This window comes from Ruditapes philippinarum, unplaced genomic scaffold, assembly GCF_026571515.1.
Source record: "Ruditapes philippinarum isolate M1 unplaced genomic scaffold, ASM2657151v2 ctg1766_1_1_1_1, whole genome shotgun sequence".
Taxonomy (NCBI): domain Eukaryota; kingdom Metazoa; phylum Mollusca; class Bivalvia; order Venerida; family Veneridae; genus Ruditapes; species Ruditapes philippinarum.
The window spans coordinates 2,992-123,767 of record NW_026863198.1 but is presented as its reverse complement, the minus strand read 5'-3'; the positions used below and the strand labels follow the sequence as shown (position 1 = coordinate 123,767).

Sequence of the window (120,776 nt, the reverse complement as noted above, 5' to 3'; positions counted from 1 at the left end):
ATTTAAGTTATAAGTGTGTTTTAGGTTTACTCAAGTTCATTTTTGGTCACTCGGGCAATACACAACATATCACATATTTTAAACAACATCTAACACATAAAAACAGAAACAAACCAAAACAAATGACGAAACTTGGATTTGAACACTGTGCATATTATTTGGGAATATAACCCCTATAGTTCACAGTTTCATGAATATATGAATTTGTTAACATTTGCTTGTTTAACTCTGATATATGGTGTCCAGAAAAAAGTTGAGACCTTGAAGGATAAGTAATTTTGCATGTATTTAACGAGTCATTTTCTTTTGTTTAATTCTTTTAAATGTTTTATTTGTTTTTGCATTTGCTATTTTTTGTCCTTTTTTTCTTGGTTGTTTTTGCAGTTACCGAATGAATATTTTGTCATCACAACGGTGAAATAGAGGTTAACATATAGTAGACTATTCGTACCGAAATGAAGAATGTCCTAACTACATGTATTTCTCTAAATTTCTTTTTAAAAATTTGGCCTATCTATATAAATTATCGAAAGATGCACTGTGTCAAAAATGTTCTGCTCAATCCCTAGGAAGACATGTAATAGCCGAGGACGTTCCGAAAAATGTTCTGTTTTGACCATGTTGATAACCTATCCAAAGTTTAAATTTGGTATACATTGTATTTGTTTATCCTGTTGAAATATATCCGCACCAGTCTTTTCAGACAAATTGGTTCAAATGTCAGCTTCGAGGCCCAGGGATCGTGCTACGTAGACCCGAGAGTAACTGGAGTCGTGACCACTTTCCCTCATATAATGACAACAGCAGTAGTTTGGGCCAGGGAGCAGACTGTAGTGAAGTTCAAAATCGCAACTTTTCCGCCCTTTCGGTAATTAAGTCTTTTTATGGACACTAACAGGGATGTTCTAATTGTTCTCGCGTCTTTGCAAAAAAAAAAAAAAAAACAACAAAAAAACACGGAATTAAATCGACGACATCAGACGGCAAGAATCGACATAATCTTCCAATAGGCTTCGCTGGTTTAAATAAAAGAATTTTTCGTCAAAAATGAGTTGTCATGCCAACCAAAGAAACATAAGCGTGTGTGGATAATTCGTTATAATTCGCCTGACATATTTCATTATAGATCTAACAAAGGAATATTATTAATAAATATTTCTTTCAACTATGATAATTAAATGAAGGTGAATGAGAGGGCATGTACGTAGGAATTTAAATCTCTGGAATAGATGCTATCTGAAACAAAAATAAAAGAACAAACAACATCATTAGCTAGAGTACTTTAGCATTGTATTGACGTCAAAGTTTTATTTTTATGGACAGTTTGATGAGTTTTTGACCTTCGCAAGATCCTCAACATAAACTTAGTAATTCAATCGGAACATATCCTCGGCTATTATCTATAATAACCTTAGGGCCGAAAAGCTGCGACTGCTTCATAATTATGTATGCATCATTCTCGTCAACAAGTCTACTTTTATCACTAAAGTTTCTATATGTTATTTCATGATTCTTTAAATTTTATGTACTTATGTAGGAACATATTTTGGTAATTTCAATCTATTTGTAGGCTATCATGTAATTATACACACATTTCAATAACAATAAAAAGGCTGGACAGGGAAGGTTCAGCATATACATGTATATTAATAGTATAATGAAACACATAAAGTATATGTTTCTTGTTAAAAAAGAAAAAGATCATCTTCAGGTGATATCGAATGTTTTATTAAAGTAATCTAAATTATTAAACGCCCATGATCGTTTTTTTTTAATTTATTTAATTTTTTGTGTGCGAGTTTTTTTTTTTTTTTTGTTGGGTTTAATTAACATAACTGTCAAATGGCAACTTTCATGCTTAACTGGTGCAGGAAGACCTCAGCTGCCCCTCGGTACATTATTTCAGGCACGGGTACCCGAGTAGAATAACCAACGTTCTGTAAGCTTGCATGGTATTTAACTCTCAAAAAATGATCAAAAACTCACAGCGATAAGAGACAAGTGGTTTTTGAAATCAAAGTTCTAAACCATTCGGTCACAGACGTAATTTCAAGAAATAATATACGACGTGAAGGGTATGTGATCATGAGGCATTTGTTTAAGGTAACACGGGTCACCGATACTGATTAAATGTTATTGATTTTTTTACATCTTTCAATTTGAAAAAAAATAAAAATATAGAATCTACCGACTTTATGTAAAATATTTGCCGATTCCTATGGTACATAACTTTCCATTAATAGTAACCCTTTTACTTCTCCCGTTATGATCGCAGAATTTTTTCTAAGCGGCAATATTTTGATGAAAATATTCGGCAAAATTGTCACAATGCCTGCAACCTTTAACCTCATGGCCCCGTGTTCACTAAGAAAAGACCAGGGTCAGGATCAAATGATCTTGATTCTATTTTCTTTGTTTTATAAAACTTAAATTGATCATATTTGCTAGAATAAGAATAAGAATAAAATAAGGTTCAATTTTAGGATCAATTTAAAGGGATACTCAGGCAAAATAATGGCAAAAATATAAAAATGATTTTCTGTACTCAAATCACCCTAAAATGACATTTCCTAAAGTCCCAGCATGAATTTCTGTATAAATTCTATATATTTTGGGTTTGAAGTTTAAATATATCTATATATGTTGAACGAAATTTTGACGCGAACAGAATCACCGAATAGTTTAAAAACAAGTCATGCGATTTGAACAAACCCTGGAAGTTACAATAACAAATATTGTGGATAATGTATGATTGAAACAAGTCTAAGTAATTGATTTGACATGTTTTTTAACGTTTCCAGAGAACAGAGTGACAACTATTGTGAAATTTTAGCGCTCTAACCTGACCCACGCGGGTCAAGTTAGGAAAACACCATTTTATTCTTTATATGGAGAAAAGTTTTGTTTCTTTGACTGTTTAGTGTATTCATTTTGAGGACATTTACAGAATAATGAATGAAAATTTCAAAACTAAGAAATGAAAATTTTGCCTGTGTCTCCCTTTTTTTAAGATCAATATTTGGATCAACTTTAAAATGCTCATTTATTACTTCTAAAATTTCATAATTATGCTACTTCAAGTCCAATTTTATTAAGTTAATACTAAATATTTCAACTGTGAGGATCATTAATGGAAAATTATTGAGTTTTTTTTTTCAATTTGACCCTGATCATGATCCTGAAATCTTTGTGAACACGGGGCATGCATTAAAACGTCGCTAATCAAATTAAGATTTGAAGAAAACTATACTGTAGCATTGTTAAATTACAAATTGAATTGCAACAATTCAAGATGTGTATTGTCTTGCAGATGGCGATACGTTAAAAGAATTGAAGACATGTTTTAATTAGTTTGTGATGCATGAGGAAAATGTCATAGATCGAGTGGAAACTAGACGCATGAAAAACCGGAAGCATAACGCTTTTGCTGTTTTAGTATAACAGCATATTTCCGACCTTAGGGTTCGATTATATTGGTGGATTAATTAGCTTGGTTATTTAAGGAATGTACTATTTTGATATTAGGTCAGGTATTGCATTGTAACATTGCCAGCGATTGGCTGAAAAAAGTGTAGGGAAAACCGTATGATTCAATTTATACATGAGGTGATTGGATGAAAATGGGGTATTTTTAAGTATAAAAACTAATTTAGAAAGTAACACTACATTGTTTCTGAAGATAATCAAATATTTCATGAGTCTCTCTATATATGATAGTTTTGACTTAGATATTTGCATTTATAAAAAGTGTGTGTCAGTCCTGTCCTCAGCAGAAAATTCAATGAAATAGGGGGTCATTTTGCAAAAAAATTGGTTGGCTACCCCTATATAACAGGAACATTTTTATGTGTCAGGCATTTCATTCTGCTAGGGAAATCACCTCTTTAGCATGAAAACTTAATTTTAAGGTAGGATTAGGGACCATTTCTTATAATATAAGTCTATGGAAATATCAATGTGAGTGCCTGACCTATTAATATACTAAGACTTAAATTCTAATATGATTCGTGATATTTCTTCTGTACCTTTGTGCGACAAAATTAACAACTACAGGCTAAATAGGAAATTCCTATACGTAACAAGACTCAAAATCGGTGGCCGATAAACACCGCTCAGATCAATAAACAAACATTGCTGACGCCAGCATTTTACGTTACCTTCATGTGTGTATGGAAGTTAGAAAACTTTAAGATGGTTATGCTAATCTGGATGTCCTGTATCTGTGTATACATATTTAGAAATAAGAAAATTCTACAAGTCTTAAATTGTTTAAATCACATTTCAAACATTTAATATTACGAAAAAATTAATTGTAGACAATATACATATACTACACTATAATGTTATGTCTGTCTTCTTTGTTGGTTAAGATGTACTGAATGTTGTAATCTTTATGATTGTTTGTAATATGTCTATTTTTATGTTTATTGAAGGTCTTGTTGAAAAAACAACAACGAAAAACAACATTTTACAGTATAAATGTTATCTTTAATTAATAAGCTACCTTCGTTGTATTATTATTTTTATTATTATTATTATTAATATTATTATTAATATTATTATTATTATTATTTTTATTATTATTATTATTGTGATTATTATCATTATTATTATTATTATTATTATTATTATTATTATTATTATGATTATTATACAAAAGATCAATTTAGCAATATCCTGACATGCTTATAATAAACTTTTGACGTTTCCCGTAATTTCATTGGCGAATTGATTTTCACTTAAACCACGCCCTTATATAGTATGTACTATATACCACTAACTAAGCAGATTGCATTTCGCGCACAAATATGAAATTTTACATATAGATCATTCGCTAAAGATTTACATTTGTATATAGAACGTAGAAGATAATACTACAAATATGTTTCGCATCAATTGAATTTTGCTTTTGAGACGAAAAATATCAAAATCACAATATACTGACAAGGGATGCATAATCGGTGATATGATAAAAGAAATACGGTGATAAAGGACCTACTTTCATTGGATTATTTATTGTTTTATATTTGTTTTCTTCAGATAACTACATCATAGAGACGATTTTTGTCACAGAATTTTGCTTTTTACTTGACCGATATGCAGGCATACAGGGCAAAACTATTGTGTGCGATTGTTATCTTTGTAAGCGTTCGTCGCCAAGAAGCAGACGACATCAATCCGCTTGTTAAACTATGGGATCTACACGCAGAACACTGCCACACTGAATCTCTCTGCTCATTTAGACTCCAGACTCGACATTCACCATCTCAAAATACAACGTGTTGTCGCGAGTGCACGTGTGAAGCGGAATGCACGGAATTAGGCACGTGCTGTCCAGACTACCACCTACTCAATAAAATAGGCAGGTACGTTTCTTACAATGTTTCAGAATTTTCCGAGCGTTTAAAAAATATAGACCTGACACAAGACACAAATGAACATGTAAAGTGTATAGAAACTAACGGACAAAATTACATCAAAACAGACTGGAAGTCCACAGCATACAAAATGATCGCAAGATGTCCTCTACAATTCCGTGATGTGGAAATACATAGAAAATGTGCGGAGCCTAGTAATATCAGCACTTTTGAACCTGATCTTTTCATTCCAGTAACATCTAAGAAAACTTTGAGAACATACAGAAATTATTACTGTTTCCGTTGTTATGAGGAAGTGCATTTTGCAAAAGATTTCATAGAATGGCATGCGATAATGTATTGTCGGCATTCACATCAAGTTAACCTAATTGCTGTATCTCCGCACGACTTTGTGAAAACATTTATACACACAGAAGCAAAAACTAAAGACTGCCGCATGGAAATTGTTCCAGAAGAAACAGGATATCAACTATCTGACAAATGTGACGTAGTGGACTTCAAAACGTGTCCTACAGATTCGGACAAATCTTTACAAGAAATTTGTAAATCTTTTCTCCTCCCTGTAAAGCATTTTTCAAGTGTAACAATGTTTCAAACTTACAAAAATATCGCATGTTACCTTTGTCGCTCGGACAAACCGTTCGTCTCTGATTGTAATATTAACATTCCGCAACCATTAGAGTATGGATTACAGATGTACTTTAGAGAGAATCGGGACTTAACTGTTAAGCTTTTTGAAGAAGCTGAAGGAGAAACCGTGCTGAGTGTGACTGGTTTAACAGACAGAGATGACACTTGTGGTCCTAGCTACATTCAAATCATTTCAAGCCATGGCGAGGTTAGTTTTTATATCTAACCCTATAAAATTATGTATTATAAAATTCTTATTTCTTGTTTCTCTCTACTTCCAGTCTACTGCTGCTGACCAGCCTAATAATGTGCCAATAAAACACCCTCTTTCTTTTTCAGCCTAAATGTGCCCGTGTGTTATGTCCGTTGAACTACTACCCTCACCAAGGTTCCTGCTTTCCCGCATTCTCTGTCATATACGGTGCCTACTATACAGCAATGTTAGATGTCAGACGACCACAGATATATGATCAGCAAACTCTAGATACTATTAGAAACAATTACATGAAAAGAATTTTTGAAACTGCTGCGACATTATTTGTAAAATTATCATGGGGAATTTGGGAAATAGATAACACCTACGATATCCTTGCAGTGTCCTTTAATGTGGTACTTGGTTCAAATAATTACAATGACATAATGGGCATTTTCGGGCAGTTTTTGAATGCTATTTGCACAGTCGACATTGTCACGGAATCGGAGGCTTTTAGAATATCGATTTCTCAGACGAGAAATCCAAAGTTTTCTTCTCTAAATGGAATGTATTCTTTAAAGCCAATGCCAGAGTCAATCCATGGATACACGGAGCTAGATTCATCTTTGATGATGATACAACTATTTAATACCCACTTGTGCTACAGGGTTACTGTACCAATATCCGAGAAAAAATACTATATCGAAAACAGGCTACACGAAGAGTCCATACAGTATACAGAATCTGGCGATATGAAAGTGTGTATTGATGACGTCAACAATAACATCACTGACAGAAAATCGGTTTATAAGTTTGCTCATACCTGTGTCCAAACTACTGATGATTTTATGAAAGAGTACAAAATCAACAACAGGAACAATGACCAGCAAACATGGGATAAATCGGATGGTGCCACCGTTTCCGGTTCCGGTTATAATTTATTTGATAGCAGTATGAGTTTAGCTGTAGTAGTGGTTGCTGTAGCACCAATATTTATCTGATGGAAGACATTGATTGAGGAAGAAATGGATGATTCTGAGTCTCCATAGAATGACTTGGTAAACTTTCGAGTTGCAGTTAGATGAACCAAACTATTTTTTGTTGTCCATTTTGTATGTATCACTTACATGGCGAAATGTGTATACTGTATGTACCCTTTGCTGTTTAACCATTCCGACATTGAATTTGACGCTACAAACTAGAATGTTTTAAATAAGGGATGAAGCAAGAGTCAGTTATTATCAACAGTAAATGTGCACATTTTGCGTTTGTTAGTACTTTTCATTGTTTATTTTTGCATGTAACTTGATTTTGTTGGTGTTGTTGTGTGTATGCAGGTGTAATTACTGTTGTTTGGATGCTGGTTAGCAGTGTGCAGCTTACAGGGGTTTAATTTAATTTTGTTGGCCATTATGTTGATTATTATCGTCCTCGTGTTTGACGTTACAATTGGTTAGTGTCTGCTTTTAGTTTTCATGTAAACAACGGTTATCTAGCTGTTTGCTGATTTCATATTTTATGTTGGCTCTTACTAGTGTGTTATTATTTTGTCTTCGTGGTCAAAGTCAAGGTCCATTGCATTAAATTAGTATGTTTGAAGTTATTTTTAGCATTGACCAAATTTGTAGGAAAGGCAGCAACGTTATCCATCTCGCTGATAATTCTGATGACTTCACCAATTTATCTTTGAACGGTGAGTTAAACTCCATATGAACCTGTGAAATGTTTTCAATTACAAATATAATGAAAATTATAATATTTCTTAAAATAACATGAAGTTCATGAATCATATCATCAAAAGAATGTCCTCTCCTCTTTGATGAAATGACTATACGTTAAAATCAAGTCTTCCAAGTTGTTTTTAAAGCACACCAACTGAGAGAGACATAAACAAAGTACATGTATTTCTAATTTAACAATTCTACATTTTCAAAGGCGTTCCTAAAGCATTTATTTGTTACTTTTCAGCTTATTATTTAATGTAAAATCAGTTAACTTTGTAGGAAAATATAGAGACAATAGAGATTGTAATTACTACTCGTATATCATATGAGCCGCGTCACGACAAAACCAGCATAATGGGTTTGCGACCAGCATGGATCCAGACCAGCCTGCGCATCTGCGCAGTCTGATCAAACCCTATACAAACCCTATAACAAGTAGAGAAACTGATAGCGAACAGCATAGATCCTGATCAGACTGCACGGATGCGCAGGCTGGTCTGGATCCATGCTGGTCGCAAACCCACTATGTTGGTTTTGTCGTGACGCGGCTCATATATATTTTGCATCAAAGATGGGGGTTGGCCGTGCGGGGTAAGAGAAAAAACGTAAACAAACTGTCTAATGCATTTTTTAGTAAATGTTGCAAAATAATACAAAAATAGCAAACCAACTGCATCTTCATTGATACATGTTTCAGTAGGCGTGAACAATACCAATATAATAACAATGTATAATGTGATGATCATTTCCTTTCGCAATATAACACACATATATGTAAAATATTGAGCTTACGCCCACTTTATCTATAATTTAAAGAGCTATGTCTTGACTAAACATTTGATATGTCTGACATTGAATATCGTGACAAAAAATTACTCATTTAAAAAAAAACAAAAACAAAAAAAAAAACTCAGCAAAATAATCTGACCTCATACATGTAATAACAATTGCGTTTCGTCCTCTTAGATGCATAAGCCTGGAGGCAGCACGTCAACGGCCGGTGGTTGTCCTTTAATGTTTAAGCTAGACATAATTGGTGATTTTATTTTCATTTAAATGTTGTTCTTTCACAACAACACGTTTAATTTGGCAAGTGCTGTTTATTGTCTATCTAATTTTATCACACACCCGTGCTGCTTTTGCAACTCCGTAAAAAAAAACGGCAATGCACGGCCGTGCATATATTTTACGTGACATCATTTGCGCTTAAAGATGCGCTAAATGTTAGCGATATTGTATGCGCGTCAATGAAAAAGTCATTCTTTGTCACTGTAAACAGTTCTTATTCTGGGTATGTGATAAATAGAACATTATATTTGTGTAGATTCAATACTGAATTTATTGAACTTGACAGAGGCTCTCATAATATGTTTTTATCCAACCCGCTCAATAAATTTAGTTTTGAACCCGAATTTATTCAATATCATCTACATGTATGTCATTACTAAGGTCAGATAAATGAAGGAATCAAGTACATATTGAGCAGAACATGCATTTTTGTCTACACAAAAAAACATTTAAACTAACTAAGGTTTATCTCCACATAGACTTTTTGCTCATTGTTGATATAAATAGCGCGTTTGGCTGTGGCTCTAAGCTGTTATATGTACTTTAACACAAACATTATTCAAATATAGAAGTACAAGTTACAGTTTTGTATTAAGTTTTGGATTATTAGGATCATGACGCCTATTGGCGATTTCAACGACGCCATACAGCAACATGCCGACGCACAAAAAGCCAATGCAAATGTATATTTTGACATCGGTGCACAGAAAGTTTTGACAAGCAAATGCAATGATAAATCCGAGAGATTCCCAAAGCCGGTAATTTGCAAACGCCGCCTCAGAGTCCTTCGTCCACAACATCCCGTACAGTGCTGAAAAGGTAGAGTGAAAAACGCTTGTATTTGAATATTTTTGAGTCTTAAAGGCACAATTAGTCTCAGAAAATATATTTTTGCTCTTTTTTCATCGTCGGAAACCACTTTTTCTTTCTATTTTTATTCAGAAATGTTTTTGGAAATTTTGTTTTTCAATATTATTTTTGACCGAAATTTTTTTTTGGAAAGAAGTTTAAAAAAGACAACATTATACCGTTTATCTGCGTTTGTATAACTGCATCTCCCATGCCCCATAATGCAGCAAAAATATAGAACAGATAGACCTTCTCGTTGTCCGGTGTCCAAAGAAGAAACGTTATCTGAAGTCCACCGTGAAGCAAAAACGCTGAAACAATTCAACAAATGATTTAAATCATGCATGTTGTATCCAAAAAAGTAAATAAAGTTTTCAAAAATTATTTATTTTAAGAAATGAAACTTCACCACGCTTAATATTTAAACTGGGTTTGGACTTGTCCGTCTTTCATATCTGGACAAAACCAGTCATCATTTAGAAGGGAAAAAAGTGAATTTTGTGATCGGACTGAATAGCAAACAGTGCAGGCCATGCTCATACGATAATAATTTGTCGGCTGATCGGTCTGTGCTGGACACATGGGTGAAATCTGTTGCCGCCAGAAGGTTTAGAGTAAATACCATAAGTTGCTCCCATTAAATGTGACTATGCATGACAATCGCAACTTTTCGGCCCTTTCCGCAAGTGATTATAGATAATAGCCGAGAATGTTCCGATTATATACATCGAGTAAGTCTGGTTACCGTAAGGGGAAAGAACTCCAGACTTATGCACGAGTATGCATTTTGCAATTACAATTTAGAATAAGGACTTTTAAAAAATGTACGTTTTCATAGATATTTGTTACCGCTCTTTGTTTATATTTCAAAATGAAATAAAATACGAACAAAAGTAAGAATTGAGTGCAGCATCGTTATTACAAGTCCTTTAAAACTGAACTAAATATTCAATAATCTCGAAAAGAAAAAAGAAATATGTTTAATAATGTTTTTATCACCTAATATGAAGAATGGTGTATGCCCAACAAATTGCACTAGTCTTCCAAATGAGAAAGAACAAAGGGCATCAACAACACCGTAACATATCATCACAAAGCCTATGTCCTCTATACCTAATGCACAGGCTACAAAAGACTACAAAAAACATACAAATTAACAGGGTAATAGTTCAAACATTATATTTTTTTCTTTATACATAAATTCACAAATGAGTTTGAACAAAGCATATGTATAAAATTTGTATTTCACTTTTGAAATTGTACAACTCGATCATTTATTTGTTTAATGACCAATATGCAATGATATTTTTACATTTTTAATTCAATCCTTATCATATTTTATTTTAAGTAACTTGTTTTAAGGAGACGTTAATAGAGATATAAGTAGTTGACATACTTTTGTATAGTCCCCGGTGACAAACGCTTGCTCGATGCCGCTGTACATGGTAAGAATCACGAGAAGCTTCTGGTAGTTTGACCTCCATAGATGTTTGGCCGTCCCCAATACTAGTTTGAACGAGAACTGTCGTTGTCTTCCGTCTTCCCTGTCTAGAGTGATCGGGTCCAAGCCTACAGCTATCACAATGACGGCAAGAACAGCACAACCGATGTAAATACCACATACTTTATACACCTGGAGAAAAATAAAGCATAATTAACATTTAAAAGATTAATATGTTCAGCAATGCTTTGATCAACTGGATTAAGTTATAAATAATTATGGTTTAAATTGGCTCCTTTTTCATATACTGTATATGCCCGGCCAAAAAAGACAAATGTTAACAGAAATATTACTATACCAAAACACTTTCTGCAAGAATTTAATGGAAAATGTGCTTTCAAACAAAGTTACTTTATGTGTGTCTAGCAGTTTGTGTATTTTGGTACACGGATTAAACTTGGTTGCTCTCAAGCTTTTAATTGTATACACTAGTCAATTGTTTCCTCAGCCCTCATTCCTGCCACCATCCATGAGGCATAGCCTTAGATAGCCTTAGAAATACGTATGTCGATTTTTTACCAATCGGCTGTCGCCGCGCGGAGTTTTTGTTTTGGCGCCAAAATAGCCATAAATATTCCCTAATCTCCGCTAGTACATATGGTGTTTGTGGAGATACAATTGACTGATGCTTTAAAGACTGATCTTAGAAATACCTTCTCGATAGGTGGTTTGTCAAGGTTAGTGTTGTTCTCGTCCGACGATGGACAAAAGTTAGCTCCACATTGTTTAAGGTCTTCCGAAGTGATGTTTCCTTTATCGGCCTCATGGAACACTAGTGACGATATTAAGTTGCCCCATATCTGACCTGGATAGCAATGATAAACAATTATAACAATTTATTTACTAAGATAAAAAAAAGTTTGGTTTGTGTAGCCAATAGAATGATAAGATATTCTTAGGATAAACCGGAATTAAGATTGCATTTGTCTTGGACAATAAACAAGGGGACATACATGTATATAAGAACAATCAGGCGATTTGGCATCAGACGACTTGGCAACTCCTTGTTATGTTTTTTTTTTTACAAATCTCCAGTCCTTATAGAGATACTTGGTGTCGGAATAGAAACCTTTTCATAACAACCGCAAAAAAAGAATAAAATAAATAAAATGAAATAAATAAATAAAATAAAATAATAAGAAAAAAATCCACATATCGATAACTAAAAAGCGAGGTTCGTGACCCCTATTCTATTAGCCTAAAATGTTACTGTTTTAATATCATGCACAAGTTAAATAAATTTTATGAAACGGGGTTTCATTTTAGAACAAAAACTGTAGCAAACGTTTTTAAGCGGACGAGTTTACTTTGCCGTTGAAACAATACTTCACAAAGAGTAAATGAAACCAAAGAAATTTATTAAAATTGACTTGACCAAATTCTTTCAAACCTCTTTCATTCCAAAAACGTTAAATTAGAATTAAGAATTATAGCGAGTCTTTATCGGTTTTTGTACATTCATTTATCTAAAAAATATTTACGATGTTAAAACAAGTTTTTTTTTTTATCTCCTTTTGCCGTATCGAAAAGTTCTAGATCTCTTATCGCTACACCACCGTGAAGAGGAATTTACGACTTGTGTTGACTTGTGTACTAAAGTACGTGTCAAACAAAAAGTTTATACATGTACATGTACTTCTATTTTAATATTATACAATTATACTTATTCGCTTTGATGAAAAGAACGCAGTAAATACGATAAAAGGAACACAATTAATAGGAAAGTAGTTATAATACGTTAAAATGAACACAATTAATAATACGTAAGGAATGCAGTCAATACGTTAAAAGGTACGCAGGTAATACGTTAAAAGGAACGCAGTCAATACTTTGAATGGAACACAGTTAATACTTTTTATCACACACCCGTGCCGATTTTGCGACTCCGTAAATATGGTATTACACGGCCGTGCATATATTTTGACGTGACGTCATTAGCGTTATTCAAACAGTGTAAAGACGCGCTAAAATGCTAGCGTTATACTATAGAAGCGTCAATGAAAAATGACTCTTATTTTACCTTAAACGGTCTTTATTTTGGGTATGTGATAAATAGAATATTAAATTCGTGTAACTTCATTACTGAATTTATTGCACTCGTTGAATAAAATAATATTTTGCTCGCCAGAGGCTAGCATAAAATAATTTTATTCAACTCGTGCAATAAATTCAGTATTGAACTTATACTCATTTAATATCCTCTATGAATGGAACGCGGTCAAAACGTTAAAAGGAGCACAGTTAGCAGTGTTCCAATCCTGTAAAAACTGAAAACGAACATAATGTAGTCTAACTGCAAATCACTCGAAACAATGAATTTCACAATAAGAATTATAAAAGAACCTAAATCTGCTAAAGTTCTTTAATGGACTTGCCCAGCTTCCATTTTGAGACTGTCTATTATATATACCAGGGATATCAAGGTGAAATTTAAATGTCATGCAGCGACAGTAAAGATTCTGGTCAGACTGTACGGAAAAGCAGACGACTAACAGTGTCTAATGGCGGCAAAGGCTTATCACTTCCGCTTTCAGCACGTTATTACAATTAATCACTAGCTCAAATGACCTTATTTCCATTATGATATTTTATTTTGTAAGTTAAGTCATTGTTTAAAATCTTAAATATGTAAAATTATTTCCTCTTCTACATATTGAACCTACTTGTGTCTCTTCAATACAAAATACATGTTATCAAAATTAGGTGTATGAGTTACTCGACTTTATATGTGTACATAATTATGCAAAATAAAACAATTTTCAAACATCGAACAATATGTAAAATATGTACTGCAAATTTATGTGCATATTATATGTAATCAGTATAATATGTGCATTCATTTCTTATTGTAAAATTTGACTTAAACTTTACAGAAAATATTTTATTACCTCCCTTTATTCACATGAAATGTTAAATTCGGTAATATCTTTATAACTAATGCTTTTTTGAACCTAAAATATTGATAACTCTAAATTTGAACATCATATTTATGATTTAAAACCATAAAAAATGTGTTACAGGATCTTTAACTGTTGAGATTCTATCTTATTTAAAATCAGTGTCTATATTGGGCGTTAAATGTCAAAATAAGATTCTTACCAGACTGGAAAAGCATAAAGAAAACACCGAAGAATCTATTGATGATGTCGTCAACAGTTGCACCAGTCTGTTGAGCGTACCACGTGGCGGTTTCCGTGAGGTACGTGCACTTAGCCGACCAAAGTGGCGCGGCGCCGAAACCAAGAATTATGGCTGATGGCACGATAGTGCCCCATATGGCATAAAAATTTGCTCCCATATAAAGAATATAGCAAAGCATGGAACCAAACACTGTCCACTTGCAACCAAGTCTGCCGATGATAAACGGTGGCGTGAACATGCAACTTACAACAAGGGCTCCGTAGATGACAGAAAGCCCTCCTACACCCAGACCATCGTCTTTGTTCAAACTACTCTGGAGGTTAGCCAGTGAGTTAAAAGATGTGAAAAGACACAAAAATCCGAAACTGACTACCAATAGGTTCTTTATAATTCGCGCTTTTGACATTTTGACTTCTGCAGGTTGTTTTATAGTGGGGGTCAAGGTCACCCCGGAACTGCCAAACTGAGCTTGAGCTTCCTTCTCCTTTTCGCTGATTACATTTGAAAACTCCATGGTTACACACCGATCTTCAACCTAGAAAAAATATAGAAAATTTCATCACAATCACAAAAGTTTTTGCAAACTGTTTGGTACCAGGCCAGTTGACGAGAACAAAAGCGTCTTGACAGTTACCAAATCCTTTGACAGTTACACCACTTTATTGCGTTTTTTTCCCCGAAAAAATTGGTTAAAGTTCAAAAACGAAAGCAGACGACATTTCAGCGGACGCCATTTTCTCAATATGCAAAGGGTAAATGAATATGTAAGTAATATTTTGTTGTCTTATCTGAATGTATTTGAATCACCGATAACTTATCTACTAGCATGTAACAACAAAAATAATTTATCTAATGATATCGACCTTACCGGCTGATTTAAAGTAAATCATGCTTGGTGAATTTATAGCTACAAGATCTTGTGATTTATAGTGAATAATGCAACGTGACCTTATGATTTATAGTTACAAGATCTCGTGATTTACAGTAAAAAATGCTACGTGACCTTATGATTTGTAGCAACAAATCTCGTGATTTAAATTAAATCATGTTACGTGACATTATGGTTTATAGCTACAATATCTCGTGATTAATAGTAAATCATGCTACGTAACCTTATGATTGTTTACTGCAAGATCTTGTGATTTATAGTAAATCTTATGATATATAGCTACAAATTCTCGTGATTTATAGTAAATCATGCTACGTAACCTAATCATTTATAGCAACAAGATCTCGTGATTTATATCAAATCATACAAATTGACCTTAAAATTTACAGCTACAGGATCTCGTGATTTACAGAATATCATGCTACGTGATCTTATGATTTACAGCTAAAGGATCTCGTGATTTATATTACAGGCAGTATATCATGCTACGTGACCTTATGATTTACACCTACAAGATCTCGTGATTTATAGTAAATCATACGAATTGATCTTAAAATTTACAGCTATAGGATCTCGTGATTTATAGTAAATCATGCTACGTGACTTCAAGATTTACAACTACAAGATGACGTGTTTTATAGTTAATTATGCTACGTGACTTCATGATTAACAGCTACAAGATTTCGTGTTTTATAGTAAATCATATTACGTGACCTTATTATTTACAGCTACAAAATATGGTGATTTATAGTAAATCATACAAATTGACCTTAAAATTTACAGCTACAGGATCTCGTGATTTAAAGTATATCAAGCTAAGAGACTTTATGATTAACAGCTACAAGATTTCGTGCTTTATAGTAAATCATATTACGTGATCTTATTATTTACAGCTACAAAATATGGTGATTTACAGTAAATCATACGAATTGACCTTAAAATTAACAGCTACAGGATCTCGTGATTTATAGTTTATCATGCTACGTGACCTTATGGTTTAAAGCTACAAGATATCGCGATTTATAGTTAATCATGCTACGTAGCCTTATGATTTAGAACTACAGATCTCGCGATTTATTTTAAAGCTACAGGATTTCGTGATTTATAGTATGTTATGCTACGTGGCCTTATGATTTACAGCTACAGGATCTCGTGATTTATAGTAAATCATACAAATTGACCTTAAAATTTGCAGCTACAAGATCTCGTGATTGATAGTATATGCTACGTGCATTTATGATTTATAGCTAGAAAATCTCGCGATTTATATTTAATCATGTTACGTGGCCTTATGATTTAGAACTACAAGATATCGTGATTTATTTTACAGCTATAGGTCTCGTGATTTATAGTATATTATGCTACGTGACCTTATGTTTTATAGGTACAATATATCGTGATTTACAGTTAATAATGCTGCGTGGCCTTAGGTTTTACAGCTACAAGATCTCGTGATTTATAGTTAATCATGCTACGTGACCTTATGATTTACAGCTACAAAATCTCGCGATTTATAGAAAACCATGCTTTAAGTGAAGATGTGTCTTATAGTGAACCATGCTTCATTAATATGCATGATCTTGTGATATAAAGTAAAATGATGTGATTTATAGTAAATCATGTTATATTATCTTTTGGTGTAAAGAATACCATGCTGATTAGTTTGTGATTTATAGTAAACCATACTTAAAGGGAGTCCACTGAGGTTTTTTGACATGACGGGACTGGACATATTTTTTTGAGATTATTACTCTACTTGGTGTAGATCTATACTAATAACTTATGTGCAAAAGTTCAGATCATTAGCTCGTTCCGTTTTTCCAAAATAATAATTATAATAGTGAAAAATGACTCAAAATTGAAAAGCGTTTAAACGCTTTCACTCGAATCGGACAGAGAATAGCACAAACATAGTTACGATTTTCAATGTATTTACTGTATTTTTCTTAGTTTTATTTTATTTATATTTCTGTTTTAATAGCTCGTAATGATCTATGTGAAAAATTAAAATTTAATGTTTTTAGGCTTATTAACCTCAGTGGAGTTCCTTTAATTTTTATGCCAGTATTCATGGTCTTCACTGTTCACTGTTCACAGTGCGTATTTTGAAATTTTCACTTAAATAGTGTATGGTTTTATCCAGATTGAAAGACGGACACGTACATGTGTGATATTAATAAAGCTAATCATAGTTTTGTTATGTTTTATCTTAAAGGCCAAATATGTCTCAGAAATGGTTTTATTTTTATTTATCAAATGCCTTTTGCCTTTGGTGTTCTGTCGATTGTTTTTCAATATGTAACTCATTGGCCAATCACCTGAGCCATCTTTTTCTGGCAATAGTACAATTATAATAATTTAGTGATTAGTATAGATATCGGAATACTACTTTGTTCACAATTGGCTACTTTATCATATCTTATTTCACATTCAGTGCTACTTTCTTGTGGTGATAAGCATTCAACACGCCCTTAAACTATTATACTAACGTTATAAAACGTGTATTTACCATTTCTACGGCAAGAAATGTATTCTTTTCTCAGGGGTAATGTGCCTTTAATCATAATAAAGTTGATATTTACCTACGGTCTTATCAGCTTTATTAAAACGAGGAAGTGAAGTTTGAGGTTCTTTCGTACAGATATTTCGTCAGCACATTGTTTTGAATAATCTCTGCACATATTTATTATCTACACACTCGTAAATATTGATCAGTTCGATTTAATTGATCATTCTACATGATTTACTACACTTTTACTGCCCACATTGTTCAATTTAGAGACATTCGAATCGTACTTTGATGTGGCAAATATAAACACTTGAACAAGGCGGCTGATAAAACAAACAAAATTGATTCTTCTTTCTCGGAAAACAGTGTTTGAACTAAATATGTCTGATGTCGTTTGAAATTATCTAGTTTTTAAATTTATAATAAGGTATTGTAAATATTTACTTGTGCTAAATATATAGACATTTTTCGATTTATTTGATTCTTTCTTTGGTTTCCTTAAAAAATGAACGATTCGTTAAATCGTACAAATATAATATTTCAATCAATTCGAGTACAGCAATACAACGCAATATCAAATATTCAAACAGCTCGGTAACGCCGTAGTAATTTGTTGCTCTATATGATCCTGCCTAGACGAAAACGTGATAACTTTTTATCAACATCTTTGACATCTAATAATAACATGAGCAATATACGGTGATATGCACCATTTATACGATAAAGTACGTATACAGTTCACGGAAAACTGTATTCATGATGGCACAGTCACCGTATACAGCTCACGTGCAAGTTGTATAAACACCGTTAGCTGTATACGGTGCACCGCAACGCTAAATGTTTTAGCTGATAAAGTTTGTATACTTTAAGTCTTTAACTGTTAGCACGCTGAATTTCCCATATGGACTTGTCAAGCTTCCATTTCAAGAACTGAACATTATCAAGTTTGAGAGTATCTAGATGAAGTTTTTAAATAGTTCACCCAACAGTATATAGCCTGGACAGACTGCACGGGCATGCAAGCTGGCCTGGCTCTGTTCTGGTGGCAAAGTCTAGTCGCTTTCGGCTCGGTAATCTAACCACAATATATACCGCGTTAATTAACTCACCGTGGTATATTTCAACTATCGTTGCAGGTCAAGGGTTTATACTTTATAGTAACTGAGCCATAAAATGAAATTTGCTAATGTTATGTAGATTTTAATGTAGATAAATTTGCCATTTGTATTTGATCTACTAGTACATCAAGAAATATCAAAAGGATTTCAACATAATTGTAATTGTCAGGAAAATCATTATTTTATTATAGAGTCGTAAATGTTTCTGCAAACGTTTTTCCTTTAAATTTCAATGCGAGTTTACTAGATATAAAGTTTAAGAAACAATCATGTAAATGTACCAATGAAGAAAAATAGTCACATGGTACATTTTTGTATATATGATATCTGAAACGTAACTTATATATACTCGATATCATTAGATAGAAAAAAAAATTAATTTGCACATCATGTAGTCCTGACATATGGTTTCATATTATTGCATGGTCAATGGAATATTTTTTATAATAACAGACAAAATAGTATCACCTGTGAAGTAGTCACTCTTATGAATGAAACGTATTAAAATAATAGATACATACAATTATATGGTGTCATACTTTTGTATTACAAGATGTTATGTGTTTGATGACAAAACAACAACAACAACAATTAAAAAATATCATGAAAAGGGCGAACTCATTACCGTAAGAAATAAGTCCCAAAAAATGATCGTTTATGCCAACTGTTCAACTCGCAGTATCCAGAAAAAAGTTTTGTGGGAAGGGAAAAGTACTTAAATATATTCATATAGATAGGTATATAAAGCAATGATCCTTATATATTTAAAGCTCATCAAACAATGCATGTATGTGTAATAAATTTACCTGCTTTATTTGTTTGTAAATTGGATTAGCCTGATTTTGAATTTGGAACGGTCCATTTGAAGTTTTAGGGATTTCAATATAAAAAATACAGAAAGAGTTTTGGCTGCCAACAATATGGAGCCTAGTCAGGGTGCGCGGAGCTGCAGGCTGTGCTGGCTAACGGTGGTTAAAGCTAATAACATTCGGTTCCAGCAGGGGTAAGGGTTAAAAGTTCAGCAAAAAGTCTGCGCAAACAATTTGAATCACATAAACGAAAGGCGTTCAATGAATACAGATTTAACTTAGACATGTAAATCATTTATCAATATTTTGATAACAAACGTGACATTTATAAATTGATATTTGAACATTTTTGGAGATATTCATAGTAAAGTTTCGGGTATGTTTCTATATACAGCTCATGTAACAAATGCGTTTGCCAAATTAGATTGGCAACTGGTCTTTATCTTAAGTTTCATAATTGTATATCTCCTGATATTCACCGAGATATGTTCAAAGCACTGACCATGAATTTATTGCCTCATGTTCAAACATTGATCATGAATAAATTGCCTCATGTTCAAACATTGATCATGAATAAATTGCCTCATGTTCAAACATTGATCATGAATAAATTGCCTCATGTTCAAACATTGATCATGAATAAATTGCCTCATGTTCAAACATTGATCATGAATAAATTGCCTCATGTTCAAATCACTGACCATGAATAATTTGGCTTGTGTTCAAAGCACTATCCATGAATATATTGCCTTATGTTCAAAGCATTGACCATTTGCTTTATGTTCAAAGCACTGACCAGGATTACATTCCCTTATGTTCAAAGCACTGGTTATGAATAAAAGCCTAAAGTTCAAAGCATTAAGCAAATTTGAAATTCTTACATGGTTTTATCTTTATCATATTTCTAATGCGTATTTGAACATTTTCTTTCACGTTGTTAAGCTGCATATAAATGTATAATATGTTCGTATCCACATCCTTATACATGTAATCGTTTTTATGCTTATGAATTTATTCAGGACGCTTTGACATGATCTGTTTTTACTCTTCAAACTTGAACACATCAAACTTGAACACATCAAGCTTGTTGATGGTGTTCAATAGCCAATGCATGGCCACCGCTGAGAGCGATAAAACCTGCCATCCTTCACCACACAAAATATGAACTTATCAGTTTTTCAATCTGGACAAAACTTCTATCGATTATAGAAAGACAAATAGAAACAACAAAAAAAACAAAAAACAAAAAAACCAACAAAAAAACAATAATATTTACTAAATGATACTAGTAATTGAACACTGCAGACCTAAACCAGACGGCAGGTGTGTGCCGGAAGATCTTGGTCTTCACTGGTCGCATGGGTAGAATTGTTTTACCTCCAGCACATGCTAAGGGTTTGGTATTATACTTAAAGGCACATTATGCCTCAGAAACGAAAATGTGTTTACTTTTCTGGAAAGGGCAAATATGTTTTTTAAAATATTCAAATAATGGTTTTAGAGCATGTAAGATGCTTGTTACCTGAAGAAAATAGAGATAAATGTGAAATAAATTGTCGTAAATGTAGCAAAATGTAAACAACGTGTAGCATTTTGACTTCAATACAAAATACTTCATCACTATTACTGTACTTATTGCCAAAAAGCAACAGATTTTTTAAAAATGGTTCATATAATTGGTTAATGAGTAAGTTTTTGGAAACCATGAATGTACTCAAAAAAATGAAAAGCTTTTGAAGAATAAGAATAGAAGCATTTCTGAGGCATACTGGGCCTTTAAGAAAACATGAAAGACTTTTAAATTCTATAAGAGTTTTAACTTTTTTTGGCGTAAAACTGCGCATACGGAGAATAATCAAACGTTCTGAATAAATTGTGAGAAATATTTAATACGATGTTTGTCAATGAAACACCGTACTATCATTAATTATGATTATTATATATAGCTATTATTATATATTTTCATCATCATTATTATTATTATATTATCATTATTATTATTATTAGTAGTAGTAGTATTAGTATAAGTATTAGTACATGTATTATTATTAATATTTAATATCATAAATCACCTGCACTATGTCTGAAATACAGTGCAAAAGTATATGATAAAAGTATTATATGTAATAAAATTTTTTGAAAATAAATTGAATTAAAATAACACCAAAGAAACGCAACTCAAAGACTATCTATTTAAAAGAAATATATACTTACAGTGAAATATGCCGCTTTAAAGGCTTAGAAAATATTTTTCCCTGTCTTTTTTTTTCTAAAATATTTTTTGACACAAAGAAAGCTTAACTTTGACAAGAATATTTTTAATTACTGCAATTCACGCGACACTGATGATGACATCTCCAAAGTTGTCCCCGGTACTCTTACTTGTAAGTCTTGAGCGAGATAACGCTCGGCGAAATGCACGTCACTGTATAAACATTCTATAAGATAAGTAGCATGTAGGTTTAGAACAGGATTATTTAACTTTATTTGGGCAGAAATTCCTTTCTCAGGTGCGGTTGTTATATTCACATTAGCGATCGTAAAATGACAGGAAACCAACCCTGATTCAAGGCTGAAGATTTACATTTTGTCTAATACCGTTTGTATGAGAACGGTTTTTGTTTATTGCAATAAAATTAAATCGTGACGACCCTTTATAAATAAAAAGGTCCATCCTAAAGAATTAGAAATAATAAACAATACCAATCGACAAAGCAATGGACTAGCTTTATTAGAACTAGTGAGTATTACCGAACGCAATGTTTAAATGGTACGCAAATGTTACTCCTACACCACACCTCACTGGACCAATAGCCGCAAATGACATAAACTGTTAAAGAAGGAATAAGTTGAAGAAATCTAGAATCCACAGACTGGTAATGAACAACATCCTGCAGTTTCGTAGATGGACTGTCAAAACTGTTCCTGCGAACCAAATAATTACATCAGCTAGAGAAAATAGATAATGAACTAGAAATATGTCCATATGATACAGATGTTCCTACATTCTAATATTTTGTCAGTGTACGGACGACCAGCGGGACAGCGGGACTGTGTGACAAACCAACAAATGGCAAATTTATATCTATCCGCTCACTTAGTAGTGGGACTTAAAATATGGTAAAGGGCAAAGCAACATAATAATGCAATTGGAAGAACGGCTTCTGAGATTGCATGCGGATAGCCGGGGGTAATGGTGTAAACGTGAGGCAACAGCCTCTGATGTAAACTATGGCGGACCCTTTACAACACGACCCTCTGTTGACCAACTACCTCTTCACAAAGACAGTATCAAATCTTCTCAGAGTAAGACACAATTATATTAACCTCCCTAGAGTGATACCTCTCAACAACCATCTTAAATCTCCCAAATAATGTTGCTCTGCAAAGATTGAAAAGTATGTCTTGCACCACCAACACATCAAAATCATATCTTTACACATAAGATTCAAGATTTCAAGATTTTATTTCATAATATTTTACAATGTCCGTCTCCACAAACAAAATGCCGGTTACAAATAGAAAATGAACAATCAATTTTCAATTATTCGTTTGATCTCGTTATATACATATAATAATCGATATCAAATCGATATGAGTGTGAAAACTTTAAAGGAGCTACATTGAGGTCCAAAAACCTGAAATAATAAAATTTGAAATCATTATCAACAGAGAACTATGCAAAATGATATCGAAATATACAAAGAAATATATTGAAAATCGTATATATATGCGAGACTAAGCCCGATTTGAGTCAAAAACGCTTTTCATTCTTGGATGACTTTACACCCTAGAACAACGGCAGGTGAATGAGCTGCAATTTTGTACACACTTTATTAAACTGAACAGACTTAATTTAGGTACCCCAATTACGGGTGTCCTAGTCCTATGTCCCGAGTGATGTTATGACATATATGTAAGTAATTAGTACAATGAATTATAATCTCTACCAGTAATACAAAACAAAGTCCTTTCGCAGAAATATGTGTCAGGCAGTGCATAACCCACAGGTACCTTACCTTGAATGTATGTAGATAATATGTAGGTTGACAGCGTTAAAGTTATTTTCATTTCTCAATATCCTTCACACCAAGGGAATTCGAGCTGTTTATTTTCTTAAGATAAGCGTGAGTACTTTACGGCGGCCAATAAAATTGAAGCACCCCCATAGGTAGGACAAGGAAGTGAAATTTATCTACTTAATCGTGTCAACAGACAAAACTCGAACTTGTAAACAAATATGAGCCGCGCCACGACAAAACCAACATAATGCGTTTGCGAAGAGCATGGATCCAGACCAGCCTGCGCATCCGCGCAGTCTGATCAGGATCCATGCTGTTCGCTTACAAACCCTATTACAATTAGAGAAACCGATAACGAACAGCATGGATCCTGATCAGACTGCGCGAAACGCATTATGTTGGTTTTGTCATGACGCGGCTCATATATCTGTCGTTGTGCCACTTTCAATACCTCTGTCTTTAAAAACAGCATTTTTAGTCATATAGATCAATGTCTCCTATATGGTAACATTCTATGGTAGAATCCCTACGTAAGACCACCTCGGAATTAAGACCATCCCGCTATTAAGACCAATTCTAAAATCAAAGCACAGAAGGCGCTGAATTTGTTTGGGTCTCATAATGTCAGAAAGGTGAAGGTTGTGAGATTATAAAACAATTTGTTTTTGTATAGTGCCACCAATGCTTTCCAGCGTTTTAATTTTAGTAGATTGGCTATAAGACTAATTGCAACACTGATATTCGATCCAATGTTTATTTGACTTAAACAATTTGAAAAAAAAATGAGTTGCCTTAACTGGGATTTGAACTCCAGACCTCTCACTTCCTAAGCGAGCGTGCAAACCCCTCGGCCGCGTTGAATTTAATGAAGATAAACATATTATTCTAGTTAGGGTTTGTAACGACGCTAACTGTTGTTTAACACTTGTGTAAATAACCATGGCGCTTACTATAAGCATGTATATCTATAAATAATAAAGCAATATTAGAAATCTTCGACCATTCGGGAATTATTTTGCTTGAAAATTAATCCGCCTGTCATGTGACCATATTTACGCAGTGATCTCCCCTAAATTGTTCGGCCTAAGTCTTACATATAAAGGGAAGTAACCGCTTCAAAAAGCGGACTACTTTCGGCACTTGCAATTAACAGCATTAGAGTCTGAAATTTCGCTACCATTATTTGTTTGGGGCGTCAGACCAAACAAATAAAAACGGAATTTTCTGTTCTTTATGTCAATAGTTACATGAACCAGAATTAAGACCACCCCGATTATCCATTTTAAGACCACCAGTTTCATTCCCAATTCTTTGTTATATTCTTTATTTGACCCCACTATTGAGACCACCCCGCCATTTAGACCAGTTTGGTCCAGTCCCGATGTATGTTAAAAGATCTGTGTGATAAACTGCCCTTGTTAATCAAGGCCAAACCTAGATTTTATGTTTATTCTTTTAATTTATTTGAAATAAACTATATTGCAATTATTTTCTACTGTCTATGCTCTTTTCGTGCTTTGTCCTTCAACCTAATGGAACATTAAGTGATTATATATCCTTTGACCCCAGTATATAGGGTCAGGTCAGCCTGCACATCCGGGCTGTCTGACAAAGTGCTATAACGTTGACTCAGTATACTAATCTGATGATTTTAATGGACGATCCAAAATAAATAAAAAAAAAATAAATAAATAAATAAATAAATAAATAAATAAATAAATAAATAAATAAATAAATAAATAAATAAATAAATAAAATAAATAAATAAATAAATAAATAATAAATTAATTAATTAATTAATAAACCCAAACAAATAAAACAACAACAACACACAAATTTCAAAGTGGGCAAGTCCATTAATCAGGTCCATCAGAGAAATTCAGTTTATTTGCATATATAGTCAATAATGTTATCAATTATACCTCGACCAATAAATTTTACCAGGGTCCTTCCGTTTAAAATTTTGGGGAAAAAAGACCCACTATCATTATAGGTTATCTTGTCTGTATGCCTAGATCAATATTTACTCATACCTGTTAAGAAATATTCATATCAGCATGGACATTATATTAGCTATGGTCATTCAAATAGACTTTTAAATGACCCCGACTGAACATTCACCTTTACAATAGATGCATGAAGAGGACTAAAAGAAGCAAAAGGTTTATCAATTAAATGGCCTTGTTATCGATAGTGCTTAATATATCGATATGTTTCACGTAAACGCATTCCAATGGTTTAACCCTTAAAACTGCATGCATGCCTCCAGATGAGCCAAACTATTTCAAGACAACCAACCTTGAAAAAAAAATGTGTTAAGATATTAATTAAAGTAACAATATTAAAATTCAAGACATAATTTACATGTTATTTAATTTTTTGTCAAATATACTCAATACAGTGGAAAAGAGTGTTTCTTGTATTATACAAATATGGCACCGGATATGTAGCCATAACTGTTGGCACAGGCGGGGTCTTTCAAATATTTGAAAGCCCCTGGAAAAGGGCAAGCAAATATTTTTCTCTTTATAGAAATTGAACTAATAAACGTTTCTTACTGTGGGTTGATGGCAAACACTAAATTATGGTAATCTAGCTATTCAAAATATACACTGCATTCGTTCTATATACAAAAATGCATTGATTGAATGTCATAAGCTGATGACCCAAGTTTTATATTCAATATGTATGTCAAAAAGTAATCAAGTGTCTCATGTTACATTGAGGCAGTTCATTTTATGAAATGTCAACGTAATGAGGTTATTTGCTCTGACCATACAATACTTCTACCAAACTCTATAATCAGGATTAAAAAAAAATATTTCTCCAAAGTTATATTATGTTATTAAAACCAATCTTTTTGCAGCTGTTTTTACCATCGTCGATTTTATACACTATAAGGTTATTATACATTGTTGAGTACAATACTGAATTCTATTGGACGAGCACACAGTTGTCAAAACTATATTAGACGAGGCGCTAGACAAGTCCGATATAAGTTTTGTAGCTGTGCACAAGTTCAATGGAATTTATATTGTTTTCAATCATGTTCGATGACCACTTTATTTCACACCTCCATTTTTTATATTTTGACAGACCTTTGTTTCTTCAGGTACAAAAAGGATGCAATATAGATTTTGCATGGACTTTCAAAACTGAACATGAGACAAGATGGGTGCGATATGGAGATGATACGGACCTTTTGGATTCTGGAAATGAAAACGAGGCTATATATATGGGGTGTGACATATCGATTTGATATAGAACTGAACTGGTGTGGGTTTTTTCAGTCGCCACATATACATGTATATATACTGGCGTGAAAGAAGTCGATAGCTGGTATATTTTTCTTTTCATCTTACAAACAAGTCTTTGTTGCGCCGTTATATGTCGCAATCCCGCTAAATATCAAACTTGCCGCTAAATGTCGCAAACACCGCTAAATATCACAAATCACAAATCTTCTGGCGATAAATGTCGAAATGGTAACGTTAAATGTTGAACAATTTTCCTACACTGCCGTTAAATATCGCAAGATGTATTTTAATGATAAAATTAAGTTAGCTAGCCTATGGTATCAAATTAAAAAAAAAAAACATTTTGATTATGCCCATTCATTAAAGGAATGATTATGTTATACTCGGTTACAAAAAAATAGGTTTCAAAATGCTAGCCCCTGATGTGACGGATATTATTGAAGATATAAACTGGTATTGTATCATAGTTTGGGGACCTTTCTGTTGAAAATGTGTCAGAGTTAAATTGTATACATATATACATTGTATCATAGTTTGGGGACCTTTCTGTTGAAAAAGTGTCAGAGTTAAATCGTATACATATCACGGGGGTGGAACCCCATATGAATCTCAAAGATGAGCATCGGTAAAAATTATATGTGAATTTCCGCTGCACCAGATGTGAAGCATAACACCAGATGTGACTGGAATAAAAGGTCGATCGCAGGGTAAGTTTTCATCTTTTTAAATATTTATATAAAATTCAATCCTTTTTTTAAGAAAATCGAAATGTGATTCTACCCTCCTGACTCTCCTCTATATTACCCATTGTTGTTTTGGATTTCTATGCAGTCTTCGTCGAGATTTTCATTCCGTCGTGGGTTCTGGTGTGTCCAAAACATGCAATGTGAATAAATAAAATGTCACTTAACGGACTAAAAAACAGAGATTTTACGAAATCTCACTACAGATCGATGCTAAACATTCAATCAAATCCTGGTTTAAACATTCACTGATATTTGGCTATATACGAAGGGAATCGCTGCTCAAAATTGCATTTGAGCTCCAGATGTGCTGAAGAGATCCATATGTGCATAACATAAAAAATTAGCAACAAAATTACGCATCACTTTCATAAAGCAATCTAGAATTTATTCTATTGTGTATCATTCTGTAATAAATACTATTATCAGAAATAGACACATTTTCACGAGACGAGCTTGAATAACATAGTATCCATATAGATAGAGATATAAGACATTCTGCATACGAAAGGTTTTGAAAATACGTAGATATGGTGGGAAGGACTTGCTTATTTTGACTTATTTACGTCGTGTGTACTGCAATCTTTCCCTTTTTATGCCGCCATGCATTAATTAATTAATTAATTATTCACTCGACTGCACTGTCTGCATCATAGGGGAGTAATGTGAAGCGTGTTTGAATTTGTTATGATGCTGTAAGAAAGTTAGTGATAAACTTTTAAAAAAAGATCAAAGAAACTTTGCATGTTTATTTTCCACACCAAGAAACGTCCCTGCATAATATTTACATGGTTCACTTCATGCCCACAGTCGCAATTATGGGTCAATGCCTATCTGAATTTTATGCCTGCTCTGTAATTCTTTGAGAAAAAAAACCACAACAACAACAGCAAAAAACAAATTTATTAATGGGATATGTAATGTGGAAATGGGTTTGTTTAAAGTTTTGTCTGGTGCATGGACGTACTTGTTTATAAACCTTTTAATTTTTGTTCATGTTATTTTGCGCTAGGAGGCAATGCCTCTATGAATCTTTCCATGAGTACATGTAGCATTACTTGCAATATTATCCATTTCAAGTCCCCGAGAAAATAACAATAATCGTTAATAATAGACTTATTGATATAAATTTAAAAATCCATCTTTTGGCATGCCATTAAAATGCTGATGAAACGGCGGTTAGTGTAGTACCGGCGCGTCCCAGTTATTTACAGCAATGTTTTTCTGCGTCTTTGGTCATCCAACCAATCAGGAACACCCAACACACTTCTGATTGGCTCATATGGTGTGGGGTTTACAATATCGGTCATTGACAAGATACATAAAAAGTAACCGAGGTTTCGAGTGGGGAATTTAATTTATGGAGAGAAGCCAATCATAAATTGAAATTTTATGTTTATTAAAATTCTCATTTCTGTTTATCATGCGATAAAACAGTTATAATATATCGAACTCGACTATTATGTAGAAATATCATGACCTGGGGCGGCATCTCGGGTTTTCCTTACAGACAATGTTCTCGACCCATATTCTGTAAAGAAAAACCTTCGATGTCGCACCAGGCCATGATATTTCCACATAACAGTCTGTCGCTATAACTATAACTTGTGGAATATTAAAGTGATAGATATTTTTATGAATGTAAACATTATTATAGAAACATATTATATGACATGATAGCTTTACAAAGTTCAATACTTTCAGTTTGGTTTGTCCAAGTTACATATCTTTTATTAGTGAATTGTTTATCATACGAGTACTATCCGCTCTGCGTCAACATTTTCATGTACTCGGGCCTTTTAGTATTTCTAATGCTAGCATAAGCTAGTGAGCCCTGTCATTGTGATGATCAAACACACTAATGTTACCATTGAACTTTCAGCCAAAGCTTCGAAATCTAAATTGTTTCTATACATTGGCTATTCAATGCTTATATGGAAGTGGTCCGTAGTTTTGTAGATGGTTTTCTACATCACTTATGAATCTCTTCAGCACATCTGGAGCTCAAATGGAATTTTGAGCAGCGATTACCATCGTATGCAGCCAAATCTCAATAAGTGTTTAAACCAGTGTTTGTTTGAATGTTTAGCATCGATCTGTAGCGAGATTTCGTAAAATCTCTGTTTTTTGAGTCCGTTTAGTGACATTTTCTTCATTCACATTGCATGTTTTGGAAACACCAGAACCCACGACGGAAAGAATATCTCGCTGAAGACTGCATAGAAATCCAAAACAACAATGGATAATATAGAGGAGAGTCAGGAGGGTAGAATCACATTCGATTTTCTTAAAAGAAGGATTGAATTTATATAAATATTTACAAAGATGAAAACTTACCCTGCGATCGACCTATTTTTCCATTCACATCTGATGTTATGCTTCACATCTGGTGCAGCGGAAATTCACATATAATTTTTACCGATGCTCATTTTTGAGATTCATATGGGGTTCCATCCCCGTGCATATACATGCACAGTGCGGTAACTGGAGTGCAGGTATCAGTTACCCGCACTCCAGACAATGCCCGTTGATTGGCTCATTTTTGCTGGGGTTTACATATTGTGACGGCAGAGAAAGGGAAAGCGGCAGAAATATCATATTCAGATGCTCGATCATTGGTTACTTTTTCCCGGGGTTTAAAATTGTGACAACAGGGAACGTGTTTTCATGTTTTGACTATGATACAAAAGAGAAAGAACATCAAAACACTCGGCAATCTGATTTATACCTCGGGGGCTACGTCCCCTCGTACAAATCAGATAGCCTCGTACGTGTTTCGATGTTCATTCTATTACATATGGACATATTTTGAAATTTTACAAATGATTACTGTATAGTAAAGATCTATTACGGTTCTTATAATATAGTAATCGTCAACTTGCAACCACTGGTAGCTCTACCAAAGATAATAAATTTTATTTCAGAATTCATGTATTATTAGGAAAAATCTGAACGCACCTTATATAACATTTTTAAATTGTGAAAATAAATACACATGCAGATTTTATTAAAGTGGCTTTGAATGTAGGCTACATTGTTTTTTGCATTAAATAAAATTTAAATCATCTCTCTACTTCTATGCAAAGCTTTATTGAAAACCCGTGTTTTATATCAGGGATGCTTGTATATGGTATACATCCCTGTTAACATAATGCAATACGCGAAATCAAATTACTTTGAATGAACCAAAGACCCTTAAATGAACCTAAATGAACAGCTAGAGATCTATTTAAAATACACACATTTTGGAAAACACAATTATCAATAGATAAATAAATACTAAGACGAGACAAAATTATGTGAAATATTCAATACAGTAACCATGGATTGATGTTCAAACATACAATTTTAATGAAGTGAATTTCATATATATCATAACGTTGCCTGAAGCTAATTCTGTGGTTGAAAATATGTGGTGACGAATACGAATGCATTTTTAAAGAGTTGTACCCCTTTGATGATTTGACAGCCGGAAGTCAGGTTTAGCACATTAATTTAGTGTCAAATATTTAATAAACTACTTATTGCTGAAAAACAGTGAGGAGACATTGCGAAAATCATGGCTTGTCCTGTAAAACTCTTTATATTGTTCATGTTGAATTTTGTCGTTTCACTTTATGGGACTGTTTCTGCGAACAAAACAAATCCTTATTATGTTGAAGTTGAACCGCACCAAGAATTTCCACTTCACATCAAGGATAATGAAGAGCAAACGCTGACATTCACATTCAGAAATTACCAAGGAACCGTATTTAGAATTAAGCCAGTCATATCGGAGCCGGATGTAGCAGATGTGTACATGAATGCATCGGAAAGCTTAGAACCAAAAGAGACAGCAAATTTTACCGCAAAGGTCAAAGGGTCTTTTTTAGGAAAAACTTTCCTTAGGATGTTTATCAACACGACACAGGTTAAGGAACCTGAAAAATATGACCAGGGTTATTCTTATGAAGGCGAAGAATGGTACGAATTACCAGAAAAGTATGAAATAACAGTGAGTCGTGTGGAAGGTGCCCTCAGTCATTCATTTACTGGAATGGTGATTATTTTAGTGTGCCTCGCAAATGTTGCTATGGGTTGTAAGACGGAGCTTTCAGTGGTGAAAGAAGTATTGAAGAGACCAATTGGACCATTGACTGGCATGTTTTCACAGTTTATCCTTATGCCGTTGGTATGTTTATGCTATAATGATAATCTCACACTATAAGAATCTTACACTGGCTGCCGGTACAGACCGGAATATCTAGCTCCAGGGTAACTATTTATGGCGGTAACGAGGCTCTGTCGAGTCTCCGCTTAACAGTTACCCAAAAGCTAGATATTTCTGTATGTACCGATAGCCGGTTTTCTTGCATATTGCATATCAATTATTTTCAGAACATTGAGGATTCTTATCACAACAGGGACTTTGAATACTTTCATGTGAGAGAGATATCCAACTAGCTTACAGAACATCAATGGTTCTACTCAGGTGCCTGTTCATGCCTGAAATAATGCACAGAAAGGCACCTGAGGTCTTCCTCCGCCATATGACCTAAAGGCTATTCTGTGTAGGTGCCACATAAAACCCAACAATTTTTTTTTCTAAATATGAAGGTATTCTTTGCTAAATACATGATTTTAAATTTCTGTTCTTAAACTTATTGCATTAAAATGATTCTTAATTTTATGTTTCAGATTGCTCTTGGTGTTATATTCATGTTGAAGTTTGACCCTGCTAACGCTCTAGGTTTCTTCGCTATGGCATGCTCTCCTGGTGGGTCAGCTAGCAATGCATATTCCTATCTGCTTGCTGGTGATGTCTCTCTCAGTGTCACTATGACATTGTGCAGTGTTCTTCTTTCTCTTGGTAAATATTCAAACTGAAATATGAGCTGTGTCATGACAAAACCAACATAGTGGGTTTGCGACCAGCAAAGATCCAGACCAGTCTGCGCATCCGCGCAGTCTGATCAGGATTAATATGCTGTTCGCTATCAGTTTCTCTACTTGTAATAGGGTTTGTAAGCGAACAGCATTGATCCTGATCAGACTGTGCAGGCTGGCCTGGATTCATGCTGGTCGCAAACGCACTATGTTGGTTTTGTCATGACACGGCTCATATATACTTTTTTTGCTCATTCCTTCTAAGTTCTTTTGGTAAATATTCGAACTGAAACAAATACTTTGCATGTTCATTTTTTCTCTTTAATAGTAAATATTGAGACTGAAATATTTATGTTCTTATTATAATATAAATTAGCTTGATAGCTTGTTTTTTTTATTCTTTTTCTTAGTAAAATATTCAAACTGAAATATGAATGTTTTGCACTCTTCTTGATTAACTTTCAGATTTTATTACACAATTTATACTTTATAAATGTAGCTCGTTTATCTTTACAGGGATGATTCCACTTTGGCTGTTTACTGTTGGAACAAAGGTGCTATATCAGACTGAGGTGCAAATTCCTTATGTAAACATCCTTACCTCCCTTGTTGGTCTAGTTATACCTGTTGGTATTGGTATGGTCATACAATGGAAGAAACCAAACTGGTCCAAGTTGATCATCAAAGGCCTCCGTCCACTTATGGTCATCTTTTTCATATTGGTCTTCACTGTTGGTGTCTATTCAAATCTGTACATCTTCACATTGATGCGTAACAAGCCAGAAATTTTACTGGCTGGGGCACTCGTTCCATACATCGGATTTCTGTTTGGCGGAATGATGGCTATCATTACTAGACAGAGTTGGAAGAGGGTGCGCACCATCGCCATTGAGACAGGGATTCAGAATACAGGTATAGCTATTGTTTTGCTGAAGGTGTCCCTACCACCGCCGGATAACGATATAAGTATCGTTGCCCCAATTGCTGCCGCGATCTTTACACCAATCCCCATGCTGGTTGCGATAATTTGGTATGAAATCTACAAGAGGTTTTACAAGAAGAAAACAAATGAAATGTACCTAGACGACCACGAGGGTGAGAGCGATATAGATGCCGGGAAAGAGGGTATAGACGGAACATATCACAAGAACGGAAACGGAGAAAGCAAGAAATATATGGAATTAAAAGTCAACAATAACATGAATGAAATTTGAAAATTTGTCAGGGTTTTTTGTTTTTCAAAATAGCCAATATATTTTTTTTACTAAAATTAAAGAGTATAAAACAATATCTAATAAGATATTTAATGAATGTTAAAATTTTGCTAAAATGAAATGTAAAGGAACAAAATGTTATGCTGCTTTTTTAAGAAGGATTTAACAATTTAGCAATTATTTCATGCATGTACTATTTGCTCTTGAAGAAAATACCATACATAATTTCTTTTGACATTTTTCTTAAATTATTCTTGTTCAAAATTCAAAACACTTAAAGAAGTTGATATATAGCTTGATACACTTTAAGACTTTGGCCTAAAATTTGAAACACTTAATTTTGGGTAGTTGTTTAACAATTATTTAAATTGTGTATAGATAGAGCAAAAAAAAGAATGGTTATATTTAAAACCAATCTCTGAATTTTAATGTAATTGAAGTACATTAAATGTAATGATTATCATGAGCTGTTTGGGAATACATGTAGTTTGCTTTAAAACTGTTTGCATTTTGTACATAAAACAATGTTTTTGTTAGTAAAACAACAAATATTTGTGTTAAGGATATGTTAGATAATTTGAAGATGGCAGTTTTAGGTTAATTTTGAATATTAACAATAAGAATGAAAAATTAATTTTGATCTCAAAGACACATGCCTTTATTATACAAATAATTTGAAAGCTATACTTGAATGTCCTTATGGTCAGTGATTTGAAAGCCATACTTAAAAGTTATTCAAAACTTACAAAATCAAATATTTAGTTGATAGAAGATACTTATGTTTGCTATATTTTTAGAGAAGGTACTTTTAAGTTTTCTATTTTTTATATTATTAGGTATATTTTTTGTTATAGATATTGTTAATCAGATTTATTTGTACAGGTTTTGTTGATTATATACGGAATATTATGTTGTAGTAGCTTTCTGAGGCATTGTATTTTGCTACGAGCAGCAGTGGAAAATTGATCTTGAGATATCAATTTCTAACATTGCGAGTGGAAAAATACATAGCCTCAGCATAATTTTCATTTTATTATATACCTTTTCATTTTATTCAGAAAATGAAATGTAGTTGTCAAGAAATAAATTCATGACTGACAGATGAATTCGTAATTCTTGCAAAATTGGCAACGCCTTTAATAATTTTGGTTCCCATTTCCAAATGCAATGTCATAACAAAGCCAAGATCGGAACCAACATCATAAATAATCCTACACTTCCATAAATGGTACCGTATTTGTCACTAACATAATACGGAAATTTCTATCTGTTGAAGCGTATTTGGGTCTTCAAGATTTGCGTGTATTTTAGGGAGAAAATGTATAGGTATATAATAAGATGACATTGTGTCTTACAAGAAGTTGATATTACATATAGAGTTGTATTTAAAGCCTAGAAAAGTGTTATTTTGGAACCTGTGGCAAAAAGGAACACTTTCAGTTTGAGTTGTATGTAACTAGGTATGAGTTAAATTTAACTTGGTACCAGTTTAATGTAACTTGGTATGAGTTTGATGTAACTTGGTACAAGTTTAATGTAACTTGGTACCAGTTTAATGTAACTTGGTATGAGTTTAATGTAACTTGGTATGAGTTTATAATAATGTAATTTGGTACAAGTTCAATATGTTACTTGGTATAAGATAAATGTTACAAAGTACAAGTTTTAACTTGGTATGAGTTAAATGTAATTTGGTACAAGTTTAATATGTAACTTGGTATGAGATAAATGTTACTTAGTACATCATTCTTAATATAACTTGGTACCAGTTTAATGTAACTTTATAATAGTTCAATGGAACATGGGTACAAAGTTCATGTACCTTGGTACAAGTTAAATGTAACTTGGTATCAGTTAGATGTTAATAAGTTTGAGTTAAATGTAACTTGGTATCAGGTTAATGTAACATGGTAACACATTTTAATGTTACTTGGTACATGTTAAAAGTAGCTTGGTACATGTTATATGTAGCTTGGTACCAGTTTCATGTAACAAAAGTTTATGTAACTTTGTACAGTCAAGTTAAATGTAGCTTAGTACAAGTTAAATTTAACTTCAAACGAGTTAAATGTTACCGTATATGAACGAGTTAAATGTTACCGTACATGAACGAGTTAAATGTTACCGTATATGAACGAGTTAAATGTTACCGTACATGAACGAGTTAAATGTTACCGTATATGAACGAGTTAAATGTTACCGTATATGAACGAGTTAAATGTTACCGTATATGAACGAGTTAAATGTTACCGTATATGAACGAGTTAAATGTTACCGTATATGAACGAGTTAAATGTTACCGTATATGAACGAGTTAAATGTTACCGTATATGAAATAATAACAAATGTAATAGAGCTAGTCTTTTCATCACATAATGTTATTAAGAAAATAAACCGACAAAAATGTCTGTTTTACAGGTCCTTTTAACACTTTCAGTGGTAAAGAAATACATGATAGTTATAAACGTACACAAATTCATACATGATGAAATCAAATGTCATGCTGTAAAAAACTTTGTACTCAACATTATGTAGCAGGGTGAGATTGGTATAGTTTTTGTTTATTCTTTTCTCAGTTCCATCCTAAGTTAAGTCAAAAGAATTTGCCTGTAAATTTGAAATAACTGGTAGTTACCAAGTATTAGAAATAAATATGAGCCGTGCCATGACAAAACAAACATAGTGCGTTTGCCACCAGCATGGATCCAGACCAGCCTGTGCATCCGCATCCCTGCTATTCGCTGTCAGTTTATCAGTATCAGTACTTGTAATAGAGTTGTAAGCGAACAACATGGATCCTGATCAGACTGCGCGGATGAGGAGGCTAGTCTGGATCCATGCTGGTCGCAAACACACTATGTGGGTTTTGTCATGGCGCGGCTTTATGTTGTTTGCTATTTAGAAATACTGGCATTATTGAGCTGTTCTTACGAGTATATAACAAGTTTTCAGGATAAAAGCAATAATGGTCCAATGAAAAACTTTGTTAATTGTTGTAATCTTATTTTGTTTAATTTTTTTCTTTGCTGCCACAAATCATTATTTTTTAGCTCACCTGTCACAAAGTGACAGGGTGAGCTTTTGTGATCGCTTTTCGTCCGGCGTCCGTCGTCCGTCCGTCGTCCGTCCGTCGTCCGTCGTCCGTAAACTTTTACTTTAAATGACATCTCCTCATAAACCACAAGGCCAATTTCATCCAAACTTCACAGGAATGTTCCTTTGGTGGTCACCTTTAAAAATTGTTCAAAGAATTTAATTCCATGCAGAACTCTGGTTGCCATGGCAACCGAAAGAAAAAACTTTAAATATCTTCTTTTAAAAAACCATAAGAGCTAGAGCTTAGATATTTGGCATGAAACATCTTCTAGTGAGTGTCTACCAAGTTTGTTCAAATAAAAGCCCTGGGGTCAAAATTGGCCCCGCCCCGGGGGGTCATTGATTTTCCCTATATGCATATAGTGAAAACTTAACAAATCTTCTTTTAAAGAACTCAAAGAGCTATGGCTAAGATATTGAGCATCAAACATGTTCTAATAGGTGTTTATCAAGTTTGTTCAAAGAAAAGCCCTGGGGTCAAAATTGGCCCCGCCCCAGGGGGTCATTGATTTTCCCTATATGCATATAGTAAAAACTTAAAAAATCTTCTTTTAAAGAACCAAAAGAGTTAGAGCTAAGATATTTAGCATGAAACATGTTCTAATAAGTGTCTACCAAGTTTGTTCAAATAAAAGCCCTGGGGTCAAAATTGACCCCGCCCGGGGGGGTCATTGATTTTTCCCTATATATGCATATAGTAAAAACTTAAAAATCTTCTTTAAAAGAACTCAAAGAGCTATGGTTAAGATATTTAGCAACAAACATGTTCTAATAGGTGTCTACCAAGTTTGTTCAAATAAAAGCCCTGGGGTTAAAATTGGCCCCGCCCCGGGGGTCATTGATTTTCCTTATATGTGTATAGCAAAAACTTAAAAACTCTTTTTTGAAAAAACCCAAATAGCTATGGTTAAGATATTAAGCATGAAACATCTTTTAGTGAGTGTCTACAAAGTTTGTTCAAATAAAAGACCTGGGGTCAAAATTGGCCCTGCCCCGGGGTCATTGATTTTCCTTATATGTGTATAGCAAAAACTTAAAATCTTCTTTGAAAAAACCCAAATAGCTAGAGTTTAGATATTAAGCATGAAACATATTCTAGTAAGTGTCTACAAAGTTTGTTCAAATAAAAACCCTGGGGTCATAACTGGCCCGGCCCCAGGCGTGTCATTGTTTTTAACTATATGTGTATAGTAAAAACTTTAAAAAAATCTTCTTTTAAATAGCCCAATGAGCTAGAGCTTAGATGTTTAGCATGAAACATTTTCTTATGGGTGTCTACCAAGTTTGTGCAAATAAAAGCCCTTTGGTTAAATTGGCCCTGCAATGTTGGGGGGGGGGGGGGGGGTTGGGGCGGCCTATATACAGGTGAGCGACCTCAGGGCCATCATGGCCCTCTTGTTGTGTTTAACTGTTGTTGTTTTTTTCTCAATTTCAAAGTGTATAAGCAGGTCAACTTAATTACTCTAAAATACTCCATGTTATTTATATCGTGATGAAATCAGAACTACAATGTACATATGTATTTAAACATTTCATGTTGAAATATCTGAAGAAGATTTTTTGTTTTTATCAAATCAAATGAAAAAAAAATTAAGGTTGTAAATTAAATTTTTTACAAATTCGTTAATTTTGTGCTTTTATTTTACAATTTCAAAGGAAAATACATGTAACATGAAAACTTAATAGTTTCATGAAAATTCATGTGTTGTCTTTCACAAATCAAAAAGGCCCGGGCCTCTTCACAGTTTTAGAGGAAGAATTGCCCAGATTAATGAAAGGAGTCTTTTAATTGTTGTCCCTTTTGATGATTGTTTTAAGTGATATACCTTTATACCTTGATACTTTTTTAACAAACGTTTCAAGTGACTGTAACTATGTTCAAACTGCCTGATAAAGATCTGAATTTACATACATAATGATGATAGTTAAACTGTTTTACATATATTTTGATATTTACACTACTTATTAAATCAGCATTTTATTTCATACATAGTTCTCATCCATTTTTTTGTTTTCACTCTTTAGTCATGATACCTTAAAAGCAGCTGAGATATCTCTGATTTACATTTTGTATTTCTAACTTTTTATAGTATTATTATTATTTTCCTATATTCAAAACAACCTTTTTCATGATGTTCTTTTTTGTTTTCCTTCTCCTATGTTTTCCTTCTCCTATTGATTTTTATAAACCAAAATGAGCCATGTCATGACAAAACCAACATAATGGGTTTGCGACCAGCATGGATCCAGACCAGCCTGCGCATCTGTGCAGTCTGATCAGGATCCATGCTGTTCGCTATCAGAATCTCTACTTGTAATAGGGTTTGTAAGCGAACAGCATGGATCCTGATCAGACTGCGCAGATGCGCAGGCTGGTCTTGATCCATGCTGGTCGCAAACGCATTACGTTGGTTTTGTCGTGACGCGGCTCAAATAAATGTTTGAATTTTAGTGTTCATAAAGAGATTGCATAGAGTTATGCTAAGATGGCATCTAGTTCACACAAAGATGGTAAAAAGTTCATGCAATTTTATGGCATCAAGGTTTTGCAAATGTGACAGTTTTATTTCAAAGATTGCTTAAAATTTGTGCAAAGATGGCAAAAAGTGGCTGCACATGGCAAAAAGTGGCTACACAATGTGCCTGTCTTTACCATGAGCTCTGCAATCAATTAGTTCATGGAAGATAAGTTGTTTTTCTCTTTTTCCTAAAATAATTAAGGCATGATACGGACGCCTTTGGCCCTATTCCACTAAAGAAAGTTTAAAAGATTGGATAACTGCATGGTATATACATGTATGTACATACAATTACGACACCGGGTCACGGAAGTATGATAGTTCTTACTGTTTGCATGTACTTCCAAATACCGCTACGGCAATTAAATTAGTAACGATTAAAGCATTTTTTTCACACATTTAAACGCATTCAAAGGTTGTTTGAACACTCGGCTGTGTTATTAACAAGGTGTCAAAATAATCGAAGGACTTCGACTTATTTGTGGGAAATTGTACTAGATTTATTCTATAAGGACCACGAAAAAACTTCGACACATCGAAAAATTCGACACATAAAATCTCGACTCATAAATAGGTTTTTATTTGAAATATATAAGAGAAAAAATCGGGACTTTCATTTTACTTCGACACATCGAAAAAATCGACTAATCGAAGTTCGACTCATAGAAGTTCTACTGTATATAAATATGTTCTACATGATTACATTGTTTTATAATACTGATTATGTCGTGTATAGAACATGATGTTAAAGGTTCTATATTTAAAAAAAAATTGTTTGAAGAGGTCATGTTTAAAAACATGTGTTAGTTATATTACTTTTTTACTTGTTAAAAATGTTTCACTTGTTAATTTGTTCAAATGTATATGGTTGTAATTGGGACTAATCCCGGTGGGTATTGCATCTTCTCGGACACCAGGGTTTGTCAGAACATGGTACTAAATTTGCATACATAGTGCGGGATTAGTGCCACCTACAAACATGGTATATTGTTCATAAATCATTGATTAAAAACTTGACTGTTATTTAACCACTAAAATAATGGTAATAAGTCTTTTTTTGCTGGTTATTACAATTTCTTAAATAAAATTAAATTTCTACAGTACCCATGGGGACAGTCTGACATCAGTTGTTGAAATGGTATATATACAAGACAAGGTTGTTACATACAGGGTATCATTTACAAATTGTGAGTAATATCTACAAGTTACACTGCCTATTTCCAACATTGATTTCTATGTTAAATGTAGGTATAGTTTTTTCATGCAGTTTTTGCATCCATTGAACTTTTCCAGAACTGAATTTTGAAGTGATCTTTATTGAAATGATTGCTTCGATAAAAGTATTAAAAAATAAGCAGCCAATTATGCTACGTGTCAGTTCAGGGATACTTAGCGTTAGACCAGGTAAGACCCTGGATATAGTTATTTTAGAAAATCAGCGAAAAAATGATTGTTTTAATGTGAATATTGAATTTAAATAAGTTAAATAATTAATACCGTGCTGTATTTGTGTCAAGAAGTAAAAAGTATCCGAGATTTGATAAGGAGCAAGTTGGGGATGGGCTGGGGGTGAAAGCTGTATGGTCTGCCACCCAACCCCAATTACTCCAATGTTAATGTGTAAGACTAGTCTAGAAGTGCTGGTTGATCATTGGTTAGTCCAGTATACAGTAATGTACAGGTTAATCTGTATGAGTTGTCATAGTTTTATGTTTTAAGATTATCCTAGTCATCTACAATACAGATAAACCTGTATCACTTTTATAAAGTGTTATACATACATGTATTTGAATAACATTTATGTACTGGTATATATTTTTATGTACAGTGCAACCCTGTGAAGAGCAACACCCCTGAGAAAGACTAATACTTTGGTTGTTGCCGAGAGGTGTTGCCATAGAGAGGTTGTACTGTACATGAAAATATATATAAATGTTATTTGGAGCAGGATCTTTCAAATAGTAATTTTGAAATTTGAAAGACCCTGTTTGGAGGCATGTTATTTGGACGTGTTACTTTTGGAAGACTTTGTACTGTTGTTGTATAGAAGTTATTGTTCTCCTGAGGGGCTGCTTTGCAGACTGAGTGTATTTTATTTTTACTGTTATTAAGCATTATTGTATATAGTTTATAACTATATGGTCTAGTTAAAACTGAATTCTTTTTATTTGTTTAACACAAAGTCAAGGGTGCCAATATTAATAAATTTCTGCACATTTACATAAACAGCCTTTATTTTTTGACTGATGTATTTTATATTTGATAGGATGATAACTTGCATCCTTTTGACTTTATTTTGTAAAACAAACACAATTTTCAAATACTCAGGCTGTGAATAATGGGACAGCATTTAAAGAAAATAATGACAACATTCACTTATTGTTAGGGCAGATATAAGCTCTGGGGTGTGCATTTGGCACTTTAATTCTTCTATACTACATTACAATGTATAATTATGTACAATTCGTAGATGGTCATGTATATCTTACAATAAAGATATAAATGTACATGTATTATTTAATTATAGAGATATATTAAACTTTGTTCTCTCATGGTATAATGCATACAGTTTAGGTGCCTCTTGGGTCTTTCACTGTTAGTATAGTCTTGAATGAGGCCATGCGGTCATAATAGTGCTTGTAAAATAGTTTAACCTTTTACCACCATATATGTAAAATGGTTTTACCCAGTTTTGAATTAGGAACAGTCCATTCAAAGTCAAAGGGATTTCAAAAGCAAAATACAAAAATCGAGGTAACAGCATTATAAAGCCTGGTCAGACTGCAGTAGGGCCTACAGGTTAGTTTGGCTCTTAAATGCAATTGCGGCATTCCATATCCGGAGATTGACGGAAAGGGCCGAGAATATGCGATTGCTCTTTAATGGCGGCAAATGCTACTCATTTCCGGTTCCAACCATACTTTATAATAATTATGTTAATTTAAGACAATTAACAGTTCCCACTACTGGTGATATTGATTATAATTAAGTCGTTTGTAGAATCATGTATTCTGTATTTTTTGCAGTGCCCGACGAATACGAGGTTACTTAAAGTTACTTACATTTGACTTTGTATATAATATTCTGAAAACCTGTTGTATCTGGAATTAAAAGTAATGATGAAAATTAGTGTTCTTTTATAGCCTTACTGGACAATTCAATATCTGAAAATAATGCTTTTTAGCTCACCAAAACATAAGGTTCAGGGTGAGCTATTAGTATCACAGCGGGATGCTCCGCCGTCCGTCATCATGCGTCAACAATCGTCTTCTTCTCTGAAACTGCTGGGCAGATTTACTCAAAGGGACCCGGCACAGTGTTGGGATAGTGTAAAAAAAGTAATTCTAGAAAAAAAATTATACTTTATATATAATATACAATGTATACAATATATATATATTTTTTAAAAATTGCTTTTTTACACTATCCCAACACTGTGCTGGGTCCCTGTGGATTTACTTTAAATTTGGCTTGTAGCATCCTTGTGAGTCACACTTGAATTTGCTCATGTCATTTCAATTGGCCCAAATTTTGTCTGTAGCATTCTTGGCATTCTTGGGTAGTCTTTTATCAAGTATGCTCATATAAAATTGATTGGCCCCCTTTAGGGGCCGCTAAAGGCAAAATAGAAATACCTTTAAATGTCTATTTCTACAGAACTAATTGATGGATGATCACCAAACTTTGTATGTAGCATTCTTAGGTAGTACTTTTATCAAATTTGCTCATATTAATTTGATCGGCCCCTTTTAGGGGTCTCTAGCGCTAAAAACAGAAAAAACCTTTAAACATCTACAGAACTAATTGATGGATGATCACCAAACTTTGTCTGTAGCATTCTTGGGTAGTCGTTTATCAAGTTTGCTCATATTAATTTGATTAGCCATTTTAAGGGGACACTAAAGCCAAAAATAGAAAAACTTTTCCTACTGAAATAATTGATAGATGATCACCAAACTTTGTCTGTAGCATTCTTGGGTAGTCTTTTATCAAGTTTGCTCATATTAATTTGATTGGCCCGTTTTAGGGGCCGCTAAAGCTAAAAATAGAAATACCTTTAAACGTTTATTTCTACAGAACTAATTGATAGATGATCACCAAACTTTGTAGCATTCTTAGGTACTCTTTTATCAAGTTTGCTCATATTAATTTGATTAGCCATTTTAAGGGGACACTAAAGCCAAAAATAGAAAAACTTTTCCTACTGAAATAATTAATAGATGATCACCAAACTTCGTAGCATTCTTAGGTAGTCTTTTATCAAGTTTGTTCATATTATTTTGATTGGCCCCGTTTAAGGAAAAGCTTAAATGCCCCAGGTCATGACATTTCTTCAAATTACTATTTAAACATATTCTATGCTCAAATTTAATATTAGAAAATATTGACAATGGATAATTTCCAACACTGATAAGCAGTTGTTTTTGGTGAGCGACTCAGTGCCACCATGACCCTCTTGTTACGTATTCAAACCTTTTCCCCCTCACCACTGTGGCAGAGACTTTGGATTCGTTCATGTTAGAAAGCTATATCCTGCCAAGCTCCTGACCTAGCTAGCTAACAGAACGTCGGTGGTTCTACCTGGTTTATATTTTATATACATATCTGGCTCGAATCAGGTGCCCGTTCGTGCCTGAAGTAATGCAAGGAAGGGCAACTGAGTTTCTTCCTCCATCAGTAAAGCTGGAACGTTGCCAAATGACCTATACTGTGTTGGTGTGACGTAAAACCTAATCAGCCAATAGTAAACTGTCTTGTTAGACTTACCGAATGGCCAACCTGGTATGGGTCTTTTCTGGCGACAAAGACTAATAAAGGTTTCAGTATGTATAGGGTAAAAAGATTATCTCACTCCTTGTGCACATTTTTCATTTGTACTATTATAAAGATATTATTGTGTATGAATACATGCAAATTATATGCGTCAATTTTTACTCTTCCAGAAATGGAAACCCAACCCTTTCGCCTGTGGGGAAAAGCAGGTACTTTAATTTAGGGAACGATGACTTCTGACGTCAGCGAAAAGACGCCACAAAAACGGTGTAGAAAATCAAACGGAAGTATTACTTGCTGATTTTGTACAAAATAAATATTGTCATAGCATTTAACTGTATCATATCTCTAAACGTGTTAGCTAAGATGCTATAATTCTGTAAGATGAATTTAAAAACTTCAAAGCATGTCTCCAGCATTTCTCTTTTTTTGAAATTTGAATGACCGATTCTGGCTGTTCAAAAAGAAAACTTTTGTCACAAATAATTTCTAAAATTCAAAGCCACTGAGACTATCAGCCACAGGTGCCGCTACCTCAGGTGAAAGGCTGTCGAAGTCCAGTGTTGAGATGCCCCTACACACCGGCCGTTCTAAATGATTTTTCGGCAACACTGCTCCTTTCATCTCCTTAAGAATAACCGAATGATACCCTTTCATATTATTTTTCTCGATATGTGAAAGAACCTCGCCTCGAGACGTCAGCGTGTGCGGTCTAGGCGGGGTTGTCCGCTTAGGAATGACAAACTCCTGAATGGATCCTGGCGTTGAAGGAACTCCGAGGCTGCTCAAGGAACTAATCGAACCGTGTCGACCGCTATGGGCCGACGACGTCGAAGAGAATCGGCTTCCGATCGTTTTCGGTGACTCGGCACTGTCTGTTTCCAGTAGTGAGAAAAGAGAAGAGTAGCTTGCTTTCTTTAATAGAGGGGAAATCCGATTTTCTGAGGAGCTTTGTTTTATCAAGCGCATGGCTCTTGTTGGCATAGTTGATACATACGTGTCGTCAAAGGCGTCGTCCTCCAGTGGATAATCGTCAATTTCCTCTTTAAACATGACGCCCCTAATAAATGAAAACAAAAAAGAGCTTGGTGGGTATATAGATCTACACAATGAATGGCTGGTGTGCATCCATATTTATTAAAAAGAATGTTTTGAGAGACCAATACAGAGGCTCTCGTTGTTTAAATGATATCAGGCTTTCTTGAAAAACCTGTTCCCAAAACAAACCAACGCCTGACATTTAACATTTATTTTTATAGAAAAAGCAACCTTTCAAATTGTTCGCTTACTGCTTATCTATTTCTTTAAGGAAAAGGAATGAAAGATTAGTTGGTGAGTAGTTTTGATCAGTTTGTAAAGGCAAGAAATACAGTGCAACCTTTTCAGAGCAAAAACCATTGAAGGCTTGTTGTTGATAAGAAATTTAAAGCACTTGAGATCCTAAATTTATCGTTAAGTCTTATTTTGGGAAGGAATGAAACTGGTTTCTGTAAAGGGGTTAATACTCTGTAGAGGGTCACTCTACAGCGGTTGTACTGAACTGTCATATACGTTTCACATGGGTGCAAGTTAAAAAATATTTTGAAAACCTGAAAATCATTGATTTAATATCATTTCAATTGATTTTATATAGAAAAGGAGAGCTTTCAACGGTGAACTTGAAAATGCATGAAAAGTTGTACCCATGAGTTTCAAAGCTGTTAAAGACACACATTCTAATTCAGACTAAAGCTTGTTATTTGGGAAAGAAGTAAATTAGTTTCGCTCATTGGTTATGAAGGCGAAAATAAGAATGAGCGAGTGAACAGTTTTCTTTCAAAAAAGCGCTGTTTATATATTTACCAATGTTTAAAGGCACTCCACTGAGTTTTTTTGACATGACGAAACTGGAAATAATTTTTCGAGATTAATCCTCAGTTTGATGTAGGTGTAGATAAGTAACTTGTGTGCAAAATTTTAGATTATTCGCTCTTGTGGTTTATCCAGGATAATTATTCAAATTGTGAAAAATGACCCAAAATTGAAAAGCGTTAAAACGCTTTTCTTTCAAATCGTATCAAAAATAGCACAAAATTACTATTTTTAATTCATTTTTGAGTATATTTCTGAATTATTTTTTTGCATGTCTTCCTGTTTTACGTGCCCCAGCTGATCTGTTTATTTTTTTTTATGATTTTAGGTTTTTGAACCTCAGTGGAGTTCCTTTAAGATAAATTAAAAAATGTAACATACCTTCAAGTATTGACATGAACTTAAGCCTTGTCCAGAAATATCGTGAATTTATTGACTCCAGACTTTTATAGTCGTAGCTCATTCCTGTGACTTTCTGTCGAAGAATGTGCTAATTTCTTTTCAACAACTACATGTATAAAATTAGCGTACTATATATTTATATATATTTATCGTATCAGAAAACCTTAAAATCTTTCAGAATTTAAATTGAGATATATATGTACATGTATCTGTCAAATTCCTTTAATTGCCAGCCAGTCTACAGATTTTGTGTTGTTGTTTTTTTGTTGTTGTTGTTTTGTTTTGTGCCGCAAAAATGTGTTTGTTAAAAAGTCTGACAGTAAAAGTTATAAAATATAACCCTTAACCGGGTGGAGCAGGAAATGATGAGCTTTTGTAACCAATAAAGAGCCACGTGCAAAGTAAAAGATCCGGATCAGGATCAAATGATCCTGATTTTGTCTTCATTGTTTTATTCATGTAGTATCCAGGCCGGAATATCATCAAGGATGCTAAGTTGAGCTTCTTAGGTCTTAAAATTTCTTCTACCCATTTATAATTTAAAATTGATAGTATTTTGGTTACAATTTTGCAATAATTAAATTGTACATATTCTAAATTTAAAAAAGTAAAAAAACAAATTTATGGGATAAAACCGACGGGTAAGAAAAATTCACCACCTACCCAGTAATGTGCATCTATCTACCTCAGGGAGACAATCATGATTCCTTGATGCGTAGTTATTTCCCTTAGACTATCACAGAAAACATAAAATCCGTCAAAATAATGCATCTTTTTTTAACCAGTTTACAAGACAAATTATTATTTTTGCTATTTTGTTGTGTCCCTATGGGGGTAATTGCACCTTTTCACATAAATCAGCTTGACACTTTCGACATAAAAACATTTTATGCCCAGCATATATCAACAGTTAACTATTTATTTTTCATCATAAATCAGCAATAAAAGTTGTCAGTTATCGAACATGGATCAGCGGTCTTGTTGTTAAGGTGTCTGCCCGTAAAGCCTCGGACCCTGTATTCAAGCCTCACTACATGGGAACACATTCATACCAAAAGTGAACTAAAAGCAGTGATTCTTATGATACATTTATACGAAAGACAGGTAGGGCCATTTCAACTTTATGAATTCCCCATTTCATCTTTATGAATTCACAATTTAAACTTCGTGAATTCCCGTCTTCAACATACGGAATTCGTTGAAATCATCGTGAAGTTGGAATGTCCCCACTGGCCTTTGGTATACATTGTATATGAGTATATTCTTTCCCCACTATCAATTTTGAAAAATATTTCAATTTTTCAGTAATAGCAGTAAAGAAGAATTTATTGAAACGCAATGTATTTGATACAAACTTAAGAGTGTGCAAAATGTATTTGGATTGTAACATTTTTTACTATTTTTCTTTTTATACAGAATTCATTTTAGTTATCTTGTGTAGGTAACTATCAGTTTATAGATTAACACTGGATCTGTTCCTGGGAGCAATGATTATTACATTATATTACAACAGATATTCATAGTACAGTAAAACCTGAGAAAAACTGGAATCCTCTGAAAACCAGACGATTTTAAAAGACCCGTATTTTCTCATTATAAGTTCATTGAAAAAAATCATCTAAATACCGGAACCTCCGAATTCCGAACACATCATAATTATCAATAAATGAATTAAAACCGCTTCAAACCGGCATCATCTGAAAACCTGACTTTTGGTAAAGTCTGTACAGGGTCCAGTTTTCAGAGTTTTTACTGTACTTATATTGTTGATAACAAAAACAGTACTGTTGCAAAATAATAATTTTATTCATACACAATTTGATACAGAAATAAACACAATGACAAGATGAACAATGCTGTCAGATGATTTGATGAATGTATGAAAATATTACAAAACTGATATCAATGTTTATGCCTTTTAAATCTGGAATTAACTGATTTTCTTAAAGCACATAGTTATGATTTTTTCTTAACCCTTAACCTGCTGAATTTCTTAAATGGGCTAGTCCCACTTGTGACTTGTATTTTTTTTAACTGTCCATCATCAATATTTGTTCATTGGGTTAAATGTCGCACCAATACAGTATAGACTATATGGTGACTTTCCAGCTTTACTGGTGGAGGAAGAGCTCAGGTGTCCCTCTGTACATTATTTCAGGCACAAACAGGCACCCGAGGAGAACCACTGACGTTCTGTAGGCTAGATGGATAGTTTTCTTGCATGAAGAATACGAAGACCCTAGCGTGACTCAAACCTAAAGCAGTGAGAAGCAAGTGGTTTGAAATCAACGACCTTAACCACTTGGCCACGAAGTCCACCATTATTTATATGAATCAGGACGAAAGTCTTAAGTCCGTCAACAAACAGTATAAATCCTAGTCAATCTGAGGCTTGCCTGCCTCTATACTGGTGACAAAGCCTTATCACTTTTGGTTCCAGCAGAGTACCGGTTAAAGCAGGAATGCATACATGTAACATAATATTTTACTCTCTCCTTTGAAATTCTTTTAGACACACAACCTGTATCTGTCATCAGGAGTCTATATACAAGAATATGTGATGGTAAAGTTACATTTCTTAAATGAAGGTACTAGTGAACTAACTTACAAACTAGTACTATATTGGTTCAGATCTTAAACTTGTGCTTCTTGAAGGAATAAGCCATTTTTCTTACAACAAAAATAGATAAAAACACCAACAGACATACAACAAGAGGGCCATGATGGCCCTGAGGTCGCTCACCTGTATATAGCCCCCACCCCCCCAACCCATAAGAAGATGTTTCATGCTAAACATCTAAGCTCTAGCTCATTGGGCTTTTTAAAAGAAGATTTTTTAAAGTTTTTACTATACACATATAGTTAAAAACAATGACACCCCTGGGGCTGGGCCAATTTTGACCCCTGGGCTTTTATTTGAACAAACTTTGTAGACACTTACTAGAAGATGTTTCATGCTCAATATCTAAACTCTAGCTATTTGGGTTTTTTCAAAGAAGATTTTAAGTTTTTGCTATACACATATTAGGAAAATCAATGACCCACGGGGCGGGGCCAATTTTGACCCCAGGGCTTTTATTTGAACAAACTTTGTAGACACTCACTAGAAGATGTTTCATGCTTAATATCTTAACTCTAGCTATTTGGGTTTTTTCAAAGAAGATTTTTTAAGTTTTTGCTATACACATATAAGGAAAATCAATGACCCCCGGGGCGGGGCCAATTTTGACCCCAGGGCTTTTATTTGAACAAACTTGGTAGACACCTATTAGAACATGTTTGATGCTAAATATCTTAGCTCTAGCTCTTTGAGTTCTTTAAAGGAAGATTTTTTAAGTTTTTACTACATACATATAGGGAGAATCAATGACCCCCTGAGGCGGGGCCAATTTTGACCCCAGGGCTTTTATTTGAACAAACTTGGTGGACACTCATAAGAAGATGTTTCATGCTAAACATCTAAGCTCTAGCTCATTGGGCTTTTTAAAAGAAGATTTTTTTTTAAGTTTTTACTATACACATATAGTTAAAAACAATGACACCCCTGGGGCGGGGCCAGTTTTGACCCCAGGGCTTTTATTTGAACAAAATTTGTAGACACTTACTAGAAGATGTTTCATGCTTAATATCTAAACTCTAGCTATTTGGGTTTTTTCAAAGAAGATTTTAAGTTTTTGCTATACACATATAAGGAAAATCAATGACCCCCGGGGCCGGGCCAATTTTGACCCCAGGTCTTTTATTTGAACAAACTTTGTAGACACTCAATAGAAGATGTTTCATGCTTAATATCTAAACACTCGCTATTTGGGTTTTTTCAAAGAAGATTTTTTAAGTTTTTGCTATACACATATTAGGAAATTCAATGACCCCTGGGGCGGGGCCAATTTTGACCCCAGGGCTTTTATTTTAACAAACTTGGTAGACACCTATTAGAACATGTTTGATGCTAAATATCTTAGCTCTAGCTCTTTGAGTTTTTTAAAAGAAGATTTTTAAAGTTTTTACTATATGCATACAGGGAAAATCAATGCCCCCCTGGGGCGGGACCAATTTTGACCCCAGGGCTTAATTTGAACAAACTTGGTAGACACTCATTAGAACATGTTTCATGCTAAATATCTTAGTTCTAGCTCTTTGGGTTCTTTACAGAAGATTTTTTAAGTTTTTACTATTTGGGTTCTTTACAGAAGAGTTTTAAGTTTTTACTATATGCATATAGGGAAAATCAATGACCACCTGGGGCGGGGCCAATTTTGACCCCAGGGCTTTTATTTGAACAAACTTGGTAGACACTCACTAGAAGATGTTTCATGCCAAATATCTAAGCTCTAGCTCTTAGGGTTTTTTAAAAGAAGATATTTAACAGTTTTTTCTTTCGGTTGCCATGGCAACCAGAGTTCTGCATGGAATTAAATTTTTTGAAATTTTTTTAAAGGTGACCACCAAAGGAACATTCCTGTGAAGTTTGGATGAAATTGGCCTAGTGGTTTATGAGGAGATGTCATTTAAAGTAAAAGTTTACGGACGACGGACAGACGGACGACGGACGCAAAGCGATCACAAAAGCTCACCCTGTCACTTTGTGACAGGTGAGCTAAAAATGGACACATGAATGAAGTGTAAAGAAACAAATTTTAAACATACTTAAACTTATGTTTTTAATGATCTGTAATCTGTGATAGGAAATGAGAAAATTTACTTCTTACTTGTACATTGTACATTTCAGGGACAGACCCTCTATTTCCCGGACAATCCCTCCATTTTGGGACAATCCCAAATGTATGGGACCATATGGCATGATAAATTTCATCAAAAAAATTAACTTTGATTTGAAAAGTATCTTCAAATGATAGTTAGACCATAATTTTACACAACACAGTTAACAATCACTAGAGTAGAAAATTTTAATTGTTTTAAACTGGTTCTTTGATAAAACAACCTATTTAACAATGTCACTGTTGAAATCGGTCCGTAAATTTAGAGATTGAAACGTTCATAATTGTCTCTGCAGTGTCAGCCATGTCATCTCTTGCTGCTAGATGTGCCCAGTCGCAAACTTTTCTCCAGTTCAAATTGTCTTTGGTCAGTTCTTGATAGAAAATTCATCCTCTCTATGTAACTGTAAAAAAATGAAAAGAAACTTAATTCAAGTTAATACATGTTATTGTTTGAGTTTCTACAAACAAGTGAGGAATGGATTTGACATGTATCAGTTGCAAGAACTTGTTTTATAATTGAGGTGAATTTCAAAATATACACTGTTATAATGTTACTAATAATAATTTGTAATAGTTTTTACACAGGCAAATTAATGTAAAAAATATTATGATCTTATGAACTCTAATCATGCTAAAATGACATTTTTAAAGTCCTAGCATGAATTTCTGTATGAATTCTATTTATTTTTGGTTTGAAGCGTAAATTATCTATTATATTGAACGAAACGAGACGCCCACAGAATCACCGAGTAGTTTTAAAACAAGTCATGTGACTTGAAATAACCCTGGATATTGTATGATTGAAATAAGTTTAAGTCATTCATTTGACATGTTCTTTAACGTTTCCAGAGTTCACTGTGACAACTATTGTAAAATCCTAATGCTCAAACCAGACCTGCGTGGGTCAAGTTAGGAAACCATCATTTTATTCTTTATAATGAGAAATGTTTAATTCCTGTGACGGCCTAGTGTATTCATTTTAAGGGCATTTACAGAATAATGAATGAAAAATTCAAAACAACAAGAGGGCCATGATGGCCCTGAGGTCGCTCACCTGTATATAGGCCCCCCCAACCTCCCCCCCCAAACGTTGCAGGGCCAATTAAACCAAAGGGCTTTTATTTGCACAAACTTGGTAGACGCCCATAAGAAGATGTTTCATGCTAAACATCTAAGCTCTAGCTCATTGGGCTATTTAAAAGAAGATTTTTTAAAGTTTTTACTATACACATATAGTTAAAAACAATGACACCCCTGGGGCCGGGCCAGTTATGACCCCAGGGTTTTTATTTGAACAAACTTTGTAGACACTTACTAGAATATGTTTCATGCTGAATATCTAAACTCTAGCTATTTGGGTTTTTTCAAAGAAGATTTTAAGTTTTTGCTATACACATATAAGGAAAATCAATGACCCCGGGGCGGGGCCAATTTTGACCCAAGGTCTTTTATTTGAACAAACTTTGTAGACACTCACTAAAAGATGTTTCATGCTTAATATCTTAACTCTAGCTACTTGGGTTTTTTCAAAAAAGATTTTTTAAGTTTTTGCTATACACATATAAGGAAAATCAATGACCCCCGGGGCGGGGCCAATTTTGACCCCAGGGCTTTTATTTGAACAAACTTGGTAGACACCTATTACAACATGTTTGATGCTAAATATCTTAACCATAGCTCTTTGAGTTCTTTAAAAGAAGATTTTTTAAGTTTTTACTATATGCATATATAGGGAAAATCAATGACCCCCGGGGCGGGGTCAATTTTGACCCTAGGGCTTTTATTCGAACAAATTTGGTAGACACTTATTAGAACATGTTTCATGCTAAATATCTTAGCTCTAACTCTTTTGGTTCTTTAATAGGAGATTTTTTAAGTTTTTACTATATGCATATAGGGAAAATCAATGACCCCCTGGGGCGGGGCCAATTTTGACCCCAGGGCTTTTCTTTGAACAAACTTGGTAGACACCTATTAGAACATGTTTGATGCTCAATATCTTAGCCATAGCTCTTTGAGTTCTTTAAAAGAAGATTTTTTAAGTTTTTACTATATGCATATAGGGAAAATCAATGACCCCCCGGGGCGGGGCCAATTTTGACCCCAGGGCTTTTATTTGAACAAACTTGGTAGACACTCACTAGAAGATGTTTCATGCCAAATATCTAAGCTCTAGCTCTTATGGTTTTTAAAAAGAAGATTTTTAAAGTTTTTTCTTTTGGTTGCCATGGTAACCAGAGTTCTGCATGGAATTAAATTTTTTGAACAATTTTTAAAGGTGACCACCAAAGGAACATTCCTGTGAAGTTTGGATGAAATTGGCCTTGTGGTTTATGAGGAGATGTCATTTAAAGTAAAAGTTTACGGACGACGGACGGACGCCGGACGCCGGACGAAAAGCGATCACAAAAGCTCCCTCTGTCACTTTGTGACAGGTGAGCTAAAAAGATGAACATTTTGCCTGTGTCTCCCTTTTACAGCAGCAACAAAAGTTTCTCAATCTTAAGACTTTATCAAAACTTAAATAAAATGAGAGGTATAAAATTGATTAAAACATTCAAACACTTATGAATATTTGCTTATATCAACAAAGAAGGCCTGAAGTATGCAACTTCACAACACACTCCTTCCCCACCCCATTCCTTAAAGTTGTGATGCAGAGACTTTTTTTGCTCCTGAATCCCAGATATCCCTCACCTTTCGTTCCATTTCTATTGGCTGATTAATCAGATTTTTATTGGCTCATTAATCGTTCACTATAAATAATAATATTTAAAGGTCCTCAGTGCTTGTACTTTTTCATAAATATACAGTATGCTCAACATTGAGTAAATCATTTTTATCTTGGAAATTTATTTCAATCTATGAAATTCTTACTAAATATGTCTAATTTATATAAAATAATGTACAAACTATGTATGGGGAGCTGCATTCTATATCAACAGTCAAATATAGTTGGTCCTTTCTAAAAAAAACTGCCAGGTTCCTTTTGGTTTTCTTTTAATGACACATATGCCAAAGAGACTGTGTGGCATTTATTAATATATTCAAATATCAAATTTGAGCATTTTTCATCTTTATATATAACATATGTATCAATGAACAAACAAAACTAGAAATGTGTCCATAGGACACGGATGCCCCCACACACCACTGTTCTGTCAATCTTATGACTCTAGGTCAAATATTTTTTTGACTACATGTGCCACAAGTTGAAAACTAAAAATCAACAAAGGGCCATAATTCTGTTAAATTTGGTCGCAGCAAAAATTCCTTCCTTTACTACCATCTACACATTAAGGTTGTTCATCCCTGCAAGTGTAAGCAAAATCTGCCATCCTGTTTAAAAGGAGTTGCGTTCACAAAATTTCTACATAGTATTTAGTGAAAAAATCAACAAAGGACCATAATTCTGTAAAATTTGGTCGCAGCAAAAATTCCTCCCTTTACTACCATCTACACCTTAAGGTTGTTCATCCCTGTAAGTTTAAGCAAAATCTGCCATCCGGTTTAAGAGGAGTTGCGTTCACAAAATTTCTACATAGTATATAGTGAAAAAATCAACAAAGGGCCATAATTCTGTTAAATTTGGTCGCAGCAAAAATTCCTTCCTTTACTACCATCTACACACTAAGGTTGTTCATCCCTGTAAGTTTAAGCAAAATCTGCCATCCGGTTTAAGAGGAGTTACGTTCACAAAATTTCTACACGTTCACAAGATTTCGGGACGTACGGACGGACGGACAAGTGCAACGCTATATGCTCCCACATTGTGGGGGCATAATGATTACAAAATTATTCAAATCAAGTAACAATTACCTTTGTTTTCCTCTATTATGTATTTTCAGCTCCTCATCAATTCCTTCTTTTTCTTTAAAGTCCTCCCAATCTAGTTTGGATTTCTCCTACACAAATGTTGAAAAAAGCTGCATGTATATATGGATAAACCAGAACACTATCATTCTGTTGGGTAAAAGATAATGATTGTTTTTTTTTTCTTTGGTCTGTACTGTTAGGTACTTTCATGGTCTCATCAAAGTTATAAGGGTAATTAAGAACTAAAGAAATAGCAGATAAATCTTCTCTTGCGAGAAAGCCTTGTTGTTATTTGACACCATCAGATGTTAACTAAAGGCATTCCACTTTAAGATTCCTGTTACTCAACCTTTAATTTGACCTTTCTAATGCTAGGATCAAGACTTACCTGAACCTATGCTACAACTAGAGTCAGGCCAGCCTGTACTACTGAGTAGTATGACCAGTTTCTATATTGTTGCAGGAATTACTCAGGTACCCCTCTATACATTATTTCAGGCACAAGCAGGCAGCTGAGTAGTTTACCTTATACTAAATTTATTTTAGTTCCAGTGTGTAGGGAGCTATTAGCTTAAAGGCAGGACTCTTGTACTGAGCAGTAAGTGTAAAGTTTCCTTCGTAAGGAAAACAATGGCTTGCTAAGGATAGGGTTATGAACCCATGTGGCTATTTTGTAAACCACTCGGCCATGCAGTCAGTATAGACTGCTGATTTGAACCACTGACTTTCGTAACCTTTATTCCTGTTTTAATTTACAGGTAAGTGTGTGTTTGGCCTTTTTTAATTAAAGTTGTTTTTTTCACCTAAGAGTAGATCTCACTTGTCATTAAAAAATACAGATATTAATAAAATGGTTTTCATTCTTACCAATGTCCCCAGTTTTGGCTTTTTATTTATTTTTTCCAGTACACCTCCAAGTCCCCCACCAGGTCTCTTTATCCCTCTGAAAGAAAAAAGTAAAAGCAGAACATGTGATTAACTATCTTAAGATAAGATTCATTATAAGAAATGAAACTATTTTACAGTAAAAATACAGCATGCTCATTGACTGGCTTTATTTTTTCTGATTTTAATTTAATATGATGACAGGGAAAGGGATTATGATAGAAAAACTATATTCAGATGCTCACACATTGGTTCATTTATTCTGGGGTTTCATACTGAGACAACAGGGAAAGAGTTTTTATTTTTGCCTATGAAACAAATAAGAAAGAACATCCTAACACTAGCCAATCTGATTTATACTTTGGGGCTATGTCCCCTGAAACAAATCAGATATTCTCCTATTTCAATGCTCTACCTATTGCAAGGAAAGCTATTCAGGGCAGATACAATTATATTTTTGGACATCAGTCACTTACAAAGGAGTAGTTTTAACAGGTTTCTCGTCAGCCTGAGGCTCATCTTCCTGGCAGTTCTGCTTCTTTAATTCTGCTTTACCTTCCTTAGAGTTAACATCTATTTCTTTTGTAACTCTGAAAAAACAATAATACATTACAATCTTGATTCTTTTACAGTATTTTAAAGGATAAATATCGAAGTTGACGGTAAAACTGCAATAACTTTTATTAAATAAAGAATGACTTACAACAGTTTTGCAGCTATCCATTGATATACAATGTATGCGATACAAATATCTTCATGGTAAGTATATTCATTCAAAATAAAATTGTTCAACACTGTATATCATTGTACAGAACTGAAACTGGAAAGAAAATGTATGACCAGACTGGAACTTAAACCTAGGACCCTCAGAATACTGCTACACAGCTCTAATGCTTGAGTCACAAGTCTCAAATTTTCCCCTTTAAGCAAACAATTTTCATTCATGGCATATAAGGCTTGAATTGATAGTTTGATTGTCTACAGGCTCTAATCATTACATTAAGTTATGTTCAACCTTGGAAAAATGTGTATAACTAATGGATAAATGACACCGCATTTGTTTTAACAGAACAAAATACTCGAAATATGAATTAGTACAGCCTAAATCAAAGAAGAGTTATAAAATCCTTAAGCATATTTTCAACTAGATACATCTGACAGGCTTACAGCAAATACATGAAATATTACCAATTGCTACAGCTTTCTTATATTTGAACATTACTTTCAGCATTTACTTAATTGGAACATTTCTCATCAAAATTTAAATTGAATCCTTTCCATTAAAAGAAGGTTAAAAAGGTAAATGAAAAAAACAGAAAAAAAGTTCCAAATGGCTTATATAATGATGGAAGTCTACAGTACCACAGCCACATGAAATTTTCTTCTTTTTCTATTGAAGTTAAATTTTCCAATTTATTAATTTTCCTGCCATTCTATTACCCAACATCACATATCCACAATAATATATTGTGAGTAAAATTTATAAGACTGCTTAAGCTGGTGCTACTAGGTGTGAAAGATGTAGAATTTTCCACTATCTCTCATGAACAGACTGAATCAAACCAAGTCTCAAATTTTTCAGTTTTTTACTATTGTTTTCACTGCTCTCGAAGTTATCTCCCCTTTTCCATATTTTTATCCACCAATTAGGTTGTCAAAGTATGAGTAAACAAGTGAGACTAAAAAAAGTGTTGGGAGTACCACACTCAATGCTGTATTCTGGTATATACCGGACAAGGCGCTTGAATGTTTAAATGATAAAATCTCGCCTTTTCACCCGCTGAAATTCACTTGATCTCTTCACACTGATTTTTACACGATCATGAATGAAAAATGTAAAAATTTGAAAAAAAATATGACATTTTTCTATTTTGTGATCATGATTTCTTCAAGCATCTAGAGGTACTGCCCCAACACTGTAGAGAGTTGAATCTTAATCAAACTATCAAAGAAAAAGAGAATTTTAACTAAACAAATAGGGTCATAAACCTACAAAGGGTAAGCAGGCATGTGAGTCTGTGCAGTCTGACAGGCTTTTTTACTACTTACCGGTAAGGGGAGCATTGGCCTAGTGGTTAAGGTGTCTGCCTCTCAACCCTGGAATCATGGGTTCCGTTTAATTAATTCAGCAAAGGTAAACCCTTAACCTCAAGCAAATTAGAAATGCAAAGATGAATAAAAAGGTCATGACCTCACTTACTTTACTGATTCACCAGCAAAATCATAAACTTTGGTAACTGTAATTGTGGATTTTTGTGATGTTGCTGGGCTAGGTTTTGCAGCTTCTACCACAGTTTTTGTTTCAGTAGCAGCTCCTTTGTTTGGGGTCGTCTGGAAAAATTAAATTCTCACTTTTTTCAAACATTTTCAAAATATATTTACTATTCACAAAAATATTTTTGAGCCAATTTTACTTAAAATATAGTTATCCCTCAAAAGCAAATCATTTTTTTTCCCTATTTTTATTTTAAGTAATGAAATTTTTGATTTTCTTTAAAAACAACACTGAAAGAGCTTTGTAGCATTCAAATTCAATAGCTGTAACTCATTTCTACTAATTTTATATAGCATTACACATCATTCAATACTCATATTTCAAAAACTAAAAAAAAAAACTTTCAATTTCACAAGAAATATTAAAGGAATGCCTCACAATTGAATTTTACCTTGCCAATAGAACTTGACAGCGTTCCTAATCCAGTTGAGGCAACAGGCTTCTTCTCTGGTCTTTTTCCAACATCTGACATAAAACTGGACCACAAATCATCGGCTCTCTTCTTCTCCTGCTCTTTCTTCTTCTCCTCTTGTTCTAATTTGATCTGTTCAGCTAAATCTTTATTAGTGTTGTCCTCTTCCACAACTGTCTCATTATCTAGCTTTATACCACCAACTCTCTTCCTATATCAACACAAAACTACATCTTATAGACACAGGGCTTTGTTTTCACACTTTGAGAAAGCGGTCCTTCCCCTGAATTCGGGGGATAATAATGTGGTCTTTTTTTTGTAAAAGGGGAAGAAAAAACATGATGTTAAGTAAAGTTTTGGGGAAAACTGCATGATTTTAAAGAATTTTTCTTTTGGGAAGCCACCCTTAAATAATCCCTACTATAGAAGGAAAAGAAAGCAATGAGATAGTTCCCAATTTTTACAATATTTATCTCCATTGCCAAAAGTGGCAGCCACTAAGGGGGTCAATATTCTTTATTCTAACACAATCCGCATTTTTCCCTTCCATTTTGAACATGGAAGAACCGAAAGTGTGTGTTATTTCAGAAATAATATATCCCAAATTGTGATTTTATCGCTTGATAAAATCACAGTTTGTCGTTCGGATGCGCATCATTATATCACTTGGGCTACGCCTTCGTGATATCATTTCTTGCATCCAACTCCAAACAGTGATTTTATTAATCGATCCAAATCACCAATTTGGGTATATTATTTTGAATCTAACATGACAATAACAAAATTAATGCTGCCATACCTTATATTAAGTTAAACTGCGCCTGATTTGTTTCCGTACTTATTTTCAGCGTGTTGCATTTTTAGTAACGTCACATGTATAATGATTACATCATATGTCTAATAACAGAAGTTGAACGTCAACAGTGATTTTTGCATATTCTAACATGACCCGCATTTTTCCCTATTGAACATAGACAAACCAAAAGTGTGTGTTTATTTAAAATTTACAGATTTTTATCAAAGCTCAACCCGCTAAATCAACCATTAGTACCTGCCCTTTATCATGTATCCCCTGCCCTTTTTTCAGGCTAGATACAACACTAGTTACATACAACTTGAGATTGCTTTGATAATTCTGGTTAAGTATAGGACCTTCATTCATGTCATTAAAGAACAAAATGTACAGTAGTCTTGAGAAGAAACTGTAGCAAAGGCAAAATGTACAATTTGATAATGCAAGTATATATATGAAAATGACCTTGACATTGTCTGCTTTTGTTTAACTGGTTTCCGCTTTCGTTTGCCTGTACTGACTGGTTCCCCATCCTCTTTTAAAGCATCAAGATTTTCTTCCTCCCCAGAATTCTCTTCCTCCGACACTGCTTCGCCATCTAAAATACAGATTAAACCCTTAAATTATCCTGCTGAATTTGACAGAGGTTTTTCCTGTTTGTCAATAATTATGAACATTTCTCTTCTGTTTCATAAGATAATATGGAATTAGGCAAAGCCTATGAACTGGGAAGTCGGTTAAAATAATTGTTTGCTTTTTATTTTACATTTTTTGTTTTAAAGGGGTCATTCCATATTCACTTGGAACACCTCGCCAATTATAATTAAACCGAAAAGTTGCCTTTGTTTTTTTTTTTATCGGAATACCTCGCCTATTATCAGTAACTTACATTAAAAATGATGGCGCCAAACTAGATACAATGTATGTCATTGAAGATTTCACTGATATTAATAGAAATCTATAAAAAGTTTAAACTGTTTTTTATTTTATTGTCTTTTAAATATATACATGTGTAGATTATAGCTGGGCAAGTCAAAGTCCTTTGCAGACACGGCCTTTGACATCCCCGTACTATGATAATTTAAAATTGAGACTAAAAAAGTTTTGGAGTACCACACTAAATACCTTTGCCAGATATATACCGGACCACAGGTGTTCAGCGTGTGATACCAGCATTTTTTCCTCTACTTTGGGAATGGTGCCGGTACCAGACTGATTGGGAAAAAAATGTGTTATTTTGACTTAAATTAGGATTTTTTAATGCATTTTTTCAGCTACAAATAAGATTAGTTATCATGAATAAAGACGGCTAACAGCTTCCACAGTCCAGGTAGAACTAGTGAGTGGTGATTTATATGAATATGTCACAGGCGCTAGTCACATAATCAAATATTTTTCATAATCGGCCTATATAATTATGTTTATAAATATCTTTTTTAACATATATAGGAATATGTTGGATTTAAATGATTTCAGAGAAATCACTTGGCCTTGTGGGAAATTTGAACAGCCAATTTGGGAATTTAAACATTGGAAATTGGGAATTTTAATGTCTTATTTCTATTGGGAACAGTATCTTTTTAGGGTAGTAGTTTATATAAAGAAAAAAGAACACTGGATACATATCATGATGAAAACCAATATAATTTGAGCCGCGCCACGACAAAACCAACATAGTGTGTTTGCGACCAGCATGGATCCAGACCAGCATGCGCATCCACGCTGTCTGATCAGGATCCATGCTGTTCGCTTACAAACCCTATGACAAGTAGAGAAACTGATAACAAACAGCATGAATCCTGATCAGACTGCACGGATGCGCAGGCTGGTCTGGATCCATGCTGGTCGCAAACGCACTATGTTGGTTTTGTCGTGATGCGGCTCAATCGTCCTAAAGGAGGTGTCTGATATATTTAGAGGCTCTGGTTCTCACATCAAGTTCAAATATTGCTGCAAATCAGTTTTCACTGTTTACAGCTATCAATATTGAAACAAAAAATATTTACACAGGATCTTGTTGAATAGGAAAACCATAACTTTTTGTCTTCTCCAGCCTAGAGAGTTAAATAGTGCTACCTTGTCTCGTTTAATATTATATACCCCAGTATTTTTTTAAGACATGATATGTGTTGTAAACATAGACAATATGGTTGTATATAAATGTTTTTCATCATGTTTGTAAGTGTCACACGCCAAACACCTTTGCACTGTACAAGGTACTTGAAAGAAGATTAAATGCTAAAATCTCACCTTTTAACCTGCTGAAATGTACTTTAAGGCATCTAATTCATCTGTTCACATAAAGGATAATGACTTAAAAATGTAAGATTGACCTTTTGGAAAACCCAACTACCCAACTTACACTGTTTTCCTGTATGTCACTGATTTAGCTCTGGGGAATTACACCAAATGAAGTACTGTACATACACTAACACTATTAAATGATATTGTGGTGCCCAGACCCCTGCTTAGTGTTTCCAGGGCAGTCTGCAGCCTCACATTAACCCAGGGTTCGTTTTACACGGCCCAAGTACCAAATTATAAATGACACATAAGACATTTTGTAACTTAAAACTCTTTTAATTAAAATATTATATAGATCAATTTATTTACATATACATAGTCATGGATGCCTAGAGTCTCTTATTATTATTCCTATGGATGACCAGATTTCAGTAAACAAGTACCAGGTTTGGTAAAAATATAATGAGATACCAGATCTGGTAGTTACCAGATTGGGTACTATACCGGATTGGTATTATACCAGATTTGGTATGAACCATTTCTGGAACAACCGTTCTCTCTACACTGGCAAAGTAATTATAACTGTTTAACAATAACAACAAGGATGAATTTCACCTGTATCCGATCCATTTTCCGGTTATTTATTCGTCTACAATTATCTACTCAATAGAGTACTTTTCTACCAGACGACCTGATATGAGATGACAACGATATGCTAACGCGCAGTATTTATAGTACCCTGTGACGTCATCACATTAATATTCAAAATGGCCGGACCAGTGGCAAATTCAGAAATGTGACCAAATATTAAGCAAGATTACATGAAAATAAACGTATGTCAGCATTTAAGAATAGATAATAAACATTTATATATACAAATGGCATCTGAAAATCATAATAATATAAGATAAAAGCAGTTACATAGAAAGTAATCATCAAAACAATGCGATGGTTCGTACTCAGAAATATTCGTACTCAAAGTCGGAAAATAAATAAAAGTAATAAAGAACATTGATAAAATAGCCTGAGCATCACATTACCCCCACCTCTCAGGAATCGGTCCCCGATTAAGAAGTGTGGTAAGTTAATTTTTTACATATTTTTTTTAAGTTATTTAAAGGTACAAACATTGAATACTTATTATCATTATGCTTAATTGTCTTAATTGGTTACTGAAATACATGTAAATAATTAACAACAACAATTAATTAAGAGTTATGTTGTTCACTTGTAGATATAATCTTTTTATAACAATTTAACAATTCAAAATAACAATTTATTTACAATTAACAATAGGAAGTCTCTTTTAGGTTACAAGTATGACAGCAATTATGACTGTAGAACCAGTGCAGATGTCTATAAAAGATGTAAGTATACAGCCTTTAAATAATTGTTTTGTGTCAATGATTTAAAAATATCACTTTTACTTAACATGCGAATAGACTTCCATAACATATGAAACACAACTAAATAATAATAATTTTAAACATGTCTAAAAGTAAAACCTTATAACATTGTTTCATAATAGTACATGTATATTCCACCAAGATAATAATTAAAATGTCTTTACATATTTCTTAATATAAGAAAATTTGTAAGTCTCATCTGTTAAAATAAGCAATTATGTCACTTATAATGCACTAAGTGTTCATAAATTTTAATATTTAGTAACATTGCATTACAAAGTATAATGTCAAATGTTATATTAATAACACTAAATGTATACATGTATAGTTAATATAGATGTATTCTATTGCGTCAATTTATTTTACACAAAAACTTAATGTTCATTGTATTATTTTATTTTTTTTTTTAAAGTATTTCAGACACACTGAACTGGGCATGGCACAAAATCCTGTAGAATAATCACAAAATATGTATATTACGTAAGTATGAGTTTGTCTCACAAATAAAGTTAAGATAATTAATTCTTACGAAATTGATAACAGATTTCTTAATAAAATTTATGGCAAAATGTTTACTTTGAAATATTTGTTAACACTAAATTTAGCTGGAAACATTAAATGTGTATTTGTATAAAGTTTAATTAATCTTTTAAAGTCCACTGAAGATATCTGTAATACTGTCTTTAGTTTGTTCATCAGGCTGGTATTCTGTTTATCGGTAAATTCCTTTTGTCATATGTATTTCTTTTTTCTAAAAATTCCTTTTATCTTTCAATAATTATTTTCTAAATATTCCTTTGATTCTGTCTATATTTGACATTATAGGACTTTATTTATTCTTGTTTAAACATTTTCTTTTAAACTTATCCTTTTGTCACTGCACTGTTTTTCCAGCTTTGGGAGGTTGAAATATTTCGCCTCGAGTTGTAATGCAGCCAAACTTCCTCTGTCTGATGGTAAAAGATCTCTTGACAGGTTCATCACTCCTTGTTGACGGTATCTTAAATGATTTAAGACATATGGGAATAGTTCACTGTCCCTGTCAATGAACAATCATCTTTATTTATCACTACTTTGTCCATTATGCCTTTCACGTGGTATTTAAGTTGAAAATTTTCGTCTCTCCTACATTCAGTGTAACTATTTCCATCTTTAGTTTTTTCTTCTGTTTTCTTACTATGTCTTTCATCCTTGTCCTTTGCGTGTAGTCTCTTTTCTTCTACCCTTCCCTTTTCTTCCTTTTCTTTCTCTGCTTCCATGTTTCTCTTTTCTTTCTCAAGTCTAACTTCCTTCTCTTTTCTCTTTTTCTCCTCTGCTTCTTTTGTTTCTTTCTCTTTTCTTTCTTTCTCAAGTCTAAGTTCCCCCTCTTTTCTCTTTTTCTCCTCTGCTTCTTTTGTTTCTTTCTCTTTTCTTTCTTTCTCAAGTCTAATTTCCTCCTCTTTTCTCTTTTTCTCCTCTGCTTCTTTTGTTTCTTTCTCTTTTCTTTCTTTCTCAAGTTTAAGTTCCTCCTCTTTTCTCTTTTTCTCCTCTGCTTCTTTTCCTAAGCTTGCTTCATCTTCTTTTATTTCCCTTTCAATTCTGAGCCTCTCCTCTCTTTCTTGTCTCTCCTTTACCTCTGCTATCTCTCGCCTTTCTTTCTCTTTTCTAAATTTTTCCTGTTTCTCTTTTCTTTCATTTTCAATTCTTATTCTTTCCTCACCTTCTTTTCTTAATTTCTCTTCGTAACAAGGTTCCACAATTTGAAAGTCCTCCTCCAGATCAAGTAGATCCCTAACAGCAGTTACCGTTTCATCTTCTCTTGAGCTGGTACTACTTGATCTGGATGTGTCTGATGATTCAGAGCTACTGGAGCTAGAACTTTCCCTTCTTTTTTTCGTACATCTATTTTCTCTGCTTTGCGGCCTTCCCCTCTTTCTGTCGAATAATACCGGTCTTGTCTGTTTCCTTATCATATTATACCCTTGCCTTTTGTCTATTATCAAATCAGGAATTGTTAGTTTAAATCTTTCCATTATGTCATCAGCTTCTTTCACCTGTAGCCTGGACAAACCTAATATAATTTTCCTTTTTGTCGTGACAGGTATTTGCTTGCGGTGTGTTTCTATGATAGACCTTGCAACAGAATCGACACTTCCATGTCACACCAGAGTGCTGTTCTAGAATATGACTGTAACATCTGCTTCGGGTTGTAAAGGAGATATCTCCACAAATCTTACATTCAAAGGGTTTCTGAAGATAGACAAAATAAGTTTCCTAAGTATAAACTTCATTATCTTTATATTTATCCATTAATACACTTCGTGAATTTATATTTATCCATTTATACATTTCGTGAATGTACAATAATTACTTTTCAACAAGTTATGAAAGTAATTTCTTATCAAGTATTATTTATCATATCATGTATATAATAACATCATTATATAATCTTTTCATTTATAATAATCCATTGGTAAAGAATCATATAAAATTATCTTTTCAATTTAAATAAGACATTATCAACTGAATATGATATATCTCTATACAATGTAGCAAAAATTAGCAACAACAACAACAGAACAGTAACAATAAAACTAACGCAACAACAAACAGTCTATACTGTTGTGAATTATAGGTGTGCTATTTACACCTATTTGTTTAATTAATGTATGCTTTAAGCTTATCATGATGAACAACTCTAGGTCGTTCTCTCTGACTACCCTTTATTCGATATAAAATGTTGCTAACTTTTTTCAATTATTTGATATGGACCTTTCCACGGTCTGTTAATTTTCCACTTCTACCAAACTTTTCTCTGTGGGTTATAATACCAAACAGAATCACCTACTACATAAGAAGTTTGATTAGCATTTAAATCATAATTTCTTTTCATAGCATCACTTGAAATTTTTAATTTCTTTCTAGCAAAAAGAATGAATTTGATAAAGTTTTTCCTCTAATTTTCTTACATAATCACTGGCATACCTGTTTTCTTTTTCAGGATTGTCTACAAGAGGAGCTCCTATCAGTAGGTCAATTGGTAACCTCATCTGAGTTCCAAACATCATAGAGAATGGTGTGACACCAGTAGATTGATGTACAGCAGTGTGATGTGCCATCATGCAGAAAGGTACATACTTGTCCCAATCATCACCATTTTCAGAAACAAATGCCGTTAACATATTTAGGACACTTTTATTAGTTCTTTCTACAAAACCAGCCCCTTGAGGTCTAAAAGGTGTATTTCTTGTCTTTTTAATGTCAAACAGTTGACAGAGTTCTTTAAAAAGATTAGACTCAAACTGTGGACCTTGGTCTGTATGTATACTTAAAGGTATTCCAAATCTTTGAAAAATATTTGATATCAGTGCATCAGCTACAACTTGAGTTTCTATATTTGGTAATGGGATTGCTTCAGCCCATTTAGAGAAATAATCAGTTACTACCATTAAATATGAATTATTTCTTTCTGTTTTCCCTAAAGGACCTACAAAGTCTACCCCAATTCTTTCCCATCTTTCTCCGGTGACAAATTGTTTCATATACGCTTTTTGTTTCTGACGAGTCGGTTTTCTGGACTCGCACACAGTGCATTTTCTAATCCAGTCTTCAATATCTTTTCGTAAGCTATACCAGAAAAACCTTTGTCTAACCCTAAATATTGTTTTCTTCACACCTAAATGAGCTGATGTTGTTGAATTATGCATTTGTGTTAATACCTGTTTAATAAGGACTTTAGGAAGAATAATCTGATATTCTACTGAGTTATCTATGTCACTAACCCATTTTCTGTAAAGGATATCTTCTTTAATTATCAATGATTCCCACCTATACCAATAATACTTATATTCGGCATTATATTTAGATACCATATTCCAATTTGGTTTGTTTCCAGACAACACCCATTCGGACACTTGACCAATTACTGAATCTTCTCTTTGCAACTTGGCTAAGAGCTCTAAATTTAATTCATTAATATCAATGTCACTGTTGTCTTCAGAATTTTGTGTATGTTTGACTTCATTATCTGATTGTTTGGTGCTTGTTGATGGTTTATTTAGGTTTGTGTGTGAGCTATCCTTATTTTTGTTCAAGCAGACATTACTATCTTTATTGGACGGACCTGGTAAACATTCATGTGAAGTGTTACTGTCAGACTTGGCAGACCTGACCCCTATAGTTAACATTTCACTACTTTGACCTTGAGACTTGACAGGTTCTTTGCATCCTGTCCTATTAATTTCATTTTCAGTCAGCGAAGGTTTTCCATAATCTATTGTTGCGCCAGACATTGTTTGACTGACCACCATGCAACAATTCTTGGAAGCCTTATCTTGACAATTGAACTTACTATTATTTAGTATAGTAACTAAATCTGCACTTTTATCTCTGTCGGTACAGACATTAACACAAAAAGTTTTACATATATCCCTACTTGTCACATTTAGTAAAATAAGACAAAAAGCAACTGTAATAGAAATTGGAATTTGGGTAACTACCACTATTATTAAGATAAGACTTAATATTAACTTTTCAGTTGTGACTCTACTTTGATTATAATTAGTATTTACTGAGCTTTCACTAGCACTCGGTTTGTTTTCAAAGACAGGACAAACAGAAACATTTTCTGTACATAACACCTTTTTGTTAATTTGAACATGTTTATCTTCAATACGTTCACAATATGAACAACTTTTGTCATAACAGGGACGACGACTTAATGCGTCAGCATTACCATGTATTTTACCTGGTCTATGCTTTATTTCATAGTCATAATTTTCTAAAATGCTTACCCAACGACATAACTGACCCTCTAGTTGTTTAAAATTGGTAAGCCATCTTAGACTCGCATGATCTGTACGAATAGTGAATTTTCTTTTCCGTATAAATAATGATGGAAATGTTTATAACCGCAGTAACGACAGCCAGTAATTCTCTGCGTGTCACGCAAGTAGTTACGCTCGGATCTTGAGAAGCACTTAGAAAAATACGCGATTACTTTTTCTTCTCCGTCTTGTACTTGATGGAGCACCGCTCCCATACTTGAATTACTCGCGTCCGTATCAAGTATGAAATAATCATTTTGGGTAGGGAAAGCTAGTATAGGACTTGTTATCAAAGCTGTTTTCAAAGCTTGAAATGCATTTTCACATTCTATTGTCCATTCAAATCTCTTATCTTTTTCTGCTAAAGTATGTAAGGGTTTTGCTATGTTCGAAAATTGATAAATGTACTTTCGGTAAAATGAAACAAGTCCCAGGAAACTCTTAAACATCTCTAACATTTCTTGGTGTGGGCCATTCTTTAACACTTTGAACTTTTTCTGGACATGTGGAGGTCCCTTCTTCACTTACAACATGACCCAAAAATGTTACCTGCTTTTGAAAGAAATGGCATTTTCTAGGATTTAATTTTAAGTTTGCTTGCTTTAATCTCTGTAAAGCTTCTTCAAGGTGTTTTAAAGTATCTTCAAAAAGTCTTTGCAAATAAAATTATATCGTCTAGATACAAAACTAAAGTTTTCCAAATAAGACCCTTAAAAACCATTTGTACTAGTCGTGTGAATACACTTGGACTATTAGACAAACCAAATGCTAACTTTTTAAACTGCCATTGTTGACCACCTTGAAGACTAAAAGCTGTTTTCGGTCTACTCTCTTTATCAATGTCTACTTGCCAAAAACCTTTTGACAAGTCACAAGTACAAAACCATTTAGAACCTGATAAAGCGTCAAGATTATCTTCAATTCTTGGCAAGGGTTGGTATTCTTTTATTGTAACTTCATTCAATTTGCGAAAGTCACAACAGAAACGAACAGACTTGTCAGGTTTTGTAACCATAATGATAGGTGATAACCAGGGTGAGCAAGCTGGTTCGATTATCCCATCTTCAACCATTTTCTTTATTTCATTTTCAGCCACCTCTCTTTTTGCTAGAGGTATTCTGTAAGGATAGGTTTTGATAGGGGTACTGTTTCCAGTATCTATATGGTGTTCTACTAACGTTGTGTGACCTATATCTCTATCATTTTTAGAGAATACATCTTGATATCTTACTAAAATTTGCCTAAATTTAGCTTTTTCCTCACTATTTAAATGAATAGAGGACCTTTCAAAAAGATCATTTAAATGTAATGGTATTTCAGTATTGTTTGGACTTGCAACATGCTCTTTGCTACTGCATACACTGAATTTATTAGGTGAACTGTTCTCATTCACTGTCACAGACTCTAAATTACCCACAACTGTATTTTTATAAATTCTGCAAGGTTCTGAATTGAAATTAGCAATTCTAATAGGAAAATTACCTGTATTAGGATCTACTAAAGTTTTGGCTACCAGTAAACCAGATTTTTCTACAAAATTTGTATTGCCCTCTATTATAGCTGAACTATTCTTGTCTACTGCATCTAAAGGTTTACCCTCTAAAATTATTTCAGTTTCTGGAGGTATTTCTATTGTCTCAGCTACAACTATTCTACAACATGTGTTTTCATTATCCTTTTGGTGCATATAACATGGTATCTTATCCCCTTTTAAGGTTATATACTTTTTACTGAATATTATGTCACACTGATTTTGTAATAGAAAATCTACACCAAGTATACCACCTTGCTGTATTTCAGCAATTAAAAATGTATGTACAATACTATGTCTACCTTTTTTATAGCAATTTCTGTTTTTCCAAAAAATGGAGTTGACTCCCCTGTTACCGATATAAGTGAAGTTTGAACAGGATATATTACAGGTCTTTCTGAATATGGAAGCCTTTCTATTGTCTCTTTATTTAAAATGCTTACATTAGCCCCACTATCTACTAACATTGACACATGGTTACCATATAAAAATGCTGACAAAAAGTAACCATGATCTGATCCTAAATTATTTAATGCAATCTGGGACCTGCATTTCTTGTCAAGTTGTGGCCCCTCCAACTTGGCATTTGTTCGTTTCCCTGATTAAAATTTTGATTTCTTCTATTATCATACCCTGATTTTGGTTGGTTTTCATTAGATCTAGCATTATACCCAGGGCTCATCCGGAAGGGCGATTCAGGCGATAACTTCGCCGTGTATATTCCAATTTCGCTCTCCCGATTGATCAAAGAGAAGTCAACATCGCCGATAAATTCTTAATTCCCAAATATTAATTACTCAGCGATGTAAAGAGCAGAGATTGTATCCGCCCATATGACGACCGCTAATTATCATTATCCAATCAGAGCGTCGCTTTATACTACCCTTCTACCTGTAAGCAAAGCGATAGACCGCCTACTCTAAACAGTAAATAATGAGAGCATCGGCCCGAAACTGTATAATTGTGTGATAGTTACGGGATTTGGCGATTGTTTTTTCCCGATTATCTATACACGTGCAATCTTCCCTAATTGATATACACGATGCACTTCGATGGTGGGTTTTTAACCCGAGAAAAGGCGATGTGCAATGGATTTTTCACGGCTATCACAAAACTGTTAGTCAATTAAAAATAATCAATTTCATTAATGATCAGCGACAGGATTAAAAACTTAATCATAGTTTTGAATGATTTCAGTCTGTTAACATCATTTTTTACTGTAAAAGTGTTATGTCGCATACGTCATGGCTACAAGGCGAAATGCCGAAACCGAGCAACTTAAGAAAGTTACTGATTCTGATAGTTACACCTACGCGAAAATTTAAGAAAGCCAATTCGCAAAAACCTTGCGATTGGTATGTTGTAGACAGTGGGGGTGTTTGGCATTGTTCTCTTTGTAGAAATGCCAAATTTGACACAGTTTACGCACGTGGACACGACATCCGGGCTAAACTACATATGGTCGTATATCATGTAACGTATATAACAACAAAATTTGTCAGGAAAGAAGTGTTCTTTTTGTTTCAATATATATATTTGTTGTAATGTCGTAAATATGACGCTCAGATTAAGATTTATCAATATTGTAAATTTTAAAAAGCATTATTTATAAAGATATTACCGAATTTAACATTTCATGAAATTAAAGGGAGGTAATTAGAAATTAATTTTCTACAATTTCTCGGTCAAATTTTTCAATAAGAAATAAATGAATGTAATTTTAGTGATCAAATATAATGTGCACAAATGTTTGCAGTACATATTTCACATATTATTTGATGTTTGAAAATTGTTTTATAAGCATAATTATATGCATATAAATGTGACATTACAACAATGAGGAATTTGAAAGAAATTTCTGTCACCAGAACAGAATAGAACAGATATTATTAATCAATATCCAATGTGACCTCATCTTCTATTAAAAGTGAGGAAAGTAAAAAATATAAAATTGATTTTATCATCATATCTTTTTCTTACACATTATTATCAACAAATCTACATGAAAATATATAAACACATATTTAGAGAAAGCTTATAAATAGCTGATCAATAGATATCAAAAATAATTTTTTTTATTCATATTTGCAGCTCAAAAACATTTAAATGCCATTGCCAGATCTACTATTAATTAATACTACTATTAATTAATCTACTATTAATCAATAAACTGGAGAAATATTATATGTGATGTTAATTGTGTTTATTTTATAATTAAAGGATGTATAGCCATGCATGTTAATGCATACACATTGGGTTGTTTCCATTCTCCCTAATTTTCGCGAGGAAGTCACTTCTCCCTAAAATTTCCCCCCAGGATGAGCCCTGATACCTGGTATTTCTATTTTCATGATAATTTCTAAATTGATTGAAATTTTGTCTTGTTTGCTGTCTATTATTTTCAGGTCTAAATTCCTGAGCTTGATATGGTCTGTTAAATGTAGGTTTAGACATGTTGGGTTTAGGTCTGTAAGGGTTGCTATGAGAACTATTTTGTGAGGATATAGAATTTGTAGGTTTTTCAGTACTTTCCTGTACACTGCCTATAAGTCTACTTCTCTGTCTGTCAGCAAGCCTATGAGCTTCCATCCTGACAGCTATTTGTTCGGCCTCAGATATACTTTTTGGGCTAACTTCTCGTAATCTTAGTCTAATATCAGACTCATTCAGGGCATCTATAAAACTATCTAAAGCTAAAGCATCTACAACGTCTGGGTTTGCGGTCGGATATGCTTTTCTTGTCAATTTACGTATTGATTGGGCCAATTCAGGAATGGACTCTCCCTTTAACCTTATTCTAGTTTTTAGTTGAGTACGGAATACTTCGGCCTTGTTTTCAGAACCAAATCTGCTCTTTAGTTTTAAAATTAAACTTGAGAAATCTCTTCTTTCAGTTTCAGACAATTCTGTTAACAGAGATCTAGCAGTACCTGTCAATGTACTAGCCAAATATAAGGACTTTTCAACATATGTCCACCCATTAATTTCAGAAGTTATTTCGAACTGTGTGAGAAAATCATGTAGATCTTCTTCTCCACTAAAATTCTGTGGTTTCATTTTCAAACCATGTCTCTTGTCATGAGATATCACATTATCAGCAGAGCTTTCATTGAAATTTTGACCTATATGATTATTACTAATATTACTTGGTCTTGATGGTGTTATATGAACAGGAATTTGAGGATTAACATTATGCTCAAAATGTACATTGTTTCTATAATGATTGAAACTGACCTCATTATCAGGATGTTCTAATTCAGACAACCGTGATCTAACAGATAAAATATCATTTTCTACAGTACCTAGTTTATTTTGTATTTTACTAGTAACATTTTCTAAAGTAAGGCTTAAAGTGCCTATTTCTTTTACTAAATTTGAAATTTGACTTCCCATAAAATTCTCAAGACTATCAATTCTAGAACTAGAATCATATTGTTTTTCATTAAATACATTTTCGGAAGAGCTTTGATCGCCTTCACTATAATCACTGTTATCCAAAGATTCAGTGTTTTTCGGATTCACAACAGAATAGCTATGATCAATATCTGATTCAGCCATTTTGTAACTATTACTAAGTAAATTATATAATTTTATCAAGGAAACAATTTAACTCACAACCTGGAAATATTTATATATATATACTATATATTTCTTACTTATCATAAAGACTTATAATATAAGTTCATAATTCTGTACTAATGTACCAATAAAAATTTTGTCACCATTACTTGTCATAAGTATGTGTCAACTTATTATATCATTATCTTTTCCAGGTTGTCAACATAACATCAACAGCTTACCTTCCAGTGTAGAGAAAACAGAACAGAAAACTGTCAACATAAACAACACAAATCTTATCCCAAATATTTAACTTTTCTTTAAATTGTCTAGCCAATTGTCAGGAGTATTCAACTTTTCAAATTGAAAACTTGTTTTTTCAATTATGTGTAATACTAACTAAATTCTATAAAAAATAATATCCTTGTTCTTATCTATATTTTCATATTCAATTTATCTAAAACATTTGTGTTAACCATGATCTTGTTAGACCTTGTAGATCCCACTTCTGACACCAGATGTGGTGCCCAGACCCCTGCTTAGTGTTTCCAGGGCAGTCTGCAGCCTCACATTAACCCAGGGTTCGTTTTACACGGCCCAAGTACCAAATTATAAATGACACATAAGACATTTTGTAACTTAAAACTCTTTTAATTAAAATATTATATAGATCAATTTATTTACATATACATAGTCATGGATGCCTAGAGTCTCTTATTATTATTCCTATGGATGACCAGATTTCAGTAAACAAGTACCAGGTTTGGTAAAATATAATGAGATACCAGATCTGGTAGTTACCAGATTGGGTACTATACCGGATTGGGTATTATACCAGATTTGGTATGAACCATTTCTGGAACAACCGTTCTCTACACTGGCAAAGTAATTATAACTGTTTAACAATAACAACAAGTGAATTTCACCTGTATCCGATCCATTTTCGGTTATTTATTCGTCTACAATTATCTACTCAATAGAGTACTTTTCTACCAGACGACCTGATATGAGATGACAACGATATGCTAACGCGCAGTATTTATAGTACCCTGTGACGTCATCACATTAATATTCAAAATGGCCGACCAGTGGCAAATTCAGAAATGTGACCAAATATTAAGCAAGATTACATGAAAATAAACGTATGTCAGCATTTAAGAATAGATAATAAACATTTATATATACAAATGGCATCTGAAAATCATAATAATATAAGATAAAAGCAGTTACATAGAAAGTAATCATCAAAACAATGCGATGGTTCGTACTCAGAAATATTCGTACTCAAAGTCGGAAAATAAATAAAAGTAATAAAGAACATTGATAAAATAGCCTGAGCATCACAATATTACTATTTTTCTATCATTATTTTGCCATTTAAGGTGAAAAAACTTGATGTGTTTGAAAATAATCAGTGTTCCCTTAATATCTTTTGCAAATTATTCAAAAAAATAAATTGTTTATGAAGAAAATCAATAACATTAAAAAAGTTGTAGCGGCATCTTCCATAATAAATAAGAGATATTTTCTTCGTAAACTAATGTATTTACTTTATTTTTGTATGGAATTATTCATACAATGATATTTAATTATTTTCTTACAATTAATAACTGCTTTATTTCACTTTAATCTAAAAACATACAATTCGTTATTACAATCCATTAGATGAATTCCCCAAATCTATGTACTGAAAGTACCGAAAAACGGCGTTTAGCGGTTTTCTAATTTGTGAATTCAAAATCGACAAAAAAGGTAAATTTTTCTACTTTGTGATCAAAGGTCATTCCTTTTTACTTTGGAACTACTTCAATCTGAGGCATAAATATGCCAATAATAAGTGTTAAATCCCTTCGAAAGAAAATCTTGTAGGCCTAAAACATGCCTTGTTTGAAATCCGGTCAACTCGTCCTGTGGTCAACTCGTCCCGTGGTCAACTCGACACCTTTTTGGTCAACTTGTCCCCTATTTTTGGTCAACTCGTCCCTAATATGGTCAACTCATCCCCTACTTTTGATCAACTTGTCACTATTATGTTATAAATCAATGTCTTTGAATAGTTCTTTTATGTACTAAAATCTTAATAATTTAAAGTTTGAACTTTCTATTCTATACTTTTAGAAGATTATAAACAATAGGCCTAATGTTCATCTTCGTTATTCTCGTTATTTTTCGGATAGGGCTACCTTTCTGGTCACAATATTTATAACCATATTAAATCAGATATATAAATAATTCAGAGCAACAGATAAGCTTTAAAAGTGAATTGGGTATTACTCCATCATTTCCTTTGGAATTGGGTATTGGCTCCATTTAATTGGGTATTCAAAAACTCGATACCCTTCGATTTCAAGATCTATTGGGTATTCAATTATGAAGATATGAATTTTATGGTTTCAATACCAATAAGATTAAATTTAGATATCCTAACTGTTTTAAAAAGAAGCAATTTACTAGAACTTTTCACAATTGTTTTATTTTTTATATAAAATGCTTATGTTATATTCCATAATATTTTTAACAAGTTCGTTTTCTGACTGATTTTTGATTATTTGCGACTGTTTTGTTTCAAATCATTTTCCCTTTTGTACGACGCCATATTGCTTTTCAAAGCGTCTATTGATATAGCTGGGACCTACTTATTGACAGTCTCCGCAAAATCGACGGTCTCTGCCGGTCTGTAAAGACCGTCAACCTGAGTAGACAAATCGACGGTCTCATGCTTAGTCGGTCTTTGGAGACCGGGGACCGTCGAAGACCGGAGACCGTTGATTAGTTGGCATTGATTCGGGAATATTCGGATATCATGCATATCGATATAATTTGTCCAAAACAACGAGTGTACGACGGATTAATTTTGCGGTGATGAAAATGACAATACGCACGGGTTTTTAAGACAATTGCGTATTTTAATTTTTTTAATGGGTTTTGATACGCATTCTTAAAAAATCAATTGCGTATTTTATAAAATTAATTGCGTAAATACGCAAATACGCACCTTATCTGTTGCTCTGATAATTAAATTTATTTTCTTTCATTTAAAGACATGATACAAGTAAATGTTATTCTCTATTCTCTGTTGACGAAAATATCCCAAAACAGCTGATTTTTATGAAAATAATATTCATATTCGGTACTCCTGTTCTTCTTCGCAAACATGAGTTCATATTTGGAATTTAAACATACCATACGAAAAGCGTAAAAAATGTCCAATTCCATAATTTTATATAAAGTTTTTTAGAAGGCTATATTAATTTATGAAATATATCAAAAACAATGATAATACGCAGAAAGTCTGAGCAGGGCCGAAGGCCCAATCGAGGGCTGTAAGGCTCATAGATAACATGTATGACGCGTATCAATTCAAATGAAATCAAATTAAAAGTAAATGAAAATTAAAAAAAATATATATCCTATACCTAATGAGCTGTGAAAAAATCCTTAGTCAACTGGGCGCCGCCGTTTTGAAATCCTTTTGAGATAAATATTAAGGGTGTAACGGTTTACCTGTATACCGATATATAGCAATATGAAAAAATGAATTTCTTACTGCGGTACGATTTTTGGAAAACCAGTATTTTATAAAAATCATAATTTTCAATTAATTGCCTTCTAATTTCGTAAAAATCTTTAACTGACGAATTATATTAGTGCCAACGTAAGATAAAAATATTCGACAACTTAAAAGTCAATTTGCAGCCGCATAATTAACATAAGCGGCCCAGATGTGAAAGGTCACGGGCCACTAGTTTTGTTTATCAAATTGTGTGACACTTTACTTTATATTCAGTATTCCTTACATTTTTATTAAGTTTCTACTAAGTATATACATATAATAATAATATATAATGTTACTCCATCTTTACAACAAAACATATACACTACAGTACGTACTGCAATATATTGCAATACGCTTTGGCAAAATGGCAATCTATTGCAATACAGTTTTTGCCTTATTGTTACACCCCTACTAAATATAGATATCAGAGCGCTTTTAATGAGCATCTACATAATTCAGACTATTGCTAGCAGACGCTTGCTAAATAACACTTCCGGTGAAAGAATGATGTACAAAATCAGCAAATAAACATGCATTTCATTGATAAATACAATAGTAACCATTATAAATATAGAAGTTACTTTAACATATCCTTTTTGATAAATTTGCACATTAAAAAAATAATGTGAAAACAACAACTGTGATAAGAGATTAACAAAGGCCGACCATGCGCAGTTGCCCCCCTTTACATTCGGAGATTTTTGGAATATTCCAACCGCTCCGATGATAGGTTGAACACCACCAATTTATTCAATTTGTTTATGGTACAAAATACCTGCAAGATTAGATTTAGAAAGATCTGGTTTACATGTACACTAAACTTGTTATGCTAAAATCATAATTCATAAGAGCTTTCCACGCCATATATAGCACCTAATTTCATATTAAAATATAGGGGACTAGTTGTCCACGGGACTAGATGACCAAAAAGGTGACGAGTTGACTGAATCCCTTGTTTTTTGGTAAGACATAGCTTTGCATGCAAGAAAAATATCACATTTTCAAAGCAATTTCTTATTGGAATGGAAGGATTAATATCTGATGGGAATGAGAGATTAATTAATAAGCAAAATAAAAAATATTGGCTATCAATACTTCCATGTGATTCAATATTAATCATTCAGCAATAAATTTGTCCGAAAAGTAAATTTATCCGAAAATCCCAAAGTTTGTAAATGCCCAAATAAATGTCCGAAAAACAAGTCAATTTATATATTACCAGATGGAACATAATCTTCATCTTCAGATGAATCATAATCTTCTTCGTCAGACATGTTTATTACTTATATTCTTTGATACTTTAAAACTAAAAAAAAAACAGAATCTGTGAGAAACCGGAAGAAGAATTCTTATAAATGGTAGCATACTTGATTAAAAAGAACAAGTTCCGCATCTGGCTCGGTCAGAAAAAAAATCTCCAGGAGTATCGATTCAAAAATACCTACGATAACATTAATTAGAACCTACCATCCCAATGGTACTGGTCAATACCAAAATACCAATGATACAATTAATAACCATTTAATTATACCACTTTTTTAAAAAATATTTCCCAACTTATTTGTTGATGTGCCTTTTGTGTCATTGGCAAGATAATAACAATATGTACCAATTGTGAACCCATGGCACTATCAGCCAATTGATGTTGATCTTAAATTTGCTCCTTTTTATGCCCCCGCCATGTAATGGCCGGGGCATATAGTGTTACCCTGTTCCGTCCTTCCGTCCTTCCGTCATTCCGTCCTTCCGTCATTCCGTCATTCCGTCATTCTGTCATTCCGTCATCATCAGTTTCCGTTCATTATCTTAGTAACGGTTGCACATATTCAACTCAAATTTGACATATGGATATGTCATGACAAAATACAGGTCAAGTTCGAATTTGGTCATGGTTCGATGATTTTTGGCAGAGTTATGCCCCTTTTACTTTGAAAATAATATGAAATTTTCAGTTTCCGTTCATTATCTCCCCAACCGTACAACACATTCAACACAAATTTGACACATGGATATGTCATGAAACAATACAGGTCAAGTTCGAATTTGGTCATGGTTCGATGATTTTTGGTAGAGTTATGCCCCTTTTACTTTGAAAATAATATGAAATTTTCAGTTTCCGTTCATTATCTCCCCAACGGTACAACATTTTCAACTCAAATTTGACATATGGATATGTCATGAGAAAATACAGGTTAAGTTTGAATTTGGTCATGGTTCGATGATTTTGGCAGAGTTATGCTCCTTTTACTTTGAAAATAATATGAAATTTTCAGTTTCTGTTTATTATATCCTCAACAGTACAACACATTCAACTCAAATTTGACATATGGATATGTTTTTAGAATGCCCAGGCCCAGTTCTAATTTGTTCATTGTTCAATGATTTTTGGCAGAGTAATGCCCCTTTCACTTTGAAATTAATATGAAATTTACAGTTTCTGTTCATTATCTACCCAACAGTGTTACATATTCAACTTAAATTTGACATATGAATATGTCAAAGGAATGGGCAGGTCAAGTTGGAATTTGGTCATGGTTCGATGATTTTTTTGGCAGAGTTATGTCCCTTTCACTGAAAATAATATAGATACATCTTAGGAATAAGCAGTTTAAGTTTGAATTTGGTCGTGGTTCAATGATTTTCGACAAACTTATCTTTCTTGAATATTGGAAAAATTTTGAACTTTCAGTTTCAGCACTCATACTTTTGTGGAAATATATGTAGCCATTATTTTGGCTACAAATATGAAATATGCTATTTTCAAAAGGTTAAGACTGAATAATTTCAGTGCCTTGAACATTGTATGGAAATGGTTTGTGTTAACATTGAAAAGTTTTAAGGGCTTTGAACTTAAAATGAAAACAATAATTTGTGCAAACAAATTTGGAACTAAATATTATAACATCTGAAATTTTGGCTGCATGCGGGGGCATCCGTGGCATGATGACACATTTCTAGTTTTCTTAATGATCTGGTTATTTTTGTGATATTTGTATAGTTATTAGTATTTTTTTCCCAAAATAAGTTTGTTTCTTGACACATTTTTAATATTTTGTATCGACCTTTATATGAAGATAAATTGTAATTAAATGTAGAAATCAATCAACAATCATAGCACACCTGCATAATTATGTTAATAACAATTATCACTAGCATCAAAACTGTTTCAATTATTTTAAATTGGTACATTTTTGTTAAAGCGCAATTTTCAGTTTATTAACTTGCAATTTTTGGCTAATAACATTATTTTAACCAAAATAGGATGTTTCACAAAAATAACTTAACGGCCGATTTTACAAGTTCTGAGGCCCATTTGACTAGTTCTGAGGCCCATTTGACTAGTTTTGGGGCCCATTTGACTTTTTAGAAATAGTTGTGTGGCCAATTTGACTAATTTTGAGGCCGAATTGACTAATTTTGGGGCCCATTTGACTTTTTAAAATTGTTGTGTGGCCGATTTGGTTTATACAGAATTTATTTTAGTTCGATTGTGTAGGAAGCTATTAGCTTCGAATCCGTTCCTGGAACCAACCAGTACTGAGCAATGAGTGTAAAGTTTCTTGCTAAAGGAAACAACGACTTGCCCCTGTCAGGGTTTGAACCCATGCGGGTAGCGATCATAAGATTACTAGTCCGATATATATGGGCTTAAAAAAAGAACAAGGCCGAGTGGTTAACGCTTCGGACTATATATATATACTCGTACATGTATACCTTGTGATACTTTGTGATGTTTGGGAAACTTTACTCGTATTAGTCCCCTAACGGACTATCATTCCCCTCGAGTTCCGTTTTCAGTGTCGTCCGCTCCGGTATTGGTCTATTTAATATATATTGTGAATTTTAAATCTCTTCCATTGCCAGTGTTTATCTAATTTAGATTTGAACTCATTTACATTCTTTGATAAAACTATTTCACTGGGAAGTAGGTTCCATTCGTTTACGACTCTATAAGTGAAGGAATTTTGTCTTATTGCCTTTAGTGGTCTTAACTTTTCTAATTTATAAATATGTCCTCGGATTTCATGATTTGTAACAGATAATTTGAATAACTTTTCATAGAAGTGTATGCTATCCACAATGTATTTGGCCTGACCGACAGATCTTAATAAAGTCATGTAAGAGTTTCGTGGATTCCCTTAACGACAATTTCGGGCACATTTCCGGAAAAAAAAAATCATCATTTTACGGTATCAACTGTGAGTTACCTAGTGGCTGCAAGCAGGTTAAATTAATCTTTTGTGATTCAAATTCAAAGACATAGAAACAATACGTACATTATAAAGCTTATTACATTTGATATAAAACATTAATTTTCTCTACAAACCGAAAATACAAATTACGAAGCTGCTGTTAATTGATAGTATTTCAGACTTCATTTTAATGGTTTTGCAAGTGGTCTTCTAAAATCGATTCTGCATCTCGGGCATCTGTTTCAAACGAAATAAACCACCCCCACCCGGATGTTAAATATATACGCAAATTATACACCACCTGGCTTCTAAAGTCACGTGGTTAATTAAGTTTCGTTTCCTGTATATTTATGAACGCGATATTCCGGATAATCATATTATTATAGTGCATTAAACAAATAATCAATGTTTATGAATGATATAAATATATGAATTTTATATATGAATATATGAATAGCATATTACAATATTTGGTGTAAGGTACATTTGGATTTATATTTACGATACCGACACAGGCAAGCTATTGATATTGAAGCAATAACCAATCGACGACGAGCAAGGTTAGCTATCGTTTTTTATGTATTACATTATTTTGTCATGGTTTTAGACAAAGGGACCCGGCACAGTCTTGGGATAGTGTAAAAAAAGTAATTCTAGAAAAAAATTATACTTTATATATAATATATATATTAAATATACAATATATATATATTTTTTAAAAATTACTTTTATACACTATCCCAACACTGTGCTGGGTCCCTGTGGTTTTAGACAGAACTCGCTATATAAGTTATATCCCGGGTATTTAAATTGTGGACATTTTCCGTAGCTTGTCGTTCCATATAAACCATCTTGGCCCATTTTAATGTCAAATTGCTTTTATATGTTTGTTCTATAAACCATACAATCAAGGTCATTTGTTGGACTATTTTAGTTCAAATATGTAAACATGAACTTATTCTCATGTATAAAAAAGATAAGAATGAATTAACTAGTTCCATGAGGGACGCATACTAATTTGAAAAAAAAGCCATTTTTAAATGTGATAAAATATGCAATTTTTCAACACTATGTTTTTTTTTTATATTTATGTAAATCAAAAACTATCTAAATAAACATCCTGGTACTAATAAATTGAGTGTCATGGTGCAGTAATACGTACCTTACCCGAATACACATAAAGTTCTTCACTCAAGCGAAACATATTTCATTTAAACACAGACTGAAGATATTTTGAGTACATTGGTGTAATGGTTATAATTTGTAACAAGTACATTTTAACTTAAAATATATTGATTACTGTGTGTCGTACCTGCATTTTTAATGTTGCATGATAAGATTTTTGTAAAGTATTGATCGAAAGCGTTAAATATGATTTTATCATGTTATGCTTTGTTTGCATATATTTGAATGATATTATGGATTTCGAAGATATATACAAATTGTCAAGTTTTAATTTTAGCAAATCAGCTAGACAACTGTTTTCAAAAATTGCAATAGTTGACATTTTCAAAGACGGATTAAACATTTAAACAAAGGTAAAAAAGCAATATCTAATTACTTTCAGGATTTTCACGACGAATATGTAACATAAGTTATGGCAAAGGAACTGTGTCCAGAAGATGTTGATGATTTAAGCTTAGCAGATGCGGCGGACTGGTTGGATGAAAGAGGTATATCATATGAACTCTTAGAGACACATGAAGAGGTTTTAGATCTGATAAAGGCAACACTTGCTAATGCTGACACTAACACCGGAGAGAAACATATAAATGTAAGTTTAGTGTACAGTAAATTTTACATCACACACATCTTTTGAACTGTATAGAAAAACATATGTAAAGGGAATATGTCTGAGATCTAAGGTATGAAGACAAAAATGAAAATGAAAATTGCAGATTTGGTTTCATTTTGCATGTTTGTGAAATAGGTTGGACGATGTTTAAATTGGGAAAATTCACATAAGATGTGTTATTACCTTGCATAATCCATTAATTTCAAGTTTCTTTATATTTTCTTTTTCAAAAGTTATTGCAGTAAAAGAAACAACAATGAGCTTTAATATTTTCTTAATCACTTAACAGAGAAAAAGTCTTCATGATATATATCACAGTTTCTAATTTAGCAAACATTCCGAAGTCATGTTTTTATTACTTAATTATTAGTCTTATAAATCAATTTCAAATATTAAGTCGTGTTATTATGATTAAGATATACTCTATCGTTGGTATATCCCTTTTCATTTTCGTTTTCATGTTGGTCAGTTGAAACTTTCTTTTTCATAAGGTTTAATATCAGTGATTGAAGTCTATAAATGTAAATCATTTTTAACTGAATGATACGTTAAATACAATCCTTAGAAAGAAATACTGGTAGATACAAATGTTTTAAATAAAATAATAAAACATTCATCAATTTTATTGAAAAGTTTAAAAAGATTGGGGCAAAAAATAAAAATAAATAAAAATAATAAACTTTACACCAACCACAAGTGAGCAACAGCCTTTTTCCAAAAATGTTTTTGGAGTTTTTTATCTAAGGCAACAGACAATAAATTTGGTTAGGATGTATGAAGTATCGCCCGGAACATTATACAATATAATTCCGATCAGAAAATGAGTTTCTGTTTAAATAATAGTCATTTTGGTAATTCATATCACATTAAGAGCGAGGAGTTGATGTCTGACGCTATCAGTGAGGATGGTGCTATGAAACATGATTTGCGTAGAGTATATGAAGACATTAAAGTGTTTGCCAGAGACAGTTTAGGAAACGATTTGAGAGATCATATCAACAATACTTTCACTGATATAGACGCTCGTCTGGACGGAAACATTGATGATTTAATGAACTCAGAAAATGCCATAATTGTTGCAGGTACGTAAAATTTAAAATAAATATAATTTACTGTTCTTGCTCACAGGTATACATTTACAGAAAAAAAATACAGTTTATTCCTTTGTAAAGTTATCAATTTCTTTTTAGATATAGGTTATTTTTATTCTATCACATTTTTATATTTTGATGTGTATAGATTTATTCATTTAATTATTTTGAAACATTATCCAATGTTATTTAACATAAGTGCATAGTGTAATATTACAACAATATCTGATTTAACTGAATCGACAATGTTTAAATTTGGCCGCGCTTGTATTCCTTTGATCTAAATCTGATACCGGTATGTCTTTTGCATTCCCCGTAAAATATTTTATTTTCACACAGGAAAATGTGACAATTGTTGATTCGCCTGGTGTAGGAGAAAGTGGAGAAATGACAGAGAAGCTAGTTAAATACCTCCCAAAAGCTGTTGCTTTTATATATATTGTAAACAGCGCAAATGCTGGAGGAATCCAGGAAGATACTGTATGTCAATGAATTCATAATCATATATGGATATATGAACAGAATCCTTACACAACTGAAAATTTTACAACATACTTCAACTTGCAAAATGTATTGCCGTATCATATATATAAGAACAGATAATTTTGGTGTTTTTTGCTGGTGTCACCTGTACATTATATATTGTTAGCAAATATTTTGTATTTTATCTAATTCTGATGATCTAGATGATCTCCAAAAGTTTTAATAGTGTTAAAAAATGTTTGTTGATCTCAATTATAAACGGCAAACATTATCTGCAATTTTTGAAGCTTTATATATTTACTCATAATTTAGTTAATTTAAGTTTTAAAATCGGACAAATGTTTGTTAAAATATTGAGTTTTGTATAAACAATGAATTCTTTATTCTTCATCTTGAAAACACCGTCTTTGATTGGATTGTTTTTGTTTTACTAAAATACAGTGTTCTATTAAAAGTTTCCTTATTTGCAGATATTACAAATCATTTTGGAGCAAAAGAAACTCGCCGACACAACAGAACTATCTAGTTTTGATCCCAAAAATATGCTGTTTGTATGTAATAAATGGGATGTTGTGATAAAGCGTGGAGAAAGTGAGAAAACGTGGCTAGACACAGTTCGAAAACTTACGATGACAATTCCTGGACTAACTGAGGATCATATATTTAAAATGAGTGTCACAGAGGTATTATAAAATTGTATAAAATTGTTTTCAAGTAAACTTGCTTAATCCTTCAAGATGAAATAAGATATTTTTAAGAATTTGAATAAATAATGATTTTTTTCCACAATTAAACACGGGTGATAACCTTACTTACATTTACACAACAGCAATAATTCTAATTGAGTGTGATACTTTGTCCTTTTTATATATAAATTATAGGCTGTTAAATACAAGAAGAGCAGTATAGGAAATACTGAAATGTATCAGCATTTACTGGACGGGCTTGGTCAATTCGTCCAAGACAGTTTGGTTGCCAACATCAAGAGACATTACAGGTAGGCTTAAGTCAACAAGACTAACCATTATAGATTACAAATTCCACAGATATATATACAACGGATAGGAAGCTCCGAAAATAGACGATAGTCAGATTTAGACCCACAATCCTTTGGGCGCTTCGATAATAATTGGGTTTTTCCCCGCTAGTCTCAGATTTTCGCTCTCTCGTTAAACGTAGGGAATATCCGTGAATTGTTGTTTACATTGCCGACATGAATTTTCATCGGAGAAATATTTATGTGGAATAAGTGAATATTGCTTCTTATATAAGTAGGAAATGCTGTTTTTTGTCGATGTACCTCCGGGAATTCAATATGGCAGTTTTTTGGCTTTTTACCAAGGATGCATCAAATGTTGGAAAATCTCGCGACATATGATAACTTACATGAATACAATTCCATCGATACTGAATTTAAATGCGTGATGACACAGTTTCTTCTCCATCTATATTTTGCTCCATGCCTTTTCCAAAGGAATAACGGGGAATTATAGAGGCCGCCAAACACTGTTTAACATTTTCATGTTTGTTAACGCCTCCTAACCCAGGCTTATTGAGAATTTTCAATAGATAATCGGGGCGGATATGTATCATTGGCGTCCGCGCCAAAGCGAGACGCCTTTTATGGAATGAAATCAGATTTTGTGAAAGGGCAATTGCAACTTCTCGGGCCTTTTCGTCGGTCATAATAGCCGATCATTCCGATTGAAAATGAGTTGTTATGGTATTATTGACACACTGGTGGGTCATACGTGGTTTTTGAATTAATTCATTAAAATAGTAGATTGACTCCAAAAATCAATTAACAGACTTTGTTAATTTTGACTACAATTTTGTATGTTCCAAAGAAAATACCACACGACCTTGAAATTCTATCAAATAACCAATATTAATGATAATATCCCAAAATACCCCCTGTATAGTTTAAAATAACACATACTATATAGGGGGTTTATTTTGGATATTATAGACCTGTATATTTGGACATTATCGTTATAATTAATATTGAAAGAATTTCAAGTTCCTGTGGAAAAAAAATTCTAATCTCTAGCATGCCTACCAAAGTTCATGATGAACAATGTATTTCGTCCGCCCATTCATAAATGATATACACTTCTGTTTAAAACCAATTATCCATTGATAATCTGGTCATCAGATGTCTACTAGTTCATTTTCACTTGCTGCATTTCTTGCATGGACGCCCTTTTATGCTTTGCATCAATGCTGTACTTGCACTTTTAAATATAAGGCAATGAGCTAACACGACTGTAGAGATTTAAGTCTTTAATAATGACACAGTGAAAAGTGTTAAAAATGTATATGTAAACTTCCTTTTCTGTTATTTTGAAGATGGATAAGCGGGCTTGTAGAAACGATTGAAGATTACATTGCATCACGGATAAATAATGCCAAAAAATCCTCAGAAGAAAAATCCACATTTCAAGAAAAAGTGAGTTTAAGGCTTTTCAAACTGGAAGAAGATTTTGAAAAGGTAAATTTCTCTATATATATCGCGTGCTTATATTGTGTACATTGTATTTTTAGACAAATGCCATTCTTAAGTCGTGGGACACGACTTAGACATGGAAAGTCGTAGTTGTTTATGCCATAGCCGTAGTTATTTTTGACGTGTGGCGGCTGTAAAATGTCTCTCGTACATTTAATCAAGGATGTAATATTTTCTATCCCTAAAGACCGTTCAGCACATCATAATTGTTGTGCATACATGTTATGTGGTATTTTAGTTTCAGAAATTTGGCCTTTATTAACTAGGGTGGTTCCACTATACCTTCACGAATACTGTATAATCACTCTTAGGATATGCTGCCAGGTTTTTCAATTGGAATTTTGACATCTTTTCTGTGATATGCAGGCATTATAACCTCAGATCCACTTTAAAATTTCATTCTATTTAGTTCAGCCAATTGTTTTCTCGTTAAGGGCACATGCATTCTTTCACTTGGGGACGATACGCCGCTTTTCATGGAATGGCACTACTTTGTCATCTTGAAGATTCCACGATAACCGCCGTATGAGCACATCTGCGCATGTTTCTAGATTCAAAATTTAATCATTTTTGTGTTTAAATGTTGACTTCTGCTTAAGCCAGTGCTAATTAAGGGGCGTGGACGGTAAATTGCACTTGACAATACCGGCCATGAACGCTCTATCGAACCGAGCCTGCAACATTTTCAATTTTGCCGTGTTTGGCTTTCTTTAGGGATTCTGTTTTTCTCTATTTTATATAGGAGAGATGTGAAGCATTAAAGTAGACACAAATCCTCAAAGTTAAAACAGTTGTAGATTCAGTCTGTTTGAGCGTCTTGATCGTATAAGGACTTCTTATGTCTTTCTATTAGTTCCAATGAGGACATCATTAATCGTACTACCGGTAATCTATGTAAGTTATGTAAGTTTGTGTGTAAAGATGGTACGAAAATGAAAGCCTAGGTCTTACATTATTTCGTTTTCTTTATTGTTTATGGAACAGGTAAGAAAGCAGCTCATTGATAAAGCACGAACAGAATTTCACAATGTGACAATCCAGCTCCACAGTCATCTCCAAAAAGATGACGTCATTTCTATTCTTGATACGTGGACAGAAGAAGAGTCGCCTGGCGTTACTGATAACGATATTGATGTTACACGATTCGAAGCGAAGGGTTTGATAATGTCAAGATTATTGCATGTTATCCAAACTTGGGAAAGTGACACACGCATTGTGGAAAGAACAACCCAACAACTTTCTGACCTATTTAATAAAGAGTTCTTAATTATATCTAAAAATTGTGAAGACGTTAGCGAAATTCTTAAACACGGTTCTCTCTCAGACGAGGACGAGCTTGTTCTAGGTAAGGCGTTGCAAGTAACTCAAATCCATTTTCTATTTGTTATATCGTTCAAAAAATGTTAGGTACTTTTGTTATTTTAAAGCAGCAGGCCTCAAGAGGATAACAGAAAAACTATCGTCTTAGTAATAATATAGAAGAAATCGACATGACACTTCAAATGTTCATATTTTAACAGTAATGTACTGAAAACAATCAGTTCGCTTTTCTGCCAGCGGAAAATACCTTCTTTTATTAAACTACGTAATTTTATGCTCCCCGAAGGGAGAGCAAATTATCTCCCCTTTTAGAAAAATCTTGTCCGGGACACAACTCTAAAACTATAAGAGATATCAACTTGAATCTTTGTAGGTAAATATATTTCAATGGGTAGATGTGCAGTGCACAAGAACCATAACTTTTTTGCCTAATTTTGGAGTTATTGCCCTTTGTTAATTTTAACACTTTGATTTTTGTCCGGAACATAACTCTAAAACTAAGAGATATCAACATGAAACATTGTAGGTAGATAGATCTTATTGAGTAGAAGTGCAGTGCAAAAGAACCATAACTTTGTTAAGCCACATTTTTTAATTATCTCCCCTTTTAGAAAAACCTTGTCCAGGACATAGCTGTAAAACTATAAGAGATATCAACATGAAACTTTGTAGGTAAATAGATCTCAATGGGCAGATGTGCAATGCGTAAGAATCATAACTCTGGCTTGGCTAATTTTGAGTAATTGTCCTTTGTTTATTTTTAATTTTTGAACTTTGTCTGGGACATTTCTCTAAAGTCATAAGAGATATCAACATGAAACCTTGTTGGTAGAAAGATCTCATTGAGTAAAAGTGCAGTACAAAAACACCTTAGCTCTGTTTCGCCCAATTTGTGAATTATCTCCCCTTTTAAAAAAAATCTTGTCTGGGAAATAACTCTAAAACTACAAGAGATATCAACATGAAACTTTGTTGGTAGATATATCTCAATGGGTAGATGTGCAGTGCACAAGAACTTGAACTACGCCTTGCCAAATTTTGTAGTAATTGCCCTTTGTTCATTTTTATGTTTTGAACTTTGTACGGGACATAATTCGGAAACCATAAGAGGTATCAACAAGAAACTTTGTAAGTTGATAGATCGCATTAATTAGAAGTGCATTGCAAAGAACAGTTACTCTGCCTAATTTTGGAATTATTGCAATTTGAACCTTTTCCAGGAACATTACTCTGAAACTACAAGAGGTGTACTTTTCTGTGTCCAAAACCTATTCGGGGAGCATCACCCGGCTCAAACCGGGCTATTGTTCCATCTAGTACCACATGAATGTACATGACAATATCGCCATGACAATATCGCGACCTGTGATCGGGAACGCACGGAATCCGGGCTCGTATCAAACTTAAAGGGAAACGAATTTACTGCTTTGGTTCTGATTTTTGTAGTAATTTTTGGCAAATATCAAAAATCAAATATTCAAATATATCATATAGAAACATTTATATATGATGACCAATATATAGATTTAAACTTTAGATTGAAATATGACCAGGGCCTGCACATTTACTAAAATGGATATACGACCCGGGCGTACGGGATACTAGGATTTTTCCGGACCAGTGTTTTGACACGTGATCATGTTGAATGAATTATCTACTCCTATTTATATTGGCTACTGCGAGAGTAACGTACTCGATTATGCAAGGAAGAAACTGGCGCTTTTGCAAACACTCTTTCTTAAATTAAGATGTCAGTAATAAAAGTTTTACACATAAAACTTAACTAGATCATTATAAACTGTTTATTTGAAATTTTATTTCATTTTGTTTTCATTTTACCATCTGGAGTCCAGTGGTTTTAAAATCATTCTTGTTACCTTAGTGTTGCCTGATTTGTTTTCATACTCCATAACATTTCTTATGATTACTTATTATGTCTTTTTGTATATTGAATGTTTAGGAATTGAGTTTATTTTATGGTAGATATAAGATATTTGATTTAATTGTATTCCCTTCTCTGCTCGTTAATAGCTGTGAACTCACCCAATAGCCCGAACATGCATGTTGAGATTACAAAACTTCCATTAATTAGAGCTATAGGCGGCTTACCTAAAATCAGATATTTAATAGGAGCACTTTTATATCTAAGTGACACGACACTTTAATAAACGCTTCAACACATATACATTCTAAAAAAAGTCATCTATTATTTACCTCTTTCAGGTGGTAGAGGCATCGGCTCAATCGAGATTGACGGACTTGAAGGGATCCATATTGCGATTATAGCAGCAACTGCTCCAATATGGATCCCTATTGGACTAGCTGCACTTGCCATATTTGTACCTATTGGATTAGGGTACCATATAGTGGACAGTATAAAGAAAACTATCGAAAGAAAAGAATACCGAAAGAATAAGGCAAAATTTATGAAAAAATGGACACATAGTCTGCTTGAAGATTTACGTAAAATCGAAAATATATCTAACCTGATTGATTGGATATACCTAGAGAGTATGCTATATCGAATAGACTATTTGTTTTCCACTTTCTTACCAAAACAAATGAAAGCCGATAGAGCTCAACTGCTCAGCATTGTGAACGATAAAAGAACTGCTGACCAAATTGTTGATCTATTTCAACCAAAGTCATTAAAAGTGAAGTCCATTGTCAAATCGCTGCGCTTATTTGATTTGAGATATTTAGCTGATGATGTGATTGATATATCAAAGATTCAACACTACAGACAAATTGGAGGGGGGAGTTTTTCTGATGTATATAGAGCGACATGGCAACAGGGTGACGGAAACGATAAAGAGGTCGCTTTAAAAATTTTAAAAGGTCATGACATGTACTTACAGCTATGTGAGGTTACGTGTTCAAGGTATTAATATTTTATATTTTATTAAATGTTTTATATTAATAACATGGGTGACTATAGTTGCAAGTAAAGTCCGTTTAATATTGTATATGTTTTTTCTTGTGCATTATTCGGCAGCGTTAATTAAGTCGTATTATAAGGGTATTGCAGATAGTAAGCAGTTTAGCACACATTCCGCACATGTTTTGTTATGATATTGTCTATCAGATTCACGTCCTTTATTGTACCTTAGATATTGTTTAAAAGTCCATAGCTGTTTCATTTAATATAGATTAAAATGTACAGCGACTTATCAGTTATAGGTGTCATTAAAAAGTAGTTGTAATATAGTCAACCAAAGCACAATTGAATTTTTCTTTTAAAAATCATCTTAAACATTTTCAAGTTATCAGACATGCAAGACGAAATTTTTAACTTTTTAAACACAGGAAGTTAAGGCACGACAATATAGTGGAATTTTACGGCGTGATCTTTGCTGAACGTCAACGATATGAAGGTCGAATCGGCCTATCTGGAAATGAAATTTGTTTACCTCTATATGATGATCGGCTGATGCTCGTGCAGGAGATGTGTGATCAGAGTTTAGAGTCTTTGGTTTTTGGAACGAAAGACAAGCAGTGCGGGTAAGTATGTTTGTAATTAAATAACATACATAGTACAAGATTAAACATTAACTATAACTTAATTATACGATTACGTACATGAGAAGTGCTTATTTCATTCATGATTTAAACAGATATTGATACTGTAATGGTATTTCCTTATATTTATTGAAGGTCATTTTCCAATGCATTGCGACGGGGAGAAACGCATGAGTTTTTCTTCAATATGTGCTCATCGATATGTGAGGGTCTATGTTACATGCATAGTACAGGGTACTTACACAGGGATTTGAAACTCTCAAATGTTCTGGTAAGACATATTAATATACTTATGAATTTATTACTAATTCAAAAATAAATTTAATTTCTACACCCCAACCCCCCTATGTTTTACATTGTAGCTTCAAGATTTTGATGTCTTCTCAGAAAATGAATAAAGCGCTGGTTTAAATAACAAATTCGTTGTGACCAGGAATGACTAAAAGCAGTTACATGCAAGTTTTATTTTGTATGGCGTCATTTAACGTCTTTCATTACAGGTAATAAATGGTGTTGGAAAACTGAGCGACTTGGGATTTGCCAGAGCAGAAGCTGTCGTTTCTGGGACATCAGCTGGTACTTTGTCGCACATGGCACCAGAACTTCTGGAGGAAAAAGTGTATAGTTTCAGCTCAGATGTGTACAGTTTGGGTATTCTTACATGGGAACTTTGGTATGGTACTCGATCTTATTCAGATGCAGATTGTGCTGGTTACGGTGTTGCCCAATTTATCGATGCAGTTAAGCGTGGGGAGAGGCCAAAATGTGATAAGGAACATACAATGATGGACGAATTGATCAAATTGGTTCAACAATGCTGGCGTCATGATCCGAAACAACGTCCAACCGTGCAACAAGTAGGCACAATTCTGCGAAGTATCGATGAAAAAAATCGGAGAGATATTTCCAGATAGTTACTAAAATACTGGACCCTGTATATTTAGTTTACTCAAAGCTGAAGGAAAAGATTAAATACATGTTTATACTTGTAAAATATATATACTATATAATTTTTATTGACACCAAATGACCTAGATCATTGCGTTTAAAATTTAAGAGAACCAATAAATAGACAGGTGTAGATAGTCAATTTGACACTAAACGATTTAAAGTTAAGGTACACATTACCGGTTCCTTTGTTAATAAGTATTATGGGGATAACATGCATATTTTTTAAAATGATTTTGATTTGTTAATGAGCAAGAAATAATTATTTCAGAATTAAATTAAGTGAAAATAGATATGATAATTATGTAAAAATTGTTAGGAAAAGAGAAAAAGGACAATGTAGAGAGTTGAAAGCAAAATAATAACATTTTTATATTCATATATCTGTTTTAAAAGATAAGGGTTATGTCAGTTAGGAATGTTTTACTGCAACAATTGAATTCCTTTTTCAAACATGTTTGTGATAATTACAATTTGACGAACCGTAGTTAGACTAAAGAGGAATACTTTTTCTTCAATATGTGCTCATTGATATCTGGTGGTCTATGTTACATGCATAGTACAGGCTACTTACATGCTCACAGAGTTATAAAACTCTTAAAATGTTCTGGTATGACATATTAAGATATTTATGAGTATATTACTAAATGTATGCTTGTGCAAGTTAGTTCTTGTTTATAACATAACATTGCATAGCATAATCTTAATTTGCATGAGCATACATATGTATAGCTAATATACATTCATTTACAAAGGACATAAACGTATAACAATAAGTGTACAATGTTCACGGAAGAATCAAACAAATGACGCTTTAATTGACTTACCTCTTCCGATGGATGTTATCAGCTGCTTAAATCCTACGTTGTACGCTTTCTTTTGAAATGCTTAGTATAAACATTTTTATTATATTGATAAGTACTTAAGGATTTTGCATGTCATCAGTTATTTGTTTCTAAGGTAACTGATGCCAAATTCAAAGCCTCCATTATGAAAAGTATTCATTTTCAATAGAGATAGGCAGTTGGCATGGTGTTTGATTTCAAACCTACTGGTCGCCAACTTTTTTTAGACTAGTGCTTTGTATATTTTTGTCCAATATAATTATGGTTTTCTTTTCCATTTCTGTTTTAATTTTTTAATGCACAAATATTTGAAATGTTTAATTATGTACTTATTAGTGTTAATAATAAAAAGTAGGGTACTTTTGCAACTTTAGATGTTCATATGAATGGTAAACATCCCTTACACTTTGCACAAATTGTCAGAATTGTTTCAAGATGAATATTATATTTATATAATAGGATACCCCATTGATAGATTACAAATGTTACTCAGTCTGATATTCTAAACATTTTCTTTCAGATATGCTTTACTTTTTATTTCAAACTACGGTTGTTTCTAACCCCTCTAAACCCCTCAAAGAATAGACATGAATTTTATGTGCCCGGTATCACGACCATTTAATTTTGTTTATTAATGGAGAAATGCCCATACAATTTTAAAGATTGAATAAGATATCAATGAGAGAAATTATAAACGCCAGTATGTATGACTATACAATAAAATGAGTTTCAAGTTTTATACCGTTTTGTTGTTGTCCGAAATATTACCGTATAAACTCTACGACTACCTTTTTCTGGAGTCTTCAATAGAAAGTCAAATTGACTTCGTTGCGAAATAAAATAAACTATGTAATAGCCTGGATAATTTATTTCACAATAATATCTCACAGGACGCTGGATAAAGTAACAAAGTCGTCAGATCTTTGCATGACATAGGCGTTTAAGACCAAGCGGCGAATTCTGCTAGTAAATGAAATCTATAAAATCTACGAATTTCAGTAACATGTTCCTTTGTTTCGAAACCCATTGTGTGCTACCTATTTGTCTGACCTCTTTGCAAATTAAGTCATTCAAAAGTTTGAAGGTTTCCCTTAACGACAATATCGTGCACATTTCCTAATAATTCACCCAGTTGGTAACGACAAGAAGTTAAACAAGCAACGACGAACAAAGCTATAAACTTACAGTATGTGTTCAGTATAACATTGATCATATTTTGTTCTCTGTTCAGTATTTATTGCACTAATATTCTCTGCTTAAAAAGGCGTATTCATTCCCCGCTACTGAGATAAATATATATACCTTAACTTGTATCACTATGCGTTTTAAACCTTAATAAAATCAACCGATCAAAATACGTAAATATGTTTTAAAAAATCATCCATATTACAAATAAATCGGTTAGATAAAATCTTATTATATTTTATTGAACATTAAAATTATATTAAAGTACACTTAATTTGGTAGGGTAATTGTAATATTGTTAAATGAAAGATAATGATGATGACAGTGATGTTGATGATGATGATTATGATGAATTAAAGCGACACTAATTGTTCTTTCTTATGATTATATATATATTGCAAAAACCATCGAGTCATTCACACTTTGTCCGCAAAAAACTCGCGAAACATATATGACACAAATGTGTCGTCTGCAAAATTTCGGTAATTGTGCCATTTAGTATTCATTCTGCTGTTATTGACATATCTCGCAGAAACAGACAAATCATTCATATCTTGATCTCAAATTACATGTGAATTACTTAAACTCGCGAAACATATATGACACAAATTTGTCGTCTGCACTATCGCTGTACGTTTAATAGTGCCAGTGATTACTCTTTCTTGTGTCGTTCATTTATCATTCAGATACGACAGAATCTTAAATTTGTTTCCCTTTAAACACCATTTAAATAGGAATCCACACGTATCATGATTATCTTTACTTATTTCCTATGTACGCTTGTGCGTCTTGCTAAGAACTGGCTCAACAAATGTCACTGTGACTATATAGTAATGCACCGATGATTGAATGAAATGTATCATCTGAAATCTAAGATTGTCAGCTTTCAAAGCAAAGACAACATTCTACAATCGGGCACGCCCAATATCGCATAATGCACGGGGCTTTCAATACAGTTGAAATCAACCCGTGGGATGTTTACAGTAAACTAAAAGAAACCGTGATGGTAGTTATGGGATGTAATAGACATAACATGAAAAGAAGCATGCGTATCTCTGTTATATAAAGCAAGTACTTAGCAAATGCTTTTACTTAAATTAAAGGCCCAGTAACAATATATTAATAACATATGGGTTTGTGGGTAACAGTAAAAATATCATCCTGAGGAAAATACTGTTACCCGAGGCGATACACCAGTCATAAACATACAATAAGCTGTGTTTTATTTAGAAAACAAATCACTTACCCATTTATAAGGTTATGATCTGTGAAATCTGACCCTTCTGTATCCAGAACATTTTTCGCATGGTTTTTGACAAAGTGCATTTACAAAATAACGATGATATCCTACATATGTCTGTCCACCAACTCTATCTGTAACGTTTCACTGGTTAAAATTATTGAATAATCCTTTGTTGCATGCTTTAATCGTCTGCATGTTCCAGTTTGACACAAAATTATTCACATTACAATTACTTCCGTTGAAAACGGATGTTTACTTTCTTACTATTCAACAAAAAGATATTTTATACGCGAAAAGAACTCTACTGTAGGGTGCAATGAACTAAATTTTATGAGAGTCATAGTTACTTTGGTGATGCCCTAGGCCCTATCGTCGAAAATAAGAATGAATCAAGAGAAAAATGGCGGCCATTTTATTTCATTTTATTTAGAAAATAGACCACGTGACCAGATTTTATACTGTTTAAAAATACTGTTACCTATGTAACAGTACAAAATGCTTAGTCACGTGGTACACTTGCATTAACAGTAAGAATAACTCCCAAGGGCCTATGGGAAATTAACTTTACGAAAAATGTGAGGGGTAATAATACAATTTTATAGTTACTCGGTTTTTGGGGAGGCTATGCCGACCCAATGTTAATAACCGTCTGTCAAATCTTACTGCCGCGGTAATCAGGTCAAAAAATAGTACCTTGATTTTTTCTAAGCTGACTCATCACTCATCACAGACATTTACAATATGAAAATATTTTCATTCTTTAATTTCATATCTGCAATTTGTAAAGATAATAATTATCTGAAAAATTCTTGATTTTTGTTTAAATCACTACTCCGTGACGTCATACTGCCGCGGTAATCAGGTAAAAAAATAGTACCTTGATTTTTTCTAAGCTGACTCATCACTCATCACAGACATTTACAATATGAAAATATTTTCATTCTTTAATTTCATATCTGCAATTTGTAAAGATAATAATTCTCTGAAAAATTCTTGATTTTTGTTTAAATCACTACTCCGTGACGTCATACTGCCGCGGTAATCAGGTTTAGGCATACGTACGTCTGTAATAAATAGTTCTGGTATGAAAACCCTTCAAAATAATAACTTTATCAATATTTTTTTAACAAAAAGCATAAATGAAAATTTATAAGTAAATGCTTTAATTCAGTGGCAAATATTCTTTATTATTTTTGATAACAATTTTCCAATTACTACGCAGCGACCAACTGTTTATGACGGGTCATTAACTAGAACGTTGCCACACCGTATTCTCAATATCATGCATGTTCTTTTGTTGTTATAAACTATTAATAGTCCTTAATATTTTTTAAAGACAAATAATTGTAAACTGTCGCTTACATCAGAGACATGGATCATGCTTGCGTGATAACTAAGGAAAACTAACTTATTTGTACACCCCAGGAGGCTGTACGCGGAAAACGCTCATAAACCGCTTAATCATATAGCTGTTTAGTAAATATTTTGCATACATTTAACTAAAAATTCACTGATGGTGATGAACATATAGTTTGAAAACATTATATTCTTTAACCATTATCGCCGAAAAAAAACTATTTAACTACAAAACCCCTAAGGACCTCCGACAAAATTCCAGCACAATATTACATTTTACATTAGCAAAATAAAAAAAGCAATACTTATATTTTCATCTTACATAAATCATTAATCAAACTTTTAACATAAAATTATCTTTGGCAATTGACAGATCCCTACTCTGATCTTTTATTTGTATAGGAATAAATTTAAACATGTGCTCTTTTGTTTAGGAATATTTTGTAGTGAAAGTCTTATATATTCACTAATCTCATAATTAGAATTAGACAGGTCAGGAATTTATACAAACAGTTGTTTAGTTAACTATGCTCATTTTAATCCCAATAGAAACATTCAAATATTTGTGGTAAAAAACATGACCAAAGTACCTAGTAGTCGTTTACCCGGTGGTGATCCCATTAAACTGATTATAGATTCGAATTGATTAGAAAACACAAATAGAAACATGTGTTTCCGTACAACAAAATCGGAAGTAAAGTGAACAGTTAATTGACAGAAATATGTGGTCAAATATGTTTTAACAAGGAAATAATTATTTCAGAGAAAGACGCAAAGATCAGTTTGACCCCGTATTGTGTAATTAGAAAGTTTATTCAATTCTAGGGCATATATCATAATTTGATAGTCCATGTGTAATAAAATTCAAATTTTCAATACAGATTATGAGATACAAAAAAAATATTAAAGAATAAGAAGCTTTAATTAAAAAACAAAAACAAAAAAAAAAAAAAAAAAAAAAAAAACCGCATACATATACAAATTACTTACAGTCGAGCATCGGGAAGTCATTAACATATCTTACGAAACTTTAATTTGAAACCGATATTTGCGCGCGCTGAAGTGATTAATGTTTATTTGAAAAATAAAAAAAAAAGAAATTTTATGGTTGTGTTCTAAAAATAATGGGCGGCATAAGAGGAATTTCTTATTCATTTTACAACACTTGAAAAATTACTACAGAAAATGTGTTGTTGTTTTGTTTTCAACAAAAGTGTGTGTGTTTTAAGTTTATTTATACTCGGCGCCGGAATAACCATATGTCCGAGATTATAGCATCTGGGACGTCTTTTTCAAGCAGATTCTTCCTGGAAGCCCATTCTTCGTTCTTTGGTGGTAAAGGAGACGACAATACCGTCAAGGCATCAACTTTCTGACTGACGACAACAAAAACGGCATCTATTAGCGCCAAACCTCCAGAGTAAGTCACGACAGGTCAACCAATCACCTCTGGTACTTATGATGACTTGACTATGACCTTCCGTGTGCCTTCTCCGCGACGTGCACGCCTCTGGAGGTATTTGGAGAAGTTTCAACAAAAACTTCCAAAACACGCCATTTATAACACCATTCATAGCACTGACGGCTTCGATGTTCTCATCTATTTGCGGGAAATGGTCAACAGGGAAAACCCTACGTAATAACCGCACACCCTGTTAACAACAGATTTTCCGCAACTTATATATTTCAAGCTAGTGAGGTTTAAAAATACACGTAGAATCTATCGATTAACTACCATAAGTTGGTTGAGTGTTGGCGGTAAAAAAAGAAGATATAACTTCCTGATCAATTTTCACTTAGGTTGATTCAGTTTTGAATAAGCTTTGCAGAGATGTATTTTTTCAAGAAATATTTAGCTTTAATATTATCCGACGCCGTCAGTAATGAAATGGGATTAATTTTCTGAAACGTGATTTTATTCGAGATTTGCTTCTGGAGAAGACAACCTTCTGTCCGTAGAGCATGAATATTAATACTCATCACAAGACAGTATCTTATTGATCTCAATTATGGTACATCTAAACGTGTATAATTTTTATGTTCAATAAAAATGTTGCATCACTTGCAGTTGTTATTATCATCCAATAATATTAAAATGACATAAAGTATTTATGATAAACAGTCCTAGAATATTTTGATAAGGAACCGTCAGTTGTAAAATGTTATTGTTATCTGATAATGAACAGTCGTCATACTTGCTGGTATGTCATTTATTATTGACAGTTTAGGTTTTTCAAAATTTGCATGATTAAAAGTCCGAATGTAGACCTCAATTAAATGTTCTGGAATATTAACAAAATGAATAGTCAACCACATTAACCATATATATGAATGGTTGAACACAACAGTAAGGATAAATAGCGCAATGTGCATATCTTTTTATTTTGGTAGCATATTTTAAGCAAAAAGAAAAGAAACTATAAGTCTGAAACATTCTCTCATAGCCTCCCCATCAGTACATTCAGTGCTTTGATTACTACTCCTACCTCTTTTTCTACTACTGAAATATATATGTTCTGAGAAAATGTTGGTTGGCAGATCATTATTTAAAATGGCCATATTTCTTGTTATATGAACGTGTGTATTATGTTTTTAATCATGTGAAACGTTCACCTTTTTCGTCGTATCGATAGATGTAACGGATGCATTATTACAGAAACGGTCTTACGTTTACACGTAAATGCGCTATAAATGAGAAAGCAAAGCCCTAAAGGGACGTAATAGCTCTTTTGATGTTCGATGATATGAAAATGGTCGACGGGAGATAATCCTGTGTCTTTTTGAACTGTTATATCTTAAAGAAAGAAATATAATATTTTCAAAACTTTACCATTATTTCTTTTTATGATTTCGTGCGTCATAAGCTGACTATTGGTTAAACAATGCAGTAAAGATTTATTCCATTAAAAAAATTAAAACCGAAATACAAATTACGTAGCTGCTTTTGATAGTATTTCAGATTTCAATTTTTTAAATGGCTTTTAAGTGGTCTTCTAAAATTGTACTTGTATCTCGGGATCTGTTTCAGACATAATATTATAGAAATTAACCGTATTCCCCCACCCGGATGTTAAATAAACACCTCTGTTGCATATATAATGGCTTTTAAAGTCACGTGGTTAAGTTTCGCTTCCGGTATATTTATGGGTAATCAACGAGGTATTCCGGATAATAATATTGTCATAGTGTAGTAAACAAATAATCAAAGTTTTTGAATAATATGAATAGCATATTACAATATACGGTGTAACGTACATCTGGACTTATTAACGATAATGACACAGGCAAAGCACTAAAAACAACAAAAGGTGAATCAATCGACGACGATCAGGCTTGACAAATTCACTTACAGTATGTGTACAGCATAACATTGATCATATTTATAAGTGTTCTTTGCAATATTTTATCTTCTTAGAAAGGCGTATTCATTTCCAACGACTATAAATAAAGTAAGTAACAATATAAATACAAGAACTATAAATTTAAACAAACATAATACCAAGCAATCAAATTGCGTATAAAAAAACTTCATGCATATTTCAGCAAAATAGAATAGACATGTATTAAGAAAGCACACTAACATAAGTTGGGTCATTTGAAATTAGATATACAACATTCTTATTCTGCTTACTGAAACAATAACGCTTTTATTAGTCAAATTTTAAAACTAGATAATAATGTACAAACAAATTTACATGTAACAAAGAAATCACCGTTCATATGAAAATATTAATCGTTTTTTTAAATGTATTACACTATTTTGTCATGGTTTTAGACAGAACTCCCTATATACATTTTATTGAAAGTAAATCATATTGGCCCATTTAATTGTCAAATTGCTTTTAAATGTTTGCTATATTAACCATATAATCAAGGTCATCTGTGAACTTATTCTCATGTATAAAATAAGATTATGATGAATTAACTAATTCCATAAGGCACGCATACTAATTTGAAAAAAAGCCATCTTAAATGTGATGAAATACATGCATGCTATTTTTAATAGCATGTTTTTGTATTTATGTAATAAATCAGAAACTTTTAAATGAAACATCCTGGTAAATTGGTGTCATTTTGCTATAATACCTCACCCAAATACACACAAAGTTCTTCGCTCAAGCGAAACATTTTTCATTTAAACACGGAAGATATTTTGAATACATGGGTGTTATGATTATAGTTTGCAAATGATAACTCTGTGTCGTACCTGCATTTTTAATGCATCATGTTACAAGATGTGATGTTCTCTTATAAGTTGGTATATACCTCTACTCTAATTGAGCTGAATGTCTCTATGTGTAATGAGTCAGTTATAGTCTGCTATCATTAAATCTTAGAACTAGATATTTTTTTGGTTATTCTTTATTAAGAATGTCACATGATGTCAATTAGTGGGATTTTATTTAAATACTAAATAATCTTTCATCGTGAAAAGATGGATGATTGTAAAGATAAAACTTCTGCTATGAACTGGGACTCACAAGACTTGAAGACTGAATATAAAAAGTTCAAAACTCATGCAGAGTGACTCATGCAGAGTGTTCATGTTTGGTGGACCTCTCAATAAGAGGAATGAAGAAGAAAAAGTCAACTATTTAATGCTGTGGGTTGCAGAAAAGGGCCGTGATATATATGCAACATGGAATTTGAATAATGATGACAAAAGAAACTGAATGTGCATTTTGACAAACTTTAGGAATACTGTGAGCATAAATCAAATGCGTTATATTCTAGATAATTGTTACAATCAAATAGAGAAAATAAGAATCCATAACGAAAGCCCAACACGGCAAAATTGAAAATGTTGCAGTCTCGGTTTGATTTAGCTTGTTCACGGAAGGTACTGTCAAGTGCAAACTACCGTCCACGCACTCTTACACCGGCTTAAGCAGAATTCAACATTTAACAGGAACTGGTACAATTTGGAATTTTGAAACATCCGCAGATGTATTCATATGGCAGTTATTATGGAACCTTCAATGTGACACGTAACTGCCATTCCATGAAAAGAGCCATGTGGTTCCCAATTTAAAAAATGCGTGTGCCCTAAACGAGAAAGCAATGGGCGGAACTTAATAAAATGGAATTTTTAAAGAAGATCAGAGGTTATGAAGCCTGCATATCACAGATAATACATACGTTAAAAGACAAATTTAAAAGGCTGGCCACATATCCTAAGGGTGATTCAAGGAATACTAAAACCACCCAACAAAAAAAAATAGTCTAATAGAAGGAACTAAATAACCAAAAGTACAACAATAATGTCGTGCTGAACGATCAGAATTCAATTACAAGATGAAACTTTTGAACAATTTGTGACTGATTTGAAGCTACTGATACGTGATTGTGCTTATCCAGAGGACAGATACAAAGAAACAATCAGAGATCACATTGTGTTTGGTGTAAAATCACACAAAATTCGTGAAAAATTGATCGAAATGGGCTCAGATTTGAAACTAGATGAATGCTTAAGTATTGCGAGAACACTTGAACTAACAAGAACACAAGCTAAAGAAATGAAGCCGGAAGAAAAATCACTACATTGAATCAAATATGGGTGTGGAAATTGAGGACAAAATAAGCTCATGCGACATATGCGCGAAAAATCAGTCAGCGAATTCAAAAGAACCACTCATTTCACATGAAATTCCTGACAGACCGTGGAGTAAAATTGGAATAGATATATTTGAAAGGAAAAGACATTCCTATCTTATATCTGTATGTATCATATTATATCGCTTAATAGTCCACCAAGATCAGAAAACAACATAAAACCTACAACGACATCCGAACAAACTTTGCCGGATAACTCAGCACAACTGTCCGTTGAGCCAGGAAACACAACACAATCGACAAGATCAGGCAGAGAAGTAATAGCACCAGTTAGATTTCGAGATTATGTTGTTAGTACTATTGGTGTGTGTATGTTGTTTTAGATGGTTAAAATATATAAAGTTTTAATCATTGAAAGAAAAAGTGAAGCAAATTACGTGTGGAATATTATTCGCTTCGATGGATTTAAATAAGCATTTAAATATTTAGTTGCTTTAGTGTAATCAAATTAAAAATTTTATATTTCTTTGTGTGAATGTTTATTTTCTATAGTGGTCAGTTTCCCAGAATTCTATTAGACGGGAATATTCTTCAAAGACACAAATTTCTGTTTGCAAACTATTCATGTAATTGAAACATTATCTAATTATTCATTTTTGATTATATGGAAATTGTTCTGTTATTCTAAAGCGTGTTATTTCAGGACATACGCTGTTATGCTAGAAATAAATAACTGATACACCTTGGAATACGAGTTTTTAATTGACAAGATTTATTGCTTGGTCGCCTTGCAAAACACTTTATCTCAGATATAATTATATTTACACCGTCAGTGGAAATTTATGGAGGCTATTCGTTGCCAAAAATCCAGCCTTTGAAACTTGACAATGCATACTTCGGTTCTACTAAACAGATTAGTAAAAATCTAATTGTCGATCCGAGAGTTACATACTGCACTGGTATTAAGCATTTATATTATCTCGATTTGATAAAATGGAAGCTGTAAACATGCAACTTAGATAAATTTTACATTCTAACGCGATTAACATTTGTTAACGATTTTGCAACTTCCATATATGAAATTATCACGGAAATAGATGAAAATTAATAGGCGGAGCCAATTTTCACGAAAGAAGAATATAAAGAGAGGTAACTCTTGCTGGTACAAAAATATTTCAAATTATATAAGACTGTTATAAATTTCACATACATCAACTGCATTAAAGTTGACTTTGAATATCCTCTGATTTTGTTAAACAGGATATTCAAGTAATGCAAAATTGGTAAAGATATTATGTAATAATGTAACAACGTTTATACTGATAATAAGCAAAATAATATGCAAAAACTTAAGTTGGTAAATTTACATAAGGGAATGTTTCCCATATATATTAGGACACAAATCAGGTATGTGTACCTTCATACGTAATAACAGTAGTACCCTTCCCCTTGTTTTTGACATTCAGCAAACAGTAATAGAATTCGATACATGGAAGTCATTTTTGGCAACACGAATAAAGAGAAATGAACAGTAAATCTGTGCTTTTTTCTTTATAGGGCTATATTGGGTTGTAGAAAACCCCAAATTCTTGACCAAGTGTATAACCACGGAACTATCTAAAGAACTATCTAACTATCGATAATTCCGTTGTATAACCAAAACTTGTGAAATTGTCCTATTTTAATGTTGAAATAAATATTCAGTGTATCCTAGTATCTCTGTTTACCTCCATTGGGAGGTATTTTGAGTCATAGGATGTGATTAAGCCATTTATTATTGAATATTTGTAAGCTGACGGAGGTTAAGGTCTTCTTTTATGCATTGTACTGAATCAATAACAACTCTAAAATCTGTGTATGCATACTATCAATAGCTGTTACCTAGACTTCCTTTCTATCTGATCAAAAGCAGAGAACTATTTCTAAGTACATGACATACTACACAGAATATTTATTAAGTTTTGTAAGTGATGGCTTACCTAGAGATAAAATAAACAAGGTATACATAAATTGATAATAAACATACATACATTTGGACTCATTTAAATATTATCATCAAAAAAATGGTAAAAATTGGAAAATATATCTATACAGTATAGTAAAAATAAAAAGTTATGTACGAAAGGGTACATACATACTATTGTAAAAAGTTTTTTCTTGTCAAATCACACGCTAGAATTAAGGTTACTTATGTAATAGTAAATGCTACTACTAGGAAATAGTATTTAGTCGTAAAAGTCTCTATCACATGTTGACTTGAAAATGACCTAATCAATAGTTTTTACTTCCTTGAAAATATTTAAATTTACTGGTGAGTTGTTAGCTCATCTGTCACAAAGTGACATGGTGAGCTTTTGTGATCACTTTTCGGCGGGCGTCCGTCCGTCGTCCGTCCGTCAGTTGTCCGTAAACTTTTATTTTAAACGACATCTCCTCATAAACCTATAAGACAATTTCATCCAAACTTCACAAGAATAGTCCTTTGGTGGTCACGTTTAAAAATTGTTCAAAGAATTTAATTCCATGCAGAACTCTGGTTGCCATGGCAACCGAAAGAAAAACTTAAAATATCTTCTTTTAAAAATCCCAAAGATGTAGAGCTTAGATATTTGGCATGAAACATCTTCTAGTGAATGTCTTTCAAGTTTGTTCTTATAAAAGCCCTGGCGTCAAAATTGGCCCCGTCCCAGGGAGTCATTGCTTTTCCTTTATATGTAAAAAAACTGAAAGAGCTAGAGCTTAAATATTTGGCATGAAACATCTTCTATTGAATTTTTTATTGCTCTTCCTTATATGTCTATCGTAAAAACTTTAAAAAATCATCTTTTATTTAATTACCCATAAAGCTAAAACTTAGAAATTAAGCATGAAACATCTTTTAGTGAGTGTCTACCCAATATGTTCAAATAAAAGCCCCAGGGTCAAAATTGGCCCGTCCTTGGGTCTGACTTTCTTTATTTGTCTAAAGTAAAATCTTAAAAAGTCTCCTTTTAAAAACCCAAAGAGCTAGAGCTTAGATATTTATCATGAATTATCTTCTAATGGGTGTCTACCAAGTTGGTTAAAAAAGACCCTGAGTTAAAATTAGCCCCGCCCCAAGGCCCTATATACAGGTGAACGAATTCAGGGCCATCATGGCCCTCTTGTTATTATTGTTTTTTTAGTTTCTTTTACGAGGAAATGTGGTATCTTCAACTTTTCAAAACTTATATGCCTATAATCATTTAAGTCCGCTGATGTTGATTGAATAAAGGCAGAATGGCAGTCGTGCAAGTGAATTATGTTTGGTGAATAACAAAACACATAAAACATGTGGTAAACGGAAACTACGCCGGGCTTGTCGCTGACGGTAAATACCGAAAATGAGCGGATAAATACGTTTAATTACGATGATGTAGTGTGCTGGAAAATGGGCGGAGCTTATTTTATCTCCTATTGAAAAACGTATAAAGCTGGATAATGCTGATCCGAATCATGATGGTTCAACAATATAAAACTAAGAAAGTAACTTCTGTTTTGTCGGCGTATACACGAAAAATGAGTATTCCGCATGTTATTATGAAGAATTGGTATGGCTACTATCAGAAAAAATAATAAAATTAATGTTTTGTGGTTTTGTTGAAATACATGTTTACAATGTTAAATCGGCAAGCTCAATCCAAGAATGCATCATTGGAGTTTACATAAAAAGACTACAATTGTATTTTGTCCGTAAACAAACTGTTCAACTCATATCAACAATGCTGGATTACTGTCAACGAATAGCCTCCATAGAAATTATCTTGAAGTAAGCAGTTGTGACAACTGTGCTAAAGTTCAATTCAGGACATTAAAAAAAGTTAACATTGATTTACTGTAAAATCTTAATATTTAGACGTGATTTAATTTTGACGAAAATTTCAATTTTATTATTAAATTTTATTTTCTTAGTAAAGGAAAAGGGATGTGATGTACTCTTATAAGTTGGTATATACCTCTACTCTAATATAGCTAAATGTCTCTATGTATAATGAGTCAGCTATAGTCTGCTATAATTAAATCTTAGAACTAGATGTGTACGACATTCTTTAGTAAGAATGTGAAACATGATGAGGTTTTTAGCGTGAAATATGACATTATCGTGTTATGCTTTGTTTGCATATACTTGAATAATATTATGGATTTCGATAAGATGTACAAATTGTCAAGTTCTAATTTTAGCAAATCAGCTAGAAGCCAGTTTTCAAAAATTTCAATAGTTGACATTTTCAAAGACGGATTAAAACATATCTGTAAAGAAAGCAATATCTAATTATATTCAGGATTTACACGACGAATATATAACAGAAGTAGCTAGAAGTTATTGCAATGGAATTGCGTCCAGAAGATGTTGATGCATTAAGCTTAGAAGATGCTTCAGACTGGTTGGATAAAAGAGGTATATCATTTGAACTCTTAGAGACACATGGAGAGGTTTTAGATCTGATAAAGGCAACAGTTGCTTATGCTGACTCTAACACCAGAGAGAAACATATAAATGTAAGTTTAGTGTACAGTAACTTTACATCACACACATCTTTTGAAATGTATAGAAAAACATCTGTAAAGGGACGATGTCTTAGGTCTAAGGTACGAAAACAGAAATAAAATGAAAATTGCAGACTTGGTTTCATTTGGCATTTTCATGAAAGAGGTCGAAATATGTTCAAATTACCAAATGTCACATCAGATGCATATTACCTTACATAATCCATTAATTTTCAAGTTTCGTTTCGTAATATTTTCTTTTTTAAAACGTATTGCAGTAAAAACAACAACAACAACAATGAAGTTTAACATTTTCATAATCACTTTATAAAAAGTGCAAAAGTCATCATAATGTATCACAGTTTCAAATTAATGTAGAGTTTGGAGTTCATGTTTTAATTAGTCCAATAAACCCATTATTTACATATGCAAATTTATGTTATTAGGATTAAGATATCCCCCATCTTTGGAATTTTCCTGTTCATTTTCGTGTCCATGTTGGTCAGTTAAGACATTATTTTTCATAAAGTTTAATATCAGGGATTGAATTCTATAAATATAACTAATTTGAAATGGAATGATACTTTTAATATTATCTGTAGAAAGATAAACGGGTAGATACCGAGATGCAAATGTTTTGAATGAATACAATTTTTATTGAAAAGTAACAGTTATATGGTGTTTAAAATAGTAACTCTAATAACAAACATTTTGTACCAGCCATACGTGTGTAACAGCCTTTTCACAAATTATGTTTAATCTAAGGCAACAGACAATTTATTTGATTAGGATGTGAATATACAGTTAACGAAGTATCGCCCTGGAACATTATAAATATTATAATATAATTTTAAACAGAAAAAAAGTTTCTGTTTAACTAATACTAGTAGCTGATTTGATACTTCTTGTTACATTAAGAGCGAGGAGTTGATATCTGACGCTATCAGTGAGGATGGTACCATGAAACATGATTTGCGTAGAGTATATGAAGAAATTAAAGTGTTTGCCAGAGACAGTGCAGGGGACGAACTTAGAGATTATATCAACAATATTTACACTGATATAGATGCTCGTCTAGACGGAAACATTAATGACTTAAATTACTCAGAGAATGCCATAATTGTTGCAGGTACGTAACATTAAAAATTGATATGTAATTCACTATTCTTGCATAAAAACTGCGCTCACAGGTATACATTTACGGAAAAGAAAGCGCGAATTGACGGGTAAAAGCACGCACGCGCTAACGCGCCGTTGTTTCATCTTCTGTCTTCTCCTCGGTACGTGTTCATCGTTGATGTCTGACGCTATCAGTGAGGATGGCGCTATGAAACATGATTTGCGTAGAGTATATGAAGAAATTAAAGTGTTTGCCAGAGACAGTTTAGGGGACGAACTAAGAGATTATATCAACAATATTTACACTGATATAGATGCTCGTCTAGACGGAAACATTAATGACTTAAATTACTCAGAGAATGCCATTATTGTTGCAGGTACGTAACATTAAAAATAAATATGTAATTCACTATTCTTGCATAAAAACTGCGCTCACAGGTATACATTTACGGAAAAGAAAGCGCGAATTGACGGGTAAAAGCACGCACGCGCTAACGCGCCGTTGTTTTATCTTCTGTCTTCTCCTCGGTACGTGTTCATCGTTGAGAAGACACAGGACATCGGCAGATGATTGAAGAACCAATGCTACGTGTCAGACGGCAAGTTCGCTCGGAGTTTCGTTTAAGGCGGCACGACATAGGTTCTCAATGACCGCCGTACAGTGAACTACTTTCGGCTCAAAATTAATATTTTTGGCTAATTCGTGGAGATTGCATGGAGATAAATTATCACCACTTTGTGCTTCAAAATTAACTTTTTAAGGGCATGACTGGTGACATGTCCGGGGTCCGTACTCGACAGCAAAAGCTGCATTTTGTGCCTTACCGGGCGGATGGACCCTGATGAAGCATAGACTACAAACATATATACACATCATTGTTGCAATTTTTATTGATATTCATGACCCCGTTTGTTTCATTATCTAGAAAGAACTGTCAAATGACATTGCAAAGCAAAGAATAGCGCCCTGCGGGTTCGTTTATTTTCTGAAGATAGTTATGCACAAAGAGGTGCATTAACCTTCAATAATTCTCCTTATTTAAGCAGATTGTTCTGTTTGTTCATCAATTACTATAGACTGACTCGACGTTTTTAAATATTTTTTCTAGGTTTTTCTCTCTCTCTCTTCATATTATTTCTTTAAATGCAGTTTCACAGGCGAAAATTGGACACATGATTATGTAATTTTATATACATGTAATTGTATGCTGTTTGCTGTTTTTGTGTCTTAATTTTATTATGCGGTAGTTTGCCGACAATGGATGAAAATAGATGAATGCAATGAATGAATCAATCGGTATACAAATGTAACTCTTTTCTTTCTAAAGGTGAAACTGGTGCAGGGAAGAGCAGTTTTCTAAATCTTCTGATAGGAGCCGATGTTTTGCCATGCTCCCTCCTTTCCAACACTTCAGCAATCTGTCAAATACACAATAGAAATTTCAAACAATTTAGCGTACTTATGGAAAATGGAGAAAGTGAAACATTTGATATACTTGGTGAAGGATCGGAAGCAGAAAAAGAACTTGTAGAGAAACTGTCTAGATTCGTCGGTCGATCAAATTATGTGTCCTCAAACAAAATCAACCATGTTGACATCTACTGGCCTGTACCTTTATTAAATGTAAGTTCTTTTTGTGACATGTGATGGCTTTTAAGTGTAACTTCTTGTGTTTTATGCCGAGTTTGAAAATATTGTCAAAGTTTATTCCTTTACAAAACTTATCCAAAATTATTTATATTTAGGTTATTTATATTCTATTACATTTTTATATTTTGATCTGTACAAATTTATTCATTTATATATTTTGAAACTGTAAAAAATTATCCAAGGTTATGGGATAACAAGTGCATAACTTTTCTGTGTTCATACATGACGACTGTTTTATCAACCTATTTATCTACTTGTTTAATAAGAACACAATTCTTAAAATGGAAAACACTCACTGTTCTTATTTGTTTTCTTTAAACTTGCGTTATTTAAAATGCCACAATAATTTCTATAACCATTACCTAATGAACACGCTTGATAATATATAAATATCTTCATCATGATGAACTTTACGTCTGCTCATATTTACTTCTTGAAAGGTTTTGTGTATATGTTATATCACTACAATATCTGATTTCACTGGATCGGCAACGTTTAAATTTGGTCTCACTTGTATTCCTTTGATCTTAAGCTCATATGTCTTTTGCATTCCTAGTAAACTATTTTATTTTCACACAGGAAAATGTGACAATTGTTGATTCGCCTGGTGTAGGAGAAAGTGAAGAAATGACAGAGAAGCTAGTTAAATACCTCCCAAAAGCTGTTGCTTTTATATATATTGTAAACAGTGCAAATGCTGGAGGAATCCAGGAAGATACTGTATATCAGAGAATATTTGTTTATAATCATATGAATAAATTACCAGAATTATTACAAAAACTGAAAATGTTAGAACATGCTTCAACTTGCAATAAAATGTTGCCTCATCATAATTTAATACAATTTATAAAAATTAGATAATTATGGTGCTTCTGCTAGTGTAACGTATAAATTATGAATTGTTTAGTAAACATTTTGTATTTTCTAAATTCTAATGATCTAATAATCTCTAAAAGAGTTCGACATTGACACAAAAATATGTAAGTGCAAATTTCAGCCTCAGTTTAATGAAGTCTCACGCCCATAGCACTGATTAAATCAGAACTCAATCGTTATTACTAAAATTGTTGGGGTCAATCATTTCAAGGGACCATACCATGCAATTAAACTGAAATGCAGAATAGAAAACATTTTGTAGCCACCACAGAGAGATTAAAACCTGCTGTGAGTATAAACATCTGGATCCAGTAAGCAATGAAACAAACTGAAGTAGTTGACTTAAGCAAGAATGATTAAACATTATTCTGAACCACACATTAATTATCTACCATTTATGCCATGATGGCAATTAAAATCTACGCAACATGATAGTTTCAGTAATATAGAAACCTACGCAAGTTTATCATAAAAACAATAATATTCGTGAAACCTTAGTGAAACGTAATTGCCAGCACATAAATTTACGTTATTGATTTGACGTCATATTTGTTATGTATTGATTAATTATTAAAATTTTCCGGAACGCGTAAAATAGATATTGAAGATATAAACCATGAATTGTTGTTGTTGGACGATATATGTTTAATGATCTCAATGCCAACTCTGCAGTTTTGTATTTTTGTTTATAATCGCATAATTAAGTTAATTTAAGTTTTAAGATCGGACAAAAGTTAATAAAATATTGAATTTGTTCATTTTGCATTAACAATTAATTTATTATTCTTTTATATAAAAAATCGTCTTAATTGTATTTTTGTTATACTCGTATACAGGGTTCTATTTACAGTTTCCTTATTTGCAGATATTACAAATTATTTCGGAACAACATAAACTTGTCACAGAAACAGAACTTTCTAGTTTTGATCCAAAAAATATGATGTTTGTATGCAATAAATGGGATGTTGTGGTAAAGCGTGGAGAAACTGAGAAAACGTGGCAAGACACAGTGCGAAAACTTAAAATGACAATTCCTGGACTAACTGAGAAACATATATTTAGAATGAGTGTCACAGAGGTATTATAAAATTATATTGTTTTCAAATAAACTTGTTTGATCCTAGATATTTTAGAATTGAAATAAATATTGCTTTTTTTAAAAATGAAACACAGATAATACGTTTACCATATTTACATTTATACAGCAGCAATAAATCTGATTGTGTGGGAGACTTTGTCTTTTATATATGTATATCATAGGCTGTTAAATACAAGAGGAGCGGTATGGGAAATACTGAAATGTATCAGCATTTACTGAAAGGACTTAGTCAATTCGTCCAAGACAGTTTGGTCGCCAATATAAAGAGACATTACAGGTGGGCTTAAAGTCAACAATACATTATAGATTTATAATTCCAAAGGAATAACGGGGAATTTTAAAGGCTGCTAATCACTGTTAATTTAATATAGTCATGTTCATGTTTCTTTTCGCCTCTTAACCAAGGCTTATTGAGAATTTAAAACTTCAATAGATAAACGGGTCGATATGTATAATGCTTTTAAATATAAGGCAATGAGTTAACATGAAGATAGTGCTATAGATAATAAAAATTGACAAGAAGAAAAGTGTGAAAAATGAATATGAAAACTTCTCTTTCTGTTATTTTACAGATGGCTAAGCGTACTTGTAACAAAGATTGAAGTATACATTGTATCACGGATAAATAATGCTAAAAAATCTTCAGAAGAAAAAAACTCATTCCAAGAACTGGTGAAGTTCAGGCTTATCAAGCTAGAATTAGATTCTGAAAAGGTACATTTCTTGATTTTTGTATGTAATGGCATGCTTATACTGGTCAGATATAAACCATTTATATCTACTAGTTGATTCCAATTTAATAACTGCTTTCTTCGATGAAATATATTTGTTCGATTCATGCATTGTACGCCGTAGGAAAAGCACACTTAATCAGATTCTATTTTAGACAAACATAACTCTTAAGTCGCGGAAAACGACTTATATAGGATTATTTTATCTGAAACGTTACAAAACGCACAAATCCACAAAATTGAAACTGTTGCAGGCTCAGTTTGTTTGAACGGGTTCATCTTGATCTTATAAGGACTTATAGTGTACGTCTGTTAATTCCAGTGACGAAATCATTAATCGCAATACGGTATTCTATGAAAAATATGTACAATTGTGTAAAGCTGCTACGAAAATAAAATGGAAAGTTTTAGACTTTTTTCTTTATCTTTCATGGAACAGATAAGACAACTGCTTATTGATATAGCACGTAAGGAATGTCATATTGTGACACAACAACTCTATATTCATCTCCAAAAGGATGACGTCATTTCTTATCTTGACACGTGGACTGAAGAAGAGTCGCCCGACATAACTGTTAACGATCTTGATGTTACACGATTCCAAGCGGAAGATATGATACAGACAAGATTACTGAATGTTATTCAAACTTGGGAGAATGACACACGGATTGTGGAAAGAACAACCAAGCAGCTTACTGACTTGTTTAATAAAAAGTGCTTAGTAATATCACAAAAATGTAAAGAAGTAAGCGAAATCCTGAAAGGCGGTTCTCTCTCAGACGGAGGCGGACTTGTTCTAGGTAAGGCATTGTAAATAGGTACAATCTATATTTCATTTTGTTATGCCGGTAAAAAGACTAGTAGGTACTTTTGTTTTCTTAAAATCATTCTTGTAACCTATAGCCTGATTGGTTTTCATACCCAGTAGCATTTTTCCGATTTCTTTTCAGTTTATTTAATGTATAGGAAATGGTTTGATTTTATTGAAGATAAAAGTTTAAGTTTCATTCTATTCCATACTCACTCCTCAATAGCTGAGAATACGCCTAAAACAGAGATGTAAAACTTCCATTTTTAAGAGCTATACGGGGTCCATCTGAAATCAGATTTTTAAAGGGAGCATGATTATCTAAGTCGCATTTATAAACGCTTTATGCATCCTGAAAAAACAATGACATATATTATTAACGTCTTTCAGGTGGCGGCAGGCGCAGTGAATCAACCGAGAGTGACGAATTAGAGGGCAGCGATATTGCGATTTTAGTAGCAACTGCTCCAATATGGGTCCCTGTTGGACTTGCTGCACTTGCCATATTTGTACCTATTGGCTTAGGATACCGTATAAAAAGGGCTTTCGAAAGAAAAGAATACCGAAAGAATAAGGCAATATTTATGAAGAAATGGACACATATTGTACTTGAAGACTTACATAAAAAGGAAAATATATCTAATCTGATTGAAGGATTATACCTAAAGAGTATGATAGAGCGAATTAACTATTTGTTTTCCACTTTTTTACCGAAACAAATTGAAGCCGATAGAGCTCAAATGCTCAGCATTCTGAACGATAAAAGAAGTGCTGACCAAATTGTTTATCAATTTCAACCAAAGAAATTTAAAGTAAAGTCCATTGTCAAATCACTGCTCTTCTTTGATTTGAGATATTTAGCTGATGATGTCATTGATATATCAAAGATTCTACGGTACAGACAAATTGGAGGGGGGAGTTTTTCTGATGTATATCGGGCTACATGGAAACAGAGTGACGAAAGTGAAAAAGAAGTCGCTCTAAAAATCTTAAAAGGTCATGACATGTACTTACAGCTATGTGAGGTTGATTGTTCAAGGTATAAATATTTAATATTAATAACATAGGTGACTATAGTTTAATATGTAATATGATGCATGGTTTTGCTCGTGCATCATTAAAACAGTAAGCCATCAGGCACGCATTCCAGCACATTTTTTATTATATCGTCTGTCTATGTATGTATACATGTACATGTTTTGTCTCAAAGTTACCGTTGTGGCGTGAATTTTGTCAGACCCGTGAGAAACGTAAGACTTTACGTTCTGCGCATGTGCAGGTAGTTGTCGGACGGGGCCGTGAGAAATGTAAGACTTTCTGATACAATTGTGTGTTAACCTCGTTTAGAAGCTCATTAATTATGTTTTATTGAACATAGATTAACATATTTTAATGTAGTTTTTAATGATACCCAGCGACTTATCATTAAAAAGGAGTAGTAATATAGTCAATCAAAGCACAATTGATTATTATATAATAATTATCTAAAACATTTTCAAATTGTTATAAATGTAATGTCAAATTTTTTTAAACACAGGAAGTTAAGGCACAAAAATATAGTTGATTTTTACGGCGTGATCTTTGCTGAACGTGAACGATGTCAAGGTCGAATTAGCCTATCTGGAAATGAAATTGGTTTACCCCTATATGATGATCGGCTGATGCTCGTGCAGGAGCTATGTGATCAGAGTTTAGAGTCTTTGGTTTTTGGAACGAAGGACAAGCAGTGCGGGTAAGTATGTTTGTAATTAAATAACATACATAGTACAAGATTAAGCATGAACTATAACGTTTGTATATGATTACGTACATGAGAAGTGTTTATTTCTTCATAATTTTAACAGATATTGATACGGTAATGGTATTTCCTTATATTTATTGAAGGTCATTTTCCAAAACATTGCGACGGGGAGAAACGCATGAGTTTTTCTTCAATATGTGCTCATCGATATGTGAGGGTCTAAGCTACATGCATAGTACAGGGTACTTACACAGGGATTTGAAACTCTCTAATGTTTTGGTAAGACATATTAATATACTTATGAATTTATTACTAATTCAAAAGTAAATTTAATTTCTACACCCCCACCCCCTATGTTTTACATTGTAGCAAAGTGCTGGTTTAAATAACAAATTCGTTGTGACCAGGAATGACTAAAAGCAGTTACATGCAATTTTTTTTGTATGGCGTCATTTTACGTCTTTCATTAAAGGTAATAAATGGTGTTGGAAAACTGAGCGACTTGGGATTTGCCAGAGCAGAAGCTGTCGTTTCTGGGACATCAGCTGGTACTTTGTCGCACATGGCACCAGAACTTCTGGAGGAAAACGTGTATAGTTTCAGCTCAGATGTGTACAGTTTGGGTATTCTTATATGGGAACTTTGGTATGGTACTCGGTCTTATTCAGATGCAGATTTTGCTGGTTTCGGTGTTGCCCAATTTATCGATGCAGTAAAGCGTGGGGAGAGGCCAAAATGTGATAAGGAACATGTAATGATGCTTGAACTGATCAATTTGGTTCAACAATGCTGGAGTAACGACCCGAAAAGACGTCCAATCGTGCAACAAGTCGCCTTTGATCTGAGAAAAACCGATGAAAAATATCGGAGAGATATTTCTAGATAATTACCAAAAATACTGGACCCTGTATATTTAGTTCACTAAAAGCTGAAAGAAAAGATTAGATACGTGTTTATACTTGTAGAATATACATGTATATACTATATTGTTTTATATTGACACCAAATGACCTCGATCATTGCGTTTAACATTTAAGAAAACCAGTAAATAGACAGGTGTGGATAGCCTCTCAATTTGACACTAAACGATTTTAAAGTTAAGATACACATAAGAGGTTCCATTGTTAATTAGTATAATGGAGATAACACACATATTTTTTTGAATGATTTTGATTTTATAATGAGCAAGTTATAATTATTTTAAAATTAAATTAGGTAAAAATAGATATGATATGTAAAAATTGTAAGGAAAAGAGAAAATTGACAATTTAAGATGTAGAGAGTTGAAAGCAAAATAATAACTACTGTTTTATTCAAATCGTATATCTGTTTTATAAGCTAACGGGTATGTCAGTTATGAATGGTTCACTGCAACAATTGAATGCTTTTTTCAAACATGTTTGTGATAATTACAATTTGACGTGGTCTATGTTACATGCATAGCACAGGCTACTTACATGCTCACAGAGTTATAAAACTCTAAAAATATTCTGGTATGACATTTTAAAATCTTTATGAGTACATTTGTATATTACTAAATGTATGCTCATGCAAGTTAGTTCTTGTTTATAACATAACATTGCATGGTATAATCTTTATTTGCAAGACATTCACAAGTTTAGCAAATATACATTCATTTACAAAGGACATAAACGTATTACAATAAGTGTATACTGTTCACCGAAGAATCAAACAAATGGCGCTTTAATTGACTTACCTCTTCCGATGGATGTTATCAGTTGCTTAAATCCTACGTTGCACGCTTTCTTTTGAAATGCATAGTACAGACATTTTTAATAAATGGATTAGTATTTTAGGATTTTGCATGTCATCAGTTATTTGTTTCTAAGGTAACTGGTGCCAAATTCAAAGCCTCCATTATGAAAAAAATTTAATCATCAGTACTTTTGAAACAAGATTGTAAACTTAATTAAATAATTATGCTTTTGTTTATGTTTATGTCAATAATATGATAAAGGTTTATAATGTCAAGTTTTAAATTTCTTTTTTATAAACATTTTCTGCTATACTGTACATCTAATACCTTAATAGTATACCATCTATAGTAATGTAGTTCTAGATATAAGACAGTTTACAGTTACAATTACAGTTTGTGGAATGATAGCACCTTCGATATCTCTAAATTATAAAAAGCTTGTAGTAGCGAATGTCTGTTTATTCAATGTCTCATTATCTATCTCAAAGCTAGGAGACATTTTGTGATACTGGCGATACTGGTTTCTGCTTCCCATGACAAATTTTGCGTATTAGTGTCAATGTTTTGTTGTTGTTCATATACATTTGTGAAAATAGACAATTTTGTGAATGAAGACTTGAAAGACTAGTATTGTTTGAAGATCTTTGAAAAACATTATGCAACTTGATTCATTTGCTTGTTTTGATTGTGTGACATTTGTTTGTATTGATTTCGAAGGGATGCCTTGACAGAATTTTATGTGCCCGGTTTCCCGACCTTTTAGCATATTTTATCAATGGAGAAGTGCCCATACAATGTCAAATATAAAAAAGATATCAATGATGTAAACGCCAGTATGTATGACTATACAATAAAATGAGTTTCAAGTTTTATATCGTTTTGTTGAAATAATACCATATAAACTCTTCGAGCACATTTTCTGGAGGCTTCAATGGAAAGTCGATTTGATTTCGTTTCGGATTTACTATGATACAGTCGGGATGATTTATTTTACAATAATATCTCATAGGACGCTGGATAAAGTAACAAAGTGGCCAGATCCTCACATACCATAGGCATTTAAGACCGAGTGACGAATTCTGCTAGTATATAAAATCTATAAAATCTACGAATTTCAGTAACAAGTTCCATTGTTTCAAAACCCATAGTATGCTACCTATTAGTCCGACCTCTTTACAAATTAAGTCATTCAAAAGCTTGGACGTTTCCCTGTACGACAATATCGTGCACATTTCCTAATAATTCACCCAGTTGATAACGACAACATGTGATACAAGCAACGACGAACAAAGCAATTCACTTACAGTATGTGTACAGTATAACATAGATCATATTTTGTACTCAGTGCAGTGTTCATTGCACTACTTTTCTCTACTAACAATGGCGCAGTCATTTACCGCTACTTAGAGAAATATAGATACCTTAACTTATATCACTATGCCTTTTAAACCTAAAGAAAATCAACCGATCAAAATACGTACATATGTTAAAGAAACATACAAGTTACCAATAAATCGATTAAATAAAATTATATTATATTATATTAAAAATTAAAATTATATTTAAGAACACTAAATTTGGTAGATTACATGTTATTTGAATATTGTTAAATGAAAGATAATGATGGTGATGATGATGATGCATTAAAGCGAAACTAATTGTTCTTTCTTGTGATTATACATATACTACTACAAATCCGCGAAAGTTCGTCTTCGCAAAATGCCGACGTTGTGAAAAACGCGTAATATTGTATCCGCGAACATTTCTAGGAATACAGTATTACAGAAACAAACGAGTTATTCACATCTTGTTGTCACAATCGCGCTGCATAAACTCGCAAAACATATATGACACAAGTGTGTCTTCTTCAAAAATCATGTAATTGTGACATTCAGTTTTCGTTCTGCTATTATAACATATCTCGCATAAACAGTAGAATCATTCATATTTTGATTTAAATTACTTAAACCAACGAAACATATATGACACAATTTTGTCGTCTGCAAAATCGCTGTACGTTTAATTGTGTCAATCATCTCTCTTTCTTGTGTCTTTCATTTATAATTCAGATACGACAGAATCCTTACCTCAAACACCATTTATTAGGAATCTAAACGCGTCATGATCATCTTTACTTATTTCCTATGTACACTTGTGCATCTTGCTAAGACCTCGCTCAACAATAGCACTGTGACTATAGTAATGCACCTATGATTGAATGAAATACAACATTCTGCATGCGCAATTGGCCACGCCCAATGTCGCATACTTAATGGAGCATTTCAATACAGTGGGAATGAACCCGTGATATATTTACAGAACACTAAAAGTATACGTGATGGTTATTATGGGATTTGATAGACAGAAAATGAAAATACGCCCTTTTCTACTACTGAAATATATATGTTCTGAGATTTAAGAAAATGTTGGTTTGCAGATCATTACTGAAAATGGCAATATTTCGTGTAAAATGAACGTGTGTATTATCTTTGTAATAATTTCAAACGTTTACCTTTTTCGTCGTATCGATAGATGTAACGGATGCATACATTATTTGAAACAAAGCAAAACAGACGTCTTCACGTAAATGCGGTATTATTGAGAAAGCAAAGCCTTAAAGTAACATTATAACTCTTTTGATGTTCGATAATATGAAAATGGTCGGCGGGAGATAATCCTGTTTCTTTCTGAACTGCTTTACAATATTTTCACAACTTTATAATTATTTCTTATTATGACTTCGTGCGCAATAGCTGACTACCGATATTGTTTAAACAATTTAGTAAAGACTTATACATTCAATAGTAAGAGTACGTTTAACTTTCTGAAGAAGTAAAACTAAAGGAACATTCAAGTAGAGCTAGATTTCAATCTCAAAAGTGGCCTGGATACCAAAACTAACAAGATACGCCGCACACAATTTTCATGCTATTTACATATCTTCAACATATCCAAAAAATACCCTGAAAGAATTCAAGTGATAAGGTCTGGGCGATTGTTAATAAATCCATCGGCTAGTTTGATGCTTTACTTCTTAGGAGAAAACGAATGTTACGAAAAGAATATTCACCATTTTTGTAGAAGAAAAACGGACACAGTTACAACTTGTACATATTTCCGTTAATGAGACTGTTCAATGAAAGATAATGATGATGATGACGACGACGACGACGACGATGTTGTTGTTGTTGTTGATGATGATGATGATGATGATGATAATGATGAATTTTAGCGCCACTAATTGAACTTTCTTGTGATTATACTTATATTGCAGAAACAACCGGGTCATTCACATTTTGTCCTTCACTGGTTAAAGTAATTAAATTGCCAGATCCTTTCATAACATAGGTGTTTAAGACCGCGCGGGGAATTCTTCAGATCTATTGTACACAATCTACGAATTTCAGACAAAAAGTTCAATTTTTCGTAGACCATTGTGTGCTATCGGTTGGTCTGACGTATTTACAGATTAAGATATGTATAGCTTACCTTTACGACAATTTCGGGCACATTTCCGAAAAAAGAAACCCCCCCACACACAAAAACCCAACATTTTACGGTATCAACCATGAGTTACCTGGTTGCTGCCAGCAGGTTAAACGCGTATTAAATTAAAACTTTTCTTTACAAACCGAAAAATAAATTACGTAGCTGCTTTTAATAGTATTTCAGATTTCATTTTATGGCTTTGTAAGTTGTCCTCTAAAATTGTACTTGCATCTTGGGCATCTGTTATGCCTGCTCGTCGTATTTTATCGAAGCTTGGATTCCAGCTTTCTACAAATTGTATCTATCAGGGCTGGAATCCAAAATTATTTAGCCAATCAAATTTAATCTTACATAGCGTCAAAAAACCTTCAATTTTCACGCCATTTTTAAAAAGCAGCAAGTATTGCTTTGAGCGCAAAGATATAATGATGATTACAATGTTTGTTTT

At 33.1% G+C, this 120,776-nt stretch overlaps 5 protein-coding genes and 1 long non-coding RNA gene across 6 annotated transcripts; 4 read left to right on the top strand and 2 right to left on the bottom strand.

The window, feature by feature from the left end:
• Positions 1-8,537: 8,537 nt before the first annotated feature.
• LOC132721448 (protein unc-93 homolog A-like) lies at positions 8,538-22,238 on the bottom strand. Its single transcript, XM_060705755.1, has 7 exons — positions 22,024-22,238; positions 14,443-15,019; positions 11,997-12,148; positions 11,239-11,475; positions 10,842-10,977; positions 10,022-10,153; positions 8,538-9,804 (listed from the first exon to the last, which is right to left on the bottom strand). Exons 2-7 carry the CDS (start codon positions 14,996-14,998, stop codon positions 9,572-9,574), a joined length of 1,446 nt encoding a protein of 481 aa, XP_060561738.1. The 5' UTR covers positions 14,999-15,019; positions 22,024-22,238; the 3' UTR covers positions 8,538-9,571.
• Positions 22,239-31,279: 9,041 nt separating this feature from the next.
• On the top strand, positions 31,280-42,652 carry LOC132721447 (ileal sodium/bile acid cotransporter-like). The gene is made up of 3 exons (XM_060705754.1): positions 31,280-32,002; positions 32,509-32,680; positions 33,214-42,652. The coding sequence occupies exons 1-3, from the start codon at positions 31,391-31,393 to the stop codon at positions 33,909-33,911; spliced, it is 1,482 nt and encodes a 493-aa protein (XP_060561737.1). The 5' UTR covers positions 31,280-31,390; the 3' UTR covers positions 33,912-42,652.
• A 5,685-nt stretch (positions 42,653-48,337) lies between these two features.
• Positions 48,338-77,934, bottom strand: LOC132721445 (craniofacial development protein 1-like). Its single transcript, XM_060705752.1, has 8 exons — positions 77,774-77,934; positions 59,920-60,052; positions 58,641-58,872; positions 58,175-58,305; positions 56,451-56,564; positions 55,957-56,032; positions 55,093-55,178; positions 48,338-51,674 (listed from the first exon to the last, which is right to left on the bottom strand). Exons 1-8 carry the CDS (start codon positions 77,826-77,828, stop codon positions 51,578-51,580), a joined length of 924 nt encoding a protein of 307 aa, XP_060561735.1. The 5' UTR covers positions 77,829-77,934; the 3' UTR covers positions 48,338-51,577.
• LOC132721446 (uncharacterized) lies at positions 62,454-74,341 on the top strand. Its single transcript, XR_009624461.1, has 6 exons — positions 62,454-62,777; positions 63,009-63,065; positions 63,517-63,584; positions 65,185-65,361; positions 66,085-66,213; positions 73,214-74,341. It is a non-coding gene; the product is annotated as an uncharacterized LOC132721446 (long non-coding RNA).
• A 3,137-nt stretch (positions 77,935-81,071) lies between the features above and the next one.
• LOC132721443 (uncharacterized) lies at positions 81,072-116,008 on the top strand. Its single transcript, XM_060705750.1, has 13 exons — positions 81,072-81,307; positions 82,315-82,521; positions 108,016-108,226; positions 109,545-109,840; positions 110,447-110,587; positions 111,609-111,821; positions 112,004-112,119; positions 112,415-112,556; positions 113,013-113,373; positions 113,772-114,420; positions 114,919-115,113; positions 115,266-115,401; positions 115,595-116,008. Exons 2-13 carry the CDS (start codon positions 82,345-82,347, stop codon positions 116,006-116,008), a joined length of 3,051 nt encoding a protein of 1,016 aa, XP_060561733.1. The 5' UTR covers positions 81,072-81,307; positions 82,315-82,344.
• Positions 83,521-93,818, top strand: LOC132721444 (uncharacterized). The gene is made up of 10 exons (XM_060705751.1): positions 83,521-83,624; positions 83,973-84,113; positions 84,587-84,799; positions 84,998-85,113; positions 86,466-86,607; positions 87,607-87,967; positions 90,166-90,823; positions 91,249-91,443; positions 91,597-91,732; positions 91,962-93,818. Exons 2-10 carry the CDS (start codon positions 84,021-84,023, stop codon positions 92,373-92,375), a joined length of 2,328 nt encoding a protein of 775 aa, XP_060561734.1. The 5' UTR covers positions 83,521-83,624; positions 83,973-84,020; the 3' UTR covers positions 92,376-93,818.
• Positions 116,009-120,776: the final 4,768 nt, after the last annotated feature.

Bases quoted from the DNA above. Each gene is read 5' to 3' on its own strand.
- LOC132721443 (XM_060705750.1), top strand. From the start codon at position 82,345: ATGGCAAAGGAACTGTGTCCAGAAGATGTTGATGATTTAAGCTTAGCA. The intron at 108,227-109,544 runs GTACGTAACATT...TTCTTTCTAAAG, and splicing joins GAATGCCATAATTGTTGCAG to GTGAAACTGGTGCAGGGAAG. The intron at 111,822-112,003 runs GTATTATAAAAT...TGTATATCATAG, and splicing joins TTAGAATGAGTGTCACAGAG to GCTGTTAAATACAAGAGGAG.
- LOC132721445 (XM_060705752.1), bottom strand. From the start codon at position 77,828: ATGTCTGACGAAGAAGATTATGATTCATCTGAAGATGAAGATTATGTT. The intron at 58,873-59,919 runs GTCATTTTCATA...GTGTTGATATAG, and splicing joins CAAAAGCAGACAATGTCAAG to GAAGAGAGTTGGTGGTATAA. The intron at 55,179-55,956 runs GTAAGAATGAAA...ACATTTGTGTAG, and splicing joins AGCCAAAACTGGGGACATTG to GAGAAATCCAAACTAGATTG.
- LOC132721444 (XM_060705751.1), top strand. From the start codon at position 84,021: ATGACAGAGAAGCTAGTTAAATACCTCCCAAAAGCTGTTGCTTTTATA. The intron at 87,968-90,165 runs GTAAGGCGTTGC...TACCTCTTTCAG, and splicing joins CGAGGACGAGCTTGTTCTAG to GTGGTAGAGGCATCGGCTCA. The intron at 91,444-91,596 runs GTAAGTATGTTT...TATTTATTGAAG, and splicing joins ACGAAAGACAAGCAGTGCGG to GTCATTTTCCAATGCATTGC.
- LOC132721447 (XM_060705754.1), top strand. From the start codon at position 31,391: ATGGCTTGTCCTGTAAAACTCTTTATATTGTTCATGTTGAATTTTGTC. The intron at 32,003-32,508 runs GTATGTTTATGC...TTTATGTTTCAG, and splicing joins AGTTTATCCTTATGCCGTTG to ATTGCTCTTGGTGTTATATT. The intron at 32,681-33,213 runs GTAAATATTCAA...TTATCTTTACAG, and splicing joins CAGTGTTCTTCTTTCTCTTG to GGATGATTCCACTTTGGCTG.
- LOC132721448 (XM_060705755.1), bottom strand. From the start codon at position 14,998: ATGGAGTTTTCAAATGTAATCAGCGAAAAGGAGAAGGAAGCTCAAGCT. The intron at 11,476-11,996 runs GTATTTCTAAGA...ATTTTTCTCCAG, and splicing joins ACAAACCACCTATCGAGAAG to GTGTATAAAGTATGTGGTAT. The intron at 10,154-10,841 runs GTGATAAAAACA...GAATTGTTTCAG, and splicing joins TACACCATTCTTCATATTAG to CGTTTTTGCTTCACGGTGGA.